At 39.3% G+C, this 133,819-nt stretch overlaps 1 protein-coding gene across 1 annotated transcript; it reads left to right on the top strand.

The window, feature by feature from the left end:
• The first annotated feature begins 35,753 nt into the window (after positions 1 to 35,753).
• TFAP2D (transcription factor AP-2 delta) lies at positions 35,754 to 94,734 on the top strand. Its single transcript, XM_039222490.1, has 8 exons — positions 35,754 to 35,792; positions 36,801 to 37,298; positions 40,863 to 40,923; positions 50,903 to 51,068; positions 51,230 to 51,348; positions 68,108 to 68,249; positions 74,191 to 74,304; positions 94,407 to 94,734. Exons 1-8 carry the CDS (start codon positions 35,754 to 35,756, stop codon positions 94,624 to 94,626), a joined length of 1,359 nt encoding a protein of 452 aa, XP_039078421.1. The 3' UTR covers positions 94,627 to 94,734.
• Positions 94,735 to 133,819: the final 39,085 nt, after the last annotated feature.

A 133,819-nucleotide genomic window follows, 5' to 3' on the forward strand; every position in this document is an offset into this window, starting at 1 on the left:
CAAAGTTCCTGTGGGTCATATTAATCACGGATTTTTCAGAATTTGCAAAAGCCTACAGACAATTTCAAGCCAAATAAAGTGTAAGCAGAAATGAGGTTCTATGTAGAAGGGGAGGATGTGGGCGAAATTAAGCATGATATGGGTCAGCTCAATGGGGGAGCATGATCTGACAGGTCCCTCTGAAGCCCTTCCCGCAACATGTTCCAGCCTGACTGCAGTACTCATTACCTACAGTATAATTACCTACATCATCTACAGAGAGGAAGCTTAGGGGCAGCCTCTGTAGCCCTGGTCTTTCCTATTGATCTAAGGAACAGGCACAGACCAAAACCAATGTTAGGATGATTGGGGAAATGGACAGAATTCTGAAGCCAGTTGCTGAAGAATGGAAACCACAAAGGGAGGCAAAAGTGAAGGTTTTGATGGAGATATACATTCAAAGACCATGACTAGTTAAGAACACCAAGATTGGTGAATAGCTGACAGCATGGAAAAGTAATTCAATAAAGCAGCAAGGCAAGGAATTCTTTACCTGCTGTCCCCAACAAACCACACTTATAGAGGGTAAAAGGCTCATGTGACGCAGCTTCTAGAGTAAAAATCCTTGACTACTTCAGTGGTGATCATGGAAAACAATGAACAAGGCAGAGGCTTCTATTGGGCTCACCAAGACACCATCTCCCCTGCCAAGGCAGAGACTTCTCATTTTTCCTGCCCAGGAGAGTGTTAGAGACTATGAAATTTGTAACTGATTCATTGTCAAATCATGTGGAGCCAAATCTGGACCCAACCTCCAGGAAAATACATCATCTGGAATTGGGACTAGATGCAGTAGCAAGAAGTGACACGTGTCTCCCACTGGGGAGGAGGCAGTATATTTTTAGTTGCAATCTGAAATGGCTCTTAAAATCACAAATGGCAAAAAGCACACAGGTGCATCTGTATGTATTGCAATATGTATGTCTTAGCTTGAGGGTTTAAGAAAGCAGTAAGTCAAATATACTAGACTGTTACTTTATCTGTCTAGCAGCTCTTACTTCCCAGAAAAAAAATTCCTCTTTTCTGATGGAAAATCTTTATGTATTGTTTAGATAGGGTTGACCTCACCTTTTCCTCATCTTAGATTCTAGATGTTGGGGATACCGAGGTGAACACAATAGACAAAATCCCTGGCCTCTTGGAGCTTTCATTCTAATCATTAGAAAAGAACAGTAAACATAAAAACTAATGCATACCACATATGCCTGAAAATGTTAGGTACTAAAAAAGAAAGCAGGGAAGGAAGGAAGATATATAGGGGAGATGGAAGTACATTATCTAATGACTCAATAAATGTTTTTAAGATAACATTTATTGGATTTTATGTACAATATACTCAATTTTGAAATGTAGGGGAACAGAAAGCAAAAATTGCCCATGAGTAAATTCTAAAAATTTTTCTCCTCTCTGTCAAAAACTTCTTACAATTTTCTCCTACGTCGAAAGCTTATCTGGTCAATACTGAAAATGTTTTGAATCTGATGTAATGTAATCACCAAAATATGCCTTTCATCTCATTTATGAGAAGTTGACGAGATCTGCAGGTATTCTAAAACTCACTTCTCTTTATGTAGAACTGTCAAACTAGAGTCTGACTTCTACATATCTTAAATCCATCTCTGCAGACTATTTCTGCTTTTTCAGAAATATACTATTCACATGTAATCATTTGGCTTCAAACCATGTGCAGAAGAAACAATAGAAGGAAAGGTTTGCCATGTAATCATTTTAAAGAATACATTTTAAACCATATTCACAGAAATTCATGAAGCTTTAAGAAGGAAAAAAAAAAGATTGTATGTCATCAGCTTAGCCATACCAAATAAGAAAACTCATGCATTAAACATCGCAAAAGGAAGTAATACAGCTTTAGTTCAATCTGTAATTTGTGAGCTATCACAGAGATTCTGGCTTGGCACCACTCAGAAATGTTCACTGAATGTCATTGTAAAGGTTTGAGAGGACTCTCCAAGGACCAATTAAAGGAATGGAGAACTAGGGAAGATTGTTCACCAGTAGGAAATAGCAAGAATAATGGTGTAAGATGGATGTGGTTTTCCGATTTTCTTGTTTTGACTTTAAATTTGGAAACCCAGGCCAAAAATAAATAATAGTAATAAACATCTCGTCCAGTTATTTGTTTATGATCATTAAAAAGGAATTTTGTGCACTCTATTCTGCCCTTGTGCCCTCTAACTTCCAGTAGCCTTCACCCCCAAACACTAAACTAAGTTATCGACTACATTGTCACTGCTCTTTACCATATGTGAGTGTACACACACACACACACACACACACACACACACTTCAATCTTAGGTTCATTTCATTAGCAAATAGTATCTGACAAAAAATAGAAACCAAATATTCTTATTTAAGTATACAGACACAAAATCTTTTTAAGAAATATTCTTTGTCAGGATGCCTGGGTGGCTCAGTTGGTTGAGCATCTGACTCCATCTTGGCTTAGTTATGTTTCATTCCAGGTCATGAATTCACGGGTCGTGGATTCCACCCCCGCAGCTGGGCTCTGGGCTGACAGCTTAGAGCCTGCTTGGGATTCTGTGTCCCCGTATCTCTCTGCCCATCCCTCACTTGCTCTCTCTCAAAATAAATAAAATTTAGAAAAAAAAAGAAATATTCTTTGTCAACTTAAACTCATTACCAACCATCAATTTTTATGTTTTATGTATTATATGCATGGGTCATTGATACATATAGTATAGCTTCTAAAACAATTCAGGGCATATTATAGACACTCAAATGTTGATTTAATAATTAGTCAGCTAATTGAATAACTGGACTGGTGGGAGTATGAGTTCTTATTATGTCCTTTAGAGAATAAAAAGTCTTTCCTCTTTTCCATATGTGTTGTTTACCCAAACCTCGTTGAAATTTTTGGAAATTTAAGGAGAAAGGTGTTCACTAGATTCATTACACAGAATGCCTCCTTTCATTTATGAGTTTCTATAAGTCTAGAATATGAATTGAGGAGACCACAACAGGAAGAGAGACAGAATGAAGGGAAAAGCAAATTCTCTTGGCCCAGCGATGTTAATTTTCTCACAGGTGTGGACCTTCCATATTTTTCCATATGCCTGATGGTAAATAATAGGTCTTCACCAATTCCACGTTATATTAAGAAGAGGCAGAAATTTAGAGAAAATGTAAATCCCCTGTAGTAACTCTTCCCTGAGAAGTATTTTACTTTCTTTTACCTTTTGTCTCTTATTCACTTCCAGGTTCCTTTAGCTCTTCTCGAGTTTGGCCTCTGAAATATACCAGAGAAATTTTTATTCTCAAACTACAGAAGGGTGGAAAGTCTTACTTAGCAGAAAAGCCTAGTGCCACATCCAATTAGAATAATAAGTAAGAATTGCCACAGAGCCTTGTGTTGAGCAAAGTCCTGGTCTGGAGATAGTGAAGTGGTGAAGCAGAAGGAGCTCTGGGCTGAGTAACCAGGCACATCTTTCTACACAATTTGCCTTTCCTGTCTGAGATCCAGTTTCTTCATTTGTCAAATTCAGGGATTGAGTTATGTTTCATTCTGGCTCTGATTTTCCATAATGCTAACAATTTCCCTGAAGCATATACTTTGCAATCATTTACAAATACGACAGATACATTTCACACAGACACACCAAATATCAAAGTGAATAAATATTCCCTAAATATCTTTTTTTAAGCTTTGCTATGACCAATTGGTATGTAAAAGACCGAGTTCCATTCAGTGTACTGTAAGGTGTGAACATATTTGTACTACTACAATAGAAATTGTCACAGTACTTTTTTATTATCAGTTTACAGATCCTTTCAATTTAGTAGACTGTGAGCTCCTCTGGTGCAGCACTATTTCTTAATCATTTTTATATCTCCAATACATGGTATTTAGCATGAAAAAAAATAAATGTTTTTAATAATTAATATGAACTGCTCATCCAGGCTGGAGAAAAGTATGTGGAAGAAAAAGCATGCTGACTAATCCTACTTCCAAGGCATGTCCAGAAGACCCAATGGGGTCCTCAGTGCTGCCTGGAAATCATACTGTACCTCCTTAGTTCATCCAGGCTATATTTATGGATGTCTATTTCAGGCTTCATTTTCTAACCTATCATCCTCCTGAGGAACACATTGAGGCTTGTGGTCATGCCTTGGAAGTGAGATCAGTTAGCATGCTTTTTTAGGTAATTCCTACCTCATACTTGCTTCGAAAGAGAACGTTCGCAAGCTCCTATATGCATCCCAATGAGCATCTATACTATATGATATGTCTTCCTGTTACTACTAAGGATGAACTTTTTACTCTCCTGAGCAACTCACCCAATCCACCTACACAACAGATCCATCCACTCAGATCAATACAAGACCAATCATTCCTTCTGGAATTCTCCTCACTCTCTATTGAATCCCATGTTCTTTCTCTCTACTATCTTTTCCATCAATGTACAAATATGTTATTGTTTCTCTTATCTTAAAAACAGAAATAACAACAACAACAACAACAACACCCTCTCTTGAACCCACTCTTCTAACCATTGCTCTATTTCATATTTTAATTTATTATTGAAGTATAACTGACATACAAGGTTATATTAGTCTCAGGTGCACAGCACAGTGATTCAACAGTTCTATACATTACCATAAGTTCACCGCGGTAAGTGTGGTGATCATCTGTCACCAAACAACATTATTACAATATTGTAGACTATTCCCTCTGCTGTACTTTTCAACCCTGTGACTTATAAACTGGAAGTTTGTATCTCTTAATCCACTTCACCTATTTCACCCATTCCTCCTACCCTCTCCTCTCAGTCAACCACTAGTTTGTTCTCTATATTTATGAATCTGTTTCTGTTTTATTTGTTTGTTCTTTCATTTGCCTTGCTTTTTATTTCTTTTAATGTTTATTTACTTATTTTTGAGAGGAGAGAGAGGAACAGAGTGCAAGCAGGGGAGGAACTGAAACAGAGGAAGACACAGAATCTGAGGCAGGCTCCAGGCTCTGACCTGTCAGCACAAAGCCCAATGCGGGGCTCGATCCCACAAACAGCGAAATCATGACCTGAGCCAAAGTTGGATGCTTAGCCTGCTGAGCCACCCAGGTGTCCCTGTCTTGCTTTTTAGATTATATATATCACTAAATAATATGGTGTTTGTCTGGGGCGCCTGGGTGGCTTAGTCGGTTAGGCGTCCGACTTTCGCTTAGGTCGTGATCTCGCGGTTCGTGGGTTCGAGCCCTGCGCCGGGCTCTGTGCTGACTGCCAGCTCAGAGCCTGGAGCCTGTTTCAGAGTCTGTGACTCCCTCTCTCTCTGACCCTCCCCTGCTCAGGCTGTCTCTCTCTCTCTCTCCTAGAAATAAATAAAACATTAAAAATTAAAAAAAAAAATAATATGGTGTTTGTCTTTCTCTTATTCCACTTATTATACTAAGTGAAATCCATGTTGTTGGTTCATCCACATTGCTGCAAATAACTACACTAAAGTTGCTTCCGTATCTATACCTACTTTACTATATTCATTCTCAACTTCCTTTGTGGATCTCTCCTCTTCTTCCCAGACTCTTAATAAACAGTGGTGAGCACCAGGGCTAAGGCCTTGGGATTGTCTTTTCCTACTTCTCTGTGTTATTTGAGCCAGATCCATGGGTTTCTAAATCAACAAAATGTTCATAATTCCAAAATTTATAACAAAGATATAACTCAAGGGACAACCAAACTCCCAATATCCAAGCTTGTATATCCAATTGCCTTCTTAACATATCCACTTTGAAGACTCCAAAATTCAGCACATCTTCAAATCAAAGTCATAAATTTCTGCTTCAGTCTGTTGTCCTCTTAGGCTTTTCCATCATGAATAATTGTAACTCAACAACTCCAATTGCTCAAATCAAAAACTTGGGAGTCATCCTTGAATTCTTTCTCTCACATCTATAATCCAATCCTATCTGATACAGCTTTAAATTATGTCCAGGGCTCCTGAGTGGCTCAGTTGGTTAAGCATCCAACTTCGGCTCAGGTCATGATTTCAGAGGTTTTGAGTTCAAGCCCTGCGTGGGGCTCTGCGTACTGACTACGTGGAGCCTACTTAAGATTCTCTCTCTCTCTCAATTTCTCTCTGCCCCTCCCCTATTCACACTCTCTCTCTGTCTCTCTCAAAATAAATAAATAAATAAATACATTTTTAAAAGTTAAATTTAAAATATAAAATGGATCCAAATGCAACCATATTTCACCACCTTCACCTTTAACAACCTGACTCAAGCCACCATCATGTCCCATCTGAAGTATTGCAATAGTTAACTCTTTTGCCTGTGCTTGCCTCAAGAAAATTCTTAGCATAGCAATCAGACTGATCCCACTATGTCAAATTGGTTCAGAATTCTGCCATCTTGTCTCATCTCACACAAAGTAAAAGCACAGGAAAAATAAAAAAATAAATACCTCATCAAAATCATCGGGCCCCTTAGAACTCTTCTGACTTTCTACATTCTCCCTTGCTGTCTCCCACTCAGCCACAATGGTTCCCTCACTGTCCTTTGAACACTCCTGATATATTCCTATTCAACACACCTGCACACCTGTATTTTGCACTGCCTACCACATTCGTCTCCCACGTGGCTTGCTGTCTCTCTTCCTGTAGGTCTTCACTCAGATGTTAACTCAATAAAATCTTCCCTGTCCTACTTACCTAGACTTTCAACCCCTCCCCACCAACCTCCAGCAGTCTCTAAACCCCTTTCCTGTTCTATTCTGAAACAGAGTAGTATCTGATAGAATTAGTGAATGAACTGAAAGAAAAGATATAAACGTAACAGTCAGTATTAGAGATAATTTTTGAGAAATAAAACTTAGTTTCAAATGCCTCAAACATTCATGAAGCATTGCCTAAGAGGCCTCTGAGGTCTTTCAACTATTAATAAATAAAAGTTGTTCAAAATGTTCATTTTTGGAAACAATTGGCTGTTACTAACATACTTAAAATAGTTTGAAAAATATCTCAGGAATGAGAATATTAACAGATGAAAATTTCACAGAATTAACAATTGTGCGTCTTTCCTACAGACAAGCTGGAATTTATTCATTTCTCTGTCATAGGAAGATGTAGGAAAAAGAGGAAGCAGTTTAAATCTAATTTGACTTTTATTTTCACCAACAAAGAAAATAAAATTCGATAACACACTGAAACATATAGTGCATACACACAGTAGGGAATTAGTAAATGGAAATTCCCTTTTTCTGTGTATTATGTTTTTATTTTGTAAAATGTTTTTATAATTTACTCTCTAAACTATTTGTCATACAATAACAGTGTTTTCTTAAGGAATTGAAAATGTTTTTTCCCATATATATAACTTTCTGCAAGAAAAAGAGTTGGTCACTAAGTAGAATAAAACTTATGACTTTCTTTTTTATTGTCTTCATGAATAATCTTATTTAATTACTATTGCAGATGTTAAACATTTTAAATAATAAAAGGTCTAAAAAGCAAAAATCAGGAACACAATAACAGCGAATTCAAATTTTAAACTGTATCCTGAGTATTAAGAAGCCAGAAAGTGGCAACTTGGTTAGTAGCTTCTCATCATATAATGTAAGTAAACATTAAATAAAAAGAAATGCAATCATTATTTTTTTGAAGGAAAAAAGATGTTTGGCCATCTTCTGATGATTTCTTAGCCTGGAGGGAAGCTTCTGACTATGAACTGCTAGAATGACAGTGGAGAACTGAAGTTCAGCAAAGTCTGGAGAGATTTAGGAAAACAAAGAAAGATGGTTTAAAAAAAAAAGAGAGAACTATAAAATTAGTTCTAATCCAGAGGGCCAAACTGCCCTGGTTTCAAATGAGCTCTTGAACCACAGTCAAGCTGCTCAAAATGGGGGTTGCCGATTGAAAATTTTAAGGAAGCAGAAAGTGACTTGCTACTTCTGTTTGTTTTAGTGATTTACCCTTCCTCCGGACATTGTATTCCTCTTTCAAAGATGCTGCTGAATCTATTGTTTAGTAGATGGTTTTTCCTTTACCCATCAAAGCACCCTCCCTCCTTTTCAGAGTATTGTCCAGGGGTGCGTTCAGGAAGATGAAAGGAAGGATATGAGGTCGATGGTCACAGGCAGAAATTAGCTACAGTTATAAAAATAAGTAGTAGATATCCAGTCATTTTGACTTTCTACTGTTTGAAGGTCTCCCTGGAGAGATGAGGAAGGGAGAAGAATGTCCCTTTAGTTCCTACAGAGTTTTCCTCTCTAGTTAATCATAAACCTGAGTGACAGAGAAAAGATGATCCAAGGCCTCTGCTGCTCCTAGAAAAAGAAATCAGTGTAAGAATGTTTTTACATAGCCTTCCACAAAACCCATCATTATACATATGTAACCTCTCACTACACCCAAAACCAATCCCGATTAAAATGAGAACAGGACTAAAAATCATGCTGAGAATCATTGCTCCAACTTCCGTGATACTTCTTTTTCTGAATAGAAGAAATAATTTCTCCTTTCTTTCTTTTGGTAATATCCCTGTGCATTTCCACTGGTGGATGAGGTAAAAACCTTGGACTATTGTACTAGCCTCCATTCCATGCCATATAATGGATGTCACATCTCCTGTATTTTCATAGAAGGCTGTGAGCCTTTCTTAAGAATATAAAATATTAAATGTAAAAGTTACATTTACCATTAAGAGGGATGAAAATGTATTTTTCAGATTTATTAGTCTCTCTGTTCGCCCTTCTGAGAAGCCAAAAATGGAATGAAAATAAAATCTATCTAGAGTGATGATGCTATCACATGACTGGTCTTAAGCCCTTGGACACCACCCGGATCACAGGCTTGTGAAAACTTGGCTCCAAGTAATAATTGCTAGTTCCACTGACAGGGATCACAGGCCAAGTATGTGTATCTATGTGTGTGCCTGTGTGTGTATCTTGTTACTTTCTATTTATATACTTTAGAAGGCCTACTTTATCACTATTCCAACTACTCACCACATTCCCATTGAAGCAATGAGAAGTCAGATAAACCATAATTAACTGATCGTGTCCTCAACCAAATCCCATCTTCCAACCCAACCTATATATTAGATTTTATTCTGCTTTAGAGTGTATATAATTGTTTCTAATGTTGGTTGTTGTTGTTTCTCCAAGGGAGAGAACCTTAGCAGAAGAAGGGCAGAGAAAGAGGGGAACAGATGATCCAAAGCAGGCTCTGCGCTGACAGCAGGAAGTCTGATGCAGGACTTGAACTCATGGATTTCGAGATCATAACCTGAGCTGGAGTCTGACACTCAACCTACTGAGTGATCCAGGAGCCTCAATCGTCTATAATTGTTTTCAATTGGCATGAGTAAACATGACTGACTGCCATGATATTTACGTGTCCTCTCTTGTGTTTGTCACGACTAAAAGAAAATCATAGCCAAGCACACTGTTCACTTTTATTCTACAACTCACCAGCACCACCAAACATACACTTTGAAAAGATCATGCTTACAATCCTCCTGTTACATGGCATTTGCCAAGGATGTTTACAAAGTAGCTATAACATAAATGGATGCTCTCTCAATTTTTGCATTATCAAGCCAACAAAATCTTGTTGTAATCTGAGTATTCTTACCAGAGAGAGAACTGAAAATTTGACTCATCGTAATTTGACAGAAAACTTATTTTAGGAAAAATAAAGTATCATTGGTGAAATGTGGCCTAAGTGCTGCTGAATAGTTCAAAAGGTCAGCTGAAGACCTCTAAAGAATGCACGTCCCTGAAGATGATAAAGCCAAGGTTCAGAATAATCCTGGAGATCTTCCAGAAGGGTAACTGGAAACACAAGTGAAAGTACTACTTAACTGTGGTGGAAAATAAGGACTACTCCCTGAAAGAAAGAAAGAGCTAACTAACTAGAGAGATGGGAGAATCTTGGAAAAATAAAGTTTGAGAAGGTAAAAATGTTTTCAATTTGTACAAAAGCTATGAAGAAGATAATTGGATTTTCACCAAATATGAAAATTTCACAGCCAGGACCTAAACTTTGAAATTTGAAGGAGATATTCTTACTCGCCTTTGTAAGTAGTAAATTTATGATACAGATTACATCAAGTAGTTGCATAAATTAGTGGTATATACATTGAAAAGAGATCAAAATAATAAACACAGAACTAGATAACGGAAATTTGGTTATATATTTCTGAGTGTGTTTTTTTTAAGTAAAAGTAAATAAAGGCTGTGATGCTATCACACAAAATACTATTTTGCCTTCCTGTCAATGTGTCAGAACTGGGCACAATGGGCTGTTTGTCTCACTCCAAGAAGGGTTTCTTTATCATATCAATGTCAAGAGTACGTGCTGTGAGTCCACTTGCCTATTCTATCCATGAATCCCAGATTCATCACTAGCCAGCTAAGAGACTGCTGTAAAATTACTGCAATTGTTTCCTTAGCTCTAAAATGGCAACCTGTCCCACCTCTCAGAATTCTGGTGAAAGTTAAATGAGATACTCCATGTACAGCATTTAGCACAGTTCAGGATGTATAGCAAATACTCAACTCATTTTAAGTATCATCCATAATATTGCAAAATAAGCAATTTACTAAGAATAATACAGTGATAGACCAAGTATCTTCTTAATGATTCAATTATACCCTGGGAATTTTTTCTTATCTTGATCAATGACTTTACCCTCTGTATAAGCAGCTATTGCCACAATAATGCTGCATAATAAACTTATATTCTTGATGGATTATAACAACATGTACTTGTTTTTCTTATTCACAGGAGTTGAAGTTTTGCTGATCTCAGATAGACTCAGCCAAACTTGGCTCTAAGGCAGGGGCTAGGTCAAACCTGTTCCATGAGCCTGGTTCTGGGGTCAAGCTGAGGGACAGCGGCCACCAGGACATATTCTTATGGAAATGGCAGAAGTCCAGAAGCAAAACAAAATTATGATAGCATTATAAATGGACTTTTATAACATTCCATGGGCCAAAGCAAGTCACATGGCCAAAGATGACATTAAATGGGAGTAGCCAAGCATATTCTACTCTCAGTAAGAGGAGAAGAGAGTGCATATCTGTTGAACAATAATCCCGTCACACCAACTGATACTGAAGGTGAGAAGGATTTCAAAAGAAAGAGGAGTGTGGGGAGGACATCCAGCTATTTGTGGCAACATGGATGGATCTTGAGGGCATTAGGCTAGTAAGATGTCAGACAAAGACACACGCTATATGACATTTATAAGTGGAATCTAAACAAGGTAAATTTGTAAAAACAGAATAGAATGGTGACTACCAAGGGTGGGGTATGGCACAACTGCGTAGATGTAGTTTAAGGGTGCAAACTTTCAACTAGTAGATAAGCAAGTTCTGGGAGACCTAATGCACAACACAGTTATTATAGTAAATGATACTATATTATAAACTTCAAAGTTGCTAAGAGACTTGATCTTAACTTTTCTCACCACAGAAAAAGGAGTGATAATCATGTGATTTTATAGAGGTATTAGCTAATGCTAGCATGGCAATCACACTGCAATATATGAATGTATCAAACCAACACATTGCACACCTTAAACTAACACAATGCTATATGTTAACTTAAAAAAAAAAAGAATAGTGTAGGGATAGACTCTTACAGCTAGAAATCATACTCAAAATCTGTTTTTTACTGTACAATGAACAGAGTTAAATTTGACACATACAGAAGGAAAATATAATGAGAACATCAGACTATTCCCAAGGAGATCCAGTATGTAGGTTCCAGTATCTAGAGCTTCCAAAAGGAAAGAGGCATCATCTCAAAGGTGCACACTGCACTGATATGAAAATGATCATATTGTTATTCACTTAAAGAATATTCTCTGTTCAACAATGTGTTGATATGTTTAAATTAATATTTACTAAGGAAGTGTCTATGCTTTTCAAGTAAATGTTATTGAGCCTGAGCAACTGTGGCATGGCCTAATTTGTCATGACTATAAAATACCATTTTAGAGTTTGCATATTAATAATAGCAGCAACACAAAACAAAATCGCATAACCCCTTCTCATTAAAAAATATTGGAAAAAAGCAAAGTCCTGAAAGAGATAAAAGGATAGAGGGATCATATATCCAGAAGCAAATGCATCGTGAGGCTTCTGGTCAATGACATCAGTTACTTTGTAAATGAATTGGAAGTCCTAATTCTGCTTTAGCTTAGAAATCTGATTATTTTAGAGCTTGTAAGAAATCAGCTTTAATCCTCTTTTAAATGTCATTCAACAGGTTCTCTGTTGTACGTGGGATGCAAATGAATTTCCCTTATCAGATCCTTTCTAATTCATTTTCCTTCCACAGGACATTCTCAGAAATAATTTAAGACTGGACTCTGAAAATTGTTCCAATCTTGAATAACATATGTTTGAAGCATATTGTGTCTCCAATCAGCAAATCACTCCCAAATCATTATTCAAAAGCAAAAATCCTTGTTACTCTACATGAAAATTAAACATGAAAATTTTCTGACATATTATGTCCACATCTAAGCTGCTCTCTGTATATTTCAGTGTCAGCTCAAAATGAAATTTAAAAATGCAAGCATTGTCTCCCCTATTCAACATATACCAGATTGTCTTATTATTTTATGATCATAGCCAAGGCTGCAAGGAGTTGGGGAATGTAACTGAAGTTTTGCCTTCTTCAAATACAGAAAAACAGTACTAGTAATTACTCCTCAGGCCGATGAAAAGAAAATGAACATTGAAATGAAGTCCAAGTTCTTGTTTCAGTCCTAAATCTGTAAGATAACATAGGGAAAGTTACATCTTTATAAATTATTTAGAGTTGGAAAACAAATTAAATTTTGCTATTGTATTGATAATTAGGTCCTTGTAAGAGACACAGCTGCTGAAATATGCCATTAAACAGTATGAATTATACAATGTGTTTGGTCTAAAACTAAATCCATACAGTTGTTGAATCCAATTTGGAGATTTAAGATGAAATTTATATAAAGCTTTATTAACCATGAGGGACCTTCTAAGAAAGACTTGGGATGCTTGATTTATATTTCTCTCTTTGCTTAGATGTACATGCTCGTATAAGTGTTAAATGATTTCATTTACTCTACATCTTTATCTTTTAAATAACTTATAATTGAAGGTCAATATTACATCCAGAGTGGGAACAACATTAGTCAGTAATTGTCAGTGTCTTTTCCCCTGAAGACAGAAGTTTTTTTAATCATCTGCTCATTTTATCAATTTATATGTATATGTATATACTAGACTTTATTATATACAAGATATAGATGCAAATAGATACCCATGTGAAATTAACATGTATTGCTTACAGTATTTTAAGAGTTCATTGTTTTGTATATCTTGGTAGGGAGAAGAATCTATCTCCTGGGGAGAGGAGGGACTAAAATCTACGTACTTGTTTTTTGGCCTCTCTTATAGTTAAGCAGGACACATGAACTAGGATTGGCCAATCAGACACAACTCTTCCAGGTTTTATTCCCAGAGCTTCTAGTGGAACAAATTCAGGAATGGAGGAGGATGCATGTTGGAGGTAGTAATAATGGTTCAGGATGGCCTCCAGTGTTCAACAAGCAGAGGCAGTCTTGCCTTCAGCAGAAAGGTTCTAAGCTATGATTTATGCCTGAGGTTCACACTTCTTGTCTCCTTTACCTTGTCTGTTCTCTAAGTCAATGTATCCAATCTTCTGGCAATTCAGTGAGCCATTGAAAATTTTCTTAATCACTTCCCTTTCTTTATAATCAGCTGAAATCAGTTTGGGTTGCTTGTTACAAGGATTCTTAATTATTTACACCATAGAAACCTAGCACGTTGCAGGAAAGATATCAAGATGTGAAATATGCTACCTGTGGTGTTAGACAATCTTTGAAAGGCCCATGACATACAATCACCTAGTGTAATTACCTTAACAAAATAGTAATAGTTGGTTGTCTAACATTAAACTAAGTAAGTAGTGGAAAGCTCCCCCTTGACATGTTTCTTCTACCATGATTGACTGAGCCCAATAGGCCACTGGAAGCCTACCCATCTTTTCTGTTCAGTAATGAGGGTAGATTTTAGGTTAAAATCTACCTAAGTAGATTAAGTTAAAGACCTAAAAGGAATTCCTAAAATTATATTCTGTCTTTCGACACTTACAGTCACTGGTCCATGCCCACCTCCTAAAATATATTATAAAAAAATCTAGTTTTTCTCGGTTAGATTCCTCTGGGAATAACAAGACTATTTTCCACCGTGCTATGCTCTTCTCTGTATTCCAGTAGGCTTACCCTGTAATTTGTATCATTTGGACCCTGTGACCATTTTTTCCCTTTTGGATTGGTCAATGGGTGGCAACAATGGCACAATGTCTTCTGTAGAAGTTGTGTCTCAGGTCCTGTTCAGAACCCCCTTCTGTCTGACTCAGCTCTCACTGGTCTCTAATAACAGTATTTCTTTGATTTTCTCTTTAGTCCTAGCAATGATCTCTTACTGTTACATTGACTGTGGCCTCCTCCAATTGGTTTCCCTTGGGTAACTCAACATCCTTCATTCCTTCAAGCCACATATTTATAAATCTTCCCTTCATGAAAATCTCATCTTAGCATTATCTTTCCTGCCATAACACTGACTGACATGGCAGTCCAAAGACAGAGGCTGGATCTTACTCATCTTTTAATCCCAATGATCAGCAAAATGCCTATCACATACAAAGTTCTCAGAATATTTGGACATATATGGTCTCAGTGTACAAGGAAAGCCCCAAACAGCTTCTACATTTAAATTTTATATGTCTGATGTTCAGTGAACTCCCAAAAATCTATTTCACGGTAACTCCTAGTACTCTTCTCATTGTGTCTGGAACTAGTATGCTGCAGTACAACAAGCATGAAATTTGAACACAGGCAAATAGATCTGTGTAATCATAGAATAATAATTTAATTTCTAAAGAATAAAACTGACCTTAAAAGACTGAATTGATTATTTTATAAGCTAAATTGTGGTACCAAATAAATGTAAAAATACAAGGGCTTTGATGAGAGCAGTTTATTTCTCTCACATGTAATAGTCCATATAAACAGTGGCACACACCAGTGGGACAGGTCTGTTCAGTGTGGCCATTCAAGACCAAGATTTTTGACATCTTGTTTTCTGACACTTGGGATAGTGTTTTCCTCTGTTTGGTAGAAGCTGAGTGATGCTTACCATAGGAATGTTTAAGCAAGAACATAGAAAATGCATGATTTTCTTTAACTTTTTTTCTTTTTCCATTTTTTTATTATGGTAAAATACACACAGCAGGATTTAGTTCTCTTAACCATTTTCAAGTTTATAGTTCAGTGGTATTAATTGCATCCATATTGTTTTGCAGCCTTCACCATTATCCATCTCTGAAATACTTTTCATCTTGCAAAACTAAACTTTGTATCCATTAAATCATAACTCCTCATGACCTCCCCTACCCAGCCTCTGGCAATCATTATTCTACTTTCTGAAATTATGAGTTCTTTTTCTTCTTCCTTTTCCTCCTCTTCCTTCTCCTCCTCCTTCTTCATCTTCATCTTCTTCCTCTTCTTCTTCTCTATTTTTTTTTTCCCAGATTCCATATACAAGTGAGATAACACAGTATCTGCTTCTCCATGTCTGGCTTATCTTCCTAGCGTAATGTCCTTCAGGTTTATCCACATTTTCACAAATGACAAGATTTCCTACTTTTTAAAGACTGAATAATGTTCCATTATATACCTATAATACTCACATGTAATTATAATTCATGAATAATGGAATATATACAATAAAACTTCATAACACATAATTTACACACACACAGACATACACACATCCATCACAGTTTTTATCTATTCACCCAGTGACAGACATTAGGTTGTTTCCATATCTTGCTATGTGCATAATGCTATAATAAACATAAAACTACATATATCCCCTTGAAAGTAGTGATTTTAGTTCCTTTGAATATATAACCAGAAATGGAATTGCTAGGTCTTGTGGTAGTTCTATTTTTACTCCTTTGAGGAACCTCTATGCTATCTTTCTTAATGGCTCTACCAATGGCTGTGTGTGTATGTGTGTGTGTGTGTGTGTGTGTGTGTGTGTGTTACTTGACAATATTCTGAGGAAATGAAATAATCTCAGATTATGGAGGAAGATAATTAGGTATAAATTCTGGCTGCTGTCCTTACTATACAGGTCATCTTGGGAAAGTGACTTAACTTTTTAAGCCAATTTCCTCATGGACAACAATAATGAATACTTCATAGAATTTTGGTGATAAATAAAAAGACAATATATATAAAATAGCACAGTATCCAGAAAATATTCTATGCCAAATCAATCATTATTAAGAACTACATTTCTGTGGGGATTGAGTAATGCAAAGTAGGTCTCTTTATTTCCCAAGAAATGCAGGTTGGAGTTGGACACCATAAGAGTCACCACCTCAGTCAGCTATTAAACCAAATAGCTTTAGCATATTCTTTTGTTCCTCTTCGCCTAGACTGAGAATGGTAGAAAGACTTTAAATATATCTAGTGGAAGACATCAAAGGAAAGACAGACATACAAACCTACAAAGAGGAAGAAACAAAAAAGAAATGATCTCCTTGAACTATAAAACTTTGTCTGGAGAATATTACAAAACTTTAGCATCACTATTGCTGCTTCCCCACTTTAACATTTTTTAGAATTATAAGAATTCTTAGGCTGAATAAGAAAATAAAACTCCACAGTAAGATTCCAAGCCCACAGGGCGGAAGCTTTTCCAGTTTTATAAGTCATGCAGTATCACCTCCACAGCATTCTATTAGCTAACAGTTACTAAAGTCAGCTTAGATCCAAGAATAAGCAATACACACACACACACACACATGCATGCACACACTTCCTGATGGAAAAAGTATAAAGAATTTTGTAGACAAGTTTTAAAACCTCCATATGATGTATTATTATATTTTTGGACTCAGGCAGGTCCTAAGATTTTATGTACATACTCTTGGTCTATACTGAACATACACCCTATTTTGACATTCAAAACTACAGCTCAAACATTATTTAAATGAAGCCATTATATAGCACATAGTACATATTTTTTTAAATAATTATGGCATCCGTTACCCTAAATTCTCTTTTCAGAGTTTGTAAATATGTATCAAATGTAACAGACAGAATATATTAGCAAAAAAGTGTTTGCCATAGCAAGAACTTTCTCAAAATAATTGTTAAAATACAAATTAGATGTAAATGCCATGTATTTTTGTAGATGACAGATGATATTAAAGAGTCTTGTAATGTTTCTCCAAAACTTCCCTCCCTAGAATTACCAGTGCATTAGAAATGATATACTTGTTAAAAAGCAATATACTCTGCCTAAAAGCTCATACAATCAATTTTATGGTTCATATATTTGAATTTTCATTATTTTAATTAGGAGTTATTTATCTCAATTCATTCCAGATCAAGTCTAATTTCTTTTTTTTTTTTTTTTTATGTTTATTTCTAGGAGAGAGATCAAGTCTAATTTCTGATTCTGTGGTACTCTATTTGCTAGATTATTGCTTTAAAAAAAAAACTAAATTTATTGTTCAGTGACAAGAATATTATCCTTATTTAAGGAAAACTAATTGTAGTGCTGGCCTGAAAATCACCTGATACAAACAAAATTCACCAAACTTGGCTCTAGCTTTTGGTTTGATATGATATGACCCATACTTCTGCCTTAATGTAATTCTCTTATGCAGTTATTAACTAAGCAATCCCTTGGGGTGTTGGGGTTTATGCATTGAATGTGAACATTATTTCCTTCTTTAGAGCAAATAAAACATGAGATCTTCTTGGAAAGAAAAAAGGCTTAGTGTAAAGAACAATATAGAAATGATATCCATGTTTTACTATACACAATGGAGTATTATTTGGCAATCAAAAAGAATGAAATCTTGCTATTTGCAACTATGTGGATGGAACTAGAGGGTATTATGCCAAGCAAAATAAGTCAGAGAAAGACAAATATCATATGACTGTGCTCATATGAGTAATTTAAGATACAAAACAGGTGAACATAAGGGAAGGGAAACAAAAATAATATAAAAACAGGGAAGGGGGACAAAACGGAAGAGGCAAATATAGAGAACCGACAGGGTTGCTGGAGAGGTTGTAGGAGAAGGGAGGGGCTAAATGGGTGAGGAACATTAAGGAATCTACTCCTGAAATCATTATTGTACTATATGCTAGCTAACTTGGATGTAAATTTAAAAATAATTAATTTATTTATTAAAAAAGAAATGATACCCATGCTTTAGTATAATAGTGGGAGAAAATATTTTCTGTCAAACAAGTTACAGCTTAAAAATTTGGATAAATTATTATGGTTCTATAACATTTATTTTTTTAACATTTATTTATTTTTGAGAGACAAAGAGAGACAGAGCATGAGCAGGGGAGGAACAGAGAGAGAGGGAGACACAGAAGCCGAAGGAGGCTCCAAGGTCCAAGCTGTCAGTGCAGAGCTGGATGCCAGGCTTGAACTCATGAACCACGAGATCATGACCTGAGCCGAAGTCAGATATTTAACTGACTGAGCCACCCCAGCGCCCCTATAACCTTGATTTTCAATGCCATGTATCAATGTTTAGGTTATGACTATGTTGTTTTAGAATGTCCCTCTCCACCAAGTCCCAGAAAACAAACCTAAACCACTCCGCCCCACTTTATGTTATCACATTGGTTACATATTGCTATTCATATAATCTCTTTTGTATTCTTAATTAACTTTTTAAATATGGGAATATTATTTCTCAATGAGATTGTAAGTTCCCCAAACACTGAAAGTTACACTTTATACACTTTTTAATGGTTTCATCACTATATAATGAAGTATTGGGTATAAATAAAATAGGTATTTACTAATGAATTTTTAAAATTTAATTATTGAAAATTAACATGTTAAACTTATATCTAACAGAAGGCAAAATACAAGAATTTAGTATCAGAATCAGTTTAATTTTATATAATCATTTTCTTCAAATAAAAACAAAACTTTGATGATAAATAAATCATCATTCATGTTTTGACAAAGAATTAATTATTCAGTAATAACACAAGATAAAGGAGATGGGAGGAAAAGTAACAGATAAACCATATGTTGTTAGAGAAAATAAATAAAAGTTGAAATAATCTGATGAGTTCAGCTCTGATTGTTGACCAAATTTCCCATATTATTTATATGTTTTTGAAACAAACTGAAAAGAGTGACTCAAAGATGACAATTGTTTTTTAAGATTTTATTTTTATGTAATCTCTATACCCAACATGGAGCTCAAACTCACAACCCCAAGATCAAGAGTCACATATTACTCAGACTGAGCCATTCAGGTGGCCCAAAGAAGACACCTTTTAATGGGCACCTGGGTGGCTCAGCTGGTTAAGCGATAAGACTTTGGCTCAGGTGAAGACCTCATGGTCTTTGGTTTCCAGCCCAACACAGGTTCTTTGCTGACAGCTCAGAGCCTGGAGTCAGCTTCAGATTGTCTCCCTCTCTCTCTGCACCCACCCCCATGCACGTGCTTTCTCTCTCTCTCTTTCAAAAATAAATGAAAACATTAAAAAAGGAAGACACCTTATATTTAAAACCAAAAGTCACAATAGGAAGTGGAATAAAAACTTCAAAAGTTGAAGATGTTCAGTTAGACTCCTAGAAGGTCAGAGCATGAAGAAATCTTTTTTTTTTTTTAATTTTAAAAATTCTTTTTTAATGTTTCATTTATTTCTAGGAGAGAGAGAGAGAGAGACAGCGTGAGCAGGAGAGGGTCAGAGAGAGAGGGAGTCACAGACTGAAACAGGCTCCAGGCTCTGAGCTGGCAGTCAGCACAGAGCCCGACGCGGGGCTCGAACCCAAGAACCGCGAGATCATGACCTAAGCGAAAGTCGGACGCTTAACCGACTGAGCCACCCAGGCGCCCCAAGAGCATGAAGAAATCTTAACGATGCCTGATAAACCTGCTTAACATAGGAGATGAGGATCGGAGACTAAGAGATTTGCTATGGGTGTGAAAATCAGTGACTGGACCAGGAATAGAAAAAATATCTAACTCTGTAAGTGCCCATTTTACCACCATGGACAGACATTCACTCATTTATCATGTATAATAATGTATATTGCCTCAATTATAAATACTATTATTTTGAATCCCCTGAAAAACTTCTTCTATTCCAAGGAATTCCTCAAATTGTCCATTTATCTCTTTTTTTCACCACCTGTATAATATATCAATAGAGTATTTACTGCTAATCAATTGTTTATGTCATATACTATATCATGGACAAAGAAAAACCTAAATTGAAACGGACTCTATCTATTGGTGAAAAGTTGCCTCACACTGGTAAAGTTCTAGCAATCAAATGTTGACTTCATATTCAATATTCATATTCAAATATCTCTTTTAGTTTTTTTAAATGTTTTCATTTTATTTTTGAGATAGAGAGAGAGAGAGAAAGCATGAATGGGGGAGAGGCAGAGAAAGAGAGGCAGACAGAGAATCCAAAGCTTGCTCCAGGCTCTGAGCTGTCAGCACAGAGCCCAACATAGGGCTTGAACCCGTGAACTGTGAGATCATGACCTGAGCCAAAGTTGGACATTTAACCAACTAAGCCATCCAGGTGCCCCAAATATCTTATATTCTTAACAACTAAACCTACTAAAATTAATGTGAGCTTTGATTTTTAAATGCAGTTTAATAAAAATATTAGCTTGTAATGTATTCTGGCATAAGCTTTCTGGCAAAACAAAGCAAGAATTAATCCAAATTAAGGGCTTCTTTCATTAACTTGCGATGTGTCCCAAATATGTAATCAGAACATAATTTCACAAAATATATGATCAGTAAAAACCAGCAGAGTGCTCACACAGAGTAGTTAATCAATAAATATGTATTTAACAAATAAAATTATTTTTCTAGATAGGTGTTGGGGTTTTGGTCTCTTTTGCCTGGGGACTTACCATCCAGTAAAATTAGAAGAAGCGTGTACAAAAATCAGTAGGAACACCAAAAGATAAATTATCAGGGCCAGATGTAGATGCATAATACAGACAACAATGCATGGTCCAGTAGTTCAGTGAAAGGAGAAATGTTTAGCGGAGGGTTGGGAAAGAGATGGGCTCATTCATATAACTGGACTGGATGCTGTTGCTACAAGAGCAATGATGTCTTAGAAGAAAATAAGAATGATTCTGCAATTAAATCCTTTGAAGAGTTGTTTCACTGTTTCCTATAGACAGCTTTTGAATGCAATATGTAGGACAGCATAGCCAACTGAAGTGCAAAAATCCTTTTCAAAAAACGCATTTTCCTTATTACCCAAGGATCAAATAATAAATAATAATAATAAATGCAGCTTGAGGAGGAAAAGCCACACTCCCATTTATTCTTTTTTGTGTTTTACCTTAAAAGAAGCTTTGATATTTTTATACATCAGTCAGCATCCAGCTCATTTCCGTGCTGGTGTGTTAACCTTCTCCCTCTGGACACTTGGGATATTAATATTATCCTCTGTAACAATCAGCAGAAGAAATAAAGCATTTACGCAAATACTGCAAATTAGATTAAACTGCAGTTCTGATGTAACCCTGTGACATACAGTTTCTTGCGAATTAAGCCAAATGTACAAGCATTTAATGACTAATCCTTTTAGGTATTTTAATGCCCACATGAAGATTTATTGAGGAGAAAGGGAAAGCATATGCGGTTTTCCGTTAGAGCCTGCCTGCGGGCGGAGGATTGAGCAGATTGGCTTTTTTTAATTAATATTTCAGTTCTTTGTGTTTTGGCGGGCAGGTTGCACGTGGTCCTGGTACTGAACGGACAGCTCCTTTCTCTTAGGCTGTGCGCTGGGGGCTAGCAGTCTATAAGGGCAGTGGCAGACCCTGGAGAGAGAGGAGAGAAAAGGGGAGGGAGAGTGAAATCAAGTGCTGACTCCCTCCCCCCCCCCTTTCTTATACCCCACACAGCCATAGGCTTGCCTCCTTCAGAAATTAACCTACTGATCTATATTGGTAAAATTAGTTATACTAGAAGGCTTCTCAGTTCAGCCACAAAAGGGGAGGAGAAAGCTTGTCAGACCCTCCTCCCTCCCCTGGGCTTACTACAAACAACTTTTCTGATGCTAGGAGAAAACCTTTGAAGATAAAGGCAAGTTCGCCTGCATTTTAGGAATCCCTCCTGCAGATGGGAGGATTCTAACTAATGAAATCTCCAGGATCACATTTGTTTTTAATGTTATGAAACCTTGTTAAATAAAGTAATACACGCCTGTGTGTGTGTGTGTCTGTGCATATATATGTATATGTGTATATATGTGAGTGTGCATGTATATACAAGTATGTATATTTATACAGAGAGAGATGGAAAAAGATCTATAGATATAGATGGATGTAGAGCCTGATTAACCAACTTAAAAATATCAATGAACTTGAAAATTTTCTTCCATTTATTCTAATTGTATACTGCTTTCAAACAAAATTTGAACTGTGTTTTACAGTTCATCTGGGTATGAGAAAAAGATGTAAGGAATTCTGAGCTATTGATAATCGCACATTGCATTAAGTACCTTAAGATATTAAGATGTTTTCATAGAAATAGGAGTCAAAATAAAATACATGAGGCATGTATCAAATCTATCACATATTTTTGTTAAACTAAGACATAGAACATGCATTTCTATTCGTATTTCTTCCCACATGAGAGATATAACTATTGCTCCATATCTATAGTTCTCTCCTTCTGAGTATATTGGAAGATTATACTCTCTCCTTCCCTGTAGTTAGCCATAGCCACCTCACTAGATCTGGCCAATGTGTTTCTGAAACAAATAACTTATTTACCTGTGCCAGAACCTCCAAAACCCTCCTCAACCTCTACCTTGTGATGTTGCACAGATAAAGATCTCACTAGATCCCAGAGCCTCCACATGGAGGATAGCAGCCTTGGTAGGGTGTCCAAATCCACAATGAATTGTATATTTGAGCATAATAAACTTTTGTTGTGTTATGCCACAGAGATTTGGGAGCTATTTGTTACCACAGTACAGCATGATCTAATCTGACTAATAAATCCTGTAAAGAAAAATAAATAGTAAGCTTCTCATGGTCAGAATTGCCAATGATTGACTTTTCATGAGACATTATAAACCAGTGCTGTTCCCCCTAGGAATTTAGCCTAGGGATACAGGAGTGCTAAGGCGTAGGGGCACATGTACCCCAATGTTCATAGCAGCACTCTCAACAATAGCCAAAATATGGAAACAGTCTAAGTGTCCATCAACTGATGAATGGATCAAGAAGATGTGGTTTATGGTTTATCTGTACAATGGAATACTACATGGCAATGAGAAAGAATGAAATCTGGCCATGTGTAGCAACATGGATGGAACTCAAGGGTGTTATGCTGAGCAAAATAAGCCAGGCAGAGAAGGACAGATACCATATGTTTGCACATATAGAAGGATTAGGAGGAACGTAACAGAGGACCATGGAGGAGAAGAAGGGGAAAAATAGTGGGGGAGAGGGAGGGAGGCAAACCATGAGAGACTCTTGAATGCTGAGAACAAACTGAGGGCTGATGGGGGTGGGGGGAGGGGAAGGGGGGTGATGGGCATGGAGGAGGGCACTTGTGGGGATGAGCACTGGGTGTTACATGGAAACCAACTTGACAATAAACTACTAAAAAAAATAAACCAGGGCTGTTCAACGGAAATAAAATGCAGGTTACATAAGTCATTTTAAGTTTTCCACATTTTAGAAAGGAAAAAGGAACAAGTAAATTTCCTTTAACAATATATTTATCAGTATATCAAAATATTATCATTGCAGTCAATACAAAAATTATGAGATACTTAACTTTTCTTTTTCAAATAAGTGTATGAAAATCAAGTGTGTGTTTTATACGTATAGCACGTCTCAATTTGGACAAGCTTCATTTCAAGTTGCTAATGCCTTTTATCCAGAAATCACCAGACACACACCTATAGTTGAAGAAAATGGGTTTATAACTTGTATGAACACCATGGGAGGTCATAGAAACTTTCAACAAAATGCATTAGAAAAATTTATTATAGGATTTGAACTTTGGTTGGGTGATTTCAGGAATGGTCCAAGGAAGCAGAGGTTCACACTGGATTAAGTGTTCTCAGAAAGAGGGGGAAACATTGTGATTAGGTTTATCATGTAAACATTTTACATTGATGGAAGACCAAAGCTAAAGCTGTAATTAGTAAAGAAGTAGCAGTAACTCACATTAGCCAGGAAAGGAGTATGTTGGGTATTTTCGGGTTGAACAATGTTAATGTCTTGTCTGTGTTCACATATGATTACAGAGTAGTCTTGTTGTCATCTTAATCTATCATGGTCACAGAGCGTCCCTGTGTACTGTTGATGTCCTGTGAGATTGTTTGTGTTCAACAGAACACCAAGACTCGACTGTGAGTTAGGCCAGCCTGTAGCAACACCATGGCCTAATGGATAGTGTTAGTTCAACTCCTGGATGTCAGAAACCATTTGGGAGCTGGTGTGGGGGTAGTTTAGTTTAGTACAGTTTTTTCTCAAAGTGCTTGGATTAATCTGCTAGGGCCACCATAACAAAATATCACAGATTGGGAGGCTTAAACAACAGAAACTTACTTTCTTACAGTTCTGGAGGCTAGAGCCCAAGATCAAGGGGTCAGCAGGTTTGGTTTTTTCAGAAGCCCCTCTTCTTGGCTTGCAGATGACCACCTTCTTGCTGTCTTCACATGGTCTTTCCTCTATGGGTACACATTCCTGGTTTCTCTTCCTTTTTTAGAAGGACATGAGTCATATTGGATTAGGGCCCTACTCTTATGACCTCATAGAACCTTAATTACCTCCTTAAAGGCCCCATTTCCAAATTAATATATGAATTTTGGAGGGAACAATTCAGTCCATAAGGCACTCAATAGCCACGTGTACCTAGGCATAAGACAGTACAGTTATAGACAACTTGCAATTGATTGTGTCTATTTGCTAGAGACACACAGATGAGGGGAATTTTTCAGTAAAATAAAAAAAAATTTGCAAGTTTCACAGCTAAAAGGAACTCTGGGTTTTTTTGGTCCCTCTTTTCATTATGTCCTTTCCCTATAATATAACATACTGACTTCAAAGTTCTGTAATTAGGTGTTAAGATGAACCCACTATCTTTTTACTTTTCTCTTTATTTTAAGTTTATTTTTTGAGAGAGAGAAAGAATGAGTGGGGGAGGGGCAGAGAGAGAGGGACAGAGAATCCCAAGCAGGCTCCATAGTCAGTGCAGACCCTAACTTGGGACTTGATCCCACATACTGTGAGATTGTGACCTGAGCCAAAATCAAGAGCCAGACATTTAACTGACTGAGTCATCCAGGCACCCCTATCCTTTAACATTTCTTGTTTCCAATCAATGAGTCACTTTTGAGAATAGATCTTACGGTGTCATAAGAACTTTAACTCTGCCATTCGAAGCTACACAAGTGGCATTCTTCCCAACCTAGCAAGAATCATAAAATAGCCTCAATTTCATGTTAGATGTACTACCTTGGGAAGGGACAGGATGAACTTTCTATACTTATTTCCAAGAGGCCAGTAGTCTTATTTTTCTATGGAAATATGAGTAGGTTCCATGTTGTATGGAAAATCACAGATTTCGGAGTGCTTTTTGGTTTGCTGATTTTGAAAAGGGAGAAAAAAATGTTAGCATGAACAACATGAAATCCCAAACCTTTTAAAACAAAGCCTTTGGGTTATTTTGACCACCACAATCTATACAACAATGGTAAATCAGCCAAGGTATACAATTTCCACATCTCAAGGATTTTGAACTTGGCTACCAACTGTACCTGAGACACACTTGACCTTGTAAATGAAAAGTACATTAAAATGAGGTCTCTCTAACATTCTGCATTACTACTACTCCACCATTGCCAGAGTCTAGATTATTAATGGAAGAGCTTTCTCCTCTAAGTCAAAACTGGATGTGCCAGAGCAGAGCATCTACATGTGCCTAGTTTTGTCACCATCTAAATCTTAGCATTCAGATTGGAACACACTCCTAAAAGACCTAACGCTGTTTCAACGTATTTAACTAGGGAAAGAAACTTGTTCTCTTTAACTGCTGGCACATAAATATATGAGAAGTAGATAGTGTTCAGTCATACAAAGAACCTTACACTGTATTATTTATCAGAATGTCTACATTCATTACAGATATTTCTAATATGTGGTACATATTTAATACATCACAGTCTATACGTGTTTCCAGTGTCTTATACTAGAGAGAAGTCTCAATGATAGATTTAGTCTCTAATTTTCCAAAAAGAAGGGCTTGCGAGGTGTTATTTTTACATCTAAAGATTTACATTAACCCATACCGTCCCCATTTTCACTGAACTTCTTAAGTGGACATCCATGACATGACGCATTCCAAGCCAGATTGTCAGGATACTCCTAAGGGGACAAGACTGCAAGAATCATTAGAGTGGGTCCTCTTCTTTTCTGCAGTAACTTCTTCAGTAAAGGTGTTTTATCTGAAGACAGAGAGAGAGAAAGGGAGTGAGTGATTGAGAGCAGGAATAAATATTAACAGTGAGAGGATTACCAAAGGGCAGTAGTGGTGGTACGGTGTTTCTGGGATTGCTATTTCCATCCTTTGCAGAGGACATCGGAAGATAGAGGGGATTGAGGAGTATGCTTATAGGTTCTCGCAAGGCTTTTTATGACATCAGAATGGAAAAACACCTAGGCAAAGTTGTCTCCTTCTGAATCTAAAATTCAAAAGATAGTGCTCTGACATGGAAATCAGTACAAATGTTTACACTGAAGACAGAGAAACCAGAATTTAATGTTGGAAAGGATGGGTCATGGAAGAGAAACCATATTTTAATCACTATTAGGATTGATACAAACCCTGAGAAAGGTTGGCCTACAAACAGGAAGGTGACATGCAGAAATAAATCACATGTAATCATTGTAAAGCACATTATCAGTTATGAAGTTGATTCATATATATTTATCCCCATTTTATACAACCTGGCTGTGAAAGACAGCAGAGTGGTTAAGTGACTTGCCTGAAGTCACAGAGCCAGTCAGTGGCAGAATCTATGCATCCTTCACCATCTCCCACTTGCTCAAGGGGAAATCAAAAGAGATCAATCATCTTAGCAATTGTGTCTAATGCCCATATGATGCCTATAACCAGAACTGACATGGGCAGAAGGGGCATTACCTCAGGCCACCATAAATGGCAGGCCAAAGCAGGAAAAAATGTTTTAGTGCATTGTCCTGTTAGGTAAGGTATGTAATAAAGCAGCTATATTACAAATTTCTGGACAATGTCCCTGAACATTCCAGGCAGCAGACACATAATAGGAAACAAAGGAATAAGGTAAATATGGATGCACCAGGAGTTTCAAAACAAAACTATTCAAGGGTAAGTAAAAGACAGACGTGAGGTCTAAACAGCATGCACAGAGTGTGGAGATTCAGCAAGATTACATAATGAAGTCAAGAAAGTGTAAAAGCAAACACCAGCACAGCCAAGTTGAAGAATAAAGGGCGATTGCACCAGAGATTAAGATAAATAAAATAACAATAACTGCATTGTTCCAGTACATAAGGAAGTAAAGGTCAATGGAAAAATAAATGGGACCTCTGAGAGGCTTGCTGGGGTAATTGACAGAAGAGGAAGACAAAGCTCTTTTAGTTTAAAAAAAAAAAAAAGGTAACTGGAGGCCTTGATTGCCTCAAAGCTCCTCAAGGCTACTAACAGGGAGAAGAGGTGGGGGCTTAGAGTCAGCAACCAGACACATGAACAGGGGTCAGTTAGAAGGTAGGTGATGAGATATACACTAGGGTGACCAGAACTTGAAGTATTAAAAAGGAGAAGCACACACTCTCCCAGCCCCCCATGTAACTGAGAAGATGCCCAAGATATGGAAGCAAACGAGAGATAGAAACCTGTGGACATTGGAAGGGAGGGAGCTAAAGCAGAGCAGAATCCCAGGAGGGCGTGGGGGTTGAGAAGGAGAAAAAGACACATGAGGAGAAAAAGAGAAGGGAAAGGGGATGGAGGGGGAGAAGGAAAGAGGGAGGGAAGGGAAGAACGGGAGAGAAGAAGAAACTCTAAAATTTAAAAGATCAAATGCTAGTCAAGCCAGGAGCAAATCCTGGAAGTAATCAGCCATAAAGGAAAAGGAATTGAGGTGTGGGGAAGGAGGACTGAGCTGTCCCTTCCCTGGATCCTGAGAGGCTTTGGACTGAGTGGATGCAAGCTTCAGAATTCCAGCTCCAGGCCTCGCCTTGTCACTTGCTTAGCTGTTTGATTCAGCAAAGGGTAGGACCTGATGACCTCCTACAGCTCCCCCCAGCTGGATTTTCTTTGGTGCCATCTGTCCAGGGCTACAAAACCCAACTCTGGGGAAGCAAGCGTGTCCTGCTAATAATGTCTCTCTTCGGTTAACCTCCTTAGCAACCCCCTTCCTTTCAAATAATAATACCCAACATTTCTTAAGAGCTTCCCTGGGTCCAGGGAATGTGTGTGTGTGTGTGTGTGTGTGTGTGTGTGTGTGTGTGTGTGTGTGTGTGAAAATGAAATAACTGGCTGAAGTAGAATCAGGATTGAAGCCCCGACCCTGTGATTGCAGAGATTACAAGGGGGTCCTGGAGTCTAGCGCTGGATCCACAGAGAGGTAGCAGGTGCTGAAGGAGACTGGTGGGAACCTCTCATCAGTCGCCCCTGTGGCCTGGCTTCCACTGCGTTCAGCAGTTTGGCCGCAGGCCCGAGCCCCTGACTCTCAGAGGTAGGGCCCGTGAGGGACAGGCCACGGCAGGCGACTGGCTCTGGAAGCCTGGCACACAGTCGTCACCAGAGAAGAGAGGGATATGATCAGGGAGGCTGGATTTGAGGCCTCAGGAGTTCGGAAGACTTCCGCTGGAAGGCGTCAAGATGACACATCTCTTACTGCAAAACAAAAAACAAAACAAACAAACAAAAAACACCTGGACTGGGCTTCCAGGTAGGTGCTTTCTGTCACGCGTCCAGAAAAGAATGGAGATGAGGGATACAAAGGAGGGAATTTAAAATGTGGAAAAGTTTCAGTACGAACAGCGCAGGCCAGAAGATTTAGCAGGCCCCCTCGGCCATCACTCCTACCTTTTTAAGCCCCACTTTTGAGGCTTGCCTACCTGCTGGGGGAGGGAAAGTCTTGGGCAGTACCCCCCTCCCCCACCATTCCTTGCACTTAGGTCGCTCTACGTCAAACTATTGCTAGTACTTCGTATACCTACCTCAGAAGGCTGGAGTGCTTGTAAGGAGCCTGACAATAGTAAGTGCTCAATAAATGCTAACCCTTGCTGTTATTTGTTGTTATTTTTACCTCTGTAAAAACAAAGTCATAACTATCCAAATCCTGCCTACTTGCGCTGTGGGGAGAGGAGTGTTCTCAGGACCATATGAGTCAATCCTAGTAAAAGTGCTTAATAAAGGAAGGCTCCATATGCGACCAGCAAGCCTCAGAAGCCCCTTGCGCCCTACAGGGTTAAACACTGAAGGAGGCGGGAGGGGACAGAGCGCGGTCCTTTCTGAGCTCACGTGTTTCTTTGCGGAAAGTAGCAAGTTTCCCCAAGGAGAGCTAGACCCGAGCCGGTGAGCCGGCTTCCCGCCTCAAAGAGCCCAGCCAGCCAGGGGCCCCCCAGGGCGCCGCGCCCTCCCGGGCTCGCGCGGCCGCAGCGGGGTGAGCGCTCTCCGACGCCGCAGGGCTGGCGAGGCTGGCTGTACCGGTGCCCCGGGAGAGGGTGGGCGAGCCCGTGCCCTGCCCGGGTCCACCTCGGCAGCTGCTGCACCCTGGCGAGGGGTCTGCCCTCTCAGCTGAGGGCCTCGGCTCCAAGTTTCACTGTTACCAAAGACAGGACTTCAGACGAGAGATCCCCTATTTAATTTTCGACTAATACATTCGCAAGGCTTTTTAATTGCTTGCAAATGCATCTTCTCTGTACGATTATGGTATCCGTGTTGCCTGTCGGCTGCAAGGCTAAGCGGAATACAGATCCGCGTTAGGCTTTTGACAAACAGCGCAGTAGGGTCGTGCAGGGGGAGGTTTAAAAAAAAAAAAAGGAAAGTGAGAAAAAGGAATTTAAAAAAATCAATGACAATCCTTAAATTGAAATGACTGAAGAGTCTGTCAGAAATGTTAATTTCCCCTAAATATCCCAAAGCTCTTTTATAAACTGGTCTGCCTTTTCTCGTTTGGAATTAGGTAACATTTTAAGCAAAGTGGCCCTTCTGTCGTTGAAAGTGGAATAGGGGTAGGGGGAGAGAATATGAAGAGAAAGTAGAAGAGTTATCACATACTCACTGGAAAAAGGATGGAGAGACCTTTCCAAAAACATTCAGGGTCAGCATCAGCTCAGGCTAATAGAAAGAGGAAAGACAAGCAATTCTCTCTTGGCTGGGAATGGGTGTCTGACCTGGAATCCTACTCGTGAATGCCCATGCTGCTCAATCTTTTCCTCTTAAAATATCCTGGCCCTTGTAAAGGAGCCACGTTTTCGTTTCCTGGCTCCTGACCAGAATTTTCCTGGTATTTGGAACTCTCCTCTCTCCATCTTACATTACTAATGAGGAAAAATGGAATGAACCAGGGATTGGGATACTATGTGGTGGATCCAAAACGTTTTCCTTTTAGCTACCTGAAGGATTGTCCCCACCCACCTACCTACCCACAGCAGCAGTAACTAGGAGAGATTAGAGGACTCACATCAGATGTGGTCCTTGGATAGGACCTTTCCATTGTCATTAAAATCCTGAGAGATTATGAAACTTGAATCCCCACTCTCCCACCCATCCCCAACCAGAGGACGCTGAGAGCCTCCTCTGTTATTTATTGGCTCTTGGAGTCCCGAGGCTGAGTTTAGAAGCCTATCCACCCAGGGTGGAGGCACTCAGAGGGCAGGGGACTCAAGAAGAGGTAGAAGGTGCCTGAGAGATGGTAGAACCAGATACCACTAGGATAGGACTCAGCAGGGGTCCCTGGCTGGCTCAGTTGGTAGAGTGTGCGACTCTTGGTCCTGAGTTCAAGCCCTGAATTGGGTGTAGATCTTACTTAAGAAGAAAATAAGGACAAGGCAGTCATTGGCTATCTTTAAGCTTCCTAAAGGATCCTCTGCTCTTTATGTGCATCCAAAATAAAGAGTGGAAGGAAGGAGGATTGGAAGGGTTAGGAGAGGTGCTGATATTCAGATTATACCCCCGGTTTTGCTTTGTGGAAAGAATATCTGCCTACAATATTGGGTCTTCAGTGCTCTGCTAGTTCTCCATACAAGTATCCTTCCAAACCCAGGGTCTTTGTAATCATGAAAATTATCTCCTATTGTGCAAACTCATGTCTGGGTTATGGAACTTCATGCTCCACTGGAGCAGAACATACTAAATTTCATTATTAGATAATGTACACACTTGCTCTGTTAAAGCATAAGTTTAATAAATTTGATCTCATCTCTACCTTCTAAAGATGAAGGAAGGAAAGAAGGAAGGGAGGGAGGGAGGAAGGGGAGAGGAAGGAAGATACTCTCGTTGGTTTGTATGTGTGAATAGATCCAAGGAAATAATTTTGGTTAAAAAATCCAAATAATTACAGTCTACTCCATTTCACTTAGCATTGCGTAGGCAACTTTGTGGGAGAAATCTATTTAGGTAACAGGAAAACACACAAAATCCATTTGGAGGAACAAAGGAAATCCCAAGTAGGAAAAAGAAGGGAGAGGAGAGGAGGGGGTGGGGTGGGAAAAGGAGAAACACATGATTAATAAAGTTAGGGTAGACACTTGTTTGCTGGTAATTGTCCACCAACTTCAAACACACAGTGGGTGGCAGATTCTTTCAGTGGAGATGTTTGGGATTGGATGAAAACCAGCCTAGAAGCTCAGGACGGGACCTGAGCTTCCCACACCAGCATCTGAACTATAAGAAACAATTCATAAACTCTGTTTTCTAGCCCAGGATCCTAACCAAAACAGTAATGATAGATATAAAGATTAAGGATTCCTAAAGCAACTTCGGTAGAACAATCCCCCCTGGAGTGTGGAGCATGGAATCAGAAGGCAGAACAGAAGTGCTGGGTGCTAAGGGAGACCCTTCTTCAGCTTCTAGGGTGCGGGGCTGGCAGGGTTTCTCTAGGGCTTTTAAGAGCTATCTCGAGTGGGCAGGAGCCGGCCTGGCCTTGGGCTCAGGCTGAGATGCTCACTACAGGTTTCCCCGAGGGAGGGAGCCCCAGGCAATTGTCACCGTGTCTCCAACTCTCCGTGGCCAGTTAATTCAATTACGAGTCCGCTGGAGAATGTGTGGCCAATCGCTCTCCCTGAAAGGGGCAAAGCAGAGAAAGAGGAATTAGCTTTGCTGAAAAGCCCAGGCTTTGGGTCAAGCAGGATGGCACTTATTAATTGCTCAAGACTATTAATTGGATGGGAAGGGAATATGGGGGGGGCGGGGGACTAACTGACAGAAACAAATATCGCGTGTGTGCGCATCTCTCTCTCTCTCTCTCTCTCTCTCTCTCTCTCTCTCTCACACACACACACACACACACACACACACACCAAGCACAGCCACACACCTGCCTCGATGAGTTTCTTTAGAAAAGGGGCGCGCGGAGCAACCCCAGAGCAGATGGAAGGGAGCGATGACCAGTATGTGCATATGGTGCGGATGATTTCCCCAACTTTTCTTTCAGGGACAGACAGCTTTCTTTCTTTCTTTCTTTCTTTCTTTCTTTCTTTCTTTCTTTCTTTCTTTCTTTCTTTCTTCCTTCCTTCCTTCCTTCCTTCCTTCCTTCCTTCCTTCCTTCCTTTCTTTCTTCTTTCTTTCTTTTGTTGTTGGGATGAGGTGAGAGAGAGCAGTTGGCCAAATGGAGTTTCCCTACAGTTCAGACGCTGGTGTGGGAAGCGGGGGCCACTGGGTGGGAGGAGAGATTTCCAAGGCAGATGTGGGCCCTGGCAAAGTAGACCCGTAAGTGAAAAGACCTTAACCGCGCCCCCCCCCTTCATTTCCTTTAAATACGAATACAAGGGTTTGTGGTTTTTTGGGTTTTTTTTTCTCTCATTCTGTGTGATCCTTAGTTTCCTCTAATTCCACAGGGGTTCAAGAGACAGTAAATGAACCCTGGAAGCCTTTTGTCTTAGTATCTGGAAGTGACTCGGGAAAACGGAATGGGGTTAGGGATTGGAAAGGAGATTTAAGATTGCCAGCTCTTCTATGATGTCCTGAAGTATTTAGAGGGACGAGACAACTAGAGGTCATTCTATGGATGTACTCAGCTCGAGGCCAGCTCATTACCAAGAGTATCAGAAGTGCGGGGGCTGCGTGTGGATCTTCTCCCAGACAGAGACAGACACATGGGCCAAACGTGCAGGCACAGCAGGTCAGAGCAGGCGGTCTCCAGTCCTGAGCCTCCTGGTTGTTCCCAGGGGAGAGAGCTTTATGTCTGCTGCCTGAACCTAAGCCGGGGAAAGAAGGTCCCTTTGCCTAGAATGAAGATGTATCTGACAGTAGGGGAGTTGGGGGAGGAGCTTGTGGCTTTTCTGAGAAGGGACCATCCTTTTCCATTTGAGGTCTGACCCACAGGGAAACTGACATCATCCACCAAGAAAACCGGGGCTGGCAATTCCCAACATAACCTTCAGGCTCTATACGTTGGGGTGGTATGGGGAGGGGCAGCTGTTGTACCTTCAAAGAGGTGGGGGTTCCTAGGGTTAGGTCGCGGGGGCAGGCCCCAGCTCCTCAAAGACGGTTTTTTTATGTGTCGGTGGGTGGAATATAGAGGCCTCACTCAGTTCTGGCAAACAAAAGATTCTGCTGTCAGCATTTTGGGATTCAGCCCCTCAGTGCCAAGGGCACTCATCTTACACCCTCTTAGTTAAAGATCAAGTTGGCCATTCTTTCTTTTCATCTTCATTGGGCTCACATTCTCCTGACTTCATTAGACCAAAATATAGAATTTCAAGAAGTTGGGGGAGTGAGGAGACGCTTGCACACCTTGAAATAGGGAGCAAGTGTTGGCTGCTGCCCCTTGCGCGGGGCTGAAGCATCATGGATCTCCATTTCAGACAGTGCATTTCAATTCTTGTCGTGTGCCTTTGTCCATTTATATAAAGCAAAGAGCGCTGAGTGACAGCCCCAGTTAGCCTGCATGAGCAGATCCTAATAAACCCTCCCAAACCCCGACCTAAAAAAAAAAAAAAGCCACATGCCTGTTTGCCTGCGGCTTATTATTAAGACACCTTCTCAGCTTAAACACTTAAAAGCTAACCAAATGAAATGGCAATTAAGACTAAATTACCCCTTCTATCTCTGAGATGAGTCTATGGGGCCAGCCAGTTCTTACGAGATAGAGAGGGTTGGAGAGGGGACCTTGTAAAGCATCAGTATTGCGGGCATGTAGCCACCGCTACCCCCTCCAAGTGGTAGAAGGCTTGGTGCAGGAAGCTGAATTTTGAACGAAGTAAGCTGAAATACTGTTTGAAAGTCAAGAAATCCGCCATAGAGACAGAGATAGGTGTGCACTGCCTCCCCTCCTGCCCTCTCTTTGTAAAATATAACTTTCCAACATTTCAGGGTTATTTTTGGGGTAATAATGTTCAAATACCTGGTGTCACTGCTAAATGGTCTACAACCCCCCAACCCCCAACCAGCCCTGTTTCTGAAAGGGAAGAAGGAAAACACAAAAGAGGGGGAAAATGGGTTGGGTTGGGGAGTGGAAGACAACGTTTTACCTAAATGTAGAATCTTGTCACACGTCTTTATTCTCTTGTATTTTTCTTAAATGTATTGCCAGTTACACCATTTCTTTATGATGAAAACTTGGGGCTGTCCACCAAGCCTATTTATTTTAAAAGCTGCTGAAAGTGTAAGCTACCGCAGGGTGTTGCCTTTCAAAAAAGGGAAAAGAACCCAAATTCGATGTAAATATGGAAAGAGCAGTATTGTTTCCACTTGGGCAAAGGCAGACACCCCAATCTGGGTGAAACTGATTTGGGTGCTTGTTGGAAAAAGCAGCTTTCAGCATCTAGAAAGTGGAAACCAATAGGAATGAACACTTACTCATGTAAAAGGAAGCTTTAATTAATATATATTTCTATCTCTAATATACACATATCGAGGCTAGATCTTTATCTTCCCAGTAAAATGTATGCAAATGCTCTCTGTAGAGATGAGTCCCCACCTCGGTCGGTATAGAAAAGCATGATAAAGGTTGGAAAAAATGGATAAAAATGTTGAAAGAACCTCCAGTTCCTTATTAGGCGAAGATACAATATTTATTCCTTGTCTCCTGGGATAAATCTCTTCTGCCTATTGTCCTCCCAGTTCTCAGTGCTGATGCTTAATTTTCAAAACTTCTATATTACCAAGGGACCTACGACATCAGCCAAAGAAATACTCAGCAAGTACAAAATCTGTTCCAGGGAGCTGCTTTTGTGCAGAGGGAAAATTTTGTTCCTACAGGTTTTTAAGTGGGTACGAGGCAAGGAGCTATCTGATCCGGGCAAAGCCATTACAATTTAGATCTCTATCTATAGAACATTTTTTTTCCTTAAAAAAAATTGGAAAATACAAGAAGTTTGGATTTTTTTCCCGATTCTTTTTTTGGAGGGGGAAATTGCATCGTAAGCTTTCGGAGAAACCCAACATGTCAACTACCTTTCCGGGACTAGTCCACGATGCCGAGGTATTATTACTTTTTTTTTTTTTTTTTTTTTTTTGAGCGCGCGTGTGTGTGTGGCTGCGGCGGCGGCGGTGGCTGCGGCGGCGGCAGCTTTCTCTGTCTCTAATCTATATTGGACCGTTACATTTAATTATAATCTGGCTTTCGGGGGAAGTTAAGGAAGGAAAGGGGAGAAAGTTCGTTATGACATCTGTCGCCAGGAAGGGCAACTCTCTGCCACGTTAAGAAACATTTGCCATAATGAGGGGGAAAACATAATCCTAATAATAAAGAAGGGGGGGTGAGGAGAAAGAGATAGAGATGGAAAAAAGCTACTCAGAAAGGCAAAGTAAAGAGACTGATGGGGGGGGCGGTAGGTGGACGGGGGGGTGGGGTGGGGAACAACGCACCCCTTTCGAAATGGGCTTATTCTAGGAAAGTGAAGCAGAAAGAGGGGGGTCGGATTCCTTGCCCCAAACGGTTAAGGAAATGAGCAAGTTGAACGATTTGTACAGACTGGATTTTGTAAATATATGGATAGTGATTTTGAGCAGCTCTGGCGGAACATCGCAGCACGGACAGCCGGCTTGGGATCCGGTTGCAGCGACCAGGCGCCGGCCCGCGCTCTGCGCGTGTGGACACTCGGCTTCTCGTCCCCGCGGCCCCGGAGTCAGTCGCAAACCTGGCTCCCGACGCCCACCTCCCTGTGCAAGTTAGGCAGGGGCTGTGTGTGTGTGTGTGTGTGTGTGTGCGCGTGTGTACGTGTGTGTGTGTCACCCGCACCTATATAGGGTGGGGGATTTTTTTCCGCCCTCTCGACTGTGAGGACGAGGCCGCCCACCCCCAGTTCGCCTGCTCGCAAAGGCTCTTTGGCGAAGGCGCTGAGCCCGGGTGCGGCTCGGCCCCAGTCCTGCGCGCTCGCTCTCCTTGGAGAGCCGGAGAAAGCTCCCGGCTCCCGGAGAGCGGCGCCTCGGTTGCAAAATGACAAACCTCAAGTTTTTCTGCTCTCCCTTTTCCCCCTCTTCCTTCCAGATACGTCACGACGGATCAAACAGCTACCGTTTGATGCAGCTTGGCTGTCTGGAGTCCGTAGCCAATTCCACTGTCGCCTATTCCTCCTCCTCTCCTCTAACTTACTCCACCACCGGCACAGAGTTTGCGTCTCCCTACTTCTCCACTAACCACCAGTATACCCCGCTCCACCACCAGTCTTTCCATTACGAGTTTCAGCACAGCCACCCGGCCGTCACCCCCGACGCCTACTCTCTGAACTCGCTCCACCACTCGCAACAGTACTACCAGCAGATCCACCACGGGGAGCCCACCGACTTTATTAACCTGCACAATGCGCGGGCGCTCAAGTCGTCCTGCCTGGACGAGCAGAGGCGGGAGCTGGGCTGCCTCGATGCCTACCGCCGCCACGACCTGTCCCTCATGAGCCATGGCTCCCAGTATGGAATGCATCCAGATCAAAGACTCCTGCCAGGGCCCAGCCTGGGGCTGGCCGCCGCGGGAGCAGACGACTTGCAGGTAAATAAGCATGAAGCGAATTTGTCTGCGCCCTCCCCTATTCGCCCTGCCCCTCCCGCTCCGTTAAAGCTCTGACTGTAAGCTGTCTCGCTCGCCTGGCCTCTCCTCTCCCCTCCTCTCCCCTCCTCTCCTCTCCTCTCCTCGCCTCGCCTCTCCTTGCCTCTCCTTTCTCGGTCTCTCTGTCTCTCTCTCTCTGACACACACACACACGCACACACACACACACACACACACACACACCACTTATGGAAAGTTATCAAAACAATTAGAGGAGGCGTGTGCCATTCTGTCACTCTCATTGGATCAAGGCATTTCACCTGGACGCCCGGGAGTCTGGCTAGCTGCGGCCCCCGCTTTCTGTTGGTCTGCACGGAAGACCAAGTGAATCCTCCTCATTTCTGTCCCCGAGGGGATGGGATGGAGGCGATCTCGGAGGCTAGGTTGAGCCAACGGGACTCAGAGTAAGACCCGACAAGTTGATGACCAATAACACCCTCAGTCTGTGCTTTGCTGGGTCTACCCGCGTGTGCCAGGTGTTTGTCCCAGACTAAGCTTATGGGGAACTTACTAAGAACTGGGGGGGGGGGGGGGCTGGTTTGTTCTAGAGACTTTGTTGAGCCCTAGCAGAAGTTTCCCCGAATATACTAGATCGCTGTGGAAAGTAAAGAATCGCAAATGAAAGTCTCAAAAATTTACCCTAATGAAAATCTGCTTAATGCAGTTCCCGAGGCTGTAGAGTTGAGCATAATTCTCTGTACCGAGCTCCCCAATCCCACCACCCAGTTGGGTAATTCACAACTTTATTTTTCCCACTAGGTTATTAACTTTTACATAAGATGCAACTCCTTAAAAAGAAGGAAATGAAGAAATAAAGGGAAAAGGAGGGAGACGAAATAGGAAGGAAGAAAGAAACAGAAAGGGGGAAAGAGGGAAAAAGAGAGAAGAAGGAAGGAAGGACAGTAGAGAGGAAAAAAGAGAGAAACTCATATCCTATGGAGGCCATCAATCAGATGATCTCCCTCCTACTTCCTTCCTTAATGTATTTTTGCACATTCTTTGCCAACAATAGACTTTATAATTTTGCAAACATATTCCGCCCCCCCCCCACAGCCACATTGGGGGGGAAATAGAGCAAATAAACCCACAAATATCTGAAAAAGAAAAAGACGTGTGTTTGTAGCTTCTTTTGGCTGAAAGGGGGGCGGTAGATGAGTCCTTACTTTCTCAGTCCACACAAAGCTTCTCCACAGCGTCTACAACGAAAGGGGAGATACTGGAAGAGCACAAGTTGGAGACGTAAGAGATCCCTTGTTGCGCACAGAAAATCTTTCCCCCTCATTTACCTCCGACCAAGGGATTGTTTTAAAATTAAAGTGAAAGCCCTTACAGTCCCAGCAAAGAGCCATAGGTGCAAGATCGGCACACAAGAAAAAAGATCTGGCTCCATAAACCTTGACTTTCTACACTTATATTCACAAAATAATTTTATACGCTCAGAACATTTTTACATTTTTCACAAGAATCCCCTTATGTCTCAAGGGGGGAAAAATCTGCCATTCAATGCTTAGCTCAACTAAAACCTATTTACTCCTTTTAATAGCCACGTCTGCTGCTGATTTTTTTGTATCTGTACAAATTTTTTTTCTGTGCTAGGCACAAAGCCGGGCATTTTTCAAAAGAAGGGATTAGAACATTTGCAAGCACCAGACAAAGAGCGAATCCCGTGCAAAAGAACACCGTAGTTTATCCAATTTTCGACTTAGTGCCATTCAACTGGTCATTTATGCAATGTCATCCGACCAAACAACATGTTTTACTTATGAGGGGGGAAAGTTTGTTAAGTGTAGAGACCAAGATTCGTTTCTTCTAAGGAAATAAACAGCTTAACAGTGTGCCAGAGAATGGGAGAGAAAGCGATTCACTCCCTTGGAGAGATTCAAGGCCTCTACCTTGCACATTTCAAAAAAAATTGAGGCCTTTTAAGAAGCCTATGTCTTTTTTATATTCTTGGTTTCCTCTTTTCAGTTTATTGCTCATACTGAGGGAAATACTCCAAGATACTAAAGGAAATTGAGGAATATGATATGTGACATATTTATGTATCTATGTCTATGGACATATCTCTATGTGTATATATTATTGTATGTGTGTAGATATATGCCATATATATTATATCCAGATATAATTGAAGCAAGTTGTAAATCTGGAAAGTTATTTTCTTCCACTCTTCCTGGTCTTGGTTGGCAGAATGAAAAAGAAAGAGAAAAAAAGTAATAGCTACTTTTAAAAAGAGAAATAGGGAGGGGATGTGTGGGAGAAACCCGTCTCTCTCCTTTTATTTCTTCCTTTTTAAAACATTCATCAGCATATGCCTCATTTCAAATGCAACAAATGTAAATATACTTTTCCCTGCACAGAATTTTAAGTGAAAGTCCAATGGTTTGGAGGGCGGTCTAAGTCTGCCTAACAGATGCAAACAGTCTTGTGGCTTCAGTTCCATCTTTGAGTCCCCTAAAAAGATTTGCTATGGCCAACAAAGGAAACTGTCACACCTTTTCCCATCACTGCTTTAATTTATGCTCAGTCTCCAAGTTTTTTTTTTTCATATTGATTTGATAATCACTTTAAGGCAGAACATTTAAAATAAGAAAGAGCTCGTGAGTAGGTTGAAAAGGGGGGTCTTACAGGCCTGCCTCAATATGGTGAAAATGGGGAAGCAAAAGGGAGCCAGGGCTGTAAAGGTTGTTTTGTAAAGTGGGTTTTTATTATGCACCGACTCTCTCCGCATTTACTTAACTCTTCACGGGCTGTTGGGTAGGTTAACACCCTTCAAGGCCTCTTTCATGTCCAATACCTCGTTTGTTTGTAAAGGAAAATGAGCCTTTAACACATTTCAACTCAGGGGAAAAACGACAGAGAGAGAAATTTTTATTTTTCTTAAAAAATCAGCAAACCCTTTCCTTCTTCCCAGCTCAAATGATCCCTCAATCCATTAGGAGCCTGAAGACCTACAGTGGGTGAACCTGAAGGTGTTGCCTCTCTAAGGCATATTTTGGGTAGGATACTCCTACTTCTGTGGTAAAGCAGAACCAACATCAGATATCTTGAAGCCTGCACTTGAAATGGCTCCTCTGAGCTCCCAAGAAACCCACAGTGCCAGACTTGACACTTTCAGTGTAATTTGCTCCACGCAGGAAGTGCCGTGGAAACTGTCTGTATATATGCTATGTGCCTTGATGGGGACTCAAAGGGCTTCTCATTCCCTTATGCCAAGATGAAAGGCACCCAGGTGCTTTGAAGTGTAATATTGTATGGTGCTGCAAAATGCATACCTTAAGATTTATACAACTTTTAGACTGTGGTTTTTCTGGCACTTTTTTTTTTTCCTCTTGAAATCACGTGTGCTGCCAAACTTGCTCCAGCTCAATAGTTGCTTTTAAATGTCTACTATGGGGTTATGGGGATATGGGGGTTCAGCAATGGGGCAGATTGAAAGACTTAACTCATGTATTCGTACCTATTCGTATCTATTTGAGTGCTTTTATTTCTTTTTCTTTTATTAAGGGCTCCGTGGAAGCCCAGTGTGGGCTTGTTCTCAATGGTCAAGGTGGAGTGATAAGAAGAGGTAAGTGACATGTTAAGATGAAACATTCTTCTCTCATCTGATACTTTGTTTTGAAGATCTGGTGGTGCTTGTAAATGTCAGACACTCGTCTGATGATTAAGAAAACAATTACTCTTGGTCGATTACTTTTGTCCCAAAAAGGCATAGTCCCTTCCTCCATTGAGGCTTGAATCTAGCCTCCTCCCCAAAGACCTACAATAGAAGACATTTGCTGTTTCTCATGGAACAGTGACAGAATCAAAGTTAGAAGGGGGAAGAAAAGAAAAAAAGAAAAGAAAGGGAAAAAAATCCTTGTCACACCTCCTTTCCCTATCACCACATCCTCAAGCAGGATTTCCAGTCTCTTTTAGCCCTAAATGTGCCAGCCACCACCTGGGTGATTGAGGTGATGGTGTTAGCTTGAGGCTTTGAAGGATACTGTGAAAGGCTAGATTCGTTGAGGCTTCGGGGAAGGCTAATGAAACACCAATATTGTAGCTGCCCTTATTTTTCTAAGTGTCCAGAACATTTCTTTCTTTAAGGGAGGTGGGAGGAGGTGGTGGTGTTAACTGTACCGGATAAAGCTTTCTTGTTCCCATCTGTTGAGGAAAACATCTGAATCCAGAGTTACCCATGGAATTGGAAGGTGGGGGGAAGGCCAGAATCGAGAGCTGTTGATTTTGGCTCAGACACTGAAAGGGGCTGCATCTCAGATGTTCCGTTTTGACAAAAGGTTTTGAACTATGACATTTTAAGGGCCTCAAGGCAGTGCAGATTTTGCTGGCTTTCCCACTTAACTGTACCCAGAGCCTCTGAAGCTCATTTTCCTAGCAAGCTGAGTAACCCGAGGAGCACACAAGGCAAGGGGACCAGCTGCTATCCCAACTTCATACGAATTAATAAGATGTGGCCTATTCACCAGGACTAATTCCAGCTCCAGGGCCGCAGTTGTCTTTAGTAACTGAACTGCTAAAGACTGAGTCACTTCTGATGGCACCAAATAAATGTCCTTCAGTCCCTGTCCATCTCTTTCAAAGCTTGTCGAAAGATTCCAATGCTTTTCCAAAAAAAAAAGCTATGGATTCTTTCCTGTTTAAACTGCAGGCTTTAGAACCCAATGGCCAAAGTGAAATTCCATTTAAACCGAGGAAGGAAAAAAAAAAATTGCTCTTCTTTTGGAACTTGACGATTGTCATAGTGGGTACTTGGAACTTCCACTAAATGTAAAGTAGCTATTCAACTCTGTTGTTTCACCCCCATGGAGGTTTTTCAAAAAACTACTAGCATTACTCAACAAGGATTTTTTTAAATGAGCAATATTAGCCTTATCAGCCAGGCTAATGTTCAGCCATATTGAAGTGACATGAAATAGGCCCAGACTAGTGAAAATTGAAATAAAATACACATACAATTGAAGGGAGAGATTAAAAATGCACGGTGAAAGAGGAGTCAGGTGAGATTTGTTGGTCTGGCTCTGTTGGGGCGGTCACACTCAAGGTGAGGCTGAGCACTCAGGGCGCATGGAGATGGCGGTGGTGCTGAAGGACAGCGCCACTAATTAGCGCCCAGAGCCGGCTCCTCCCAGAGCCCGGCTGGCGCTACTGCGGTCGACGCGTTCAGTTCCGCACTTGCTCCAAGATCACCTTCTCAAATGCTTGGAAATTATATCTGATCTTACAATAGCTGACAGAGAGTGGGAATTATTTGAGATCGAGGGCGGGAGCTGGAAGGGGGGTGGTTGTGTAATCAGTTGAATTTTTGGAGAGAGATTTAAGGGACACCCCCTCAGCATGCCCAAAGAAAGGTCAACGCTCTTAGGTAATTACAAAATGAGAACTGTGGTCCTGTCTTATTAGAGGCACATAAATGGTCTTCCTTAGGTGATGTTTTATTGTTCTTGTAGAGTTCGGTGTCATTTCGTTTCACTTGAAAATCAGCGAGGAGCCTGCTATTTTAAATCAAATATTGATCTTTTAGGAGAATAGCATGGCTCCAAAGGGAAAGGGGAGGTAACTTGGGGTTTCCGTCTGTATTGTTTTACTAAACCCTAGTCCTCCACCCACACCCCCCTCCCCCGTGAAGGAATTCAGAATTTAGCTGCAGAGTTTATTCCATTTCCACGTGTTTTAGAGGAAGGCCAGTTAACTTGGTTGAGCCCAGGAGACCAAGCGTGTGTCTGTGTGCATGTGTTATTCTGAAACAATCAATGTTCGTGGCAATTTACAAATGGATAGCAAGGAAGTCTTGCCTAAAAGGTTGTGTACATGTGCCGGAGCCCACACAGCCCTAAATCTCAGGACTCCCTGTTTTTGAAGAAAAGTTAAGGAAGCCCCTTCTCTCTGTTTTCGTGGTAGTCCATTGGATTCTTAACGTAAATAGCTCAAGTCACCTTTGTTCATCAAACATTAAGAGAACACTAAGTCAAGCACTCTGCCATATTCTGTAAATGTTTTGTTTAGATAGGAATGTCTGTTTCTCTGCTAATCCATACTTTACAGGTGAATCTCCACAGGAAACATGATTTCTTGAAAAGCACAACTTTTTTGCCATTTTCCTCCCCTGCTAAGTTCTCTGATAAACTTAACATTTCTAACGATTTCCAGAATTTACTGTGGGAGGAACAAAACAGATTTCACTTCCAAAGACTCCTGAGTGCTCTTCTAGAACAAAGATCCCTAAGTGCCCCCACAGGAGTTCACCAGGGAAAGACTGTCCTGGTTTGCAGTGGGGAGGGGTGGTGGGTAGCCGGGTGGGTGAGGGGTGTGTGTGTGCACGCGCGCGTTGAGGGATGGAGGAGCACTCAGTTCTTTAAATTTGGCCACTTCTATTAGCAAAGAACAAAATACCATTTCTCTGACTCACTTGGGTAAGTGGCAGTTACAATGTTTTTGCCTATAATGAAGGCCGGATAGCCAAAGAAAGCCCGGAAGAGGGACAGCAACGAGGTAATTACCACCTAGATAAAATATTTGCCACCGCCTCGGAGGTGCGGCTCCCGCACGCTCACTCTCGCTTAATGGTGTGCGCGATTTTGCCCGCAGCTCCGCCACTCCAACCATCAGAACCAATAATCTTTACTTTACCCTGTGCTTGAGTATCGATAGCTTCTTTCGCCTCCGGCTTGGGCTTTGATATGTTAATATTTCTGAGTAGCAAATTCTGCAGAGATCATATTAATGTTGTACGTACAGAGTGGGGCTTTGCCTTCGTTGAATATTCAGATACTGGGTTTCAAAAGGCATCTTGAAGAAATGAGGCTTCTATTTACAGGAGTCGTCTGTGTTTTTAATCATTAAAAAAAAGAAAGGAAAACCCACTCTTCTTTTCCCCATGAATCTTCTGAGGCTCCCTCATGGCCACCTCCCCTTTGTCAGGCACCGGTCCCTTTCATTTCTACCTCTGAGAATTTAATAGTAGGAGAACAGTGTTGATGATGATGATGATGACGACGACAATGCTGCTGCTAATAACAAGTGGATCTAGATTGGAATCGAAGGGTTAGGGGTTCAATTGGGTAGGGGGCTGTGGCCTTTAGAAGAGGATGGAGGGAAGATGAGAAGATGCAGCTTTTCCGTATTCGGGTGGAAAGTGACATTTTGGCCCTGGTCTTTTTTGAGAAATCGGGATAGCAAACTCAAAAAAAAAAAAAAAGGAAGAAAGAAAAAAATGAAAAAAGTGAAGAGGGGAAGCGCCCTTGTTTCGCTTTGTGATCACTCTGCCTTGCAGCCCCAGGCTAATTTCAGACGCTTAAATACCGCCATAGCCTCTGGGCCACGCGGAGAGGGAGCGGACCAGGCCATGGGCTGGCGGGAGCGCTTTCAGGATTGCCCGTGGCTACACAAAATACAAACTACTTTGAATCAAAACATTTTTGGGGAATTAATATGATCTGAACTCTGCACGTTTTAAGAGAGCTTGAGTTTGTCAGATCACTTAGAGGTGACTGGCACGCCGAGGAGGAGGCAGTTACGCTGTGGTAAAAACATTGTCAGATCTGATTTAATTTTTAAAAAATGCTTCTGTGCAATGGAGTTTAGCATCAATCGCCCAGCCTGCCAATAACCGGGTGGATGGAGCTGCCCGCTCTTCCCTTCTACAGCCCCCCCCAGCTGGCTGCTCACAGGCTGCTTGGGCAGGGGGATGAGCTGCTTCTGCTTCTTCAGTTTTGTGAGGGCCCTGAGCTTTGGAACTTGAGTTAGGAAGAGCCAAAGCCTCTTTCAGCAGCTCCCAGAAGGCGTTAAGATTGGAGTGGGGTGGGGAGCCTTTTTTCTCTTCTTTTGTCAGAGCCCTCAGAATCTCTCTTTATGAGAATCTCCTAACTCATCTCTATAGCTCATCCATTTTGAAAATAGAGCCAGCAACACACCTGGAGCCTCGCCTGCCTCCTTAGTTCTCATGTACAGATGATGCAGATTCAAAATTCATTCTCCTTTATATGAAGTCTAAAACTCATACACCGAAGGGTCTACAGGCATGGTTTCTCGGAATTTTTTTTTTTTTTTTTTTTTTTTGCAGGGAAGAGGAGCTCTTTTTCCATAGCTTACTGTCTTCTTTTTCTTTATTGCTTTGAAAATCTCCAAAAGCCAAAGCTTTGGGAAATGGGGATTAATTCTCTCTCTCTCTCCTCTCTCTCTCTCTCTCTCTCTCACACACACACACACACACCATTACACACCCATCGCCACATTAAACCAGTAGGTTCCCCGCTCAGACCTCCCTTTCTTTTGTTCTGCCTGGAGTCTTTACCGGGAGAAGCGCTTTCAAACCTGTTAATTCACTGATACCTGTAAGGGTATATCCTTCCCTGAAACAGCGCAGTTAGCGGCTGATGCCTCTTCTGAGGCCTATTTGATTGCAATTAAACCACTATCCCTTTGCCGTTTGATTACAATTAATATCTGCTGCGTGAGGAGAGGAGCAAGGAGGGAATTACACGAGGGGTTTGGGATTGAGAAGGGCGAGGGGCTAGAGAGGAAGCAGCTGAGAATGATCCTATCCCACCCAGCTTACACTCGCACCTCACAGAAATGCACCCGCAGAACAAACAGAGACAGGAAACTCCAATAATCGCTTACACATTTTTAATGTGTCAGAAAAAACGAGCGATCACTGGAGATGAAGAAGGGGAGAAAAAAAATCCCTGCCGTTTGTATTTCTTTCATTTGAATTGTAAACATCTGTTTGGCTGTAAGGCGAACAGAACATTTATTTTGCTCTCAAGATTTGGTCTAATTATGTCAACACCGAAGCGGCGGGGAGTGGGGCGGCGCGGCTTTGGAGAGGCTGCGCGCAAGGGCCCCGCGCCCAGAAGCCAGCCAGGAAGTATTGATCGCACCTGGAGTGCGCGCCAGGCCTCTAGCCATCGGCAGCTCTGTTCTTAGAGAGGAAGGCACCCAGAGGGGGCACGTGGCTTAGAGGCAGCTTGGGGGGCGCCAGGAGAGCCACAGTTCCTTGGAGACGGCCGCGGCTGTTTCCTCTGCCCTAATTGCCTTGGATGAGAAGAGGAAAAGCGTATTCAGGCATCGGCGCTTGATTTTCTAGCTCATAGCCGGGCAAAAGGTGGGTGGGGGTCTTGTTGCGCTGCAGAGCTCACACTCCTGAGACGTGGTGGTTGTTCGACACAGTGGCGGCGTTGGGTAGGCTTTACTCAGGTTGCTGAGCACGTGTGCATACATTTCCCGTTGCACCTCCTCACGAGCTGGGGAAATAAGTTGAGCAGGTGTGAGCCTCCCTATTTTTCTGATGGACAGACGAAGGCCCAGAACTCATCTAAAGTTGCGTGGGTCACTAGTTGGCCAACCTCTTACTTGCAACCCAGTACTTTTTCCACTCCCCTCCGCGGTGCCTGCAGACACGGGGCCAGAGGTCTCCAGGCACACCAGGTATGGCGCAGCCCAACTCCGTTTTATTCCTGGCCTCATGGGATCTAACAAGGTCTGGCAGTTGATGAATCTGTGTCTGTGTGTCTCATGCCTGGTTTTGTCCCCTGCACAGTAATTCTTTGGCTGGCTTCCCTGTAGCTATGGCAAAGTCATCCCTTTTGTGATAGTCATATTCTAGAAAGTGACCTTCAATAGATAGTCCCTGATTTCTTATGCTGTTTCTATAGCTACAGATCTGAGTTTGAGCATCACTGGAAATAGGAAGCCCCATCTCCAAGTTTTAATTTTAAAAATAGTCCCCTCCATGGAAGCATTGCTTCTGTGCACTATGAATGGAAAAGAGATGTACTCTAGAGAAGTTCTGCATGAATACCCTGGTTGTGGCACCAGAGACACCTCTAACTGGAGTGCTGGATCTAGAATGAATGTTACGTCATTTCAATAAGAGCTGACATGCAACACGGGCACCATGAGGAACTTCAACTGGTAATACTGGGGATGAATACTGTAAATGGCTTGGCATGGATAACTCCCATGACTTTCCTCTGAAATCTCGTCATTGCTACCTGTAGTCTGGATCTCTATAATGAAACCCCACCTCCTTGGTCCTTCATTCTAAATGCAAAAATCTGGTTATGTTGACCTATTACTCTTTTCTTCCTCCCCCCACCCCAATAAAAACCACTGGGAAGAAAGATCTCAGGTTCCCCATGTTGCTGTAAACTACAAGTTGCCAAATCTTTAGCCAGAACGAGAGAGTTCCCCAAGGCCACAGCAATGCCAACTATCAAAGCAATAGAAATTCCCTTTAAAGATGCTGTGACATAAAAAATAAAAGACTCTAGAGTTGATGGCTAATCTTGAATACAAAATAAATCCTCCAGGCAGTTTGTGTGTGCATAAAGAATACTCTTAATATGCAGCCTGTGTAACTTACCTAATAAGTGCTTATTTGAGCATAAGCCAGAAGCCCAACCTGGATGCAGGAGAGAAAGATCCAGAGACCAGGAAGATAACACTTGGTTACGTAGCAGATCCAGTAACTTCCCTGGGAGCAGCTGGCTTTCAGCGCATGGGGTTCACTTTGCCAATAGGGGCTGATTTTCCAAGCGGAGAAAGCCTGATTTAACTCTTTTTTATTTTTTACAAAAATCTTTTATAGTCTTCTGCATCTCCCTAAATTAGGTTTCTAACCCAGTATAGACTAGTAAAGATAGAAAAGGTCTAAAATTGTGTCTTTCTTTTCCCTTGGCTGGCTAGGAAAGTAACACATGCACAAACACTCTTCTCTCACAATTTACTTGAGACCCATTGGGTGAGATTCCTTGTATCCTCAGTTGTGTATTGACTACATGAGAAGAGGAGGTTATGTAAGAATGTAAATTTGCTTATGATTCCATGACCATGGGTGGAGGCCTATTTTTGGGAGAGGGCTCTGTGAATTTTGAATATAGACATTATGATTTCTTAATATTTTTGCTTCAGATGACCACACAGTGGTGTGATGCTGAAAGCCAGCTTCATTGATATCCTGTTCATCTCAACTTTTGAGAAGTTATAAAATGCATTTTGCATCTATAGGTGTAAAAGGAGAGAGCATCAATAAAAGGATGATGGTAGTTTTGGGACCCCAAATCTGGGAAAACTAATGATGATGATTAGCTTTAAAATTCTCTATGACAGGGGCAGCTGGCTGGCTCAGTCAGTGGAACAAGCAACTATTTATCTCAGGGTTGTGAGTTTGAGCCCTGCATTGTGTGTAGAGATTACTTAAAAATGAAATCTTTAAAAAATAAATAAAATAAAATAAAATTCTCTATGACAATGCAAGGTGGGGAAGCACAGGTGAGTTGTGTTTCGAGCTTCTGAGGCAGGCATTTGCATGGTTTTCCACTATGTTGACCACAAGTTTAATGCCAGGAAAATGATGTTATATGTACATGTGTATGTATGTATGTGTGCATTTTGAGAGCATGCATGTGGGGAAGGGTGGGGGGTGGGGAGAGAGAGAATCCCAAGCAGGCTCCGAGCTATCAGAGTGGATGGAGCCCAATGTGGGACTCAGTGTCACAACCATGAGATCCTGACCTGAGCCGAAATCAAGAGTTGGGTGCTTAACTGACTGAACCATACAGGTGCCCTCAGGGAAAGGATTTCAGTTTGACAGTTGAGACTGTGACTTCTCAGATTTCAAACTGAGAGCCAGTTTCCATGCACTGGCACTGGGAATTTAGCCAAGCATACAGGACTCATTTCCCAGTCTTGAGAGGTCTGGCTACTTTAAAACTTTCAATATCCTGTCTTCTGTTTGGGGGGAGGGGGTGGCTATTCAGAGTGATCACCAGCCTCAGAATGCTTAAGGAGAAAGACATTTGTCCTAGCAGTTTCATGGGAAGCTTGGATGACTATAAGACAGCATAGAAGAACTCCAGGTAGCACACGGGTAGAAACACTTTAAGAGTAGGGTAAAGTTAACCTGTTCTTTCCACCCAGGTCCAGGACCTCTTTGGCTTTTTAAACTTCCTCCCAGGTTCCTTAGCCACTGTGCACAGAGAACACACCCAAATCTGAATACCAGAGACTCTAGCAACACAGCATTCAACCCGAGCAGCTTAGTAAAGGAGGGGAGGAGCTATGTAGGAGGCAAATGGTGAGTCCTAGATGAGGGCTTCTCAAACTTTAATGTGCATGTGAACCACCTGGGGATCTTGTTAAAATGCAGGTTCTGACTCAGAAGGTCTGAAGTTCAGCCTGAGATTCTGCATTTCTAGCAAGCTCGCAGGAGATACCAATGCTTCCAGTTGAGGACCACCCTTGAAGTAAAAAAGATTTTGAACAACACTCTCCTGCTTGTTTTTCTTCTTTCACCTACTTTTTTCTCTTTTCTCTCCTAGAACTTGACCTTTTTGGGAGATGAGTCTTAAGATCTCCCATAGCTGAAGAAATCAAATGTATGCTCAGGATAGCAAACCTCGAATTTGAACTTGCCAGTGAACCTCAAAAGCTCGACCCTCAGATTGCTCAAAGCATAAGGAGGCAGCCTTGGACCCCAAGGCTATGTAGCCACCATGTTAGCAGTATGGATATGAGCTCAGTATTTTTGCAATAAGGGAGGATTGGGCAATGGGAAACTCTCCTCAGCGATTATCAGCTTGGGTCCTCAAGTCTACTTCAGGTGCCTGAGATTGGGGAATGTACTCTGTTGTCTTGGAGGAGAGCAAAGCTCAAGGGGCTTTCTGGAGCTTTGGAGACCAGAGGCTTCTGCCCCAGGAGTCCCAGATTGGCAAGATTGCTTTGGCAATTTTGCCATTAGCAGTTATCTCTGCTTTGTTCTCTAATAGTAATAATGGTAACAACAACCAAAACAATATAATTGGCTGCCAACATTTAATGTGACTATTTACTATGTTCTAAGTCTTGCACTATATTTGACTGTATGTGCCAGTTCTGAGGGCTGATATATGGTAGAGAGCTGTGACCTATCATCGCCCCTACATGAGTTGCAAGTTTATGGCAATGGGAAAATTATTTTTGGTGGTACCTGGGAACTGAACGACTCCTGTGCCAATAGTTGGCAGATGGATGAAGGAAAGGAAAAGGCAGTTTTCAAATAATTTAGAAAAGAGCTTTCAAAACTTTTGTCTATATAAGTCACAGATGGATGACTAATAATATTATTATTATAATCCATCCATTGTGTATTAGTGCACATACATGCACACACATACACAGAGCCATGGAAAAATAATACATACCCTCTGTGGGGTTAACTGGTGGATTTGGGAGTTTTGAACTAATTGAAGTGTTTCTTGGTGTGTATGATGTCAACATTAGCACTGGTGAGCCAGCCAACTCTACACAGGATGCTGATTTTTGCCAAAATTTAAAAAATAATGCCCCTACAAGCATGTCCTGGATCATATTTGAAAGATGAAACCTTAATTGTTATTTGAAAGGACATCTTTAGAGCAGCTTTCTGAGATGATCCCAGTGGTATATGCATGAGGACAATTGTTGCCACAAATTCCCAAATCCCAAGTAGTGCCTTGATGTTAACTGTCTTTCAATGATCTCCTCTCACTGTCACTAATATGTAATATACTTCTGCCCTCCCCAAGGTGGCACCTGTGTGGTCAACCCCACAGACTTGTTTTGCTCTGTCCCTGGCCGTTTGTCCCTTCTCAGTTCAACTTCCAAATACAAGGTGACCATTGCTGAGGTGAAGAGGCGCCTTTCACCGCCTGAATGCCTCAATGCTTCACTGTTGGGAGGCATTTTGAGAAGGTAAGACGTTGTTTTCTGGCTGTACTGGTACATATTCCTCAACCCTCAGCCCTTAGGCCTCCTGTCTCATGTTGAATTCCCCACCTGCTCACATTGTCTCATCATTTCCCTCAGAATGAGAACCTTCAAAACCTAGTTTTTATTTATTTATTTTTGGACAGAGCAAAATCCAAGAATGGGGGCCGCTGCCTGAGAGAGAAACTGGATAGGCTTGGCCTGAATTTACCAGCAGGAAGACGGAAAGCAGCCAATGTTACCCTCCTTACTTCCTTAGTTGAAGGTATGATTTTTCAGCTCTGCAAAGTAATAATGGGAAGTTAGCAATCCTTTGGAGCTCAGGTTTGTTAGATTATGCTGTTCCATTTTTTTGTCTATAGTATGAAGCAAGGAAGTTAACAGTTACAGGTGAATTTCCCAAATAATCATGACATATGTGATTAAATTAGATAACATAAGCCTTAGGTAATTCATAAAATGTCATTTAATTTACTAATATTGGCAAACATACAGAAGACAATGCAAGATTTAAGTACTTCACTTGTATTTCCTAAATAATAGCAACTACAAAAAAACTAGCTGTGCTGTCGTCATTTTTATTATTGTTTATTTTAGAGCTCAGATAAATCTGGCCTAACTCATTATAATTCAGTGCAACACAATCTACAGGATAAATAGTAATTCTTTATAGAGGGTTCACAGGAGTTTAGGCATGATGCCAAGCCTGAGAGCATCTTGTATTAATCCTAGTAGACATCTCTTAAAGTACAGTGAAGTTCCTTGGATTTACAGATGGATAAAATGAGTTACAGAAGGGGTAAGGCTAACCAGTGGTATAGAAATAGAAGTAAAAATATATTCCCCAAAGTTATTGTTTTCCAATTTACCTTTTCCGTTTTCTTTCTTCTGTAAGGACAAAATTACATATTCTTATTCAAACTTCTTTTAAGAAGAGGTATTACTGGAAACTCATTTTTAACTTTGTAGGAAAGCTTTGAATGTCAAAGGAGAGTTCTTCCATAAACCAGAATGCTATTGTCTTAAATATGAACAAAGAAGCCCTGTTACCAAGACTCACCTGAATATATCTGTGACACTTTTCTTGCATAGGTTATTCTCTTGTTTATAAGGAAATGTAGGCAGTGAAAAGTAAGGGAAACACAAAAACAAACATCTTGCCTCTTTTCAGATTATCAATTCATACCATTTATTGTATAATTTTGTGAAGCAGTATGTTCTAGACATTTGTCTTAGCAAAATTGCTTCTGTGTTTTTGCTATTAATAGTTACCTTTGCTTTGTTCCCTAATTGTGATAATGGTAACAACAACAAAAATATTATTGGTCACCAACATTTAGTGTTACTGTTACTATGTTCTGTGTCTTGTGATCTGTTTGCTTGTGTGCTGATACTGAAAACTGACATATGGTAGAGGAGGTTGACCTGTCATCCACACATATGGGCTGGTGGTACTGGGGAAAGGACAAAGTAGGAAAAAATGACTAATGGGTTGATTCTAAAGGGAGACAGATTCCTGTTCAATTTAAGGAAGAAGATAATTATAATTGTAGCTACTTAATAATAGAACAAAACACTTGTTCAGAATATAATGAAGTGAATTCAAGAATCATATGGATGGGGACACCTGGGTGGCTCAGTCAGTTGGGCATCTGACTTTGGCTCAGGTCATGATCTCACAGTTCGTGGGTTTGAGCCCCACGTTGGGGTCTGTGCTGACAGCTCAGAACCTGGAACCTGCTTCAGATTCTGTGTCTCCCTCTCTCTCTGCCCTTCCGCAGCTCACACTCTCTCTCTCAAAAATAAATAAACATTAAAAAAAAATTTTTTTTAAAGAATCATATGGGTGGTAGGACTTGACTATTTCTTAAACTCAAATCTGCAGGAGAGTCAACTCGGGAGGTTTATTTAAAAATCACTGGGGGGTGCCTGGGTGGCTTAGTCGGTTAAGCGTCCGACTTTCGCTTAGGTCATGATCTCACGGTTCGTGGGTTCGAGCCCCGCGTCGGGCTCTGTGCTGACTGCCAGCTCGGAGCCTGGAGCCTGTTTCAGTCTGTGACTCCCTCTCTCTATGACCCTCCCCTGCTCGCGCTGTCTCTCTCTCTCCTAGAAATAAATAAAAAAAAAAACATTAAAAAAAATTAAAAAAAATCACTGGCCCCCTTCCCTAAGCCAACTGAAACTCAGTCTCTGGGGATATGATCCAGGCCCCTATATATTTTTTAGACATCCCCAGTGATTCTGATGTATAATGAGGTTTAAGGATCATTGGTCTAAATGTTTCTTGAGACTCTTTCCACTTCCTTTGATGGACTATGAATGCTCATGAAATTTGTAACTGATGTGAGAATTAAAGGCCCTAAGAAAGGCCTTTTCCCATGGTGTTTATGAATATACTGGCCAATATGAACTGAAGAGCCATACATAAAAGAGTATATTCACAACTTTCCTTATTTTTATGGTGGCCAACCACTGAAGTATCCCATGTGGGAATCATCAACTGTACTAACAGAAGGGGTGTGGGTTAAATATGTGAACTCCTAGGATAAACTTTGCGGTTTTGCCATCTACTCTTTCAACATACCTGTCCTACCATAGAAGTATCTAACTGTGTTCTGTACATTTGGCTTATGTTCGTGGAGGATTCACATCAGCCTTGGCTGATGAAACCTAAGATTTCATACTCTCCAGGTACTTTAATTGGATACTTTTGAAATCCCCCAAATCTTCATACTATAGAGCCATAAATTTTTTATTGTTGAGTTCCAGGCACTGTGATGGGACTGAGGGAAGGATATTTATTTGTTTGTTTGTTTATTTATTTTTACAAATAGTTTATTGTCAAGTTAGTTTCCACATAACACCCAGTGCTCATCCCCACAAGCGTCCTCCTCCATGCCCATCCCTCCCTCCCCCCCACATCCATCAGTCCTCAGTTTTTGTCAGCATTCAAGAGTCTCTCATGGTTTGCCTCTCTCCCTTTCCCCCACCATTTCCCCCTTCTTCTCCCCCTTGGTCCTCCATCAAGTTCCTCCTAATCCTCCTATACGTGCACACATATGATATTTGTCCTTCTCTGCCTGACTTATTTCGCTCAGCATAACACCCTCAAGGTCCATCCATGTTGCTACACATGGCCAGATTTCATTCTTTCTCATTGCCATGTGGTATTTACCGTATAGATAAACCACATCTTCTTGATCCATTTGTCCATTGATGGACACTGAGGCTCTTTCCATGTTTTGGCTATTGTTGAGAGTGCTGCTATGAACATCGGGGTACATGTGCTCCTATATATCAGCACTCCTGTATCCCTTGGGTAAATTCCTAGCAGTGCTATTGCTGGGTCATAGGGGAGTTCTAGTGTTAATTTTTTGAGGAACCTCCACACTGTTTTCCAGAGGGGCTGCACCAGTTTACATTCCCGCCAAGAGTGTAGGAGGGTGCCCGTTTCTCCACATCCTCACCAGCATCTAGAGTCCTCTGATTTGCTTATTTTGGCCACTCTGACTGGTGTGAGGTGGTATCTCAGAGTGGTATTGATTTGTATTGAGGGAAGGACATTTAGAGGCAAAGGGACCTTTTGCATCCCTTCAACCCTCAACATATTATAAACCACAAACACACGTGCACACTTTCTCTCTCTCTCTCTCTCTCTCTCTCTCACACACACACACACACACACACACTCACTACAAGTTTAATTACCATGTGTTATGTTCTCTGATTTTTATTCTATTTCCTATTTTAGTGTTCTTTTTAAATGCTGATTATAAACCTACTGAATTTATTTCAGGATTCACACTGAATCATGAGTCATGACCCACAGTTTTTAAAAACTACAAGTTAGGGGTGCCTGGGTGACTCAGTCGAGTTAGGGGTGCCTGGGTGACTCAGTCAGTTGTGTGTCCAACTCTTGATTTTTGGCTCAGGTCATGATCCAAGGGTGGTGGGTTCAAGCCCTGTGTCAGGCTCCACAGTGAGCATGGAGTCTATTTAAGATTCTCTCTCCCTCTCCCACTGCCCCTCCCCTGCTTGTTCATGCTTGCTCTCTTTTTATCTCTTTCTCTAAATAAACAAACAAACAAACAAACAAAAATATGTAAGTAAAATTTAAAAAGTACAAGTTGTTTTAAGATATAAAGAGAACCTAATAGTTGAAGAACAGGGACATGTTATCTAAATTAAAATAGGCTTCATTTTATTCCTGAGCTCACAAGGAGAATAGTTTCACCATTGAGGACTCTACTGTATATTTTATTCCCAAGTTTTAGTTGGTGATGGCAGTTGATGACTCTTTCCAGTCAGCAAGATGCCATTTTCTACATTAGGCTCATAGTCTTTGAAATTCTGTAGATGATGCTATAGGATACAAAATAATGGTGCCTCAATTCTAATTTGCCAAGCTCTTGGAAAAGTGACATAGTTAATGCTTCTCTTCAGTACATTTGGAGCCTTGATCATTTTTGAGCTAACATGGGTATGATTCAGTTCTTTCAGGCTTGATTTTCCAGTTTTAAGTGGTAAATTAAAACTTCACCATATTTACCAGTTGGTGTTGGTAAGACCATGTCTTTGGGTGACACTTTTCTCCTTCCATCAGACATTTTTTGCAAGAGCCAGCGACATTTCAGATTAGTCATCCAAAATGGTCCATCAGCTTTCGTGTAAATCTATGATCTTATAGGAAGGAATAATATTTTTCTTACCATTTTTTATTGATATCTCCCCTTTATCTCCCAGATTTTCTACAATAACCAATATGTATATTTGAAAACCAATACTTAGTAATATAGTTTCTCTTAAGTGGCTTGTTTTTTCAAATTTTTATTTTAATTCCAGATAGTTAACAGACAGTGCAGTATCAGTTTCAGGTATACAACATAGTGATCACTTCCATACAATACTTGGTGCTTATCATGACAAGTGTACTCCTTAATCCCCTTCACCTATTTTACTCAACTCCGAGCCCCTCATCTCTAACCATCAGTTTGTTCTCTATAGTTAAGAGTCTGTTTCTTGATTTCTCTCTCTCTCTTTTTTCCTTTCTCATTTGTTTTGTTTCCTAAATTCCACATATGAGTGAAATCATATGGCATTTGTTTTCCTCTGACTTATTTCCCTTAGCGTTATACTCTCTAGCTTCTTCCATGCCATTGCAAATGGCAAGATTTTCATTCTTTTTTTATGGTGGAACAGTATTCCGTGTGTGTGTGTGTGTGTGTGTGTGTGTATCTCACATCTTCTTTATCTACTCATTAATTGAAGAACACTTGGACTGTTTTTGTACCTTGACTATTGTAAATAAGACTGCTATAACCATAGGGGTACATATATCCCTTTGAATTAGGGTAAATAACTAGTAATATGATTGTTGGATCATAGGGCAGTTCTGTTTTTAACTTTTTGAGGAACCTCCATACGGTTTTCCACAGTGGCTCTACCAGTTTGCATTCCCACTAACACTGCATGAGTATTCCTTTTTCTCTACATTCCAATACTTGTTGTTTCTTATGCTGTTGATTTTAGCCATTCTGACATGTGCGAAGTGATATCTCATTGTAGTTTTGATTTGCATTTCCCTGATGCTAAATGATGAACACTTTTTCATGTATCAGTTGGTCATTTGAATGTCTTTGGAAAAATGTCTATTTAGGTCCTCTGCTCATTTTTTAATTGGATTATTTCTTTTTTGGGTGTTGAATTTTATAAGTTCTTTACATATTTTGTATACTGACCATTTATTGGTTGTATCATTTGCAAATATATTTTCCCATTCTGTAGGTTGCCTTTTAGATTACTTGATTATTACTTTTGCTGTACAGAAGCTTTTAATTTTGAAGTATTTTACATGTCTCTTGAGACTGTTGATTGAGACTCTTATATAAGAGTTATTTCTCCAACATTCTGATGGTCCAAAATATTACTGGTATTCAATAACACACCCTGCCACCCCATCTTGATATAGGACTTAAGCACAAGTGAGATAATATCTAACTGATTTATTCTTCAGAGGCCAGACTTAGTAATAAATTTCATGAAAGTCAACTTTCCACGATGTTATAGTAGTTATATCTGCCCCTTTCTGGGGGAAAATTTGAATATAGTCTTGCCATTATTTCTACTTTGATAGAAATTCCAAAAAAGTAGTGTATGGAAACCCTGGTAGGCATTCCATGCAGAAATGATATATCCTTTGTAAAGGTCCAATGGGGATCAAAATCAACAAATGAACATTTGTTTTTAAAAACTACCTTTGTCACTGACATAACAGTAATTGAATCAGGATATTGCAAGTTTCCATGCTTGCCCTGGGCTTTCAATCATTCTGATTTTATTTGTTTAATAATAATTTCTCCTTTTATTTCTTTTAAATTGAGTCACTCAACTAATAGTGCCATCCTAACATTGTTCTCAAATCAATGTATTAAAGTCATTATTTTAGGGATTGTTTTAGGAATTTAAAGGAGAGGGCTATTTAATGCAAATTTGTAATATATTTGTATAATTCATAACATTTCTGTTACAAATATCAGTGCACCTGGTAACCAGTGAGATGAAGAACATGAGACTGATTTATTTCTACCTTGCAAAGTTGTTTAAAAAATGAACATTTTGGTAAGGGAGATATTTAGAGTGGGAATTTTTTTTGGTCCATGTAATAGATATATTTGACTCAGAGTCAGATATGAATTTTTGAGTCCAGAGTCCCCAAAATGTAATAGCAGATCATATCCCCCTTTTGTCCATATGTCTTCATCTAATAAGTTTTAGATCTATAACTAATGGTTGATATGATTTCTTGTGCCCCACTTTATCATAAACTTGATATTCTTTTCCCTTTTTTTAATGGTCTCATCCTGGTATCTATGACATCAGAGAGATGTCACTCTCTGGAAAATATGGTGAATTAGAGTTTAACCCACTGCACTGATCTTCCTGAGGAGATCCTGGGATAATCCCAGACTCTTCTATAGTGGAAATAATTCTGTCTCTGTAGGTTCAGAGAATTTGGCCAATATTATCATTCTCATTCTAATACTGTCACTATATATTATTTATGAATCAGCAGCTTCTGTTAGCGGCTTCCTCTGTATTTTATTCCAGAATAATCTTTGTAGAGTTGGTGGTTGTTAAACATGAGGAGTCAATGACGTGGTTGTTCCTGCCCATTGCTTCTCTCCTCACTTGAGGTTTTCCAAGATGGCCAAAGTTGCAAGATGACAAAGTTGCCCTCCAGTTTTGTTCCCTGGGGTGGGGTGCTTTCCTGGGACAGTTCTGCTGAATTTGCAAAAGCTGGTGTAACATTCTCAGGCAATACCAGGAATTCTGAAACCACAGTTTAAGTCCTTAAACATAAATACCTTTGTTTGCAGTTCGCTGTGACATGGGTCAAATTCTGTGTGTGTGTGTGTGTGTGTGTGTGTGTGTGTGTATGTTTGCATTTAAAAACAGTGGGGTAGAGAAGGTTGTGAATACACATTAGCAAAAGAAAGGGGGCTATTTACAAACATTGTATATGGTCTCCATTAAATGTTTTCAAGTTTGAATATTTGTCACTGTTGTTCCTTGTTTAGTTTCAAAAACCGCAAGCTTCCAGACCCTGCCCTGCACTTCTTACTTCATGTGAACAGCTGTCCCACTCACAAAATGTATTATCTGTTGGGCTAGTACCATATCCCCTTCCCCCAATAATGTCCTCACGTTTGAAATTTTGTCAGACTTTGAGCTGGTTACTTAACCTGACTCAGCTTCACTTTTTTTATAAAGTTAATTTATTTTTTGATAGAGAGAGGGGGGTGGGGGGCAGAGAGAGAGGGACAGAGAGAATTCCAAGCAGGCTCTGTGCTAACAGAGCCCAATATGGGGCTCAAACTCATGAACCGTGAGATCCTGACTTGGGCAAAAATCAAGAGTTGGGACATTTAACTAACTGAGCCACCCAGCAATCCCTCAGCTTCATTTTCTTAATTTATAAATAAAGATCATAATACCTATAATGTTTGAGATAATTCTAGCTGTTACAGCAGTTAATTCCCAAATTTTCAGTGGCTTCACATAATAGGAGCTTATTTCTCACTGTAGCCTGATGTGGGTTTTCCTCACCAGGGGTCTTTTCTCACAGTTTCATTCATGGACATAGAGTCCTTCCCTGCGTAGCTATGCCCTTCTCTAGGTCCTAGGAGCCCTATCCACTCAGCTTACAATGAAGAGAGACAGGCTAGCAGAAGTATGCAGCTTCTTACCTACATGGCCAGGAAGTGACCCACGTTACTACTGTTCACATTCCAAGAACTATGGCCACACTCAATTCAGGAGGCGGGTGTGGGATACACTAGAAAATGTCTCTCACTGGGCAGAGTCTTCTCAGCGATGCTATAGCATGTAAAGAAATGACAAATCTTTGATAGTCCCTCACTCATCTCTGTTGCATCTGTCTTGTAAGTCTTTTGTAGGATTCAGTATACTTGCATAGACCACAACTACCTTGGCAATGAACTCTTTTTTATAGATGAGGTACAGTGAATGAGTTTTAGGTATATCAAGTTTTCTTGATGTGATTAGTCCATGGCTTTTTATTTTAGGAAGAAGTATTGTTCCCTGCTTGAGGCTCATAAGATTCAAACTCCAAAATCCTTTGCCAAATGTTAGTGATAATATATGCACAGGGCATGCCTAGTATTAGTTGCTCTTCCCATGGAATTTAGGACAAATCTGATATTCTCATTGCCTTCACGCAGTACCACCGTGGGTTTCTGTGGAAATGTGGAGCTTAAAGCTAGCCTTTGGGGACTCAGGGCATGATTATAAGTCTGAAAGGACCTTCATTCCAAAATACCTCCTCTGCTGGTCATTCCAGACCTCACATTCCCGTTTTAGTTCCTCCTTCAGGATAAAGGTTTCCAGCTTTCTTCTAAAACTGTGTGTGATGTAAAAAGGTTAATAAATTGTCCCTTTGTAATAATAGCTCTAATTGGTGCTCACTTTGGTCAGACAGTCACATACAAGAGCACAATCACTAGGAGACCCTGGTATTCCCTTTTGCACACAAACTGTCTGGAACTGACAATATCTTGGGCACGGTTTTTGCGTTTCAGAGCTGACAGTGGAATTGAGCTCAATAAAGTAAATGCTAGGAGACCCCATGTTAGTCATTTTAAGATCCGTCTTGGAAAAGTTTTTTCATTTCCTCAAACTAATAAGTATCACCTTATCTAAATTTCTTATTCTAAATTATGGAGGAGTTTCTAAGAGAGCCTGCTTTGATAACTGGTAATTAGTAACAATTATGTATTGTGTCTGAGAACTAGCACTTATCAGAATTTTCAATAGTTAATCTCACTGACCCAAAGATTATATCATACGATATTATGGACAAGTAGACACCATCTTAGGGGACATGTTTTTAAATTATTTGTCTACTAACACTTCCTAGTATTACTCCCCTGATCTGCATCTTATGATTTCATTCATCTTCAGGGAAAAGGGGATTTTTTTTTTGTTTTTCATGTAGGGGCAGAGGAAACAGGCTACTATCCATATGCCTTTGTGTCTGACTATGTGCTTGGAGTGTCCTTATGTTCCTGCTTGTATTCATTGCAAAAAGGCAAGTGTATCCAAGCCTATTTGGCTCAGTCCCACCCTTGCCCACTTTGAGGTCACTTAAAAACACATGTCTCTGTATGACTTCCCTGGTGATTTTATTTTCTTCTTTCCATTATTCTCTCTTCCAATGAATACACCTCAACTAATGTGTTTTTCAAGCATGCAGTTTCTGCTTTGTTTCCATTACTTACACTTAACAACATTCACAAGTATTTTAATAAAATCACAGATGGTAGTTATTCCTATCGATGTCTACACCGATAGCAATGAGAGTCTTGGAATTGCCTGTGTTTTTAATTTACAACAAATATTTGAGTTTAGAACTAAATCTCTCTGAGAACAGAGTCAGAGAGTGGTTTTACTTTTGAATTGATATAATTTTGAATAGATAATTTATTCAAATAGTAAAAAATTTCAAACCTACAGAAAAGTATCTAAAATCTCTCCTTTTCACTTTATTCCCTGGTTGTTCAGTTCCCCTCATGGAAGAAAATAAGTGTTTTGTTAGACAAGTGGTTTCTCTCTTTCATTCCAAGGATATATGCATGTATGCATGGGCTTTTTAATTTTTAAAAGAATTTATAGGATTCTCTACACACTATTCTGCACATTGGGGATTTTTTCCCATACCTTATAATAGTGATTTTTTTTCAGTGCTTACAAGCTGTCCATTCTTTTAAACACTCATGGTATTCCCTTCTTTGAATGTCTCATAATTTATTTAACCAGTTCCCTACTGAATATTATATAGATGTTTTCAATCTTCAGCTATTAGAAATAGTGCTACAATGAGAAACCTCACACTTACATAAATAATTCTGCAGATATACAAGTACATCCACTCATAAATTGCTAGGAATGTTGCAAAGTCGAAAGATATTAAGCACTTGTGATTTTAGCGGATTATTGAAAGATTGTTCTCCATAGTGGTCATACATTTATCACTCTATCAGCAAAGGGCAGAAGGAGCATAGATGATAGTACTTCCCTCAATTTGAGCCCAAACAGAGGCTGTCAACTTTTTGATCTTTGCAAATTTGGTTGGTTAAAAAAAAAAAGAAGCTACCTCACTTATGAAAGAGGTTGAGTTGAGTATTCCTAGAAGAATTTAATGGACTTTGCTGTCTGTTCATTTACTTTGTCCTTATGTGGTAATTTTAAATTGTTTTCTTATTTATTGATTAGTACTCATTATAAAACAGAAAAGTGGCTGTATGTCTTTGATCTGAGTGGCAAAGCCTGCCCACCCCCCCCCCCCCACTAGCTTTGGTTTGTCTGTTTGCTTTTGTAAGTTTTCTGTTGGTTTGCTTGTTTGTTTAGGTCTATGCCATGCAGACTTTTCGATATTAATATAATCATATGTCTCATATATTTTATATCATGGTTTTTACTTTTAATTGTAATATTTTAAAAGACTTATTCCAAGACTATGAAAGAATTCTCCCATCTTCTAATTACTTTGTGGTTCTGGTTTTTTATGTTTAAGTTCTTGATCCATCTGGATGGTGTTTTGTTGTTAGATGCATGGTATAGATCCAATTTTATTTGTTTTTTTCCAGATGGCCACCCAGTTGTCCCAACACCTTTTATTGAAAATCCATCTTTTCCCTACCAGTATAAAAAGCAAGCTTCATCTTCCACTAAATCTCTCTGTACAAATACACTTTTTTAAGTAGACTGATGACTTTGTCTTCCTAGCAATGTTGTCTGTCTCTACTTCTAGCACCGCATTTCCTTTTTTATGTTTTGGGGTTTTTAAAATTTATTTATTTTTTTTAATTTTTTTAATGTTTTTTTTTTATTTTTTTTATTTCTAGGAGAGAGAGAGAGACAGCATGAGCAGGGGAGGGTCAGAGAGAGAGGGAGTGACAGACTCTGAAACAGGCTCCAGGCTCTGAGCTGGCAGTCAGCACAGAGCCCGACGCGGGCCTCGAACCCACGAACCACGAGATCATGACCTAAGCGAAAGTCAGACGCTTAACCAACTAAGCCACCCAGGCGCCCCAAAATTTATTTTTATTTATATTTTAAGTAGGCTCCATTCCCAACGTAGAACTTGAACTCATGACCCTGAGATCTAGAGTTGCATCTCTACCGACCCAGCCAGCCCCTCTGTTTTTGTTTTTAGAGTTTATACTATATCAGTCAAATAATGCAGAACTCTTTATGCAAGAGCCCAGATAGAGGTCTTTACAACTTAAAATGTATTTATTTAGTGCAATTTATTACCTTACTTTTGAATAATCTACAGAATTCTTGAATTTTCTGAAGATGTATAATTCAACTCTACATAATGCTTTCCCTTCATCTTAAGACAGTAGTTCTTAATGTTGACTTGAAATTACTTCAGGAGCTTTCAGAACATTCACATACCCAGAGGTGAATTGATATGGGGTGACACCCATACATTAAAAACAAAAATAGGGGCACCTGGGTGTCTCAGTCAGTTAAGCATCCAGCTTCAGCTCAGGTCATGATCTATTGGTTCATGAGTTCCAGTCACACAGTGGGATCTCTGCTGTCAGCATGGAGATAGCTTTGGATCTTCTGCCTCCCTTTCTCTGCCCCTCCCCTGCTCTCTCCTCTCTCAAAAATAAACATTTAAAAAATAAATAAGTAAAAACAAAAAAGCCCAGGTATGGCGGCAGCAAATGTTGAAAAGTATAAGTAGACTTATTTTTTAAAATGGCTCTGTTGATGTAATGATATACTCTATTTTTATGGATTTCCTATACAGTTTATTCTTTCTAGCAATTCTCTTTTGCTCTAGTTTTTCATTATTTTCTTTGGAAGGAGGGACTCATAAGACTATTGTTATAATTAACCAAATGAAAAAATTTTCATTTATCAAACGTTTACTGAGTACTTATTATGAATCAGGTGCTGTGCTAAGTGTAAGGTGTGGAATGGGGAACAAAACTGTCACTTTAAAAAACAAAGTGTTGGTGTTTAAACAAATCGTCATTAAGCCAGGCCCTTATTCATATCATTATAAGGTCCTTATTCATATCATAGATTATATATGTGGTGCTATAGAGAACGTTCCTTTCAGAATAGTTTGGGAAACCTATAATACATTAACCTTGTCCTTCAGCTCAAGAGTTTACTATAGCTTGTTATTATAAGACAACTTATTTAATAGAATATCTTTTTTAATTTAAAAAACTTTTAACAATTATGTATTTTTGAGAGACAGAAGGAGACAGAGCATAAGCAGGCGAGGGCAGAGAGAGAGGGAGACACAGAATGTGAGGCAGGCTCCAGGCTCCGAGCTCTCAGCACTGAGCCTGATGTGGGGCTTGAACTCAATAGCTGTGAGATCAAGAGCTGAGCCAAAGTCAGATGCTTAATTGACTGAGCCACCCAGGTGACTCTATTTACTAGAATATCTTATTCAGATTTGAAAATATTCTCAATTTTGCTTTCTTTTTTTAAATAATTTATTTTTAAGTAAGCTCTACATCCAGTGTGGGGCTCAAATTTACAATCTCGAGATCAGGAATTGCATGCTCTACCAACTGAGCCAACCAGGTGCCCTTCAAATTTGCTTTCTAATCGGTGCTTCTTAGAATAATCCCAGGGGTGCCTGGGTGGCTCAGTCAGTTAAGCGTCAGACTTAGGCTCAGGTCATGATCTCACTCTCTACGAGTTCGAGCCCCGCATTGGGCTCTGTGCTGACAGCTCAGAGCCTGACGCCTGCTTAGGATTCTGTGTCTCCCTCTCTCTCTGCCCCTCCCCTGCTCATGCTCTGTCTCTCTCTCTCGCTCTCAAAAATACATAAACATTAAAAAATTTAAAAAAAAGAATCCCAGAGATAGGTTCAAATGTGCTAGTTTTCCATACATATAAATAAAATTGAAGTCATAGCTATGTGACTGGAATTTAACACATATGAATTATTGCTTTTATTTAATAACTTTGGGTATTGCAATACTAAGTTAAACAAATTGTTTTTAAGGCAATATTATTACAATTACAGTTGATAAGAATTATCTAGTGATAACAATGTAGAAGTATCCTTTAGTGTTTATTTTTAATTGTCTAAAGTACATTTCCCCCCCAAAAACAATAATAATTCAAAAGGAAGGAAAAATCCTTACTGACTTATAAAAGCTTGAAAATCCGATGTTTTTATTTCTATTTAAAAATACATTTAGAGATTCTTTTTTGTAAAATAATGTGGAAGCCAAGAAACTCAGTAAAACAGAGATCCAGAAAACATTTTCCCATTAACTTTCCACTTCTAGGCTGCATCAGTTATGGACATTGAAAAAAAAATTTTTAACTTTTCTTAATAGTTTTCCCTCATTGCACATTTTGCTTTCGAGTGTGAAAAATGAATGCCCTGAAATCATGGAGCAAATTCTTTTTTATGCTTTTCTCAGATTCTGTAATTTGACCTCTGTTGGCTTTTTGAGAGTTACTCAGTATGAGTCACCCACTGCTGACTTTGTTATTGAAAAAACGAATACTTAGTGTTTTCTACTTTTTTGGAAAGAGGGTAAGCACTATTCAGCTTATAGACCCTAAAGCCTTGTACTTAAAGTAATCCTGCATAAGCAATACCCCTAATCCCCAATAGTCCACCCTACTTCTAAAATATTCTTGAAACGACATGGTATAAAATAGTCATACATGCCAGAGTTGGTGTGTTGCTTCCGTGGTTGTGTAAAAATGAGTGTGTGTGTTGGGGGGGGACTGGTTTTCAAGAGGCACAATGCGTAGAAATTAACAAAATGGCTTAAAGCTGCTCTGCAAACAAACAAAGAACCAGGGCATTCCCCCCTCAACTTAACAAAGATATGAGGTGACACAGCAATATTTGCCATCTGGAAACAGAAGGAAAAAGATTCTTAGCCCTTTCTGGATCATTCTTCCACTACAGATTACTGTACCTGCCTGCTGTTCACGTGGGCATTTTCTCCCACCACAGAGGCCAAGAAGCTCATTCATCTTTATCTTCATGGATCAGTCAGATCCACGAGAGTCTTATTCACGTGGTTTTTGATCCTAAAATTCCTAATTTTCTCAAACTTGTTGACTCTAAAATAACTTGCACTACAGGACTTAACTATAGATTTGTTCTCCTTACTGAGTAATACATGTATTTTAATTCGTGGATTTCTTTATTCATTCATTCTTGGGCCCTTGCACACAAAGCTTTTGTGGCATGATACACACATTTTAACTACTTATCAGAGTGTCTTCACTTACTACTTCTTTTGATGTAGCATCGCTATACATCCAGTAACAATATTACATTGCAAGCAAGGGAAAGCAGTAAATAGAACTAAGGGAAGGAAGGATCTGGCTGTCAGTGTAAATGTAAATAGCAGCTGTTCCATTCAAACTGTTTTTAAAACTACCACACGGTGAGAGCTTTGCATATAATGAGCCAGCATCAGGTTTTAGCATAAAATTGAAGAGACATGCTGCCACCCTCCTCTTTGTACTGTTTTACTTCTCCCACTACTGCACAGGCAGTGGGGGACCAATATATATTGTATATCATAGTGTCTGTGAGAATGTTATCTAAATATCTCTTGTGGTAATATCGCAATATGCAGATGTCTCTGTATATGTAACTCAACATACTGTACAAAGATGACACCGAATGGGTTATTGTGTTCGTGGCGAGATGCTTTTAAGTCCTAATATCACCCAAATCTATCCTTTGTCATGTGCTGCTGCCACTGTTTCATCAGGCTTTCAAACTTTACACCTCAAATTTGAAATGTCTTGAATTATCTCCCTTCTGTCATTTTTCAGCAAAAGTGACCATCCTATGGCATTACTATATCCCTAAAAAGAGGGGGAAAAAAACTTGGTGCCACTGTTCTGCCAAATAGGCACACATTTTCTTTCCTAATCAGTTAGCGTGATAGGCCGCTGGTAATCAGCACTTTAAAAATATTGCTTGTACCTTGCAGCTTTTTCTGAAACTGTGACACTTCACTAACTAGCACTATCCAGACTAATCAGTAAAGAGACCCTTTCCATTTAGTTATATCATCTTCCTGTTTAGAACAGAGGGAAAACAATGATGTTTTCCTATTGTGTGAATATAAAAATCTTAACTAAAAACTTGCCACTGCTTTGAAACAGAAGGTGTGTGTGTGTGTGTGTGTGTGTGTGTGTGTGTGCGCGCGTGCGCGCACGCGCACGCGTGCATGCAGGGGTGAAAGTCATGATCGATGATTCACAAAACATCATCTAATCTTAATCTCTATGATTACCACCTTCTCCTCCTTTGAACTTCTATAAAATATTTTATCTGTAACACTCATTTGATACTTGCAGTACCATAGCTTGTGTTATATATAATATCGTTGTAATGTCAGTAAATATGAACAGATTATAGTGTTTATATAGGTTGCACTATAAATTATAAAATGCTATTCAGGTGTTTTTGCTACTATTACTGGGACAATTGCCATCCTCCTAGGAACAAGGACGGCCCTTTCGATATGAAAGGTATGTATTTCGATATGTATTACACCTACATAGCACTGCACCTTAAACAAAATATGTGCTCAGTATATGTGCAATGAAAGCTCACTTTTTTTCTTTTTTGTATCTTTTTTTAAATTTTAATGCTCAGGTAAAATTGTCTTGAGGCTTGAAACTACTATTGTTTTCAAGGCTGAAATACCTTGCCAAACCTTCCTTTGCTGATAAACCATTTTTACCTCATTTCTCAAAAATTCACTCAGGTTTAAGATTTTTTGTGAAAGACCGAAAGTTATTTCTGATTGTATTATACTTTAAAAGGATTGAATTTTTAACAATGTGCTTAAGCAGCATTGTGCACTGTGCTAAAAGGTACTGAAGGCTGCCGGAGAGCCCGACAGTGCGGGTCGTATAATCACATAATATAGTGTCCTTGGCAACATCGTGGTAGGAAATTGATGAAAATCCATTTATTACCCCCTTCCCAAAGCGTTTCAGCTTCTTTGAAAAGTTACGTGGACCCTTTGCCAATATTTTGATAGATCTCATGGGAAAGATAACTGAATATTTCAGATATGCTAAGAATAGATGGGAGGGTGAGCAACAACAGCATGGCAAGCCCAAGGAGCTTTTTCCTGAGGCCATTAACGTTTAGGATCTGAGAAGCCAACCTGGTCTACTGGCCAGAGCCTCTAGGGAAGTCAAAACTCCTAAACCATGGTTCTGGTTTCCCCCTTTAGTTTTTCACATACGCTTGTCTGGTAAGTAGCTCCTATTTCTCACTTTCTCTTCATCCCACTCCATCCCCACCCCACCCCCAAGAGTCCTTTCCCTAGGATTGTTTAGAATAAATAGGAACGGTGATCTATCAGGCCACAACCAGCAATGAGGCTTGAGGAAAATATAAAGTGTTACTCTTACTGAGTTTAGAGATTTGTGAAAAACTGACTTTTATTTTCTGCCAACAGGGGAAGCTTTACACTTGGCTCGGGATTTTGGCTACACTTGTGAAACAGAGTTTCCAGCCAAAGCTGTAGGAGAGCATCTTGCCAGACAACATATGGAACAGAAAGAACAGACAGCAAGAAAAAAGATGATCCTAGCGACCAAGTAAGCAGAATGGGAAGTCTCTATGTGCCTTCTCTCTCCGTTTTTCCATTTTCTTTGAATGAGAGAAACAGTCTAGTATGTACCAGTTCTTTACGACAGGGGGTCTCACACTTCGGTAGCTAGATGTGTTATACAGGACACCCCCTACCCCCGGCCTTGCGCCCATAGCAAGACTTACCAACTGCCTGGGCTATCATTGACACTGAAGTGTTTTGAAAACCTCTCCAGAATATGCAGGAATTCCTAGGAGAAAAGTATGTTTAGGAAATGTAGATTCCAGGCAAATATGCCATTAGCTGCTATGTAATTTGGTCTAAACCACTTACTGCGCCTTAATATACACGGGGGTGGGGGGTGGAAGATTTTCAAACAGTATGAATGTTTGGAGAACATGACAAAAGAGGATTCAATGTGTGATGATCAGATTTTAGAACTAATAGTTCCAGATGGGCTAAATTATTTCTAAATTAGTCTCTTATTTGGGGGCAAACTTGTATTTTTTTTTTTTTTTAGTATTTATTTATTTTGAGAGAGAAAGTACCTGTACTTGTGTGCATGTAGGAGAGGGGCAGAGAAAGGGAGAAAGAGAATCCCAAGCAGGTTCCCACTGTCAGCACAAAGCCCAGTGCAGGGCTTGATCTCAGAACTGTCAGATCATGACCTGAGCCAAAATCAAGAGTCCAACGCTTAACAGACTGAGCCATGTAGGTGCCCCCGGGCAAAACTATTAAAGAGATAGTATGAGATAGACCGTGTAAAAGACGTTGCTTCTTCGAAACTGATGAAAAATGACTTCCCAACACATTGGCTAAAATTTAAATGGGCTCAAAATGCATAAAACCCACACTAAATATTTCTTCTTCTATCAACTTCTAATGTCACACGGTTATTTTTTTTTCCCTCTTACAAGCTTAAGGGTTTAAATGGGATACCTGCCACCCAACAGGTTTGCCCAAAATACTTGAGTCCCTTTTTAGAGATTTGTGCTGCTTGTGGCTGGCACTGTTTGGGTTTAGGATATATTTGTGTCCTGCTCCTCTGAGAGTAGCTTAGATGATTCATCTTGCCCCAAAGAGAAGGAAAACAAAAGGTGGTGGCAAAGGAGAAAAAAGATAAAACAAGGAAAGGAAGGGGAAGGGAATAGCAGAGAAAGAAAAATGAAGATCAAGAGTTAGAGAAAGAAAATTATAAGGCAGGTGTAAAATGTGGACTTAAGATTTGGGGAAAACCTTGTTCTTTGCAATCTCCTGAAAACTTGGTGGAAAGACCTGGATCTGGATTATTTTGTGTGGCAGATCTCCTGGGGGATATTTACTTCTGCCTTGCTTCTACTCTTGCCTTCTTCCATGGGAAGACCCAAAAGGGTTTTCATCAGTAAGGTTTCAGTTTCTCCAGAAGGAACCGAAAGTGTATGTAGTCAGTTTGAATCCTTGATATAATCTTGGGAGAAATACAAAGACGTGTTACCGATCAAGAAAAGAATGCAATGCTAGGAGTCAGGTAGTGTCCTGCAGGTGTTCCCAATGCATCATATCATTCGAGCTGGCAGGATTATACTGATTTTCCCAATATGTGTACCCACGTGACACCTCTGAATAACACTGATATCCCCACATACAAATTATCCAAGAGAAAACACCCTTATATATATATATATATATTTAAAGATGTTTATTTTTTAAAGATTGCAACTGGGGGGAGCAGAAAGAGAGGGACAGAGGATGGGAAGTGGGCTCCATGCTACAGGCTGACTGCGGCCTGATGTGGGGCTTGAACTCACAAACCGCGAGATCATGACCTGAGCCGAAGTGGGACACTCAATCGACTGAGCCACCCAGGTGCCCCAACACCTTTATATTTTCTACCTCAAAATTAGTTGATTAGGTTTCATCAGGCGAATTTTTTTTAATGTTTATTTATTTGAGAGAGAGAGAATGAGAGTGGGGATGGGGCAGAGAGAGAGGGGGAACAGAGACTCTGAAGTGGGCTCTGTGCTGACAGCAAAGAGCTCAATGTTGGGTTCGAACTCACAAACCATGAGATCTTGACCTGAGTCCAAGTCAGACACTTAACAGACTGAGCCACCCAAGCACCCCTCATCATATATATTCTAAGACCTTCACTCCCTAACCTGGAGAAATCCTTCTTCTTCTTTTTCTTTTTTTAAACATTTTTATTTCTGTTTGAGAGACAGAGAGAGACAGAGCACAAGTGGATGAGGGACAGAGAGAGAGGGAGACACAGAATTGGAAGCAGGGTCCCCTCGAACCCACGAACCCTGAGATTATGACCTGAGTTGGATGCTTAACCAAATGAGCGCCCCAGGCACCCCAAGAGAAATCCTTCTCCTTGTCCTCATTCCCCCAAGAATGGTTCCATAGCTGCCCACCCCTACCACCTGCAGCAATGCCACCATTAACATTTGAAATATAAGTTCTCGTTTTCTTGAGAGTTCCCATAACTCTGTTTAAATGTTTGTGCATTCAAACCAATGTGGAGATTTCATTTTCACAGAAGTTCAGTGTTAGAGGCTCTTGTGGGGATTAGGAGAAGTACTTTCATATTTGTTAAAGTAATGCTGAGATGTCTATTTTAGAGTAGTGGATTCTTTTTTTATGATTTTTGGTTTCATACAATATTGCAAAAACATGTACTTTCCTTTGACCCTTCTGCCCATAGCTGGACATTTGCAAACCATTAAATATCAAGCAAGAATTGAGTTCAGTAATTCCAATTACCTTATTTTATGTAAGTGTAAAGAGGCCATAAGCATCTAGAAATTAGGAGATAGACTGTATAATTTTTTTGTCTTTTTGGTTGTTTATATCCATCTCAACTTCCTATTAGACAATGTGAAATGAGAATTAAAGAATCAGAGAAATGCAGTCATAGCAAGCGTACACAAAACAAGTAGTCATCAATAGAAGCAGGTTAGTTAAGGGATGTGTAGGAATAACATGCCTTTCCTGCAATGCATGGAATTGTTCTGTGTTCTGAGCAGTTTCTCATTTTCCAAAGGTAACTCATTGGACATTTTCAATTAAAATGCTCAATGTTGAAATGCTCAACTACATGGACGTTCATTACATTCTAGTTAACTCACCTTTGTTCACAAGACCATGACAACTGCATCAAAAATACATATGAAATTCAAAATATTCAGATAAGAGATCAATAGCTGATCTGCATTGTTGGATTGGCTTATATGTTTCTTTTTTACTTCTATGAATGAACAAATTCAGTCACATTTAATTATGTTGCCAACTGTACAGTTATATGAAGGGCCCACTGACTAACGGTCTAGTCTCCTAATTCCTCTTAATTTCTGTGTTTTGTTGATTAGCCAAATATTTTGGTGTAATTAGACAATTATATATAAGAGGGGTAGAAACTGAATTAGACAATTTTTTAATTCAAAAATGTACCGGAAAAAATATTTGATTCATGGAAAAACACAATTTAAACTTCTTCACTGAATTTATAACTAAATATGCTTAACATTTGATCTGCATTAGGGTAAAGCAGAATTGTTAACAAGTTTTAATTGTTACCATCACAATAGTCGTCAAAAGGAGAAACATAGAACTTGAAATTCAGACATCAACTTAAAAATTATGTCCTTAAGGACAGTGACGTAAGTGATAAAGTTAGAATTTATGATTCACCAAAGATCATCTTGTGTTACATAATTCATAATGTGACATTTTGTTTTGAGAAGTATTTCTTATTGTAGCTTTATAAATAAAATTTTAAATAAGGATGAAACTAGTCATAAAAATAATAGCCCCATAACTGTCATAATGAGATGATGATCATAATTGCCTAAGGGGGGTCTACAAAATTGTCATCTGTCTTTAAGTCGAGAAGCTGTCCTAAGTCAGTGCGTTAAACAGCAGAATCACATACCAGAGGTTGAGAATTCTGGAACTTCTCCCGATACAGCTTCCTGTGTGGCGTAGCTGAATTGCTCAGCATGAGTTAAATTTTTCCACCCTCTGCCTCTTCATTTCTTCATCGACTTTCAGTTTATTGTAATTTGCTGTAATGTTTCTATGGTAAGGAAGTTAATTTACCAACTTATAAATTAATTTATTCAATTATCCAAATAATTCCTAAATCCTACCATAAGAACTAAAGTAATGTTTCAACCTTTATTTTAGTTTTTAAATATAATTTAATCTGATATAAAATTAAATACTAATCTTTAAACAATTCCAGTATTTTTTTGTAGTAATGGATCATACTGATCATCTACCACATAGTAATTTCCATTGCCGGTCTATGAAATGATAGCATGAGTCTGCATTTAAAATTTTAGTTAGAAATTTCCTAAAAATAAAGCTAATACAAAGCATAACAGATCATGATGCCCCACTAAATGGCATCATTTGATGCCACCGACAGGCATCAAATACTTAGTCTAAATTGCTACTCATCCATTTGAACATAAGCAATACTCTTGACAGTCAGTCAACTAGGTCTAACTCAGAACAGAAAAAGGGAGAAGTTCAGATCAAGTATTCTCAATGAATGTATATGCATGCAATTGTTAAAAGCATGCATTTAGATGATGTATCGCAGAGATTCAACTAAAACATTTGCTGGAGGATATGGAGGATCTTGTTTAATTTAGAGCAAATAAGAGCTAGCTCTCTTTTTTGTTTGTTTTTCCTCTCCTTATGACCCCTTTTACTTTCAGCTGTGTTCAAAATGAAAAAGGCAAATTCTATGAAATAACAAAATATGAAAATAATGCTGGCAATAAACCTGAGGATTATTGTTCATAAAAAAAAATCACAAATGATCTTTAGAAAAAATTTTAGGCATCTAATAATAAAACTCCACTGGTTACAAGACATTTTATCACTTTTTGGTAGTTATTTGTTCATGACACAAATGCTTTGGTGAGGAATTATTGGCTGGGTCCATGAAGGGACATTCACTTGGAATAATTTGACTCTTTTGTACTTGTCTTTGGCTACATTGGTAATTACAGTCAGAGCCAACGGTTTGATTTTATGACTGTCCGTGGAAACCCAGATGAAAAGAATTAATCGCTATCTCATTATCCCTTGAATATGGAGTAGCATAACTTTAGATGTTGTATTCTTTTGAGAAATTCCTTGGTCGTCCTTTACTTTATTCTTCAGCTACTGTGTTAATCCAATGTTTTGTTGTTGTTGTTGTTGTTTAAAAACTGTTTTCTTCATATTTTTTGCTTCTTTAGAATTACAGCATTTCGATTATGGATCACAAAGGCTTTTCTGTTATTTGACATACTCACGAATGTGGTAATTAAAACTGAAACTAGGGACCAGAAATCACAATTGTTTAATGTTAAGAAAAGCAGCAGGAAAATGCAATTAAGAGTACCTTTTGCAAGAAACCATCTTACATGGTGGATAGCAATCATTTCTGTGAGGCTAGTGGGCTGAATTGTGACAAATAAATATGTACTTTAAATATTAAAATATAATACTTGGTTCACAGGAGTCTGAATTATCATGAAATACTGGGAAACAGGATTTTCCAAAGTCTGCTTGAGTCATGGCTCTCTGAAAGAAGCCTATATAACTTGACTTAAACTTGTTTAGAAAGGTGATATCCCCTCCAAACATCATATTTTAATTGTAAAAAAAGCAATGATTAAGTGTGATCCTTTCATATAGGTTTTTCCTTAATCTATGAATAGTCACCTTAAAAATGAACACTGGTTTTGTCAGTTACTCATGGGCTGTGTCACGTCAAAAGTTTTACAATCGTCCTTTAGTGCTTGAGTGCAGAACCTCATCTATGTGTTGTAGATGGAACTTTGGAGGTTGCTTTATGGAAGTTTATCTAGTCCTCTTTTAAATGGGAAAACAAGCCTTTTGTAAGATATCACAGGATGAAGTTAAAGCCCATGTTGAGTTCAATTTCATTGTTGAATCTTTTATTCTAGACAAATTTGTAAAGAATTCCAGGACCTCTTGAGCCAAGATAGATCACCACTGGGGTCCTCCAGACCCACTCCGATCCTAGACCTTGACATCCAGAGACACTTAACACATTTCAGGTAAGACTGGTTTTCCAGTTTCCTCAGATTCTTTTTAAATTGTTAAACCATCTTTATGAACCCAGGCATTTTTACATTCATATCATAGTGCCGTTTAGAGATATCACTTATATATTTATATAGTGACTGACTGAATCTTTTGAAATTGCAAACATCTAAGATCAAATTATAAAAAAAACTAACACATGAAGCAGTTTAGATCAGAAAATCTAGTGTCTGTGCGATCTTCAGGAAATTCTGACTTTGAAAGTGAACACTATTGTTTCAAATAATAGTACTTTTGAATGAGGCTTCTGAAATCATTTAAATAGTTCTTTATCTTGGTGAGGCACATTGTTGAATGGACAGATGATATGACACAAATTAATGGGATATCATACACTGATATTACAGGCGTGTGTTAATTTCTGCCCAATTAGAAATTGCAAATGGTTCTTAAATTAGATCACACAAGTTTATTTTAAAGCTTCTGGAATGTGTTACTGAAAGCATATCCAAATTTTATTTTCTGAGATTCTTTGGAAGAGAATAGAATTTTTTTCTGGATATTTATGCTCTAGATGCAATGTGGAAAGGAATATATTAATTACTCGGATAATTTCCAGTTTTAAGACTCTAAAATTCTAATGCCTTACATGATATTTCTCATCAGTGTAAAAAACCACTTTATCCTCTTTTAGTTATTATCATTTAGTTTAAAAAACAATGCTAACAAAAGACTATTACACATTAAATTTTAAAATGTTTTCAGTACCTCTCACTGATTATACTGCTGTTGAGGAAGATACTCCATTATATATAAAAATGTGATTTAAATGAGTTGGAATTTTATCTGCAACATCAGAGGTTTTATATAGAATATCTTATTTTGTATAATGCCACAAGTCTCCTCAAGATGTAATAGATACATCTTTGAAGACTAAACTTAGGGTTTACCTTCTAAAAATGCACCACATGTACTAAACATATATTTTATGGGACTTTTTCTTACCACTCAGTTGGGTTACTGAAAGTGAATGTGATAAAACTGGTAGAAATGACAATGCCCAGAAGTTAAGAGAAAAAGGCTTTGGAGTAGAACGGTCTTCAAATCCAGACCCTGATACCCGTGAGCTGCGTTGTTTTGGGGTAACATGCGTTCTTTCCAAGCCTTGATTTCCCTAGCTTTAAATGGAATAAGAGCAGCAGCGTGGATGGAACTGGAAGGTATTATGCTGAGTGAAATAAGTCAGTCAGAGAAAGACAGATATCATATGTTTTCACTCATACATGGATCTTGAGAAACTTAACAGAAGACCATATGGGAGGAGAAGGGGAAAATAGTTTCAAACAGAGAGGGATAGAGACAAACCACAATAGACTCTTCAATACAGAGAAGAAACTGAGGGTGAATGGAGGGGTGGGGGAGATGTAAAATGGGTGATGAACACTGCGGAGAGCACTTGTTGGGATGAGCACTGGGTGTTGCGTGTAAACCAATTTGACAATAAATTATCTTAAATACAGTACAAAAAAAAAATAAATGAAATAAGAACCCTGCATTATATGGTGGTAGTGAGCTAAAGTGAGCTAATGATTATAGATATGGGTGCCAGGCTGGCTCAGTTGGTAGAGCATGCAACTCTTGATTTTGGGCTCATGAGTTCATGTTGGGTATAGAGCTTACTTTAAAAATAATGAAATAAAATAAAATAATGAATATAAAGTCAGCATTTAGTAATTAATGTACTGTTTACCACTGATCCAGGCTTAAAAGGTATGGTTTGCTCCACTATCATATCCATACAGATACATTTTTTCATTTTTTTAAGTTTATTTATTTATTTTGAGAGAGAGAGACTGGGGAAGGGGCAGAAAGAGAGAGGGGGTTACAGAGAATCCCAAGCAGGCTCCACACTGTCAGCTCGGAGCCTGAGGCAGGGCTTGAACCCGCAAACCCTGAGATCATGACCTGAGCTGAAATCAAGAGTCAGAAAGTTAACCAACCGAGTCACTCTGGTGCCTGAATAATTTTCATATTTTTATTTGTGCACACGCTAAAGATATTTGTAATTTTTATAGAAGTTCAAATTCAGAGCTTAAGAATAATTTTCATACAAATTCAATTCTCAATTTAAGGAAGTTTGTTAAGTTACCAATATACTCTAAAGAAGCACATACTGTTAAAACTTGGACAATTCAGGGGCGCCTGGGTGGCTTAGTCGGTTAAGCATCCGACTTTCGCTTAGGTCATGATCTCGCGGTTCATGGGTTCGAGCCCCGAGTCGGACTCTGTGCTGACTGCCAGCTCAGAGCCTGGAGGCTGTTTCAGTCTGTGACTCCCTCTCTCTCTGACCCTCCCCTGCTCATGCTGTCTCTCTCTCTCTCTCTCTCTCCTAGAAATAAATAAAACATTAAAAAATTAAAAAAAAAAAAACTTGGACAATTCAGATTTCATATCATGGCTACCAGGTTATTTGCAGTTACAGGTGCCACAGCCTTCATCAGACAGTGAACTGTCCTTTTTCAGGCTCAAAGCAAAATATAGCATCAATGTGTAAATTGAATATTAGTGACAGTATGAAATAAATAGACAAACCATTTGTTTACTTAGCATAGGCACAGTCTGCTAGTTTGTTGATACTTTAGTATATTGCCAACTTAATGTCACAGAACTCCTTATAGAAAACTGTCACCTCTAAACTTGAGCTGAATGTTTCCTACATGGGTTTTTGTATGCTCTTATTTACCTTTCCTCAAGCAGACTATGGTAATAAGCTAGTCCGGTGTTGCCCAGGGAAGAGCTAAATATATTGAAAATTCCTCCCCCCATCCTCAGCAAAAAGAAGGCATTATATTTTGAGTGTAAAACTCTCAAGATTATGTATAGCTACAGATTCTCAATCACAATAATTTGAAATGCATAGCCGTACCTTAAAACAATTTAACACCACAGGGTATATCTATTTATACAAGTATCATCTTGTTGTTAACAAAATTAACAATTTTGTTAATATAACTTATATATTGAGTATTTTGTTATCAGAAAGTTGTGATTTCCTATTTCTTTATTTATTGGGAGAAAGAGAGAGAGGGAGAGAAAGAGAGAAAGAGAGAGAAAGAATCCCAAGCAGGCTCAACACTAATAGCGTTCCATCTCACGAATGATGAGGACATGACCTAAGCCAAAATCAAGAGTCACTTAACCAGGTGAGCCCCACAGGTGCTCCTAAGATTTCCTATTTATTGTGCCTTTCTAATATTTGTTAGATTTTTCATTTACTTTGCTTTAACTACATTCTAGATCACTTATTTTGATGAGATCTTGTGATTTCATAATGGAAGGTAGAAGGATAATAGAAATCACTTAACTAAAATTTGCTTTATAGCAAACTTCTTAGATTATATCTTTTTTATTGTGATAAAAAGCACTTAATGTAGGGCTGCCTGGGTGGCTTAGTCCGTTAAGCGTCCGACCTTGGCTCAGGTCATCATCTCTGATTTCATGAGTTCAAGCTCCGCATGGGGCTCTATGCTAACAGCTCAGATCCTGGAGCCTGCTTTGGATTTTGTGTCTCCCTGTCTCTCTGATAGTCTCCCACTCATGCTCTGTCTCTCTCTCTCAAAAATAAATAAACATTAAAAAGTATTTTTTAAAAAGCTCTTATTGTAAGTTTTACCATCTTAACCATTTCTAAATGTATAGTTTAGCAGTGTTAAATATATACACATTGTGGGGTGCCTGGGTGGCTCAGTTGGTTAAGCGTCCAACTTCAGCTCAGGTCATGATCCCCTGGTTCATGGGTTCAAGCCCCGCATTGGGTTCTGTGCTGACAGCTCTGTGCTGGCAGCTCAGAACCTACAGCCTGTTTCGGATTCTGTATCTCCCTCTCTCTCTGTCCCTCCCCACTCATGTTGTATCTCTGTCTCAAAAATAAATAAACTAATATATATATAAAAAAAAAAACACACACACACACACACACACATTGTTGGGCAACAAATCCCCAGGACTTTTTCATTTTGCAAACCTGAAACTTGATAACCATTAAACAATTCCCCATTTCCCCCTCCCCGTAGCCCCTGGCAACTACCATTCTACTTTCTGTCTCTGTGACTTTGACCATTCTAGAAGCCTCATATAAGTGGAATCATACAGTATGTCTTTTTGTGACTAGTTTATTTCACTTAGTATAATGTTCTCAAGGTTCATCTGTGTTGTACTGTGTGTTAAATGTCCTTCCTTTTGAGGCTGAATAATACTCCATTGTATGTATATGCCGCATTTGGCTTATCTATTCATTAATGGATACGTGGGTTACTTCTATCCCTTGGCTATTGTGAATAGTACTGCTATGAATATGGGTATGCAGGGGCACCTGGGTGGCTCATTTGGTTAAGTGTCCGACTTCAGCTCAGGTCATGATCTCATAGTTCATGGGTTTGAGCCCCTCGTTGGGTTCTGTGCTGACAGCTCAGAGCCTGGAGCCTGTTTCAGATTCTGCGTCTCCCTCTCTGACCCTCCTCTGCTCATGCTGTCTTTCTCTCTCTCTCAGAAATAAAAAACGTTTTAAAAAATAAAAAAAGAATATGGGTATGCAAATATCTGTTTGAGATATTGCCTTCAATTCTTTGGGACATAAACCCAGAAGTAGAATTACTATATGATATAGTAATTTTTAATTTATTTTTTATTTTTTGAGAAACTGCCATAGACTAATAATTTATGAGAGAGATTTTATCATACAGGATTAAGCAGAGTACAGGTAATGACCTTGGGTAGTTATGAAAATGCTTTTATCTTTCTATTCAAGGTACTTAGCACACAGAATGTGCCCAATAAATACGTTAATTCTTTCTCACAGTGGCTGCACTGTTTTACATACCTACCAACAGAGCACAAGGGTTCTAATTCCCCCACATCCATGCCAGTACTTATTATTTACTATTTTTGTTTTTGTTTTCGATAGCGGCTATCCTAATGGGTATGAGGTAATGTCTCATTGTGGCTTTGATTTGCATTTCTCTAGTGATGAATATGTGAAGCATCTTTGCATAAGCTTGTTGACCATTTCTGTGTTGTTTTTGGAGACATACCTAGTCAAGTTTTTTGGCCCATTTTTAATCTGGTTATTTGCTTTTTTGTTGTTGATTTGTAGAATTCTTTATATATTCTGGATATTAGCCCTTTTAGACCCATGACTTGCAAATATTTTCTTTCATTCTGTGGTTTGCCTTTTTATTCTGCTGATTGTGTCCTTTGATACACAGAAATTTTTGTGTTGTTCAACTTGCCTGTTTTTACTTTTGTTGCGTGTGCTTTTGCTGTCATACCCAGGAAATCCTTACCAAGTCCAAAGTCATGAAGCTTCTCCCTTATGTTTTCTTCTAAGAGTTTTATTGTTGTAGGTCTTATGTTTGGTTAGGTCTTTGATCCACTTTGAGTTAATTTTTGTACATGGTATAAGGTAAGTGGCCAACTTCACTTTTTTGCATGTCTTAAACTATGTCCTTTTAAACAAAAGATACATGATTGACATTTCCAATTAAAACCCAACTTGAAATCTCCCAGTTTAGACCAAGTTTAAATGTATACATATATTTTTATACTGTGCATTTATTAAAAGAAACCTCAATAGACTAGCTTAATAGGACAGTAAAGGTCAGCTTGCTGCCTGACCCTGTAAAAGACTTCATGCTTTTTAAGTATAGCCCTTAAACCTGATTTCACAGCACAGTCTTTCTTGGAGCTTTTTAAAAATCTCAAGGACACAAGCACATTTTAAATTATCTAATTTGGGGCACCTGGGTGGCTCAGTTGGTTAAGCGTCCGGCTTCGGCTCCAGTCACGATCTCACAGTTCGTGGGTTCGAGCCCTGCATTGGGCTCTGTACTGACAACTATATCAGAGCCTGGAGCCTGTTGTAGATTCTGTATCTCCCACTCTCTCTGACCCTCCCCTGCTCACGCTGCCTCTCTCTCTCTCTCTCTCTCTCTCTCTCTCAGAAATAAATTTTTTTAAAAATTAAAAAAATAAAAGATCTAACTTAATAGGTCAAGTCTAGCATTGGACTTGGACCTCTAGGTCATTTGCAGAACTCTGAAGTTGATTCTGATAGTTAGACATCTTTAAGAAACAGAGCCCTAGGATGTTTCTAGACTATTAGCTTTTTTTTTTTTTTTTAACATTGGAAGAAGAACAATTCTGGTTCATTTTAAAGATGACACTGAGAGTTATATAAAGCTCTATATTGTATACTAACGTATTAAAAGGATCCTACATTTATTGTACTGCTAATAATCTCGGTAAAAATATGTCAGCATAGAATGTGTCTCTTTTGTAATTTTCTACTGACAGTGGTAACTTTAATTTTGATAAGAGCGTAAGCTCAAGAGAAAAATGGATTGGAAAGGAGGCATAACACATTTAACTTTGAAAATAGTCCATTGGCAGTCTGATTTTCTACTGTTTTTGCTGAGTTCTGGGTGGAAAAGAAGTAAGGAGACAGCATGATTGAATAGGCATAGAGAATGCTCTAATTAGTAACATCAATTTGTGCTGCTATTTTACTTGGTCAAAATATTGTTCCCAATGCAGACCACTTGAATTACACCTTACAGGGTGGCTGATTGAGAACTGTGGCTTACTTTCAGCACATTGAATGTGTCTAGGTAAAGCTAGGGAATGATCTGACCTTATAAAGCACAGATAACTACTTCCAGTTTTCTGTGGTAGTTGACATATTAGTGTGCTCTGAGAAACTATAGCAGTGACCCTTCTCCAAATCCATAGCCTGGAAAGCTGCTTGTTTCCATCAAAATGACAGGAGTCAGGTTTATTTATTATTTATAATTTACTGAGTACCATCAAAAGTGTGGAGAAGACAGCAGATACCATTACACCCACTGGAAGGGTAAGAGAATTGATTGATATCTGCAGAAGAGCCTGCAAATACAGTTTCCAGGAACAGTGGTGGCAATTAGACAGAGGTGGCATTGGGCCTCGTGGACTGAACACGCTCAGTGTAGACAGAAACCCAGGTGCCCAATTTTCTGCAGTAGTAGGAATTCCCCTCTTTGCAATCTCAGGAAATCTTAGCAACTTTTCCCTTCTTTGTCTCTTACATTTTCATAATTGCCTTGAATCTAAAGTCCAGCAAAAGCATGTCTGACAACATAAATAAGGGGACGAAGTTAGACTATCTTTAACGCTCAATTCAGAAAGAGCAGACTATTGGAAAAATGAGGAAATTTTCTTTCTCAGCAGCCACCTTGGGAACCTGAAATTTAATTGTTTCTTGTATTTTGCTGTGGTAATGGCCAGTGGTACACAGATTGGGACTAAAAGATTGTCACATTCTTTGGGAACTTGTATTGTGGAAGAAAATTACTTACAAAGACTTTTGATATATGAGAGATTTTATAGTGAAGGATTAAGCACAGTGCAGATAATTACCTGCGGTGATTAGGAAAGGCTTTCATCTATCTATCCATAGTACTTAGCACATAGTATATACCCAATAAATATGTTAATCAAGGTAGATTATGATAATATCTCTATTAGGTCTTGGATGTATTCTCCACTGGTTTATTCCCAGGGCCCTGGTGTTTTAATTGAACCATGGGCTGGGGAAGTGAAATGATCAATGTGCTTAATTCTTCTGTTTGAGTCAAAAAATGTATTGGCATCACACCTTCTTAAAAATAGACCTTTCTACTACTCCCATGGTTCCTGGAAAGAAGAAATACAGTAGCAGCTAACTGTATTATTTGCTGGTGATTACATTTTCTTCATTGATTCTCAGGGTTGGGAGGCCCCTTACATTTCCCACTCTCTCTCCACATGTGGACGTTCTCTCCAACAGCCTTGTCAGGTTGGCACCCACTCCGGGCTTAAAAACTTTCAATGATAGACTGCTCTTTTATTACCTAGGCACTCCTTCTGTCTCTGACAACTCTATTTGAAGCGCTTTCCTTCCATGGAGGAAACATCTGTCTCCCTGACGTCCCACTCCCTGGGGGCCCTTCCAGAGTCAGTTTAGTTCTGTTTCCCTCCCAATTTCTAAAGACAGCTCTGGTGTCTGAGTTTTCTCTTTCTGGGCTGTTCATCTCCCTTTTGCTTTAGTGTTCCACATATGACACATGACATGAATTCCAGTCAGCTCAACTATCTGCTCCACAACACACTCAAGAGAGGATGTGTGTCTCTACTTAAACATGATACGTTTGGTTTTTGGAGAAAAACTCCGAAAGTGTGTATGTTTCGTTTCTTGTTTTTATTTTCTCATGGGGGGGGGGGTTGTGAGTGAGTGGGGGGGGATCGAAAAGTGGTGGGGAAGGTAATCAGCAGTGAACGATTTTATTAATCTTGTGAAAGCATTCTTGCATGTCACAAGAGAAACGAAGGCATTTCAATTAAATCTCTAATCTCAAAAAAGAAAACACCATGAAATATATTATACTACTAGGCTGGGCATTTAAGAAGTTAAATTATTAAGCCTCCTTCAGGAAGTTCTGCCAGTTCAAGGGGCCTTCCAGGACCATTTTATTTAAGAATATTCAAAATAATGAGGGGCGCCTGTGTGGCTCAATCGGTTGAGTGTCTGAGGTCATGATCTCGCTCCTCATGGGTTCAAGCCCCGCATGGAGCTCTGTGCTGATACATCAGAGCCTGAAGCCTGCTTCAGATTCTGTGTCTCCCTCTCTTTCTGCCCTTCCCCTGCTTGCATTCTCTCTCTCTCTCTCTCTCTCTCTCATATAAAATATAAAAAATTTAATTAAAATAAGAATATTCTAAATAATGGGCCCAAATTGTGAAGAAAAAAAGTCCTATATTTCCCAAACTTAAGCTCCTTTATGTAAGGTTGAAATTAATCTTTAAAACTTAAACTTCAAAAAAGTAAATACCATTCCCACATTGAAAGCAACACATAACTGTAAGTGGTCATCTTTTATTCACTGGGTAAATAGGGACAATTTCTATTTACATAAGATTTAAAATAGTCTCCTTTGAAGTAAAATTTTCACTAGTAAAAATGTACAGTAAAAATAAAACAGGCAACAGTTTCACTTCCATAGCAGACGAGTGGAACCATGATGAACTTCTTGTATGAACCTACAGTAAATAACTTACATTCACTTAATATTAGGCAAGAAATTTAAATCAGTTGCCAATATTTATCTTACTTCACAAGTTGCATGGCAACAAAGCAAATGCTGCAGGAGATACACATAAAAAAGCATCCCTTGAAGGTCACTTGATGACAACTTAATGGATTTTTAGGGTCAGAACATAGGAGACTAGTAATTCAAACAACAGAAACTCAAAGCAACTGATTCTTTTTTAATTAAAAAATTTTTTATGTTCACTTATTCTTGAGAAAGAGAGAGTGACAGAGCACAAGCAGGGAAGGGGGACATGGGGATACAGAATCTGAAGTAGGCTCCAGGCTCCCAGCTGTCAGCACAGAGCCCAATGTGGGGCTCAAACCCATGAACTGCAAGATCTTGACCTGAGCTGAAGTCCTACGCTCAACCAACTGAGCCACCCAGGTGCCGCCAGAGGCAATTGTTTCTAACATCAAGTCGCAAACCTGGCCCTGTAAAAACAACAGTGAGAATAATTGCCTGGGGAGTGCATAGTTGGTGGAGAAATTGGGTAAGTTGTTATTTAAATAATTTCTATCTTTTTGGAGCTCTCAATTTGGGGAGAGTCTGGGGAGACAGTACAGGATTGTGGGAAGCACTCAGGATGGGTTCTAGAGACCTAACTTGGTCTCATCTTGTTTCCAGTTGACAGTAAGGTTTTAGAGGAGACATTTTACCAGGCTGCCCTCTCAATGTTCATCTATAAATTGATACATTTCAGCTGGATGATCTCTACATCTCTATAGTTCATTCTCTACCAATGATCTTTTACCCTATTCTCCATTTCCTGATCCCTGTTAAATTATTATTCATGTTGCGTTCCCATATGATCTCATTTTTTTTCTTTTTATTTTCAGAAACTTGTTCATTTTAAAAATTTGGCAATTGAATAAAATTCATCTAAGAAAGCACAAGAGCCCAAAGCTTAGCATTTCCATTCCTTTATTCTAAATAGAAAATATGAATTGCCTGATAGAAATATAAGGAGATGGTTAATTTATTCCTACAAGCTCTATTCCTATATGAAAAAATAGGGTGCAGATGTCAAAAATGTCTTCACCTTCAAGGAGTTGACTAGAATGTGATTGACTTGGGTCTTTCGTGATGCGTATGCAATGATTATATCCTTAACCTCCTTTGCTAATGAGCTGGATTGAAGTAAAATGGAATCATAAGGACTCAATCCCCTTTGGGACGTGAGTAAGTGGCTGAGAAGAGCAGGAAGAATGATACCTTAGGATGGTAGATGGGCAACACATCTCCCAGTCTGGCAGAGATTCAGGGCAGTCATAAATACCCTTCTCCAAAGTGAGTTTTACAGAACACTAGCCTCATGAGATGCTCCATCAAAGTGTCTCATGGCCAAGTGCTTTATGGTTCAGGAAACCCTGCCTATTATACTCACCTTGAAGTATGCCAGTTAGACATTAGCATATCAAAAGTTCCCAGAACCCTTTTTGAATGGAAGAAATGCTTGGCCCCTTGTTTCCAAAACGTGATCACAGGAAGGTTTTTTCTGAGAATAACTACATCTCATGAAACTCAGGTTCTACAGATGTTCTTGGGGAAAATGCTAAGTTCTTCATTCTCTTTTTCTGGGAAGGATAGCAGACATGGTAGTTAGGTGTTAATTCTTGGCCCTGGGGGGGGATATACCCAGCTCCCTGATTGCATTTAATTTGAATAGGTACCATTTAAAAAATACTGGCGTTTTGGACCCATCCCAAACTAATTACATCAGGATCTCTGGAGTGGGACCCACACATTGGTACCTTTTAAGAAGATCCCCGGGTGACTTTGGGAACTGTATCTGGGGTTGAGAACCACCAGCTGAAGGAAGCACAGAACATTTGTGAGTGCTGTCAAGGCCTTGCTAATGAGTACATTTCAGTAATTTCTCACTACCAGAGAACTACATACCTTAAATATGTACCTCAGTTAAACTCCATTTTGGGGCACCTGGGTGGCTCAGTCAGTTGGGGGTCTGACTTCTGCTCAGGTCATGATCTCACAGCTCATGGGTTTGAGCACCGCGTCGGGCTCTGTGCTGATTGCCGGCTTGGAGCCTGGAGCCTGTTTTGGGTACTGTGTCTCCCTCTCTCTCTGACCCTCCCCTGCTCATGGTGTCTCTCTCTCTTTCTCTCAGAAGAAAAAAAAAACAAAAAAATTTTAAAACCCAGCAACTCCATTTTAAAAGCACTTAGGGCTGTGGGACAATATATGTAGAAAATAAGCTCAATCAGACAGTTTCTCTCTTCCTCTATATTCATAACCAGTTAGGCTCCCAAGTATAGATGCCATCAGGTTTTGGGAGAATAAGCCAGGCTACTTTCCTCTGGGTAAGATCTCTGTCCATGGCCTATATTCAGGGTCTGTGGTGCTTCAGAGAGATGAAGAGCCTTACCCTCACAGCCCTGAAAAGAAGTTAGTTTTGCAGAAAAGACCCACAATCCTTTGCTGGTGCTCTCCAGGGGCTGGTTCCCAACCTCCTGCCTTCACGACTGTTCTCAGGAGTGGAAGAAGGCATTTTTCTGGCTGTCACCTAAAACTGTAGTGGGGAGTACGGACTGAGCCTCAGGCTACATTTGGACCTAAGCCTGCAGAAGCTGAATAATCCAAGAAGGAAAAAGAAGGAGGTTTATCTTCCCTTTAAATCTTGCTGTCTGCATGCCTCCAGAGGCCAAAAAAAACCCCAGAAACAGGTTGGTGACAGTGGCATCTCTATGCAGTTTGGGAAATCAAAGATCTATGATAGCAAACACCCATTAGAATGATGCAACATAACAAAATAATGAGAATAATAATCCAGACTGTTTCGACCTTTACATACAGTGAAAGAAGTGGAGGAAGAAAAGTTTGCTTGTCAGACATTTTCCAGGTAGAAAGTTGGAATTTGACAAAATGAAATTTGCTTTTACTCTAATTACCTGAATGATGATGGTGGGTGGTTTTCTCTTGATTCACCATCTGCTAGTGTGTAGCATAATAGTATCTATCATATCCATCTTTTTGTGTCCTGCAAGAAAGCTAAAAAAAAATCCATCCATGGTCGTCAGACACACCTGAGTGACTCAGTCTTCAGTGGCTTAGTACTCATGACCTAGTACTCATGAGGCTTCCATTTTCTTTTCAATATATTTTTTTAAACTTTTTTTTTTATTAAGTAGGTGCCACACCCAATGTGGGGCTTGAATTCAGGACCTAGACATCAAAAGTAGCGTGTCAGGCCCCCCACCTTTTCAATATATTTTAAGTCAGTATTTGCTTGCTTTTTGGAAAGGATGGGCTGAATCCTAGGTCCAACTGTTGCCAAGATGGGAAGAATTCACGGGAAGATTCCATAGGAGTTTTCTGTAGGCTATGTTTTTACAAATTGCTGTAGTGTTTAAATTAGTTTAGACAAATCAGTTAAAGTAATGATAAAGTATTTCTGAAGGACAGCTAGAACAATATGGAAACAGCTTTGTAACAGTTCTTTGGCCTACAACAAATCTAGTGGAATGTAAACCATATTTACTTAGATTAAGGAAAGTAAAATAGCTCTTCTTCCTCAGGTAGTTATCTATTGAGAATCTTATATTAATTTATAGTCCAAGTATGCACTGAAGCTTTGGAAATTTTCATGATAAACATGTAAGGCCTTAGCCACAAGCAAAAAAAATGCAGTTACCTGGAGATCGTAAGGTGTGAAGAGAAGTTTGTGAAATTTCTATTACATGGAAAGTTCTTGATAGGTTCTCATCAATAATGTCAGGTAGTTTATAAGTATAAACACTGAGTTAAAGATAGACTGTTCCCAACATCTTATCAGCAAATTCACACAGGGAAGAAGAAGAAAGGATTCTAATTTATTCTCTTCCAAATAGCAATTTCTTCTTTCTAACCCGTTTTTTTTAATTTTTAAAAAAATGTTTATTCATTTTTGAGAGAGAGAAAGAGAGAGAGACAGAGAGTGAGCAGGAGAGAGGCACAGAGAGGGAGATATAGAAACCAAAGCAAGGCTCCAGGCTCTGAGCTGTCAGCACAGAGCCCCATGTGGGACTCGAACTCACAAACCATTAGATCATGACCTGAGCCAGTCATTTGCTTACCTGACTGAGCCACCCAGGCACCCCTTCCCATCTGCTATTATTACCTCTTGCATTTCTGTCTCAATTTCTTCATTTTTAACCCTACTAAAAGAGAATAGAGTTTGAATGGTTGCAATACATTTTTCCCTTAAAAAGTTAAAGTCTATCATCAGTGGAGCTTATTCAAATCAAGCCCATTGGCCAAGAAGAGATTAGGATGACACCTAATAAAAATACCAAAAGCAGAATAAGTCCACAGGTACACAAGCACACACAGACATACTCCCTCCCTAGAAAGGGCGATTCTACCCTGTGGTATCCCTCCAATCGCTGAAATGTGAACATACCCTAATGCTCGGGGGAATGTCCAAAGTAGAACATTACCTTTTGGATCCAGCATAGTTACTATCTTCCTGAGCTGAGTCAATTTGAAAAGATAGTTTATGTTGCAGAAAGATGCTCTTGAGCATGTTAATTGGGGGGATCTCGCAGAATAGGATTTTTTAAAACCATGAATAAATTAAGAAAATGACTCTTAAATAGAAGTTACATTTTCTCTAATGTCAGGTGCCATAAACTATACCAGTCTGGATTTTCTCAGCAGGTAATTGTATTGCTCACAGTCAGTTGTCAGAACCTTCCTGCTCCTCAGTGTGAAATTAGTAATAGGAAAATGAAATCAATGAGCTGAAATCTATCTAGTTGACAGAGGGGGCGGGGAGATAGTTGAAGGTAAATATAGCTTGCAAACCTGACTAGCTGTGATCCAAACCTCAAATTCTGAGCCTTGCATTTTAATTTAGACTTACTGATTTAGTGAGCCTTTTTCTAAGAATTGCTCTTGGGGCATATCTCTCTGTCAGTGTACTGCAAGTGGATATATTTCCTTTAATCTCCCCTAAATTTCACACCATTAATTTTGGCCCACCCACTACACTTTTTACCACATTAAGGTATTTTAAAATTTTGGTTCCATTACCCAATGTAGGAATTTTCCTCTGTTTTAAAGCCAGCACTTAAATCTATGATGCCTTCAATCACATTGTCAATTAACATGGCAAGCAGAGGGCGATGAATGGGAGCATCTTGCAGAACTCGACTGAAAACATCCTTCAAGGTTGACAAATGCCCTCAGTCTACACTTTGGGCATCAATATCCAACCAGCTGTGAGTCTATCTAAGTTGCCTTCACCTGGCTCACTTGCCCCTTTCCTTATTTGGGGGAGATTTTGTCATGCTTTGCTAAAATTCTATAGTAAAGTGCATGGTTAGTCCTTTAATAACACTTTTATTTTAAAAAATATACAGTTATGGGGTGCCTGGGTGGCTCAGTCGGTTAAGCGTCCGACTTCGGCTCAGGTCAGATCTCACAGATCGTGGGTTCGAGCCCCGCATCAGGCTGTAGGCTGACAGCTCAGAGCCTGGAGCCTGTTTCAGTCTGTGTCTCCCTCTCTCTCTGCCCCTCCCCCACTCACGCTATGTCTCTCTCTGTCTCAAAATGAATAAACTATAAAAAAAAATTTAAAATAAAAAAAATATATATATACAGTTATTGGGGCATCTGGCTGGCTCAGCCAGTGGAGCAGGTACCTCTTAATCTCAGGGTTGTGAATTCAAGCCCCTGTGGGTTGAGATTACTCGACAATTTTAAAACATCTTTTAAAAAAGACAATTATTTTATTGGGCTCTCTACTGAACTCATGCAGCACTTCTGTGGTCATTTCCCTTTTTAAAATATTAATACTACAGAATTGTAATAATCCATCGTGTGAACAAAGTGTGATAAACCCATTCAATGGAATACTTAACCAGCAACAAAAAAATAATCTATTGATAAACACACATTCATTTTGGATAAATCTCAAAATTATTGTGCAAAGTGAAAAGAGCTAGTATAACAGTCTATAGACTTTATTCTTTGGTTTATATGACAGTTGGGGAAAAGTAAAACCTATAGGGATGGAAATTAGAACACTGATTCCCAGGAGATGGAGGGGAAGAGGGGGATATTGACTGAAAAGGAACATGAGAAAACATTTTGGGTAATTGTAGTAGTTACACAACTGTACGAGTTCATCAAAATTCAACAGACTGTATACCTGAAAAGGATAATATTATCCTATGTAAATTTAACCTCAATGTACCTGATTTTTTAAAAGATATTTTTAATGTTTGTTTCAGTTTTGAGAGAGAGAAAGAAACAGAGACCGAGCTGGAGAGGGGCAGAGAGAGAGGGAGACACAGAATCAGAATCAGGCTCCAGGCTCTGAGCTGACAGCACAGAGCGCCATACAGGGCTTGAACCCATGAGCAGTGAGATCATGACCTCAGCCGAAGTCAGATGCTTAACCGACTGAGCCCCCCAGGCGCCCCTCAATGTATCTGATTTTTTAAATGTCTCATTACAAGAAACTTGTTAAAGGAGTTAAATGTAATCTAATAAGGTAGAACTTCTGAATTCTATCTTTTTTTCCCTTGCTTTGATTATTTTTTAAAAATTATTTTTAGGCTTATTTATTTATTTTGAGAGAGTTTCAGCAGGGGAGAGTCAGAGAGAAAGAGAGACAGAATCCCAAGCAGGCTCTGCACCATCAGCACTGATGCACGCTGTGGGGCCCAAACTCAGGAACCATGCAATCATGACCTGAGCCGAGATAAAGAGTCCGAGGCTAATGGACTGTGCCACCCAGGTGCCCCAGCCCTTGCTTTGATTATTAAGGCAGGTTACTCTGTTCCATTTCACACCTCGTCTACAATCTTTCAGGAATTTTCAAAGATTACCTAACAACTCCAGGTCTCAAAAGGGGGGGCCTCCATTCCTTATATCATTGCCAGTTTTAAAGATTAAACTCTTTGAAAAGAAAGCAAAGTACCTTACTTACCATTTAATCTTTCTTATGCTGACATAGCACTGTGTCCCCTCCAAACCTTGGGCCTTTTTTGGCAGTGTTCCTCTTCCTCATTCTTGGAACAGAACTTTAAACTACACCCTACCACCCTGAGCTTTAGAGACTCCCACATGAAATCAGGGAAACGTTAGTCTTCTGTGAAGTCGATCATTCCAGCCACTGAGGTACCCACCCCCTTCTCTCCGCTGGGGCTGCTGCCTCAGGGGGTCACTAGGACCCACTCTGCTGACAGTGGGCAGTGTCAGAAAGAGTACAGGTTGATGATAGTAGTGTCCCATCTCAGCCTTGTTTGTTTTTTGTTGCTATTTGTTTGCGGGTTTTTTTTATTTTGACAAGTCTTCGTATTTTTTTTTTAAGATTAGACTATAACTTTTGATTACCAATTTGTAGTAAGAGCTCAAACCACAAATTTTTAGAGATACAGATAACATCTTATTTGCCATTACATTAAGATCTAGTGTACGTTGGGGTGCCTGGATGGCTCAGTTGGTTAAGTGTCCGACTCTGGATTTCAGCTCATGTAATGATCTCCCAGTCTTGGGATGAAGCCCCATGTCCCGCTCAGTGCAGATCCTGCTTGGGATTCTCTCTGTCTCCCTCTCTCTCTGCCCCTTCTCCACTTGTGTGCTTTCCCTCCCTCTCTCTCTCTTTTTCTCTATCTTTCTCTCTCTCAAAATAAAGAAATAAGCTTAAAAAAAGGTCTAGTGTACTTTGATTACCACTTGGGCTCTAAGGTCACCAATATGGCTCCCAGCCCTCCTCCTCACTTTGGTGATGGACATCTTACCCTCACCCTGTCTGTTGTCTTCCCATGGTCTTTCCAGGCTCTAGTTCTAAAATTTTGGGAGTATGTTACTCCCTTCTTCTCAAAATTCTCCTTATATCCTCTTATAACTTTGGCAATTGTCTATCCTTTGGAAAAAACAAATCTTCTATTTCTTAATCAAAAGACCAGGAGACTATCACATGTTTTTCAATATCATCCAAGGAGCTTTGATGGGAGGATGGACTTTGGATCAGCTGAGGAGAAGAAGGAGGGCAAATAAAGGTGCCCAAGTAGGAATGGCCATCACAGGTTTGGGGATAGAAAAGATTAGAGCCTGAGATAAGCCTATCAAAAATAAAGAACTAGAACACATGATCACGAAGGGCGGAGAAAGGAGGCCTGAGAAATGCAAATATGGTATGAAATCTGATGCTGTGTTTGTATCATCTGCCACTTCCAGCAAAAATGTTTAAAATGTGGCATGAAGATGACACATTGAGCATAGCGCTGGTTGTCTCTTTCACTTGTCTTGTTCGGGAGGAGAAACTTTTTGATGAATCTGAATTTAGAAGAACTTTTAAATTTTGACTACCTACTTCAAGCCATCATGGCAACTGGGTAACCCAGGTAGTAATATTTGCTTATGAAATGCTCTCTGAGATTAATCTGATGAAAATGTATGCAAATGCCAAGTATAACTTTAATATTAAGTCTGTGGCTGAAAAATGTTCTTTTCCAAAGGCAAAAATTGATCTCTGGTGAAAAAGATTTTGGAGATTTGACTGCAGAGATTTGACTAACAGATAACCTTAGTTTATTTTCTGTCTAGGGCTGAAAGTCAGCCTTATCCTTTCTGTTTTTACTTTTATTTTTATGTAGATTCTACATTATTCCTCTTCTCCTTTCTGTATGTCACTATGAATGAAATATATACCTATTTTTCTGGGGTGGTTGAGGCTAACAGAATAGCATGATGTTTTCAGAAATTTCTTTTAATCATCCTGCGATTTCACACTTTTTTGTGTGTGCTATTCTAATACAACATTACATTACTTAAAATATTTGGATTTATAAGCCTCACTGAAAGCTGCTGGAATAGAAGCTATGTTTTGTACTTATTATCCTATGCAGTCTTCCCTGTATGTTTTTTGATGCGCAGGTAATGTTAAATGAAAGAAATGAACACAATTTACATACAATTTTCCATGTTGAAAGATAATATTTCAAACAGTTACTTTTCTTTAAGTTTGATTTACTTCTTTATTAAAGCCTCATTAACATACCATGTTATATTAGTTCCGGGTGTACAACACAAGTCATTCTTTTTCTCATGTTGAAAATTCCACAAGCAATTTTAGGCTCCTCTACTGAGCTCAATGGTCTTTCAATTTCCATAGTCTTCTGTCCATATCCTGGGATTAAAGAAGAGCACCCTAAGCTTTAGTACCTGTGACCTGAAGCTTAGGGTTAGAAAGAATCTTGCAGATTTCCTAGTCAGACTGTTGTCATCTTACAAAGCTAAATAACTTCCTCCAGATCACAAAGTGCCTAAAGTCAGAGCCTGTGTGAAGGCTTGGCACACGTGGTTCTCAGTGCAGGACAAAGATGACAACGAATCCTGCCAATGATCTGTTGCATATTATAGAAGCAAGAAAGGCCATCAGCCAAGAAAGGAGACCATCTTAAAAACCGTTCATCATGGTGACAACTTTTCTCCATATTTACATAGGCCTATCCACTTTGTTCTTGAGTTTTAAAAACCTTGATCTTAGACAGAAAAGTGAGTAAGAAGAATTATCATCTTCCAGGCCTACAAGTCTGATAATATCTCTCAGACTCCCTGGTAAATATTAAAGCATATGGATTCCCTTCCCATTGTCTCATTGAGAAATGGAGCTGAAGTTGGTTTTCCCAGTCAGCAATGCAAGATACTATAGCAAATATATGCAGATGTTTGAACTCAAAGTTTGAGAAACTAAGCTAAAACTGCCTATAGAATGTGATTTCTCAAAAAACAAGAACAAAAACAACAAAGAGTAAAACATACCCACAGCATGAGAAGAACATAAGAACAAGAGGTAATCCAGAATGGTAGATTTCTCTGGCAAATTACTTAACTTCTCTGGGAATTACTTCATCAGTAAAATGGAAATAATAATACCTCATTTTAGTATTGTTTCCAGGATTATATAAGGTGATACAGAATGAATCACCTGGCATAGATTCAGAGCTCAAATATTGGCTATTAACTTTAATATTTAACCTAGTGAAACTAAATTCTGCATACTCTGCCATAGATAAAGAGGGCAGTTACCACCAAGAGAACGTGGCACTATAGAGGCAAATAAAATTCATCCAGTGGTACAAAGAGCTCTAAACAGGAATAAAGCATGAGAATAGAGGCAATTTGTAACCAGAGCCAAACATTTAGACATTAATGGATGGCTTCACTCAGTTATTTTTGTGGACGCAGCCATGATTAATTTTTCCACCACTCCAATCAATTCCATTTATTGTCCAGACTCCCTGACAGATCTTAAAGTATATGTATTCCCTTCCAGTTATCTCACTGAGAAATAGAGCTGAAGTCAGTTTTCCTACTAGCAATGCAAGATACTGTAGCAAAGATATGCAGATACTTGAACTATGATGATGTCTTATATTTCAAATTCTGGCGTGCATGGTTGTCTAAGCACTGACTAGTCCTATCTCCTGAATAAATGAAGTCTGAAGAGTTTTTAGTTTTTTTTTTTTTTTAAATCTTTATTTATTTACTCTTGAGAGAGAGAGAGAGTGGCAAAGGGGCAGCAAGAGAGAGAATCCCAAGCAGACTTCATGCTGTCAGCATGGAGCCAGTCATGGGCTGGAACTCACAAACCATGAGATCAACATGAGATGAAATCAGGAATCGGACACTTAGCCAACTGAGCCACCCGAGGACTCCATTTTTGGTTTTGTAATGAGATGGAGAATCAGAGCTAAATCATGTGTTAAATACCTAGACTTGCTAATCATTAATGACAAGTCTATCGATGATAAATCTTCTAAATGCACCTTGAATTTCTTACGGTCAAAAGAAATACATTTACTTGTGTTCTACCTTTCATAATGGTTGACACTATATAAGAACACAATAAATGGCTGTTTAATTGAATGTTCTGGATTAAGTGGCTGTTTTATATCATGCTGTAAGTTGTTCATTTCTTTTTCCCTACCACTTCTTATTTGCAGTTTGATCACTCATGGCTTTGGGACTCCAGCAATATGTGCAGCCCTCAGCACCTTCCAAACAGTCCTCAGTGAAATGCTGAACTACTTGGAAAAACACACTACCCACAAAAATGGTGGAGCGGCGGATTCTGGCCAAGGACATGCCAACTCGGAGAAAGCCCCCCTGCGGAAAACTTCAGAGGCTGCTGTGAAAGAGGGCAAAACAGAAAAGACAGACTAGCTGCATCAAACAGAATCTATTTCTAGAGAGTCTTGCTGCTGATATTTTTTCTAATATATATATCATTGAGGGTGATTAATCTTCAGTGGACCAAATCTCTACCCTCTCCCAACCCTCCATAAAAAACAAAAATGGAAATGAAAAATGAAACAAAAAGGACAAAACCCCCCAAAAAAAGAAAAAAAAGGAAAACAGCAGTGTAACCGTGTGATGAAATTGTCACTTTTTAATTTTATGTTATGATAAACTCTTTTTGTGCACGTAATTTATTGTTCCGGATTATATACATCACAGTTTTTAAGCACTTCTGGACTCTGGAGAGGCAGCACATGCTTTTTCACATCTAACTGATGCACTTTCTTATCCAACTATGTAGTTAGGGATTAGAAAGCATGACCAACTGGAATCCACCACCAGTGCTTACAGCTCCAGTCTTTCTTCACTTAATTCCCTGGTAACAGAAGAGTGCCTCTTTCCATTAAATAGACCAGTCTGGCAATCAATCCATCAATAAATGCTTTGGGAACTGAAAAGGGCAGTCATGAATCTTTGTACTGGGAATTGACAGCAATTCTAAAATGTTGGTCACCCCACTTCACATATATTTTGGTTAAGCCCACTTAACTACCAGTGCCTTGGTGGTATTTCAAAATTCCAGAAAACTCTGCCCTTTTTATGTATGACCATTCCCACCCCACCCTAAGATCTACCCCCACTCCATAACTAAGAAGAGACAGCATAATATTGAAGAGATAAGAAATGAACTCTTCTTTTCTTTGCATCCCCAGCCTAACAGTTCAAGGAAGCAGACTGCACTTAGTGGCTCGGGGCAGGATGGCTACAGGAAACGGTAGCTTTGCCACTCTTGGGCTCCTGAAGGGAATCAGTGGTATTGTGTTGCCTGGAAAAGCGTGGAAATAGGAAAAGTGATGTTTCCAGGAATCCTTGCCCCTCAGAGACAAGAGAAGAACCCAGGGGACTAGTAGAGGCCCCCTTAAGCGGTGGTGGCCAATGATTGTATGGTTAAAATATGAGCCGTTCTTTTTCTACCTTTGTGCTTCTTCTACATGCCTGATGGCTGTGTTCTAAACCTTTAGAGGCACAGAAGCATTCGGGTCTGTGTTCAATAAAGAAAACAAAACCAGAATGATCAGAGAAGACTTTTGCTTTTAAGATGCTTCCTTTTTTATAGCTTGTTCTTGTACCTTCCTTGTCCTTTAGTTAAGACTCTGAAAATGAGGTTCCTGGCTGCAAAGGCCAGGGGCTAATTGAACGAAAGTTTGGTCCATTTAAACCTGAACGTGTCAAGAAAGCTGATTCGTACCACACTGTACTGCCCTTTCTATTGTTAACAATTTTCAAACTTCTAAGCAACTTAAGATGTAGGTCATTGTCTATGAAAAAAATTATTTTAATAATATATGGACTGCTGATACTAAGGTTAGCATGAAAATATTGTTCTCTTCTTAACACATTTCAATTACTTTCAAAAAGTCTCTGTCATATTATAAGCCCATGGGGAATATTAGTATTATTTTTAATCGAGAGGAAATTAATTGCTCAAGATTTTTCATGTAGAGAGCACACAAGATATTTTTACCTAACAATAATTCTTAAAACTACTTGACCTTTATCTTCAATCTTGTACAGAAAAGAAGAAACAATCAATGAAAATCTAAATTTTCTAGACTAAATTCAATTAACAGAAGACACTACTAAGGAATTCTATAATAAAGGGGTTTTATAGTTATATCGTAGAAGAGCTTAAAATAAATGTAACAGTAATGAATTGTGATTTCATGTGTTTACCTAGGCCCATTTTTTAAATTTTGCCATTACTCATGGATTAAAAGTTTTTTGAAATAAAATAGAATAAAGCAGGAATTCTTCTGCAGTTCCAAATTTCATCACAAAATAAATGATTCCATTTTACATGAAATTTCCCATATTGTAAAATATACACATGAAACAAAAATGAATATTTAAGTTTAATAAGTAGTAGGAAGGCTATATACAGACAATACAGGCTCCTAATATTTCCTTAATGAAATTTCCACATTAACTTTCTTTTATTCCTTTTATTATGAACAGTTATATATGTATTTAATATGGCATTTTGATATGCATATCTGCTAGATACTTAATGTAGTTATATACCATGTCAAATGTTCACCAATAACCAGATGAAAAATTAGATCTGGCTTATAGTACCACCTTACCCACCCATAGTTATGACTAGCTGGGGTTCTTAACACCTAAATGGGGTGTTGTTATTTGTTAGCCTTGAAAACAAAAGTATAACTATAAAAAACTACAGTGCATATAATTTACCAGGATTCTGGGTGTGTTAAGAGCCTTAAATGGACAGCATCCATCGTTTAACTTAACCAGCCATTAGGCCATAAATGAATTGATGGACTGGTCATGTTTAGAATCATTTATTATCATATTCAAATAGACATTGTTAACATACCAACTTTTGCCTTGTATATAATAGGTACTCAACACTTTTTAAATAAATGAGTAAATGAATGTGTGTGTGTTCTTTGTCCAAAATGGGCCAAAGGACCTATTACTTCTGATTTAGATTTTATTTTTTCCCCAATACTGAGTGCTTCAATCTGACTTGCTTCTTCCATGGTAATTTAGAAATAAGTATTTTTATTTGAATAAGATCACATTTCCACTGTATCACATTAGTTTCAAGTAGATATGTTTAATATAGAACAATAATGAAAACTAGGTAGATATCAGAATTTTAACAAAAGTGAAGTTATAATTGGTATCATAGTATATAGTGAAGGTAGTTCACAGAAATCTATTTGATTTTCAGTGTTATAATGAGTAATAAAGCAATGAAAAAGTTTTTCAGATTAACTGTTACTTGCCCAGAAAAATTGTCCAAATCTCTCATACTTACCCATAATTAATAATAAATGTAAAAATTTTTATATTTAAACTTGTGAAATATAAAGACAATTTCCTATGAAAAGAAATGTCTAAGGCTGTTTCAATAACCAATGTAAATGCCACCTCCGTGGCTATTTCATTAGACTTACCATTAGACTTAAGTTTGATGGTTCTAGAAAGATAAATGAAACTCTGAATTACTCTATATTTTTCTCTGGAAAGATCAGCACTGGATGGTTTCTAGTCCATTCCCCTGCTCTCTTCTTTGCATATGTTTTTAAAATAGGGATCATTCTTTCTGGCTTCGCAGTTCCCTTTTCCTTTTCCTTCTTTGAGGGCATATTCTTTTCAACGTCTAGGATAGAACATGACCCTTTAGTATACCCAGGAGCCCCCAACCCTACTGTGACAGTGCTAAGAATTTGACCTTCTGTCACCTGCTGCTTTTAAGATAAATGTGTCAATAAACCACCTTGTTAATGACAAGTAAAATTGTAAAATCCCATTGTCCTGTATTTTCTTCCTTTATTGCCTCATTGGAAGCATTTTAGAGCAATGCAATTTTTAAAATGTATCAGAATCCTTTACACAAGGAGCATGCCATGTCCTTACAGAATCCAAGTCAATATGTGACAGGTGACATGGAGTAGTGACTAAGAGTTTAGACTCTAAAGTCAAATTACCTGGTTCAAATCATGGCTTTTTCCACTGGCTACTGTGTGACCTTGGACAAGCTGTTGAACCTCTCTGTGCTTCCATTTCCCCATCTGTAAAATGATGATACTAATAGGTACCTACTCTCATAATAACTATCAGCACCAAAGACCTAATGTATCTAATCTGTTAAGAGCAAATAGGGGCATAGGTAGTGCTATGTGAGTGTTAGCTAGTGTCTTTAATATTTAGCTTGGACAAACAATTTTTAAAATCTGGATACCAGTCTCTCTTCAGTTTATTGGACCCTTTCTATATGTCAGGCTCTGTCCTAGGGGCTGAAAATACACAGTAGAATGGAACGTTTTTTTTGCAAGTTTCTCACAGTCTCCTGTGAAGACTCCAGCCTTTAGAATATGGTAACTATCATGGTGAAAATGTACACAAGTTTCCCCAGCAGAAACCACAGCACCTTCCAGGGAACTGGAGAGGAGGGTATAAAGGGTGGGGGAAGGGAGTTATGATCAGGGAAACAGAATATTGATCAGGCAACAAGGGATGTTATGTTTCTGGGTGAATTCAAAACATTTGGGGCAGGATGCTATTTTGAAAATCAACAGATGCACCTCATAGTTCTGGTTATCTCCACCTTCCTCCTCCCGTTTTGGGCAGCTAACATTTTGTCTGTACTGCCTCAAGGCAGGAATGTGACCCAATGGAATGCAGGCAACAGAAGAGTTGAACTTCTGTACAAGTTTTCAGTTTTAAAATCTCAGGCCCTAAGGAGGAATTGAGGTTTAAAAGTGTATCAGTCAGGACCTCTTTCTTCCCTACACACACACGCGTGCGCACACACACACACACGCACACACTGGAGACCAGAAAATAGTCCCTATGTTAGGGAAAGAATGAGAGAAAAAAGAAAACGCAGCTATTGCTGATCTCTCAGAGAAAGGGCTCTGTCCCTGAGGATGAGGCTGGAGGCAGAGGCAACTATGTCCCCATCCCAGAGGAAAGCCCAGGAAGGAAGAGGTCCCAGCAGAGTGCAGAAACACAAGAGCTGTCTACTTGGTGTGTCTAGGCAAATGGCTCGCAGCCTCACAGGGTTTCTCCCAAGGAGTTTGTCTTCAACATGGCACCTGAGGTATCAGGATAATATGGGTGCAAGCAGACAACAAAGCAGCAGCAGTTCCTGGACCTTGGAGGGTTACAGCAGCAACCTTTTCACCTCCTCCTTCCTTTGAATTTCTACCTGTATCTCCCATTGTCAGAGTTAAGTTAGAAGCCAGCTGGCAGAGGATTATGAGCAAGATAGCTTGCAGACTATCACCCAATACAGAAGAGTGGGCTTCTCTGCAGATGCCAGTAGACGAAGCATTGACAGACAAAGATTCAGGGGTGCCTGGGTGGCTCAGTCGATTAAGTGTCTGACTTTGGTTTTGGCTCTGGTAATGATCTCAGAGTTCATGGGTTCAGGCCCTGCATTGGGCTCTGCACTGACAATGCAGAGACTGCTTGGGATTCTGTCTCCCACTCTCTCTGCCTCTCCCCAGCTCACTCTCTATCCCTCTCTCTCTCTATAAAATAAAGAGACATTTAAAAAAAATAGGTAAAGACCCAGACCAACATGGTTCTACATAAGCCCTCCTCATTCAAATACAGGACATAGATGCAACCCAAGAAGACCCTAAATGGACTAAGATCAAATTACTGCCACATTTAAAATGAAGTCTTGCGTATAGAAATTATGTTGTACTACAGAAAAAAAAGTGACATTTCTCATATATCTGAAGTGGCAGACATTCATACCTACTACACTTAAAAATGATACTTCAGCTACTTCCCATCTGTATCACAGAGAATTCATAAAGAAGAAGACACTTAGGAAAATGTGAAGTAATAATCCCCATGAGAGGCAGAAAAGAGGAAAAATAAGTAAAGGTGTATGTGTGAGTCATTACAAAAGTCTGATGTGAGTTTCAAAGCTATTCTTCCTTTAACATTGTATTCCCTTAATTATTTCTTTTATGTCAAAACATATTTGGGGAAAGGGCACTAAGGTGATATTTATGTTTAGTGTTCCAAGTCCAATAAGGACAATCTTGCAGTTAATAAAAGCTAATAATGTGAATAAAATGTCGGCATCCTTTATCTTCTTGCCCCACACATCCTCTCTGGGCAATATCATCTTGTATCATGTCTTTACTTGTGGCAAAGACAAATAGCGATCTAACGAAGTCCATTTCACCTTTATCCTGGGTATACGTGTATACCAGGAGCTGATAAACCTTTTCTGTAAAAGGTCACATAGTAAACATTCTAAGTAATGTAGGCCATATGGTTTCTGCTGCATCTACTCAACTCTGCTGTTGGCATTGTAGCATGAAAGTAGCTATCAGCAGTATGTAAATAAATGGGCATGACTGTTCCAAGAACTCTTTCTTTACAAAAATAGGTATTAAGTCGGCTTGGTCTGGAGGACTGTAGTTTGCTAACCCCTGACCTAGATTACATTTCTCAGCATTTCTTGCTGTTTGTAGCTTTGTGATTAAGTTCTTTCCAGTGGAAGTCATATTTGATACTTCCAGAGTTTACAAACTCTTCTACCAGCTGCATGAGATGGTAGTGCATCCCTGGGGCAAGGATTCTTAATTTTGGCATTACTGGCATTTTGGTCCAGATAATTCCTTATTGTGAGGGCTACCCTGTGTGTTGTAGGATGTTTAACAGATCCTTGGCTTTGATGCACTAGATGCTAGTAGCATTTGTCCTAATCGTGACCATCAAAATTGTCTTCCAACATGGGGCACTTGAGTGGTTCAGTTGGTTGATTATCTGACTCTTGGTTACAGCTCAGGTCATGATCTTGCAGTTCATGAGTTCAAGCCCCGTGTTGGCCTCTCAGATGACAGCTCAGAGCCTGGAGCCTGCTTCGGATTCTGTGTCTCCCTCTCTCTCTGCCCCTCCCCAACCTGTGAACTCCTCCCTCACCTCAAAAATAAATAAATAAACAAATTTTTAAATCTCTTCAGACATTACCAAATGTCTCCTAGGAGACAAAACCACTCCTAGTTAAGAACTGCTGTCTTAGAGATGCCAGAAACACAAGATGGAAAGTATCTGGATCCCTGAATGACCAGGTGGAAGAGAAGTACATGTTACTCCAACTTAAACTTCTATTATGTTAAACCCCTGAAATCGTGGGGTATGCCGGGGGGTCTATTTGCTACTATTTGTAAGCCTAGCTTAACACAATACTGATGAATTACAAATCCATGTCTTCAACCCAGACCACTGCTGCACTCCAGATCCATGTAATCAACTTTCTGTGGGTACCTCCTTATGAAAAGCTGCATCTCCAGACATATGAATACAGGGATTTCTAATAAATCCCCCAACTCCTTTTCTCAATCTCAGGTAATCTTCCTTCTCCGGAGTTTTCCATTTCTGTTAAGGATGCCTTTATACAGTTGCCTAAGACAAAAACTGGTGAGTTATCTTAAGTGCTTCCTATCTCTACCATCTTCCTACAGATAATCACTAGGTTCTGATAAACTAATACAATAATATCATAATAAATTAATTTTTTAGGACCTAGTGATTGACTGTATGAGACAGCCATTTTCCTAGTTCAAGATATCATCAACTTATGATTGCTTTATTGCAATAGACTCCTAACTGGCTTTGCTGCCTACAGTCCTGTTCTTCTTTAGAAAATCATTCTAAAAAGTAACTCTGATTTGCACATACTAAATAAAACTTTCCAAGGCTTGCCATTGCCTTAAAGTCAAACTCTTCTAGAGGACTTATGATATCCTTCTTACCCAGCCTTTGCTTCCTCCCCCAGTGTCCTCCAGCTTTATCTTCTATCTGGGCTTCCTTCATCACATTCCCTCCTCCTGCCTACTGCATACACATTCCATGGTCCAGTCACATAAGCTTCTTTGAATTCCTGAAACTATCCGTGATCAACGACTGACTATATAGTCGTATAAGCTTGGAACATTAGGTTCTACTTAACCTCCTTCACCAAGCCAGCTTCTACTTATGTTTTAGGTGTCAGCTTAAAAGTCACTAATTCATCGCAACCATATGAGTTTTCTGTTGCTACATCACATATTACCACAAACTGAGTGGCTTAAATTAGCATCCATTTTATTAGTGCACATTTCTATAGGTCACAAGTCTAGCCAGGCTCCACTGGTCTCTGCTTAGTCTCTCATTAGGCTGAAGTCAAGATAACAACCAGCCTGGGCTCTTATCTAAGACTTCTAGGAAAGCACATCCTTCCAAGCTAATTTAGGTGGTTGGCAAAATTCATTTCTTTGTGGTTGTAGAACTAAGGTCCCCCTTTCCTTGCTGGCTGTTGGCCAACGGTCACTCAGAGCTCCCAGACTCCACTGTCAGCTTTTTATCACATGGCCCCATCCATGTTCAAGGCCAGCGACAGTGCATTGAATCAGCACTGAATTTGACTTTCCCTTCAACTATCAGGTGAAGAAAACTTCTGCTTTTAAAGAGCTCACATGATTAGATTCTGTCCATCAAGATGGTCTCCCTTTTGATTCACTTAAAGCCAACTGATTAGTAACATTAATTACATCTGCAAAACTCCTTTACTACCTAACTTGTAACGTAATTATGAATGTGACACTACATTATATTCCAAGTCCTGGGATTAAACGGAAATCTTGGGAGTTTGTCATTAGAATTCTTTCTACTATAGGGGCCTTCTCTGATTCTCTAAACCAAGTAGCTTTTCTATACTTTGTGCTCCCCTACCACCATTTATCCTATGCATGTCACTTCTTAAAAATTTTTTTTAAAGTAGGCTTCATGCCGGGTGCCTGGGTGGCTTAGTCGGTTAAGCGTCCAACTTTCGCTTAGGTCGTGATCTTGTGGTTCGTGGGTTCGAGCCCTGCATCGGGCTCTGTGCTGACTGCCAGCTCAGAGCCTGGAGCCTGTTTCAGACTCTGTGACTCCCTCTCTCTCTGACCCTCCCCTGCTCACGCTGTCTCTCTCTCTCTCTCCTAGAAATAAATAAAACATTAAAAAAATAAAAAAAAATAAATAAAGTAGGCTTCATGCCCAGCATGGAGCCCAGTGTGGGGCTTGAAACTATGACCCTGAGATCAAGACCTGAGCTAAGATCAAGAGTCAGACACTTAACTGACTGAGCCACCCAGGTGCCCCTATAGATTTCTTTTAATAATTTGCTTAACTATCTTCCCTATTAGATGATCCCCAGTTCCCACAACTGTAAAATGAGGATAATTATAGTATTTACACCATCAGGTTGTTATAAGAATTAAATTTTCCATGTAAAACAATAATAATAGTGCCTGAGACATCGTAAGGGCCCAAATGATGTTAGCTATTAATTTTACTGCAAATAGTAGAATTGTTAATACTAAATATCATCAGGTTTTGAAGAAGGAATCCATGTATCTTGCTCATCTTCATATATCCAACTAGCCCAGTGCCTTCCTGGCAAATTCCTATCTGACAAGAATGAATGATGAGCAAATGAATGAATATGAAATTCTGTGCTCACCCAAGTTCTATAGAGAAGATATGTAATACTCTCAGGAAGAAATGGTGACCAATCATAAATTAGAGGAAACCCTAGGAGTGTTTTCAGATTCACAGTGCCAGAGTAGAAAGTGATAGGCACAAAATGTCTCAAGCATTAACACAGAAAGTCATCACACTCAAGTCTGCAGTATATAAATCCTATAAATACATTGTTAAAACTACAATTTTAAATAAAAGAGTAATGGAAAATAAAACTGACAACTTACGGTCTCATCTATAGCAAAGCATTCTTTGTACAAATTATATCCTCAAACAGCACTGAAGTGGGTATAAATGCTTATTGTTCCTAATTATCCTAATTATCTATTTGAAGCCTATTTACTAACACAGTAGACAATTTTTTTTTTCTTAGGGTAGTTGAGGGGGGTATGAAAAGGCTGCATTTCCTTTCTGGCTTCATAAATGTTTTCTCTAATTAGTTAACTTCCATTTTAGAGTGGATAAGTTTTTGTTTTCTTAATGAATGACAGAATTCCACTGGAAATTATAGTCTTTTATCCTAGAGGTTATAAAGCTATTATAATGACTTTGAGACAGAATACTGTCGTAATGGTTTTGCAGACAGGAATTTGGAGGAGATTGCCTGTAACTTTCTTAGAACATGGAGGAAAAAGCACTCCTATACTCAGAGGAGCATACAGTTATGCTTCCCCCTGTTGTCTGGCTAAAGTGACTTTATTTGAAAGCATGCATTTAATTGACATATGGACATATAACTCCTAGAACACATAATGTTAACTTTGGAGATTCCAGATTTCTTTCCAAATCGGTCAAGCTAAAATTCTAATCATGAGCAGCAAATCAGATTTAATTAACAAAGACTTTCTTGAACCCAGAATTTTTTAAATAAAATTCTCTCAAAGTTTTTATCAGAATGGAGACCAATTAAACTCATTCATTCATTCATTCATTCAATAAATATTTGTTGAGAACTTGACATATGCCAGGCACTATGCTAACCATTTAGTAGATGTTCAATAAGTTCAGCAGTGGACCTTTAAATCTTTTTCAGTTCTTTGTTTTCATTGGTCTTGTTTCTTCAAGATCCATATTACTTTCAAGTCCTAGATCTGAGAGCGCATGCTCATTTCTTGTGATGAGCGCATGCTCATTTCTTGTGGCCAAAAGAAGCAAATCTCATTATGTATTTATTTTTTAGTAAGTCCTTGATCACAGACTAGAAATATTTTATTTTATGTATTTATTCACTTATGCTTCTAGAATCTTCAAAAATAAGATTTAACACAGCTTTCAGGAACTTATACAAATGATAAAATACTATAAATTAGAAATAGCTGAGAAATAGAAAGGCAAATAAATGGTATAGTAATAAAATAGAGCCAGAAATGAGGCTCATAAAATTAGAATGATAAGTATTTGCTGCATGCAGGTGTATAATAAATTTAGCTCTGAGCTTTCTTTTTTTTTTTTTAATTGTTCTTAAGTTTATTTCTTTATTTTGAGAGAGCACACATGCGAGGGAGGGGCAGAAACAGAGGGAGCAAGAGAATCTCAAGCAGGCTCTGTGCTATCAGTGCAGAGCCTGATGTGGGGCTCCAACCCATAAACTGTGAGATCATGACCTGAGCTGAAGTCAAGAGCTGGATGCTTAGCTGAGCAACCCAGGCACCCCAACTCTGAGTCTGCTAACAACCATTGAAAAATGGAAAAGTTGATTCAATTCACTGTTTGTGTTTAAGATTAAGCCAAAACAATTGCTCAGCAGAAACAGAACTATTTCTGACACTTAGAGGGAAAAAAAAATGTTTTCAAAAGAATCTCTGGAAAAAAAATCTATGAACAGTGTTCTTTCAGCAGATTGGAGTTTCTCAATCTTAGCACCTTTGCCATATTAAGTGGGTAATTCTTTGCTCTGTGGTTATGTCCCCTGCTTTATAGGGTATTTAGCAACAATTCCTGGCCTCTTCCATTTGATGACAGCAGTACTGTTCCCCCAGCTGTGACAACCAAAATGTCTCCAGACATTGCTACAAGTCCCTCTCCTATGGTTTGTCCATTAAGAACCATTTTAGTAGATCCAACAAGAGAAAGACTGTTTCTTAGACAAATGGCATTATATCAAAACATAGCATGGTGGAAACAAGGCCCTTTTTGCTCAGAACAGTTGTCCAGTTACTCAGCCCTCTATTGGCCTGACTTAAATCCAGGTTATATTTGGAGTGTCCATCAGTCAGGACTTTAAGAACACTGTTCCAGGGCACCTGGGTGGCTCAGTCAGTTAAGCGTCCAACTTAGGCTCAGGTCATGGTCTCGCAGTTTGTGAGTTTGAGCCCCACATCAGGCTCTGTGCAGACAGCTCAGAGCTTGAAGCCTGCTTCAGATTCTGTGTCTCCCTCTCTCTCTGCCCCTTCCCTACTCATACTCTCTCTCTCAAAAATAAATAAACATTAAAAAAAACACTGTTCCTCTCAACTAAAGTTCTAATGGGTATTAGATTGCAGTGACTTCAAAATTGTCCTTCTAGGTAAATAGTATTTTACATTTTGCTTATTGATATACGGATGGTCTAATTTTCCCACCTTCCTGTATTCACACTCTTTGGTGGTGCCCTTCCACACCAACTCTGGGCTTAGCCATGTGGCTTAGTTTAGCTAATATGAAAGTAACAAACTTGATGCAAATAGAGCCTTGAAAAAAAAAACACTTATTCTCTTTCTCCCTTTCATTCTTCCTTTCTCTCTCTCTCTCTCCCTCTCTCTCTCTCTCTCCCTCTTCTAATTCTGGCCTCTGTCTAGAGGACAAATCCAGACTAGAGGAGAAGGAGGGACTTTGTGGAAAAGAGATGAGTTACTAGCCACCCTACTAGGTGACCACCTGCTCATGCCAACTTGCTCAAGCTAGATAGATGCATGAGCAAGACCAGCCAAGCACAGTGGAGCTGCACCCAGATCAGTGGGATGGCCCAGGCAACCCTTAGACTTAACTAAAAATAACAAATAGTTGCTGTTAACATCCACTAAGTTCTCGGGTGGTTTGTTACGCAGCAATGTGTAACTGATATAGTTGCTGATTAAAAATTGTTATACTAGAAACAGGTTGACATCCTGTTTGTAAAACTGCAGGACCAATGAAAGACGTGTCACCTTTGCTCTGAGTGAGCTAATGATCTGTCTGTTGGAAATGCTCCAGAATTGCCACAAGCACTGAACCAATGGTCAAACGGGGGAAACTGTTCCACAGCTCAATATAACAAACGTGTTTGTAAGTTTTTGGAGAATAATTTCTGATGATAAAATACATGTTGATTTAAGCAAACAAAATTCCCAGCCATAATTGAAAAGACTCTCCACCATCTTTTCATTCACAGGACAAATAGATGTTGATTCACTCATCTGACCTTTGCATTGTACTAGGTAAGTGGTGCTAAATAAAATTGACACCCATGGAGCCAGAGTGGGAAAGGAGCACTGGGGAGGAAGGGGTACGCGGGGCAGCATATACAGAACTGATTTAAAGCAGAGACTGGAATCAAGTTGCCTGGGTGGTGATTTTGGCTTGGCCACTTTTCAGTAATATCCTTTGCTTGTGCAAGTATGTGCTTTCAAATCGGGTATAGCCTTAGGCAAACTACTCTCCATGCCTTGTTTTTCTTATCTGTAAAATGAGGATGTTTATACTAATAGTATTACCTTCCAGGATTATTGCGAGGCTTACCTTTACAAATGCATGCAAATTGGGGTAGCAAAGAGAAAGTTATTTTGAAGGCAGTTTTGCAAAGGGTTAGGAGTGAGGAGGCTGCTAGAGTCAGACTGCTTTAGTTGGAATATGAACTCAACCACTCTTAGCTGTGTGCCCTGGGCACTTCCATAACCTCTATAAATCTTATGTAATGTGGAATAAATATTATAAGGAGAATTAAATGAGATGAATTATATAAAGTCCCCAGCATATGCCTGACTCACAGTAAATATTTATTTACCTATAATTTTATTAAAATTAACTAACAAATAAACAAAATGGCAGAGATTTAATTCAGAGAAAGAGAGATAGGGCAAACCTCTCTAATAGATAGAAGGATGACCTGAAGGATAAGTGGTAGTTAACCAGTCCCAGGGGAAGGGAAGAGTATTCCTGGTAGAGGAACAGTATGTTGGAGCCCCTGAGTGGAGACAGAGCTTGGAGGTTATAGGAACTGTCAAAGGTCAGTGAGGTTTCCATAAAACGAGCCTGTGACAGATGAGCCAGGATTGGGGGTGAAGATGAAGCCACAGAAATGTTCTGGGCTGTGGGGCCCCACTGAAGATCCTGTATTTCATCATAAATACAATAGGGAGGGTTTTAAATCTAGAAAGTGGTAAAACCAGTTGAGGTTTTCAGTCCATGATGCCTCTTAACATCTACTCTTTAGACCTCTTATCCCACTCTTTTTTTTCTTCCGCTCCCAGCTTGCTTCTAGTTGCAAAGCAAGTGGGTGTTATGGGGAGCTTGGAAATAAATGTTTTTAAATCCTTTTTCTATAATAACACAAATATAATTTTTTTCTGAGGGTATCATCATACTAAAAGCAATGTTTGTACCAAAGTGGAAAATCTGTGGATTAGAAATGGATTTTGAGAGGCACCTTGGGTGGCTCAGTCGGTTAAGCATCAGACTTTGGCTCAGGTCATGATCTCATGGTTCGTGGGTTCAAGCCCCGCATCAGGCTCTGTGCTGACAGCTGGCTCAGAGCCTGGAGCCTGTTTCAGATTCTGTGTCTCCCTCTGTTTCTGACTCTCCCCTGCTCATGCTCTCTGTCTCTCTCAGAAATAAATAAAAATCGTTAAGAAAAATAAATAAAACTTTGAACCTTAAAAAGAAATGGATTTTGAATTGATTGTGAGGCAAATGTAATTCATATTGGGTCCAAACAAATTGCAATATCCTAAAACTCAAAATAGAGTTCGTATACACCTGAAACTAATGTTACAAAATAAAATAGCATTTTATTAGGAAAGCAGGTGTGTGCCCATGGGACCAAGTTGACAAGGAGCATTGGCAAGATCCCAAAGGGACACTCTAGTATTTGCCCAGCCCTCAGCACCCACGCTAACTCTCAGACACAGAGATACACATGTGAGCAAGATGATGCTCATCTTCAAAGCTCAGGGTCGCTGAAGCCTTCAGTGAAGACACCCAACCAAAGATCATCATAGAGCCAATCCTTTTGGTGTCCAAGATTTCTAAATCCCTGGAAGGAGGCTTATTAATAGGGCTCTGACAACCAATTGATTTACAAACATTAGCTACATCATCTTTTATCTTCAGTGTAGATTCCTTAAAAAGTAAACTTGAGGGGTGCCTGGGTGGCTCAGTCTGTTAAGCGTCCAACTTTGGCTCAGGTCATGATCTCCCGATCTGTGGGTTTGAGCCCTCAGTCTATGGGTCGAGTCTCGTGTCAGGCTCTGTGCTGACACTCAGAGCCTGGAGCCGGCTTTGGATTCTGTGTCTCCTTCTCTCTCTGCCCCTCCCCTGCTCACACTCTGTCTCTCTCTGTCTCAAAAATAAGCAAACATTTAAAAAATTTTTTTTAAATTATGAATGTTTCTCCGATACCAAGAATATAAACATTCATAACATCAGCATAAAAATGCCAACCCTATCATCTTTAAGAGAAAAAAATGGAAAAGCTATGCCCATTTAATCTTTGAGGTAGAAGTCTTCTAAATTTACCATGCAATTGTTTTTTCCAAAAAGCAGAGCATGTAGACTTGAATGTTGCTTTGCATTGAGCAGTGGTTTTAAACAAAATGAATCTTTCAAGTGTGATTTCTCTTTCCTAAGAAATCCTATGCCTACCTAAATAAGCCATTGGTCTTGTCTCCTACAGTATTTCAAACATACTTTGATTCAGGCAACCCCAAAAGTTAGATGTTTCTGTACATTTCACAAGTGTAGCACTTCTTATTTCAAAAATTCATAATTCTTATTGCATAAAGAACCAAATATGTTCCATGAAAATATTGTAATGTTAAATGTCAAATTAACTAGACGCCTAGAGTTAAAAGTAATAAGTCATAATTGAAATAGTATATATAAAAAATCATGTAATGACCCTGGTAAGAGCCATCAAAAGTTTCTCCAATCCTAAATATCTGTTAAAAGTTTTATGGCAGTTTCTTAAGAGCTACCACCTTGACCATTTTATAAATTAATTTTTGGGGAGAAATTTATTTCTGAGTACATTTTATTATACCTAGTTCTTATCATTTCACATAAGCACACAAATTCAACATAAACATAAGAGGCAGCCTTGAAGTGTACCTTTTAGCACACACCCCTTTTAGGGTAAAAAAAAAAAACAAACTTGAGGTAGATATAAAGAGGAGTATAGAGAACCCTCAAATCTCTCAGCCTCTCTGAGAACATGTCTGTTGGACAGGACTAAATACCGATCTAATGCACTAAGGCCCCTGTGCAGCTCACCTATATAAAACCCACTAAGGATATATCTTGTTATACTGTCTCTAATAAAAGAAGCAGGTAAACTTTCAGTCTTATTCTGGTCATATGATAATTTTGTGTCCCATGCGTTAAGTTGACTAAAACCAAGGCAAACCTTTTGGGAGATGATTCTGTACGGGTCCATTATATTCCCACACGTCTTTTGCCCTGACAACTTTCATCTGAACTAGGTCCTCAAGGATGTTTATATTGTGCACAGGCCTGGAAAATAGAGATAGTGTCTCCCACTGGAGCAAAGAGCAGGCTTGCCGACAGCCTTGGCAAATAGAGATGCTATCTCCTGTGGGAAATGAAATAGCTATGTCCTGGGTTAGGAGATTATAGGGAATGCGTCGCAAAACAGGTCACTGCTTTCTGGCATTGCTGAAAACAGAGGGCCAGTATCTAGTTAATGCATATATAGGGGTTGGGTCCCTGCCTGTGCTCATGAATTCCTTTGACCATGTTATCTATGGAATATCTTCTCTTGTTCTCCACCCTGCTTTCTGCATCTGCTCTTTTGTAGTCAGGAACAACTTGATTTTCTGCACACTTTTTATACATTCTTACTGGCACGTAGCCCACCGACCTATTGAGGAATGTTTCCCTAAATGTATGCTTAATAAATATGGGAGCTTGAGAACACCTCCAGGAGATTTCCCTTAGCCTCCCTCTCACCTCTCTTCACTTGCATGGAATCTTGAGTAATCCTTCCTGCCATCCTCAGCTCTGCTGGAAAAGCCAAAAATTGAACCCACAAGATCCTGCTAGGGGACAGGTTTATGAATATCCTTTTCTTTGTTTAAACTGCCCTTTATAAAAGATTTATGTTTTATGAACTTAGGTTTCCTCTCTTATAACACAACTCACTGCATGTATAGGTAACAACTGGCCCTCTTCACATTGGTCTGTAGGAGCTATGAACTGGCACACGTGCTTATATTCTGGCTACTGCTATTACCATAAGTGATAAAGTCTTTTGTCCCAGACCTAGGAGTCTCATGTCTTCTGCCAGCTTCTGTGAAACTGGCATAGGCTAAACTGTTAGTTTCCAAGTAAGGTAAAATCTCCGATCCTTTACAGTTCATGACAAAACTATTCAGTAAGGAATTCTCTTCCAATTTATGACTTCAAATGAAGCTCCAGAAGGGGGAAATTTGATGTTTTCTTCAGTGATGTATCCCCATCACACAAAACAGTGCCTTACGTGAAGTATTCACTTAAATATTGATGAATAGATGAATTAAATTAAAAGTGTTTTTTGAGGGCCACTTGGGTGGCTCAGTCAATTAAGCATCTGACTCTTGATCTCAGTTCAGGTCTTCATCTTGGGGATCATGAGTTCAGGCCCTGCACTGGGGTCCATGCTGGGGTGAAACCTACTTTTAAAAAAGCGGTTTTTTGGAAGACTCATGTTTAGTACAGGATTAATACAGGGTTCTTACAAAGAAAAAAAAACTTTCTGCCAATCCCAAAGTAAGGGTTCACAAGGTAGAAAATGACACCCTGTACCAAAGCATATTTGGAAAAGATTTCTTAAAACCTGAAGCAATTCCATTTAAATGAGTATTAGTTCCCCACTACTCTTGTGTCAAGTCCAAATACCTTAACAAGGCATAGAGACTCTTCATTGTTTCTGCCCTCCCAGCCTCTCTAGCCCTCCCAGCCACCACACATTCAGAGATCATGGGGAGATGCTGACCATTTTTCAGCAACCTGAGAAAGCAAGTAGTACCACCTGGATCTTGCACACCCTGGAATGCTCTCTACGCGCCAGGTTTCCTTTCCCTCTCCTACCTGTGAATCTTTTGAGCTTTTGTTTACTCATCATATCCTTTGGTAAGTATTCTGTGGTTTTATCTTGTTTATTTGTTTACTGATTTCTCTGATTTATCTCCTGAAGTGGGGTACCTGACACAGAGTAGGTCATCAATAAATATTAGTCAAATAAATGGAGGGGGGACGTTCTCATTCTTTTTTTTCACCAAAGGGTATTTGCAGTTTATTTTACTTTTAAGTAAAAATACAGTTCATATACAATAGTATATTTGTTTCAGGTGTACCAGATAGTGATTTGACACTTATATCCATTATGAAATGGTCACCACAATAAGTCTGAGTTACCATCTGTTATCACATAATGCTTTACTTATGATCTCTATTCATTTATGATCTCTGCTGGACTGTAAAGTCTGCGAGAGCAAAGATCTAATCTATCTTATTCCTACAGTGCCTGGGACAGCAGAAAAAGTTGTTGATGAAGATTGTCACATGGGACCACTCAAACATTCAGGTAAGAGAAGCTATTTAGACAATTTGACGTTGGAAGGAAGTACAGATGGAATATAATCTGGTCTCTTAGTCCTTTACAAAAAAAGAATGAATATTATATTGAGATGATATACCCTTTAACCTTATCCAGGACACAAGCTTCTGTACCTATGACTTTGCTTAGCAAACCCTTCTCTTCTTTATGACCCACCCTTTCCCCACCCATTTCTTTCCCCAAATTCCAGTTTCACCTTCATCATGTGCAAGAAGCAGCTAAGTGTGTCCAACCCCAGGATACCTCAAGGAGTTGTTATCTGCAGGAACATTTGGATCTTTTTACTGCTTTTTACTCTTTATCTTCCTAACTGAAAATTGCACAGTGATAACCAGAGTGGAAGAACAAGAGAGGTATGAGTATTTGTGGATGAGAGAGATATGTGCACATGAGCACCAGAACATGAAAATATGATCAAATGGGCAGTGAGATCAAAGGGCAAGGACTGAGAAAACTTTCTGCAGATCCTAACATATTTATAGGTTTGGCATAAACAAACAAGCTTTGGGGAAAAAAAAAAAAGCTGTCTACAGAGGTGGGGCTCTGGAAAATTACCTCTAATCTTAGGCTAAAAAATGCCCTGAAAACATTTTAAAAGGTAATTTTTAAGTGTTTCTTGAATGACTAATAAATAAACTAATAAACAAACAAATAAATAAATGAACTTATCTCACTACTATTTTATTAACTGTAAGGCAGTTTTACTTTATTAAATAAACTAGTAACTGTAGGGGCAGATTTATATTCACTATAATCTCTTTCACAAGGAAATATAATACAGATAAAATATTATTTAAATATAGAAGATAATTAACAAAGATACTTGAAAAGTATAGGCTTTTGTGGTAATGAATGCTTTTGAACAATGTGCCAATGACCAATTCTCTAAAGAAGAAGAAAGTTGCAATGAGAAATAATTTTTTATTCTGATTTATAACCCCCCACTTTTCCTATAAATTTGTTTTCAGCAAAAATTCTCACATTACTCTTTCTTCAAATTTATCTGAACATAGTACTTCCTTTCAAAATATCAGCAGTAGCTCCCAAGTCCTTGACAAGCTAGAGAGCGTATTCTACTGCCCTCTGCTGGAAGACGGGGGGAGTTATTACCCATTAACTAGATTGCTAGAGCCTGTGAAGAGAGCTGCTCTCTCTTTATTTCATTTAACAAGTTATTTATCACCTGCCAGCCACTGTTTCAACTGATAGATTATAGAAATACGGATAGAATATTCTGAGAGACAATGCCGAGTATCTCAATACTGCAACTGTATTAGATCTATCTACAGAACTAGGCTAAACTTTTTTTTTTAATATTTTTATTTATTTCTAGGAGAGAGAGAGAGAGAGACAGCATGAGCAGGGGAGGGCCAGAGAGAGAAGGAGTCACAGACCGAAACAGGCTCCAGGCTCCGAGCTGGCAGTCAGCACAGAGCCCGACGCGGGGCTCGAACCCACGAACAGCGAGATCATGACCCAAGCGAAAGTCGGACGCTTAACCGACTAAGCCACCCAGGCGCCCCAGAACTAGGCTAAACTTCTACAAACCAGAAAAATAAAACTGGGATAACACTTAAAATGATAAGCATTTGACGAGTAGGGAGTGCGGAAGGAGATGGTCCTAAACAATATCCAGATAGTTGATAAACGCAAGCTTCTCTGTAAAGGGAAAAGATCTAGTTTAGGAAAATTGGTGGCGAGTAATAAATAATAAATGGATGGGTAAAGACCTTATCAAGACATTATAATTTTTAATGCATTTCTTTATTTACTTATGAGTCCTACTAGACTATAAAGTCCTAGAGAGCACTTAACAGAACATTCATTAAATCATTGCATGGTTTTGTGCCTTGGTTCGTCCACTTCTAAAGTTTTTACTCCAATATTACAAGCATACTGAGGGTGACAGTGTGTGTTTGTGTGTATGTGAGAATTTTCTTAAAATATGGTGATCAGATTTAATCCCTTAATTTTATCTGAACCATGGATTTAATTCAAAGTTTCCAGAAGGTTTGTTTGAAACATAATGGCTTAAAATTTTAATCAGTCCTAGTTTGGGGTCATGTTGTACATTTCCTTGCTAGCTACTGTTGACACTCACTTTTGAATGAATGATGCATCTTTGACTCACTGTGGCTTGTGTTTGGGCTTGGGCACTTGCCATGTTATTCCAATCCCTAGGCAAGAAACTAGTATGGGTTTCCAATTCAGACAAGCTTGGGTTTGAATCTCAGCTTTAACAACACATTTAATAACTGTTAAAACAAATACTTGCATAGTATGCACCATGAATAAGAGCCCCCTGAGGGAAGTGCCATTATAATCCTCATTCACCAAGGAGGAAACTAAGGCACAGAGAGTGTTAAGTAATGTTTACTTACTTAAGTCACTGAATTAATAGGTGGTGGAGACAGGATTCAAGCCCAGGGCTCCAGGTTATAGAATCCTTGCTCTCAAGCCCTACATTATACCACCTCTGTTTCCTGACTCATATTTTCCTCATTTGTAAAATGATAGTAAAGAAACCCAGCTTACTGGACTTGGGGGAGAATGGGGAGAATACACATTAAGGGTGACACAGTGATCTTGGTATCAGGTAGATGCTGAGTAAAATTGTTGCTGGTAGTTTGTCTTTTAACAACTTAGTGCTTATGGACTAACCTGACATCTAGTTTTTAACAGCAACAGATCACTCAATAAGAACACTGCAGACAGAGTCTTCCTGAAGAATTCAGTGCTGGAAAAGAATCAAAGACCCTCTTTCTCAGACTCACTTTAGAGGTAAGAATAATGATCTAGAGAACTTAAAAAATTTGCCCCAAGCAGCACCAAAGCTGGACCGAGAACTCCTCATTGTCAGAATCGTGTGTCATTTCTATCAGTGTTTTCTCCTAATGTAGCTGTTGTCTGAATGGCCCCACCTTCTGAAAGTTTTATGAGGAAGCCGAGACTGCTGTTTTTGTGAGCTCAGACCTTAAACCTACTCACATCACATATGCCAGTTGAAAAAGTACAACAGAAAAATAATTAATTACAGAGATATCTGGGTGGCTCAGTTGGTTAAGTGTCCAATTCTTGGTTGCAGATCAGGTCATGATCTCTAAATTCGTGGGTTCAAGCCCCACATTGGGTTCCATACTGTCAGTGTGGAGCCTGCTTGGGAGTCTCTCTTTCTGTCCCTCCTGAGCTCTCACTTGCTCTCTCTGTCTCTCTCTCAAAATAAATAAATAAACTTAAAAAAAAAAGAAAAAGATTTATAGTACATCTCCCCTCCTTTGATTTGGACATCCTTTCTTTCTTTCTTTCTTTCTTTCTTTCTTTCTTTCTTTCTTTCTTTCTTTCTTTCTTTCTTTTTTTGTCAAAGTAACTTAACCCTGAATTTCCACGATGGTCACATTTATTTAAAATAAAGTTTCTCTCACGGGCACCCTCCTACACTCTTGGTGGGAATGTAAACTGGTGCAGCCCCTCTGGAAAACAGTGTGGAAGTTCCTCAAAAAATTAACAATAGAACTCCCCTATGACCCAGCAATAGCACTGCTAGGAATTTACCCAAGGGATACAGGGGTGCTGACGCATAGGGGCACATGCACCCCAATGTTCATAGCAGCACTCTCAACAATAGCCAAAACATGGAAAGAGCCTAAGTGTCCATCAACGGACGAATGGATCAAGATGTGGTTTATCTGTACAATGGAATACTACTGTACAATGGCAGTGAGAAAGAATGAAATCTGGCCATGTGTAGCAACATGGATGGAACTTGAGGATGTTATGCTGAGCAAAATAAGTCAGAAAGAGAAGGACAGATACCATATGTTTGCACGTATAGGAGGATTAGGAGGAAGCTAACGGAGGACCGTGGGGGAGGAGTAGGGGGGAAATGTGGGGAGGAGAGGGAGGGAGGCAAACCATGAGAGATTCTTGAATGTTGAGAACAAACTGAGGACTGATGGGTATGGGGGGGAGGAAAGGGGAGGGTGATGGACATGAAGAAGAGCACTTGTGGGGATGAGTACTGGGTGTTATATGGAAACCAACTTGACAATAAACTATTTTAAAAAAATAAAATAATAGAAGGATTGCAATGATCCAAGACAGTCTAAAAATAAATAAATAAATAAAATAGTTTCTCTCTCTCTCTTTGTTTCTCTCTCTCTCTCTCTGTCTGTCTCTCTCTCTCTCTCTCTCTCACACACACACACACACACATGCATATACACACACATAGCCCCCTACAACTTTCATATGACTGCCTGAATCTGAATGTTCTGAAGTCTCTGTTAAAAGGAAAATCCCTAGGCCCTACTCTAGATTTACAGAATCATGAGATTAAGGGGTGAACCTGAGTATTAATGGTGTGCTTTCCAGTAAAGCACCTCCAAGTTTGAAAATTACTACCTTAGAATAGAGAACTAAGGTTAGAACGGGGAGGGCAGCAAAGTACACACACCTCTGATGCCTGCATCCCCAGGACTGGGTCTATTTGGATCTCCTAATTTTCTCCTCTTCTCCCACCATCCCTCCACTCCCATCCACCATATCTCTCTCTCTCACTTTCGCTCTCTCTCTCTCTCTCCTTTTTGCCTTTTTTTTTCTTGGTAAAAATCAGAACTGAGTAAGCTAGAAGACACCTATAACTTTCAGAGTGGTATTTATGGATATGATTGAGTGTGTGCTAAGAACTGTTGGTTTTAATCACATTTCTGAATTTTTTGCAGCATATTTAGATTCAATATCATAATTCCTTTCCAACACTGGCAAAATCTCCATGGAAATCACTAGACAGTTTGGGGCGAGTTAATCACATAGAATGAGGTCATCTCAGGATTTTGTAGGGTCAGTGGGTTTCAATGACTCCTCTCTGGGCAGTCTGTTGAGAAAATGGATCAGAAGACAGAAAGAAGTATATAAAAGCATTCCCATCTCCCTCTAGTAGCTCAAGCACTGCCAGAGAATCCAGGCCAACAGAAAGATGGGGAGGAAGAAATGGAAGGGCTAATTGGGTGGGTGGTGGAGGTCCATGAGAATGTGACAAGCTGGGAGGAGATGGAGTCCCCATGGAGCATTGGAAAGGGAGGGACAAACACCTTTCACTTCACATGTGCCATGACATCCCTGGCTCTTCTTTTCCCCTCACCTATCTGTGACCAAGATGGTTAAACACAGCCCTAAGATGGTTTCCCCTTCCCCTCCCTGAAATTCTGTATGCAACCAGAGTGGCTATAAAGGTAACATTTTTCTACCTCCAGCACTCCTCTTTTAACTAATGGTGCAATCCATTAATTCTCCTCGAATGGGCCAGTTACTCTAATTCAACTAATTATTTATTATAAGAATCTACATGTCCCAGCACCTGGGTGGCTCAGTTGTTAAGCATCTGACTTTGGCTCAGGTCATGATCTCACAATTCATGAGTTCAAGTCCCACATCAGGTGAGCTCGAGCCCCACTTTGGGTGAACCCAAACCCCACATCAGGTGAACGTGAGTCCTGCTTTGGGTAAATCACGAGCCCAGGGTTAGCTCTACTTCTCTCTCGCTCTCTCTCTCTCTCTGCCCCTTGTGCACTTGTGCTCTCTCTGTCTCTCTTAAAAAAAAAAAAAAAAGAATCTATATGTCCCAAATGAATTGAACAAGTGAGAATCCATTCATTCTTGCAAGTTGTTATTTAGAAGCCATGTAAGATCTGGAGCCCACAGTAGAGATGTATTAGTTGCAATTCTTGATTCATAGAGCACTATTGGGCAATGCAGGTGTCCTCCCTGTAGTTTCTGTGGTATTAGGAGAGATGTCTTTTGTTTCCTGGCAGCAAGTCTCCAGCCCTGGTTACTCCATTACCATTCCATATGTCTCCTCCTGAATAGAATATTTGCACTCCTCGGTTGCCTCCACCATTTGATGTGGTTCCTCCAAAGGATCAAAACGTTAATCCTCAGATCTTTCCTCATGTGTCTGCTGCTCCATCCTGTAGAAGTAAATACCAAATGGGAAGGTCTCATTACTATTACCTTACTTGTGAGCCACAAATTATAAGGTTCATTTATAAACTCTCTAGTGAAATAGGCTTTTATGACACTAAGTTGGGAAAATTTGAGGAGTTTCCATTTAACTTCTGGTTAGTTTCCATGGTACTAATCAAGACATTCCAGCTGCGTATGTTAGCTCTATTTTTATTTTTTAACGTTTATCCATTTATTTTGAGAGAGAGAGAGAGAAAGAGAGAGAGAGAGAAAGAGAGAGCAGCACCATGAGTAGGGTCAGGGCAGAGAGAGAAGGAGAGAGAGAATCCCAAACAGGCTCTGTGCTTTCAGCACAGAATCCCACACAAGCCTCCATCTCAAGAACCATGAGATCATGACCTGATCCCAAATCAAGAATTGGACGTTTGACTGAGCCACCCAAGCACCCCAATACCTCTATTTGTAAAAAGTACTCTACATTCCTACCCTGTAAATATTTCCAAGATTCCCACAGTGTATTAATAAGGATGTTATTAATATAGTTGTGATGTTTGTGGAAGGTTGATAGGTAAAATCACCTGGTCCCCATTCCTACATTATCAATTTACAGCACTTCAGGCAAACCTATCATGTGATTATACAAATTTATAGAGAGATAAAGTCCCATTTATAGAGAATTCCTCACTTCTTAAAATAATTAGTTTCCTTTTCTTTATAAAATGATTTATTTTAGAGTTTCAAAAATATGTTTTGTTTCACAAACATACAAGCAATAGCAATTTTGCTAACCTGTTTATTGAAGGCTTATTAACAGCTAAGAACATGAAAGAAATAGGTGCTTCATATATATATTTATGTCTAGTTTTCTTTCTTATAATTACACCTTCTATTTTTATTTGCTTCTCACTGTCAAATAGACTAAACTTCCTCCAGTACCTTCTTGAAGATGTGTCCATGGTCTTTTTTAATAATGAGCCAAATTCTTGTCTAGGCTCAAAAGCCCCCATTCGGTTAATCAATACACATTTATTGAGGACTTACTGTTGTCCAGAGAGTCTGTAGGCACTGGGAATCTATCTGTAAATGAAACAAACTAATCTCCCTGCCTTCATGGAGCTAGCAAATGGAAGAGGAAGATCTAGGAAACAGTACTAATTCTTATTTTCCAATTTATTTTCTATTAATTGTTTCACTTCTTTTAGCCCTCAGCTTTCCTTCCTATTAAGTTATTGTTATTTTTATGTATTTTTTTTTTTTTTTTAATAAACTGAGCCTGGGTGGCTCAGTCGGTTAAGTGTCTGACTTTGGCTCAGGTCATGATTTCACAGCTCATGCGTTCGAGCCCTGTTTCGGGCTCTGTGCTGCCAGCTCAGAGCCTGGAGACTGCTTCGGATTCTGTGTCTTCCTCTCTCTCTGCACATCCCCGCTCATGCTCTGTCTCTCTCTGTGTCTCAAAAATAAATAAACATTGAAAATAAAAATTAAAAAAAAAACAGGCCTGTCCTGACATTGTCAGCCTCTCCCAGTGATCATAAGCTTTCCTTTTCCAGACTTAATGAAGTTCTAAAGCCTTGGGATAAGAGAAGAAACATATGTACCTATGTACCAGAAGAAAGCCATCATTACTATGCCTCTGGGCCCTCCATCTGTGCCTACATGGAAAGATCCAAAAGGTGAAGCAAAAGTTTTAACTCATTCTTCCTCCACTAAAGCTAAAGAACAATAACTTAGTCTTCAGCATACACTCATTCTATAAGGCATTCCAAACTTGAAAGCCTACAGAAAATATCATTAACATAGGTTTGATATCTTAATATAGTAAGTACCTGGAGAAACTATCTTCTTGAGAATCTCAAAGTAATATGGTCCATCAGTTGGGTTTGATAGAAAATCCAAAATATCAATGGCTTGAGTGGGATAAAATGTTATCTCTCTCATATAAAAGAAATTCAGAGGTAGGCAGTCCAGAATTGGTGTGGTAACTCTGGTCATCAATGGCCAGGCTCTTTCCATCCTTCACCTCCATCATCTGAGCTCTGGCTTCCATCTTAACATTTCAATTCATGGGCCAAGATAACTTCTATCCTACCCACACCACAGGCAAGAGGAATGAAGGAGAGCGAAAAGGCTAAGTGTCCCCTCCTTGGCTGAAAGCCTGCTGTCTGTGAGCATCCTTCCTGAAGTGTCATACCATCCCTTACCTATGGTTCACTAATCATACTGACTCTATGATCAGCTGAGTCTGGGAAAGCTAGCCTTTCAGATGGGTTTATTCCTAGTAAAACTGAGCTCACCAAGGCTATCAAGTAAATGCAATTGAAAGTCTGAAAAAGTCTTTACAAATGGGAACAGAACACAGCAAAAACTAGTGAGACTGATCATTAAAGTAGTTGAGGAACAGATGTCTATATATTTTTCCTATGATTAGCTAAGAATACAAAACAAAGACCAGCTACAAAAACTGGACCTTTTCTTCTGCCTTACAGATTGCTGAGGTGTGTGTTAACATAGATACTTCACTCATATTTTTCAAATATTAATATTGTATTTCATGTGATAGATAGATATCCATGTATTTTACATATATATACATATATACATTTGATAATAAATTGCATACATAATGTTTTATCTTTAAATACCTCAGTGTGTATTACCTAAATTCAAAGACTTTTTTTATATAGCCACAACACAGTTCTCAGAATCAGGAACTCAGTACAGATAGAACACTATTTACATTCTACACCTTATTTAGTTTTTGGCAATTACACCAACAACATCTTTTGTACTAAAAGAAAAGTATCAGATCACACATTGCATTCAGTGGTCATATCTCTTTACTCTCTTTTAATACAGAACAGGTCCTCAGTCTTTCTTTTAAGATATTAGCAATTAGTTTGTAGTATGGATCTAAATTGTGTCCAGTGTTCCCTCCTCATAAGTGAAAAGAATGACTTACAGCAGAGACACCCAGCAGACCCCGTTTGAGCCAAACAATCAACATTAATGTCACCAGCCATAGCACAGATAGACATCATTTGCTTTCTGATATGATGCAACAAGAACATATAATTTCTGCACTATTCCTGCCCCAAATCCATAAACTGAATCTAATGTCATTCTTTGATTTCTTGTAATATGCCAAAACCGTTGAAGCAAAACGAATTCTTTTCCATACTCCCCTCGTCTCTCTGTTGTAATTGCATGACGAAGCATGTGAAATTATGTCACAAATACTGAGTTCAACTACCTTATTTGCTTTAAGATCTAGATCATTTGCAAGAGAAGGGTGAGTGCTACAAACAGAATGCCACGTATGTCTTTTTGCTCGTGTTCACATATGGGTTTCAGAGCTTCCAAAATGCCCTCTACCCTTTGTATCCAACCAATTATGTCCTCATTCTTTCTTTGTATATACATATGTAGATCCAGAATCTGGGAAGTTGAAGGGAAACTTTATTTCCCATCCAATGTTTCAGAATTAGAAAGAAAGAATATTGCTCATTGTGTTATTTTTGAACCAACTCCCGAGGTTCGTTTAGGCTTCTCACTCAGATCAAAATATTTTAAAAAGATCTTAAAGTATTTGTTAAAATGAAGTTTCTGTCTTTTTCCCATGAATGTCCAAGTATAATGTTGCTATTATTTGCATAGAGAATGAAAGCTATATTTTTCCCACTCTAATAGCAAAGTGTGCCAAAATTCAAATTTTCAGAGCCGTATGAAGTTTCATTCCTCTTGAAACCCAAGCTACATGGAAATGAAAAGAAACATGTTTTCTTTATCAGCACTTGTTATTTATCTTCCTTCGCCATATTTCATTCATTTTATTTCTTTCATTTTATATCAGAGATTAATCTGGAATGTCTGATTTTAATTATAAAACCCTTTTATACAGAACTTTTAAAATACGATTTTTAATATAATTTTTTCCTGACTTCAAATCCTGTGGACAGGGAATGTCAACAACTTCTAACAACTTCCTTTTAAAGATTACATGAGTAATGATCTAGAGAATGGAGCAAATGAGAACCACTGGAAAAAAAATCAAAGAGGTAAAAGCAAACATAAATCAGTAAGTAAAAATAGAGCCAGATTTACTTTCAAAACAGAGCGGTCTCTTCCCTAATGACCGGAGTGATGCTTGTCACTCACTGGATGGGGCCAGGATTGTCACTCAACTTTGCCACTCTTGCTGTTTTCCCTACAGAACAAGATGATAACCAGACCTCTCTCATATTAGGTCGACTTCAGGTAGCCCCCCCGCCTCAGTTATTGTGGTAACTTAGTAGAATGTGTTTTTAAACATATTTTTAATGAACCACATAATGAAATATCATACCTAGGCTTTAGTATTTTGTTACAATTTCCCTAGAATATTGTTTTAAACTAATTAAATAGTGTTATTAAAGCAAAGGTAATGTTATTGCTGCTCTTTTTTATCACTTCACTATATATAATATTTTAGTGAGTTATTCTGCAGAACAAAAATATTCGACTACATCAGTGAGCCGGTTACACCATCATCCTATGCACATTTCTGGTCCCCTAGATAACTGAATAGTAGGGTTTTTTTTTTTTTTTTCTGTTTTCTCCCATTGAGTGAGATTGTTGGCTAGATGAAGAAACAAATTATTAGATGCACTTTGGAGGTATGGACTGACTCCACAGCACAATCCTGTTAAGAAAACTCCATTTATGCCTGCATCCCCAGAGATCTGCAGTCTCTTTGCTCAAAACCCCTCCTGGTTCTGACCAGCTCCCCGCTGGCCTTGCACACAAGAGCTTCAGGTCTCTTATTCAGGGAGGTCACGCTGAATCCAAGTCAACTTTGGTCATTTCATTAGCTTTAGAACTTTACCTTCAAATATAACCATTAAAAAAAAATCAATGTATCAAATGCACTTTTCAGTATCATTAGCATGGTTTCTCAGGCTTGCAGTTTGAATGCGGTTTCTTTATCCTTTCACCATGCCTAGCAAACATTCCTCCTGTGTCCCTCTTTGTGTTTTTCCTTCTCCACTGACTCCCTTAGGTTTTGGCTTTACATCCACCTTTCCCTGGCAATCCTCTCTGGTTAAAATCATATTCTGAGTAGAACTGACTTTCTCTCCTATCAATTCTCCTTTTAGACTGGGTCATGCACTTCCATATATAAGTAGGCTTCAGCCTCATATGTATTGTTTCCCTAATTAAATACATATTCCCAAAGGACAGAGGAATCCTACTGCAATGTCTTCTCATCTCCAGATTATATAGTGGCTAGTGCAGGATGTGAGATAACACATATAACACATACGCTTCAAACTTTGCCTTGCACAGACAAGCACCTGATAAGTGTTAGCCATCGTCACTACCTAAGTGCGCTGAAGACACGTAACAGGCAACAAACAAATGTCTGTATATCAACGCACAGTTCATTCATGTATTAGATTCTACTTTTTTATGTTTTTATGTCTATTTACTTTTGAGAGAGAGAGAGAGCAAGTAGGAGAGAGGCAGAGAGAGAGAGACCCAGAATCCAAAGCAGGATCCAGGCTCCGAGCTGTCAGCACAGAACCCAAAGACGAGCTCAAACCCATGAGCAGTGAGATCATGAGCTGAGCTGAAGTTGGACGCTTAACCCACTGAGTCACCCAGATGCCCATAGATTTTAATTTTTGAGCTCCATTCTGTCATGGTAAAGTTATAAGCTCATAAGGAAGTTACATGCATTTGAAAACTGCATTAAATGAAGAGCAGCATGAATTAGTAGTGTTTTCATCAATTAGTGTGAGTTATAAAACTTAACAAACTACCATCATTACAAAACTATAATCTGGTTCAATCAAAAACAGTACAGGACTTCATTCTTATTAAATTTTCAGAAGAAAGAGCAAATGTTTTATCAATCATTACAAAACTTTCAAGAGAGTCTGTAAATGTTAATATGTGTGTGTTAGGAATATGGTCGTGTCCTTGCACACTCCTTACTAACAGGCCTGGGGAACTAAAAGGAAAGATGCTTCAGTTGTTTCCACCGTGAGTGTTAGTGAACTGCAGAAGCAAATTTGGTGGAGAGGAAGAACTAAGAATTGGAAGGTAGAAGGACTGGAATTATGTTCCAACCCAGCCACTTATGACCTTAGGCAAGTGATTCACCTTTCAGAGCCCTAACTTCCTCCTCTGTAAAATGATGGTTCAGGCATAATGGCTCCTATGTTCCTCCCAGTTCTGATGCTAAGCTTCCAAAGTCCTCACGCAGAGCACTTAGAACATTGTTCAATCCAGTTCTGCTTCCTTAGAGTTGACTGAATTTAGCTGAATTGCAATTCATATTGCATAACATTATAAAGATATAAAATGCATCCCTCTAAAACTACATTATAGACTTTTTCTTTTTTCTTCCTTGGATCTCCAGGGAAATAAAGCTAAGGCTTCTCTCATGTTTTTGTGTACCCCAGAATTGTTTGAAGATTGCGATTTAAGATCACTTAGAGCTATTCTAAAATGCCCCATCTGAATGATTGGATCATGAAACCCTAGGCCAGGGCTCCTCAACCTCAGCACTGTTGGCACTTTGCTAAGTCTTTGTTCTGGAAGCCGTCCTATGCATTGTTTAATGTTTAGCAGCATTCCTGCTCTCTACCCATGAGAGCACCAGCACCCCCATGCTCCTCATTGTGACAATTAAACAATGTTTCCAAAACAGTATGGAGTTTCCTCAAAAATTAAAAATAGAACTATCCTATGTCCCAGCAATTGCACTACTAGGTATCTAACCAAAGGATACAAAAATGCTGATTCGAAGGGGCACATGCACCCTAATGTTTAGAGCAGCGCTGTCAACAATAGCCAAATTATGGAAAGAGCCCAAATGTCCATCAACTCATGAATGCATGAAGAAGATGTGGTGTATATATATACACAATGGAATATTAGTAGTTGATTAGAAAGAATGAAATCCTGCCATTTGCAACAATATGGATAGAACTAGAGTATTATGCAAAGTGGAATAAGTCAGTCAGGGAAAGAAAATTATTATGTGATTTCACTCATATGTGGAATTTAAGAAACAAACCAGATGAATATAGGGGAAGGGAAGGAAAAATAAGAGAGAAAAAAACAAAACAACGAAGGAGGCAAACCATAAGAGACTCTTAAACACTGAGAACAAACTGAAGGTTGCTAGAGGAGGAGGTGGGTGGAGGGACAGATTGAATGGGTGGTGGGACTTAAGGAGGGCACTTGTTGGGATGAGCACTGGGTGTCATATATACGTGATGAATCACTGGGTTCTACTCTGGAAACCAGTACTACACTGTATATTAACTAGCTTGAACTTAAATTAAACAAACAAAAAAACCCAAACAAATAAAGTCTCCAGATGTTTTCAAATGTCTCCTCGGGATGGAGCCCACCCCCACATTGAGAATCATGGCCTAGACAGGAAACCAACAGCCTATCCCAGGCTATATCTGTTTTCTTTCCTTTCTGTCCATTTTCTTACCTCTTTCTTCATTCATCTCTCTCTCCTTTCTCTATTTGATTTCTTTTTTCTCCTCCTTTGATTCTTCTCTTTTTTTCTTTTCTGTCTCTAATACATGTGATTCAGTTTTGCAATTGTCTAAACCACTGGCCCCAGGAAGTCAGAGAAAAGCTGACTCTGGACCTTGAGGGAGACTAGCTGTCCTGACAGCTAAAGGGACAGTTCTCAAGACAAAGTTAGGCTCAAATCGTATTTCTGTCATTATCCATATTATGATAACTTGGGAAAGTTGCTTAATCTCTTTGGGCTGTGGTTTCCTCATCTGAAAAACTAAAGTAATAATGCCTTTCTCATGAGCCTTGGGAAGATTAAGTTAGCTCAAATACTTAATGTGCTTAGCTTAAGGCATGGGACAGGATGAAGTTTCAATAGATGACAGCTATTATTTAGTAATATTAGGTTACTAGAAAGAAGGGAGCTGTACTTTGATCACAAGGAAGAGATTTTAAGAGTAGAATGGCTCATAATAGAAACTAAAGCATTATTATTGTCAGTCCTCAAATACATAGAATCTAATCAGTCTGAAGAAAATAAACATAAAGGGCAAAGTTAATGATGGTGATCCTTTGAATCTTTCTGCCCAGTTAAATCCACAAATTGCTAATTTAATTTGTGTCTGTAATGTGACCATTTCACATAGGAAAATCTGCATTTATTCTCAGCTGTATGCTGGTGTGTATTAGAATTTATTAATATAATAATCGTTCCAAAACCAATGGCTCCCTTCTTCTGTTGAAAAAAATAAACATTGGCTGGAAACAATAGCTGAGCTCAGCAATAATGCTGAGAAAAAAGTTTTGAAACTTTTTCTTTGGAATCACTTGGACTCAAAGACTACTTTGCATTATCATCATGTTCTCTAAAATTGTGTTTCCCATTTTCTGGGACTCTTCTCAGGACTAGGTCTGAAATGAAAAGTATTTGCAAAAATAACATCAAGCTCAATGGTTTAAAAAGAAAAAAAAAAAAAGCCATTTCCCCCAAAATACCAGGTTAAGAATAAATAATGGTCAGACTTGCATTGCAGATTTGTGAAAATCAGAAAGGTTTATGCCCGATAAAGCCATAAGTCCTGAAACAGATCTTTTTTAGCATCTCCAAGTATCTAAGTGCTGCCTCATCCAGCTCTCTCCATGAGCTGTCATTCAACATGCCAGGACACTCAGTCACAGAATCTCACTCCTGGATGCTGTGACCCAAGGGGATAAAAAGACCAGCCAATGCCAGATGATATATTGGTGTGCAGACCAAGGCCTGCCTCTGTATGGGTACATAATCTAATGCTCTTTGTTTTCCAAGGATCATTGCCAAAAGCTATGAAGATGGTAGACATGTGGCCCTAAAGATAGGCTTCCACTGGTGAATGCATAAATCAAGACCTGGGGATGAAACTTTATGGGCCCAAGTCACCACTGGTAGGAATATGGAAGTTTCTCCTATTAAAAAATGGAAGAGTCTGGGGTCTTAGCACCTGATAGGGAACAAATAGGTTCTCTCTCTCTCTCTCTCTCTCTCTCTCTCTCACGTGTGCGTGCGCGCATTTTACTTATTAATCACTAATTGTGATTTTTATTTAAAATAAAACAAAACTCCGAGGTGCCTGGGTGGCTCAGTCAATTGAGCATCTGACTTTGGCTCAGATCATGATCTCATGGTTCTTCAGTTCAAGCCCTGCATCAGGCTCTGTGCTGACAGCTCAGAGTTGGAGCCTGCTTCAGATTCTGTGTCTTGCTCTCTCTTCCCCTCACCCCAATTCACACTCCATCTCTCTCTCTCTCTCTCTCAAAAATAAATAAATGTTTTAAAAAATTAAATAATGAGTGCCTAGATGGCTCAGTTGGTTGAGCATCTGACTTCGGCTCAGGTCATGATCTCACAGTTCATGGATTCGAGCCCCATGTCAGGCTCTGTGCTGACAGCTCAGAGCCTGGAGCCTGCTTGATATTCTGTGTCTCCATTTCTCTCTGTCCCTCCTCCACTCACACTCTGTGTCTCCCTGTCTCAAAAACAATAAACGTTAAAACAATTTAATTAAATAAATAAATTAAATTAAACAAAACTCCTCAGCAAAAAAAAGTAAAATTTGTCAAAAATAGGACATCTAAATACTAGGTGGAATGCAATAAGTCACTTAGAAACTTTAACTTAGAAACAAAATACCAATTAATGTATATAATTTCACAGTTGAGCTCATAAACTCCTTACCCCATACCATTTCATTGTCTTTACTAAGACAGCAAGACAGTCAAAGCAATTTTCTTCTCCGATTTATCTTTATATCTACATAATGCATTGCAAAGAAAATAAGTACTCAAGACATATTTATTGAAAGAATCAGCCCCAGAAAAGCATCAGATGACTCCGAAGCTGCAAATATGACCTAACTCTGGTTCCCATTTCAACTCCCTGGAAGCTTTCAGGCAGTTTTCATGATGAAAAGTCCATCTTTCATGTATTGACCAAAATTCTGAAGGAATTCAGTGAGACAAAGGGGATTAAAAACTGCCCATTCTTAGTTAAGTCTTAAAATATTTTTTTTGTTCTTTGTTTAGGTCATAACAGCGGAGTTAGTAAAACTAGTAAAAAAAAGAATATACGTCATAATACTTTCTTTGTAAGTAATAGTGAATGTTTTAAAAGAATCTTCACAGAACAAACTGAAGACTGATGGGTATGGGGGAGAGGGGAAGGGGGCTGATGGGCATGGAGGAGGGCACTTGTGGGGATGAGCACGGGGTGTTATATGGAAACCAACTTGACAATAAACTATTTAAGAAAAAAAAAGAAAATATAAAGAATCTTCACATTCACCCACAGTTAAAATTTTTGGAAAGGATTGTTTTTCTATGTGTCACGTGCTTATTAAATCACCTAAAGAATTTTCTGTTGTTATTGCTTTTTTAAATTATTTATTCTTTTAATATACATTTCCATGAGTTCAGATGACACAGTGTAACTATAATATGGAGAGCAAAAAGATTTGTTTATACAAACGAACCAGAAATAAAAGGTACTGTACATTGTTTAGAGCAACAAAGCATTATGCTTAAAGATTTTTGAAAATTGCTCAAAGGGAGTCTGGCTTGGAGTGTGATCATTGGATAAATCTTCCACAAAGGATTTATTTCTTTTAGGGATCAAACAAATGTTTCTCAAAACTGATTGCAAATGAAAGCCTAAAAGGCCCTTCATGCGTACTCTAAATAAATAAATTTCCTTTTTTTCATTCTATAAAGCCACCCACAGAAACTCTATTAAATATAGGGAAAAGGTGATAATGACAGAAGCAAAACAGAGACTGACACAGGCCAATAAGACTATTGAGTATAATTAACTGTGATGTTATTTCTACTAATAGAAATCAGATAACATATGCAGTACATGGAAACATGGGCTCAGTAAATGTGTACAATTCCCCAATCAGATAATACTTATACAGATGCAGAAATAATGGGATCTTCCACATATATCTCTCAATGCCAGTCCTTTACAATTATTAATCTGCTAAACTTGAAATGCGGTATCAAGCTGAGCACATGGAATAGAATCACAAGATTGTGGGGTTGTAACGGGCCTCCACCCTATGCTATACAGGCAGACCTCCCGCCCAGCATTACCCCATCCCTGATAGAGGTCATCCAGGCTCTGTCCAAATCCTGCAGGGACTGTCAGCTCAACATAATCAAAGCTTCTTTGTCCAGGACGTCCAATTTTTAGAAAATTTTTTTCCTCACACTGAGTTAAATCAACCTCCTGGAGTAACATCTCTCTACTGATCTTTGTCCTGTATTGTTAGAGGAAGAGAATTATTTCACCTAAAATGCTCTGAGCATATTTGGACCAGTCACTTTGCTCTATGCTGGCTGAATAGCAGTGAACAAGACAAACACCAGCTTTCTCCTTCCCCCTGAATCTACCCCCTCCTCCTCAAGACCAATCCCAGATACTGGAGGATAGAGTTCACATCCTGACATTTTCTCTGTTCTAAGATGACTGTCTCAGATTTCTCAACCCTGTCCTTTGACCTTGATTCCAGGGCTTTTTAGAATCCGATTGCTTTCTTTTAGACACCTGTTGGTTTATCAGTGACAATCTCAAAGGCAGGCACTTGAGTTAAACACAATGCCTGAAATGGAGTTTGACCAGCGTATGGGACTGTGGGATGCAACTTCTCCAGAACTGAGCATGTGAACTTTACTAATGCAAACTGGGAGTTCAGTATCTGTTTATCAGTCTTAATAAGTTGTTGGATAGAATTCTGACATGATTATTGTGTTCCGAAAACCATAAGGACCCTGAGCAGCAGAAAACTATGGCTATTTTCTAATCTTCCTCTGTCAGTCTCTGATTTTCTCCTTTATACTTACATTTTTGCTACTATTAGGTTTGTTAAAATTATAGATTTGGGGATTAGCTCCAGATTATTAGCCTGTCAAAATATTTTTTATTCCTTATCCTATAGTCAGATGTATTGACTATTCTTCACCATGTTTAGCACCTGAAAAATAACGAACATGTCTTCTACTTCTTCTTCTGATGCACCAATATTTTTTTAAATATTAGAATAAGTTTAAGGATAAAGTCTCATGGCAAGTTATTGAAACAGGCTGCCTCAAATTGGTTTCCATTAATCAATCAACCACTTTGGGAGAGAATTATTCAAATAGCTGTAAATCTGTGGTGGTAACAGGAGATAGAACATACTAAGTGGTTTCCTTATGCTGGAAGCTGTGATAAATATTTTATATGTATTATCTCATTTAATCATCATGACCACCCCCAGGCAATGGTTATTGCTATGTACATGTTTCATATAATTAAAAAGTCTCATATATGGAAATGTGTTTCAAATGTTTCATACAAGGAAATGGAGGCTGAGGGAGGTTAAGTAATTTTCCTACTCTCCAAGAGAGTAAGTGGCAGATTTGGAATTGACACACATCTGTCCCACTCCGAAGCTCCTGTCTATAGTGAAAAGACAGACTGCTTTCCAATACCATGGCGTTACTCAACTCAGACTGGGGAGTCAATGAGACATTTCTGAAATGTCTGTGTGAGCTCTAGTTACCTTATGTCCCTGATACCCAAGGAAATGGGAACACAGGGAATGCTCTGTTCTTCCTGAATCTGTGTTGGTTTCTAGGGATTTCCATTTTCCCTTCCAGAGTACATGACTGACCACTCTGACAACCTAAACTATCATTTTCCTGGGTACACAATAGTGTGAATCCCCACCTATGGTTTCTAGTACTCACCTTTTCCACTCTTGCTGAAAAATGAAGTGTCTTCCAGCCTCTGCTATTAGACATTCTTCCCTTTTGCATATTTAATCAAAGGCTACTGACCATAATTTCAAGATCAAAACCACCAACTCTTTTCATACATTAGGATGTAATTCCTCTAGACTTAGATGCCTGACCTCTTTCAAGGGCCTGTTAGGTACTATTAAAATTATATCCTCTTCCCCAGAGCTGTATTCTTATCCTTTCTTTGCTTGCTTTCTTCTCAGATGATATTCTTAAAAACTTTGTGTGTGAGTGTGCATGTGTGTAATTAGTATTTATCAAAGGATCCAGGTCAATTCTCTTAAACTCTGCCCCAGATGGTTCCAGAGAGTTGAGATTTTGCTGTAATGTGTTAAAAAAGGAACACATTCGGGGCACATGAGAGGTTCAGTCAGTTAAGCGTCCCACTCTTGATTTTGACTCGCAGTTCGTGAATTTGAGTCCGCTCTGGGCTCTTCGCTGACACTGTGGAAACTGCTTAGCATTCTCTCTCTCCCTTTCCCCCCTCGGACTCTATCTTTCAAAATAAATAAATAAACTTAAAGAAAAGGAACACTTTCATTTTATTTTTTAAATGTTTTATTTATTTCTGAGACACACACACACACACACACACACACACACACAGCATGAGCAGGGGAGGGTCAGAGAGAGAGGGAGATACAGAATCCAAAGCAGGCTCCAGGCTCTGAACTAGCTGTCAGCACAGAGCATGATGCAGGGCTCGAACCCAAGAACTGTGAGATCATGACCTGAGTTGAAGTCGGACACTTAACCGACTGAGCCACCCAGGCGCCCCAGGAACACTGTCATATTAAACTTTTCATTAATTACTATTAGATGCTTTCCTAAATCTCATAAAGTCCATTTCTAAAGAAGAAATTTGGATATTTCCCTGTAAATTTGCCTCATTTTATAGGTAAGAAAACTGAGATCTGGAAAGGTCAAAGGACATGCCCAAGGTGATATAGCTAGTAAGTGGAAGAAACAATTTATGTTAAAGAAAGAAAAAGCCATAAAATGAATATCATTTTCTATTTTTATCAAAATGCATAAGTGTGAATTTTAGGAAGTAGTTCCACGGTAATGTTAATTTCTCACAAATGTCCCTTGTACTTAAGAGACATTTCAGCCCTGATGTTATACATTGTATGTGTTTATTCATGCTTTAAAGGTTATATTTCTGCTCTACATCTTTCCACGTCTTTATTTGCAAATTTTTACTCACAGATATGTATTGGTCTATTGGCTGCATTTTGAAACCAAATTGTTTAGTGTTCTCACCCTTTGAGATTGCTCCTTCTTAAAGCAATAATATGGAAAATGTCCACAGTGATGGAAATACCTGTCCTACTGCATTAGCCACGCCAGCAAAAGCGCGCCCCTCTCACATTTTGTATATGAAATATCCATTGGTATTGGGAACAACCATGCTGTGGCTGTTTGCATCATTTACTCCAGCCCCCCATCTTCCATTCCTTAACCTCTTTATCTCCAGGAGATAGAAATTTGAAAACTGTCCCCTCGGTGACTGCATACCCCCACAATTATCTAGGAAAACCAATGGAACTCAGAACCTCTAAAATATGTGATGAATTTACTACTCCTCCTCAAAAGTCCACGAGAAAGTAGGAGTTTCCACAGCCACAGTTATTTCCATCCTTACAAGTGATTTCAACTAAATATCACTTTACAAATTCACAAGAGCACCACTGACTTACTATTACAGTTAAAATAAGAAATGCTACTCCTTTCCAGTGCTTACCTTACTCTGTATGATCATGAAGAGTCCATCTACAGATAAGTTCATCCTCGTTTAATTTTTAAAAACACTTATGGAAGAATTAGCTCCTCCTATTTTGTTTCCTCATACTCAGATCACAGAAACCTATATGGTATTCAAGCCCTTTGGTAAACCAAAGGCAGGTGCTTGAATGGTGTTTTCACACATTGGACAGTAATTTTTCCAAATTGATGTTAAAATATATGATCAAGGGGTGCCTGGGTGGCTCAGTTGGTTAAGCATCCAACTTTGGCTCAGGTCATGATCTCACGGTTTGTGAGTTTGAGCCCCAAGTGGGGCCCTGTGCTGACAGCTCAAAGCTCGGAGCCTGCTTCAGATTCTGTCTCCTTCTCTCTCTGCCTCTCCCCTGCTCACATTCTGACTCTCCCCTCAAAAATAAATAAACATTTATATATACATATATATATATATATATATATATGAGATCAAGATTCTCAAAAGAATATGATCATGAGAAATCTTCAATATAAAAACATGTTAGCAGAATAGAGTCAGACTGTCACCAATAAATAGTGCAACTGTCATGTCTTATTAATCCACTTGGTGGACAATAATGGTTCTGGTGGCTAATAGGTGGGGGTAGAATCTGGTATGTCAGAGTAAATCATTGCTCCCTCTTCTCTCTTCCTTTGCTTGTTTGTAAACCCAGGACAAGAATAACTCTGAAAAACTTAATCCAAAAATACCGT

This window comes from Hyaena hyaena, unplaced genomic scaffold (assembly GCF_003009895.1).
Source record: "Hyaena hyaena isolate Hyena2069 unplaced genomic scaffold, ASM300989v1 scaffold_1138, whole genome shotgun sequence".
NCBI lineage: Eukaryota > Metazoa > Chordata > Mammalia > Carnivora > Hyaenidae > Hyaena > Hyaena hyaena.

What these genes read in the sequence shown, in the direction of transcription:
- TFAP2D (XM_039222490.1), top strand. Translation starts at nt 35,754, where the DNA reads ATGTCAACTACCTTTCCGGGACTAGTCCACGATGCCGAG. An exon ending in AGGTGGAGTGATAAGAAGAG is followed by an intron (nt 40,924 to 50,902) that starts GTAAGTGACATG and finishes GCCCTCCCCAAG; the next exon opens with GTGGCACCTGTGTGGTCAAC. An exon ending in AGACACTTAACACATTTCAG is followed by an intron (nt 74,305 to 94,406) that starts GTAAGACTGGTT and finishes TCTTATTTGCAG; the next exon opens with TTTGATCACTCATGGCTTTG.